This window comes from Oncorhynchus gorbuscha, linkage group LG06 (genome assembly GCF_021184085.1).
Source record: "Oncorhynchus gorbuscha isolate QuinsamMale2020 ecotype Even-year linkage group LG06, OgorEven_v1.0, whole genome shotgun sequence".
Classification (NCBI taxonomy): Eukaryota; Metazoa; Chordata; class Actinopteri; order Salmoniformes; family Salmonidae; genus Oncorhynchus; species Oncorhynchus gorbuscha.
The window spans coordinates 32,226,990-32,345,780 of NC_060178.1; the positions used below are offsets into that span (position 1 = coordinate 32,226,990).

Below are 118,791 nucleotides of genomic sequence, written 5' to 3' on the forward strand. Positions count from 1 at the left end.
GCCCGACAATGTGAAAATCTGAGGTCCACGCCCGACCCTTACCCGCTAATATAGAAAATGCGCTGTATACCACATTCGAAACCAGCTAAACTATTTTTTGACAGGGAGTGCAGGATTCTTTTTGTGCCAAATTTAGATATGTTACTGCATATCATTTCTAACATTTTAGTAGGCTATTTGTTATTTAACTTGCCTATAATTAGATACATGCAGCTTCTCTTCTTTCATGATATGTAGCCCTAGAAGACCAAGTAAATCCATTAATCACTAGAATGAACGCTTCAATCTAGTTGACATCGGTAGTTTTCTGTCATCTGTTTATTTTGCGGATGTAAGACTTTTAGGGGCCGGGGAGAAAATGCAATAACAAAAAATATAAACAGGAACGATTTTCTGTGCAACATTTTCTAAGGACATTTGTAAGGAAATCGAACGCTGTGAAAAAGAGCTGTGAAAAAGAACAAAATGATTTCTTCACTCCTGTTTCTGAGTCAAAATGTTGCCTACATTTGGTGTGTAATTTTACTTCAGGAAATGCTTAATTCTGCAGGAGTTAATATTAAGGCTATGTGGGAGGTTGTGATTGTCAAATTTGTGTATCGCCTCAATCATGCATAACATAAACATAGGTTTAGGGTAGGGATGTCCCAAGGGTCCTGTATAGCACTAACCAAGGGGCCAGGCAGGGCTGGCGTGCGAAAGGGGCCAGGCGTGCGGAAGGGGCCAGGCAGGGCTGGCGTGCGGAAGGGGCCAGGCAGGGCTGGCGTGCGGAAGGGGCCAGGCAGGGCTGGCGTGCGGAAGGGGCCAGGCAGGCAGGGCTGGCGTGCGGAAGGGGCCAGGCAGGCAGGGCTGGCGTGCGGAAGGGGCCAGGCAGGCAGGGCTGGCGTGCGGAAGGGGCCAGGCAGGCAGGGCTGGCGTGCGGAAGGGGCCAGGCAGGCAGGGCTGGCGTGCGGAAGGGGCCAGGCAGGCAGGGCTGGCGTGCGGAAGCCCAGAGATGCCAAAGAAACCGAGCTCCAGCATCACGGTGCCTCCAGAGGCCACTGTCACATGCCTCGGGGTGTCTGTTCAGCCATCAATCACACAATGCTTTTCTCCATCTCCCTTACTCCTTCCCTCGTCTCTTTTATCTTTTCACCTCCCTCAGGTTGAAATGTTTCTACACATTTCTCTTTTTGCAGTCTGTTCAGATGCCTTGGTTAGAGATCTCTATGATGATGCTGTGCAGGTGAAGAGTTCCCTTAATGTTAAAGAAATGTTGTGAATGTTTTACGAAGTGAACTCACCTCTGTATGGTTGTGTTGTCAAATCATAGTTTTTGTCCACTTGTGAAACAACTAGAATGTATTAATGTTTGTTTGGGACATTATTTATTCAAATAATTATTTAAAGAGTTCCTTTTCCAAATATACATTTTCAGCATTCGTTTTCTATTGATTTGAATAATTTGTAAAAAATGAACATTTTGAACCTCAACTGCAAAGCTTATTCTCCAAAGTCTTTTTAGATGGTTTAATAACAGGACATTTGTGTTTTTATGTTGAACACACAGGTGACTGGTAGAAACAGGCCAAAGCCCCATCTCTGATCTTAACCATAACTATCGCTTAACCTGGACTGACTATCACATATTTTCCAGAGCTGGGTAGACAGTAGTCATGTCAAACTGGGCCAATCACTGGTAGCCATCACAGTCTCACTCCAAATCTACTTCTGGATTGGTTGGTTAACTCCATCTGCTCTCCCACATTGGTTTAATGTGCAGTTGCAATATCTACTGTATAGTCAGACATGCTCCCACTAAAACATATAGAATTCCGCACTTGTAACCCTGAGATCTGAGCATGCAGAAAAGGCTTGATGTAGTTCATTTAAAACCTGCAACAATGTTGTGTCAGTGTATGTTATGTCAAGTTGGAGAGAATACATTATCATGACATCTTAAGTAAGATAATAATGGAAGTTGTATAAGTTAGTGGCCATTTGCCTCTTGTGCTTTAAAATGAATCAAAGAGGAGTGCCGAGATTCATAGGGATGGTATTGGTGTGCCAGAAATGATCAAACTAGTGCCTATTCATTTAACGTTTCACTTTATTTTGAATGTGCTTTTATTTGTTCATTTATCATTATGTGCCAATAATGTCTTGGTTTGCCAATATAATTTGTGTCTTTGCTTTTCTGCTTGATTTAGTTTGGGCTAATTTTGTTATTTTAATTGTATCATCAATGCATTTATAATTGCTTGTGTATAACATGCGCCTTGATATTTATAACAAATGACTCTCATTCTGTAAATGAAACTATTTAAGAGAGGTGCCTCTGTATGTCAAGGTTTGGATTTAGTGGAAAACTTGGCTAGTGTTGCAAAAAATACATGCCACACCATTTTGGGATAGTTTTTGTTAATTCACCTTTTTATATTCACCAACATGACATTCGGGGTTGGATTCAATTCGTATTGCATAAGTATCGCGGAAGATCCATGTTGAAATTTAAAGGAAATGTTTCCGCGTCCACAGAGACTACATTCACGCTGCCTACGTCGGATGTTCTGCGATACGGATTTGAATCCAGACCTCAGATTCCCTGTATAAACTCACATTTCAATTTTAAAAAGTTGAGAAATTGTTGTCTACTGTGTCATGAATGGGTCAATTTCATTCAAACACTTGTCATTTCAGTCAGGGCCGGCGCCAGTAGGAATCAGTTGATGGGCACAGTTTTTTCCACTGTACCTCCCATGTGTGCACGCACTTGTGCAATCAATGTAATTTTTTAAATGGTTGTTATAGTGAACACCATAGGCAGCTCATGAGTTTCAAATTTGGGGAAGCTTACAATTTATCCTACAAAATTCTACTGATCTGCGTGCCAGTTATTATTTTATATGTGCATTATTGTGGAACACTTTTTAATTTCAATAACATTTCGTTGCTCAATAATTGTCATGTGGTTAATCATCAATCTGAAGTAAAATGATAATCTAAATGTTAAAATAAAGGAGAGCACCAGCCTCTGCTATATGGACACAGTGATAATGTAAACTGTGATCCATTGTTGGCTAAAGAAATAAGCGCAACTCTGAGATAGCCTATAGGCCAATGGGCAGCACGCCTATAACTTCATCAATTAAGTCAAATATATAGGCCTAAAGCCGACATTAAAACAGTAGAAAACATTTCACACTCTCTCTACTCTGCCTGTCTGCCTCCCTTTCTATCTGTCTTGATTTGAGCTAGGTGCAACATTTGTATCAAATTGTCAACTTGCAACATTGTATCAACTAGCCTATTCGGGACAGATGGCTGTTTTCTTTCCTATGGCATTTCCCCTGGAAATATGGAATAATCAGATCATGATACACTACAGTATACAATACCAGTCAAACATTTAGACACACCTACTCATTCAAGGGGTTTTCTATGAAAGAACACACATGGAATCATGTAGTAACCAAAAAAGTGTTAAATAGCCTTTACACAGTCTGGAGGTGTGTTGGGTCATTGTCCTGTTGAAAACAAATGATATTCCCACTAAGAGCAAACCAGATAGGATGGCGTATCGCTGCAGAATACTGTGGTAGTCATGCTGGTTAAGTGTGCCTTGAATTCCAAATAAATCACTGACAGTGTCACCAGCAAAGCACCCCGACACCATCACACCACCTCCATGCTTCACGGTGGGAACCACACATACGGAGATCATCCGTTCACCTACTCTGCATCTCACAAAGACACATAGGTTGGAACCAAAAATCTCAAATGTGGACTCGTCAGACCAAAGGACAGATTTCCAACTGTCTAATGTCAATTGCTCATGTTTCTTGGTCCAAGCAAGTCTCTTCTAATTATTGCTGACCTTTGGTAGTGGTTTCTTTGCAGCAATTTGACCATGAAGGCCTGATTGACGCAGTCTCCTTTGAACAGTTGATATTGAGATATGTTTGTTACTTGAACTCTGAAGCATTTATTCGGGCTGCAATTTCTGAGGCTGTTAACTCTAATGAACGTATCCTCTGCAGCAAAGGTAACTCTGGGACTTCCTTTCCTGTGGCGGTCCTCATGAGAGCCAGTTTCATCATAGCGCTTGTTGGTTTTTGCCACTGCACTTGAAGAAACATTCAAAGTTCTTGATATTTTCCTGATTGACTGACCTTCATGTCTTTAAAGTAATGATGGACTGTCGTTTCTTTGCTTATTTGAGCTGTTCTTGCCATAATATGGACTTGGTCTTTTACCAAATAGGGCTATCTTCTGTATACCCCCCTACCTTATCACAACACAACGGATGGCGTCAAACTCATTAAGAAGGAAAGAAATTCCACAAATGTACTTTTAACAAGGCACACCTGTTAATTGAAATGCATTCCAGGTGACAACCCCATGAAGCTGGTTGAGAAAATGCCAAAAGTGTGCAAAGCTGTTATAAAGGCAAAGGGTGGCTACTTTGAAGAATCTCAAATATTTGTATTTGTTTAACACTTTTTTTTTGGTTTACTACATGATTCCATACGTGTTCTTTCATAGTTTGATGTCTTCACTATTATTCTACAATGTAAAAATAAAGACAAACCCTTGAATGAATAGGTGTCCAAACTTTTGACTGGTACTGTATACAGTCAACTGCAAGTTCTGTTAGTGTGAAGTGGAAACATCTAGGAGCAAAAACAGCTCAGCCGCGAAGTGGTAGGCCACACAAGCTCACAGATGCCCCAATGCATCGAACCAACTGTAAAGTTTGGTGGAGGACAAATAATGGTCTTTTTTTCATGGTTCGGATCAGGCCCCTTAGTTCTAATGAAGGAAAATCTTAATGTTACAGCGTATAATGACATTCTAGACAATTCTGTGCTTCCAACTGTGTGGCAACAGTTTGGGGAAGGACCGCTCCGGTTTCAGCATGACAATGCCCCTGTGCACAAAGCGAGATCCGTACAGAAATGGTTTCTTTGAGATCGGTGTGGAACAACTTGTCTGGCCTGCACAGAGCCCTGACCAACTCCATCGAACACCTTTGGAAAGAACTGGAACGCTGACTGCGAGCCAGGCCTCATTGCCCAACATGAGTGCCCCGTCCTCACTAATGCTCTTGTGGCTGAATGGAAGCAAGTCCCCACAGCAATGTTCCAACATCTAGTGTAAAGCCTTCCCGGAAGAGTGGACGCTATTATAACAGCAAAGTGGGGACCAACTCCAGATTAATGCCCATAATTTTGGAATAAGACGTTTGACGAGCAAGTGTCCACATACTTTAGGTCATATTATGTATTTCGCTCTTGCACACCGAGGCTTGGTGATTATCGAGGCTGGGAGTGTTGGAAAGATTTTTCAAATACTGAGGAACTAATCATTTGCTGCAGTTGATTAATATAAAAACAGGCTTTGTTGATTTACTGTGTGAGGTGAAGAAAACATTTCTGAGAAACTCAGTTTATTAGCGGTGGATGTGGTGAGTTATGACAATCAGAAATCAGACATTGCCAAATGGGCACTTTCCTACTTTTGCATGCAGGCTATCAAGTAGGCCTACTTCTGTGTATGCTCAGGCGTACATGCTCCCTCAATCTGGAAAGAGAAACCAGACACATGGAGAACTCCAAACAAAATACAATGACAAAAATGACAAAACACGTAATGGTTTCTCACAAGTGTTGCAGGTTGTGAACTCAGCAAACAACGTTTCCAGTCCGAGAATGAGAACAGTAGGCCTAAATACACCATTAACAGAAATGAATATAACCAAATGATGGGGGATTAAAGGTACTAGGTTTTCTGGTGACAGGTCATTTATTTATTTTTTTAAAAAACATAGAAAGGGCAAACAATTCACACAAAGAAACAATGAATGGCAAGAATTGGCAGGAGACAGCTGAACACTTTCTGGAGAGCTGAGTGCATGCATTCTGGAGAGCTGAGTGCATGCATTCTGGAGAGCTGAGTGCATGCATTCTGGAGAGCTGAGTGCATGCATTCTGGAGAGCTGAGTGCATGCATTCTGGAGAGCTGAGTGCATGCATTCTGGAGAGCTGAGTGCATGCATTCTGGAGAGCTGAGTGCATGCATTCTGGAGAGCTGAGTGCATGCATTCTGGAGAGCTGAGTGCATGCATTCTGGAGAGCTGAGTGCATGCATTCTGGAGAGCTGAGTGCATGCATTCTGGAGAGCTGAGTGCATGCATTCTGGAGAGCTGAGTGCATGCATTCTGGAGAGCTGAGTGCATGCATTCTGGAGAAAGACACTCCTCCCCTTCTTCTTGTCTCAACATTTTAAATGATACTAAAAACATTATCTTCACACATATTTTAGATGCTATTCACTAACAGCACAGCTAGACCTACTGCCATGCACACTACCCAAATTGTGGGTTTACCAAAAAGGACTACACACTTGTAATAATTAAAATAAAATAAAAACCTAATGATCCTCTGTGTCTAAGTTATGCTCCCTGGTGTATTATTTTGAATGATTTTATTTAGACAGGAGTAATTATATAATGCTGGCAACATCCAATCACTGTGCACCCGCCCACTTTCCTTTACCAATTCGTTAGAGGCTGAAACCAGGGTTTTGTATATAATGACGAGATGCTAATGTCTCTGCCGTAACAATGGGAGTCTTTGTCCAAAAGGCTGAAAGGCAGGTGACAAGTTTAGGTCTGCATATTATGCCCATAGAAACGCATTGGGCTTATTCTGTACAGATTTTGGCGAGAGTGAGCCCTCTCGCTTCCTCTATGCTGAAACTGTCACTGGAGAAAGCATCCGGGCGAGCGAAACAGCGTCCCTCTGTAGCCCATGTATCTGTTGCCATATATCGTCTCATTCGGAAAATACCTTCATATTTCTATTGCGCAAATCTGTACGCTTAAATTTTGCAGATTGAATAGAGCCTCAAGTCATCTGTAGTGTTTCAGTTAATTTCCTGCTTCTGACAGGTCCTGCATTATGTGTCAGCACAATATACATGTACTGTATGTGTAAAGTAGGCTGCTTCTGTCCCCGTTATTAGGCGACTTGAAGCTCCATAGGTTAGGCTTCGGGGGAAAACTGCTCCATCTGACAGCGTTCAATATGGATTAATTTAGTCATGGGTAACTGCATACCTGGAGTGAGTCTGAAAAGCTTAAATTCTAGTTAATCTAACTGCACTGTCCAATTTACAGTAGCTATTACAGTGAATGAATACCATGCTATTGTTTGAGGAGAGTGCACAATTATAAAATGTATTAATAAACCAATTAGGCACATCTGGGCAGTATTGATACAATGTTTTGAACAGATATACAATGGTTCATTGGATCAGTCCAAAACTTTTCACATACACTGCTAGTGGGCAAAATCTAAATTGCACCTGGGCTAGAATAATACATTATGGCCTTTCTCTTGCATTTCAAAGATGATGGTACAAAAAAAACACATGTTTTTTCTTAATATTAACTTTTAACAGATTTAATATGTTGTATTCTCCTACATTTATTTCACATTTCCACAAACTTCAAAGTGTTTCCTTTCAAATGGTATCAGGAATATACAAATCCTTGTATCAGGTCCTGAGTTACAGGCAGTTAGATTTGGGTATGTCATCTTAGGCAAAAAATCAATAAAAAATAGTTGGGTACTTAAACGTTTTTTAAGTTGGTCCACTCTGGACTCCAAAGGCAACAAGCCCATCTCCCGGAAGTCCTGTACCCCAATGTGCGTCCTAGGGGGGGACATTCAGCATATACAGTACCTGAAAACATTATTTTGCATGACCTGCATTCTCTTTTTCAGCTTTTTTGATAGCCCACTATACCAGGCAGAGCAGGATTTATCAAAATGACGCTGAGTCAAGGTTGAGACAAGCAGTTTCTTAACTTTGATGTTAAATTATCTAGTGCTACAATTATAAAAATGTATATTTGTTTTCCATTTTAGAAATAATTTTTAGCAGCAATCAGGTCTCCAGAAAGGGATTGATCTAGGGACACACCAAGATAAGAGATAAGATACACACTTGTTTTAGATTCAATCTCCTTGCCTGCACAGTTTACCTTTATCTTGTCAGCCCTAAGCAATCTATGTTTTTTTTCCAAACAAAATCGATTAAGTTTTTCCCAAATGTAGTGACAATTTGTTGTCAGTCAACCAATCTCTAAAACAAATGCAATTCCTTACTCAGGGTCTCCTCTAGTCAATATAACTATTTGTTCAGTACTTTTGAAATGTACAGCAACAGAACATGGGCCGTTCTTACAGTATTCTCCCTGTACACCAAACCAGAACTTTAAGATAAATAAAGGGGGCATATAAGTGGACAATGAAAGCTCTTACAATATTTGATGATTACATTTATCTAAAACAGGCTATAGACTACATGTGCACTACCAAGTCAGAACAGGACTCTAAGTTATTTATAGGGAAATGGACCAAATTATTAGGGTGAGGCACATGGGCTAATAACAGCTTACTACACAACATACACTTGGTATTACTTTCAAGCTACAGTATGCATATATCCTTGGCATATTACATCATTTATGCAAGACATTTGGATTTATGCAAGACATTTGGATTCCCTTTGTGCTGTGTTCGTTTGAACAGGAAGGTGATGCAAACTTTGTCATCCAAGTCTGGCATTCTCTGGATTTATGGTGCTTTCAAGACAACTGGGAACTCAATAAAAAAGCAAAGTTGAATCATAATGTCATGGATCTTCAGGTCGGAGCTCTAGAAAGAGGTCAGAGTTTTATTTTTATTTTTTACACCTTTTTCTCCCCAATATCGTGGTATCCAATTGGTAGTTACAGCCTTGTCTCATTGCTGCACTCCCGTACGGACTCGGGAGAGGCGAAGGTCAAGAGTCATGCTTCTTCCGAAACACAACCCAACCAAGCCGCACTGCTTCATGACAATGCCCACTTAACCTGGAAGCCAGCCGCTCCAATGTGTGAGAGGAAACACCATGCACCTGTCGACCATGTCAGCGTGCACTACGCGCGGCCCGCCACAGGAGTCACCAAACCCTCCCCTAACCTGGACAATGCTGGGCCAATTGTGCTCTGCCCCATGGGTCTCCTGGTCTCGGCCTGCTGTGACAAAGCCTGGACTCGGACCCAGAATCTCTAGCGGCACAGCTAGCACTGCAATGCAGTGCCTTAGACCACTAAGCCACTCGGGAGGCGAGGTCAGAGTTGCCGAGTTGGAATTCTGAGTTGGATGACTGTTCAAAACGTGTTTTCCTCAGTCAGAGCTCGCTTTTTTCCAAGTTCCCATTTGTCTTGGACTCACTGGAGTTTGAGATTTACCCAGTTTCCAGTTGTTTTGAATGAGGCTGCCCCACCACCACAGAAAACACCGGGTTAGGCTGAAACGCCAACATTTCGGAGCTGCCTTACTCTTTGTTTGCTGCATTTTTAACTCAATGATTTTAAAAAGTACATGGTTTGCAAACTGATATGTGACACATATTAATGTCAAAATAACATGCAAAACATGTATATATATATATATATATATATATATATATATATATATATGTGTATATATATGTATATATATATATATATATGTGTATATATATTTATATATATATTTTTTTTTCTTCCCCCACCTGCACTGAATGACGGGTCGTCACTGCTGCCACGTTAATTCTCATAATCTGCTATGTTAATTCTCCTAACCGCCCACATTAATTATCCTAACCGGTTTAACTAAAACACTACAAGAAACCGCAAGCAGCCACACAAAACTGTCTTGAGTGGCAACCAATCTGCCCAATTAGCTGTTATGTTTCCATACACCCACTTATATTGATCCTGCAATTTATTTCGCACGCCCACTTTCAGACACCACATTACCCACGCTGGATTGATTTAGCGGGGAAAGATGGTCCTCTCTAACCGGGAATTGTCATTTAATTAATGGTTTCATTCGTGTAATGGCATGACTTGGAAGTGGCCAGTATGAAAACAGCAGGTCAGTCCGATTCAGAAAGATCTGTGAGATAACGCCTACAAATAACTCTGTGAGACGTACGCAGGTTTATGGTGATTTAGTTCAAAACTGTCAATCCAATTCACGAAAGATAGAAAGAGCACAGAGAAGAAAAGAAACGTGCCCGCGGTTAATGGATGTATATAAAGAGCGTCCCAGTTTCCCTGTTTGCCTACTCAACCTAAACATTTCAAGTCATTAGAACTGTGCGCTTGTCACAGTAAACTACAGCCAGGCACTTATTCAAAATATGGATGCATTGTTCGAAAGTAATATTACCCAAAGTAGGTGTTCCAACCCGATACATATCTTAATACACTATAACACATTAGAGAAAACTGTGAGTGATATCAATTTTCCAATGCGATGAATAAAGGCGTTTTCTCCTGTGCACGAGCTCAAGATAAAAGCCTGCAGGGGTGATCGAGCCCATCACCCCTGATATGAATTCTCCAGAGATGATGAGCAGACTCCGCCGCCTTGAGCAACTTGCGTCTTTCTGGAATGCTGGCGCGCGTGTCAGCTGTGAGCCAATCCGTGGCCCCAAACGTCACTATGTGGGTCTCATGGTCTGTGTTTAAAACGGAGAAATGCTCTGATGCACCGCATTCTCTAACCCTTTGAGCCTCGAGTTTATTCCTCTGTCATTGGTGACAGCGCGCAATGACGATGCACCGCTAGGGGACCACAGTTTACGCACTGACACCTTCAGGTGGACACCGACTGTGGAGAGCATCTGTACCCTGGTAAGGCGATGGAGAAACCAAGTGTAGTGGTCACTGATGTTCCAACTGCTGGCCTAACAGAATTCCTCAACTTCACCATGAATGACACCATCTCCCGACTCTACGAAGGGTTCACAGATGAGCTCGCCATGACAGAATTACGCGTAACGAACGACCCGGTATCTCTGAAAGTCAACACTCTAAGGACTGCGTTTGCTGCTGGGCTTCGGGCTAAGCTGCCACCGACGGAACCTGCTCACTTGGTGGTTGCTTTTTGGGATTCCCCGCTAAGTCACGGAATCAATGTGTTTGTAGGGATTGTCTTGTGCTTCACCATGCTGGGCCTTGGGTGTACGGTAGATGTGAGTCAGCTTGGGGAACATATCCGCAGACCCATCGGGGTTCTGCTGGCGCTAGTGTGCCAGTTTGTTATCATGCCCCTGGTCGCCTTCCTGCTTGCTTTGGCATTCTCTCTCGACGATGTGGCGGCTATGGCCGTGCTACTGTGTGGCTGCTGTCCAGGAGGAAACCTATCCAACATCATGTCGTTATTAGTGAACGGGGAGATGAATTTGAGGTAACTAAAGGAACGAATACAACTATCTCCCACCTTTCCAAGTGGACTATAACACGCAAATAAAATGATCTCAATTTATAGCCTACTTGGATGAATGGAAACCTAAACCTATATTCATTGATATATTGTCTGATATTGAACTTTATTCACGATGCCTATAACTCGAAGTTTAGGCACACGTAGGCTATTACTTGAATTTTACGCATATTGGTAGAATTTTACGCATGACAATTCAAATGAAATTTTACGCACATTCGTATCTCCAGCATAGCATACTGTTGGGACTTGTGGTCCAGATTTTCAAAAAAGATGGATTTGAACACATCTTCATTTATTAAATAGAACATGATGCCATTATTTGAGGATTATTTGAGGACCCATCATTTAATATTTGTCCACCATTCTAAAACGTAACACAAACCAGACACAATGTACTGGTCACTCTGCTTTTGGGGGCTCGAATAAAGTTAATGTGATGGTGTGATTCACTTTTGTCTTTCTGTTTTCAGCATCATCATGACCATTTCCTCCACGGTCCTAGCGCTGGTTCTGATGCCTCTATGTCTGTGGATATATAGCCGCGCCTGGATCAACACCCCGGTGGTCAACCTGATGCCGTTCGGCGCGATCATCCTCACCCTCTGTAGCACTCTCATCCCAATTGGCCTGGGGGTCGTGCTGCGGTACCGTTACAACCGGGCGGCGGACATCGTTTTAAAGGTATACAGGGTCCGGTATAGAGGAAGGTTTAGAGATGACTGGTTCATTGTGAGATTGAGAGCACTTGGCACATACTTTAGACAGACAGTGAAAAGCTGGTTTGTTATATTCCTCTGCCCTTTTCCTTTTTATAGTTTAGTTTAGAAATATGATATTACACGAAGTTCATCAATAAAATGTATTAGACCTAGGTACTATATAAAGAATACAAATGTAAGATTACCTCAATTACTTCCTGATTCTAGGTGTTACATTAAGAATGACATACAAGACTAAAATAGTACATTTTATGATTAAACAGGGTAGTTTTGCGAGTAAAATAAATCAACATTTTTGTAAAAGTCAATTGTGGATATTTTGACTTTATAATCACTAGTGTGACATTGTACCCATTGAGTCATTTTTCATGTCTAGCTCTTAGTGCCGACAAAAGCCTGCCCACATTGCACAGTGACATCAGAGGCAGAGTACTGTCAGGGAGAGCCCCTCTGCCCCTCCCTTTCAGACGAATGTATCTAAAGGCCGCTCAGACGGGAGAGGGAGGGGCACGAGATGTGTGACAGAGTCAGAACTGGATGATAGATCCACAGAGAGGAAAGGATGGCAAGAAACAACATCCATTCAAGTGGACCTCGCTCCCCTGTGGCTTTCCCTTGCTCCTTAATAATACTGGTTCTGTTTGAATGTCCTGAAAATGCGTCCATTGTTTCTTCCCTCTACCCTTCTAAAACAACCTGGATGTAGAGAACGTCGCTGTCATAAAACCTGTGTTGATTCCGTGCTGTTTGTTTCCCCAGTTGTCTCTGTGGTCTCTGCTGGTGACCCTGGTGATGCTGTTCATCATGACGGGGGCCATGTTGGGGCCAGAGCTGCTGGCCACCATCCCTCCGTCTGTCTATGTGGTGGCTGTCCTGATGCCTGCCTGTGGCTACGCTGCAGGCTACGGCCTGGCCACCCTCTTCGATCTCCCGCCCAACATCCGCAGGACCGTGTCCCTGGAGACCGGGTGCCAGAACGTGCAGCTCTGCACAGCCATCCTGAAGATGGCCTTTCCACCACAGCTGATGGGGGGCATGTATATGTTCCCTCTGCTCTACGCCCTCTTCCAGGCCGCCGAGGCCGGCATCATCATCCTGGCCTACCGGATGTACAGGAAAGAGGTTCTACACAAACCGGACACAATCCCAACAGGGGACAACAGAGATATTGGATATAATAGGTTTGAAGACGAGGATATGGGCTTTGACACTTCTTACGGGGCGGTCACCACGAGTGACCCAAATCTCATCATGCTGGAGCCTTGTCCGGACTCTACTCCTGTTTAGTGCGCATGAGACGACGACGGAGTGGCGCATAAAGACATTCAGGTCCGCTCATGACGTCACTATCAAAAAAAATCCCGGCGGGCAGAAACTCTATGGGTGTGTCTCATGACAGGACAGAAGACTGCAACTATTTATGAAGTGAGAGAATGACACAAAATATATATTGAAGCAATTCATAAGACCATAAAAACAATTATGAACAGGTTCATAGAGGTAAAAAAACACATCTGAGCTGACTTCAACATCTTGTGTATGAATCAAAATGGCTGTGAAAATGGATTTCATAAAATATATTCATCCACTCTCGCATCACTGATGCAGGACAACAGCGGTTTACCAAATGTATCATCTCACTTGCTTGTAAAGTCAAACATGATCATGAGCTACATAGCTAACATTGTCAATGGCTGTTTTGCATTCAAAGCAAGTATTCAAGTCGAAGGGTACATGTTTTGGTGCCTATGGTTTCAGTTCAAGAATAAAAATCATGCAGTACAATTCTTCAACAAAACCTAACTACTCCATATCACCATATATGTACGGTGACAACCCGTTTGTAAAATATACAATTGTGTATATGTTTATCAATGTATATTAAAATATATATGATATAGGAAAAATAAAATATCTACTGACACTTCTGCATTCTGTAATCTTGCGGAGTTCCGTTATATTTGCGGATTGGTCTTGGAGGCCAATTTAGGAGGACTGCCACACCTGCGTACAATTAATGAAATCGTGTCTCGTCAATCTATTTAAATCGGTAAACCAAATAACCCAAGTTGGCTAAGAAAAAAATGGCTACATATGTAGACGAGTCGATCGACAGTTATTCCTATTCATCTTACAACCCTTATTCTGGCAGGTATCCCAAACCAAAAGGTGCGGGCTGGAGAAACAATTATTTGGCCAACTATGTGGCTACAGAGGACTATTTTGATAACCACCAGCGCGCGCAACTTAAATCAATCTTGTCTCAAATAAACCCCAATCTTACACCGAGGCTACGAAAAGCAAATACTAAAGATGTCGCTGTGCAGGTCAACCCGAAGAAGGATGTCTCCGTGCAGTGTTCCCTCGGCCCAAGGACTCTCATGACCGGAAAGCGAGACGTTTTGCGCAAGAGGAAACAGGAGGCCCAGGCACCCGGTAGCCCTGCGGGTAGTCCAGGCAGCTCCGTGGGAGGCGTGCTCTACCCTCGCACACTGGCCGTCTACTCGCCTGTCGCTTCTAGGAGACTTGCATATTTTCTAGAAGACGACAAAGGGGGACCGAGTGAAGCACAGACCGTTGACCCACCTGAAACCGTGAAGGCCGGGAAAAAGAATAAAGGCGAAAAGTCTGCAGAGGACAGAACAGAAAAGGCAAAGGACGAAAAGACTGGGCCAGGTAAAAAAACTAGTAAGAAGACTGACCGGTCAGTTACGACCGAGGATGTCAAAGCCGATCAGGATGGATCGGAAGTCAAGACCCGCGTGAGGTTTCAGGTGAGCCCCAAACGCTGACGGTAGTTTAGTCGGCCAGTCTGAAAGACTCAAAACAAACATTTGACATGAGTAATTTTAAAGGTGGCTGTGTAGTGGCCGTCTAGACCAAGATGCTCTATGTAATTCGCATTTTGACTTGACTCGATGCCTTCCTAGTTTCTGGAGCAGAAGTATGGGTACTATCACTGCAGAGACTGCAACCTGCGTTGGGAGAGCGCATATGTTTGGTGCGTCCAAGGAACGAGCAAGGTATAGTAAACTGGTCCATTCAATCCCTGGCGTATGACTACTGCTGCTACACTGGTAGTGCCTCTTATCAAGTGCTGTCTCCGTTTCAGGTCTACTTCAAGCAGTTCTGTAGAACGTGCCAGAAGTCCTTCAATCCTTACCGGGTCGAGAACATCACCTGCCAGGTTAAGGATCTAGGCTTCTGTACTATACTGTGCATTGTTAAACTGACAAATCATGACTTGACACTAAACTTGGGTCCTCCACTTAACCATGTCCTCTGTCTCCACAGACTTGCAACAAGTCACGCTGTGTGTGCGAAGTGACCCCTCGCCACATTGACCCCAAACGCCCCCACAGACAGGATCTGTGTGGCAGGTGTAAGGGCAAGCGGCTCTCCTGTGACCGCACCTTCAGTTTCAAATACATCATCTAGCAGGAACCTGCACATGAACTGTCACATCTAAGTCCTGCAGCCCAGAGAAGCCCCTGTTTAAAGAGGCTCTGGGCTGGAGGAGAATACTTTTGGATTTCATTATTTTCTGTTATGCCTTTATTTTCATTATGATAGTGATTGCAGGAAAACACTTCTGAATGTGAAATAAAGTGGCAATACTCAGCAGTCTACATTCTCTTGCATTTTTCTCTCCCTGTCTAGCATGGCGTGTCAGTGGTTCAGACGCTAATCACTATGCACATGACCTGTTTACTGAGGATGGCCTGACTAGCCAGCCATTCATTGAGTGCGGTTACTGGAGCTTAATGCAGATGTAATTTTATAGGATTGTCTGGTCTCATTAACATGGACTTGTTCTTAGTGTTATTTCCATTGAAAAGTCAAACCTGTCTGCAATGGGCCTTTAAATAACAATAGTCTGAAACATTCATATGGTCAAGTTTTTATTTATCCAGAGAGAAGGCTTGGTATGTGAGATGACAAAAGTATATTGGTAATGCATCCCTACAATTAAACAATTTTCCAGGAAAATCTGTTAAATAACTAAAATCAGCATTCAAATGCAACAGACGAGTTCTGTGAGGAATGAGTACAGTGATCGTTTACAATGTGCCATGACAAGTTTCCTGCAACACTGACATCAAGCAGTGCCTTTTCAGAAGCATAAGCAGAGCCTTAATGGCAGTTTCCCCTCAGAACACAGGGCCGTGGCACACCATCAGTGCAGCTGTGCGCAGCCAACATGGATGAACACAGGGCCGTGGTACACCATCAGTGCAGCTGTGTGCAGCCAACATGGATAAACACATTTCCCCTCATGTCTTTTTAGAGGAGCCTGTTCCAGGGCCAACATGGAGATCACAGTGGAGAGAAGGAATGCATAGGACTGGGCTTGGTTGGGCTGTGGCAGTCCAACAGGAAGCAGAATCTATGCTAGCTAGCGCCTTTAACCAGTTCCAATTTACTCTGACCCACAATCCCAGCCAGGCAGGCCAATCTTTGGGAAATGTTAAAGTTCGTGTGACAGGATTATAATAGTGGAGTGGGTCATTAGTGACTCAATATCAGCTATCTTTCTCACATCAGATTCATATATCCTATTCGGATTAACAGTGCAACAAAAGTACAAGGGGAAAACTGGTTTTACATTTTCTAAAATATATACAGAGTAAAATAAGTTAGATGTTTACATAATGAGTTGTAGCCAGTCTGCACTTCTGTGCAATTATATGCATTTGTGTATACAAGAATATATACCACACAGCCTAAAGTCTCTACAGGCAGCTACTTATTTGGTTACAGAGTGAGTTTCATTAGAAGACCTGCTGAAGATGATGCTAGTCTCCAACGCAGGTGAATAAACAGATCAATTTATCTTTTTCCAGTCCCTAAGGGAAGGGGGACATAGCTCCCCTAGGATTACAATTACATGTTAAATACCCTAAAATTTACAACCTAGGATGTTAGCTCTAATAAAAAATAGTACATTTCTCAAAAAATATTATTGCAGTGCTTCTCTCTTTCAAGCATGCTTTTGAAAACTTTTTTTTTCCTTTGTTTTTGTGTTTGTTTATGAATCTTGACAAGGACTGCCCTGTCCTCTCACAAAGCCATCCGGTTTCCTTCCGGACCGACTCCCAAGGCGCCCATGCTCCAACTCCTCTGCTACAAGAACACCCCATCTCCCTGACCGAACCTCAAACCCCAACCAGTCTCCTGACTGGGGCTGAGGAGGCAACTGGCCAATATGGGAGACCCATCAGGTAATTTCCGCCAAAACGCTTCCAGTTTAGCATCATCATCCCCATTGTCTCCTTCCTACTTCTCGCTCCTGGGCCAGTCTTCACCAGTCACATAATACCCCAACTTATTGCAGCTGAATTTGGCAAGGTGGCTTATTCTGGGAAAACAGATACGAGCTTTTAAAGTATTTTATATATGTAATATATATATTAATATGAGTCACAGCTATTCCCACACATCCTTTAGCCCTTATTAGGTGGAGTCTCTTCTGTCCTCCCCAAAAACACCTCACTGTCTCCCCAGCCTCCAGAGCAGATGGAAGCTGTGAGTGGTACAGGAGAGGTCTACTGCAGTCCAGTCTAGACTAGTCCAGTCTTTGGGCCTGAAGGCTCACAGTCCAGTGCTGACCACTGTGGTCTGGGGGGCCTGGCAGGTTTGGGCCTGGCTCAGAGCCTCTCTGATCTGCAGGTTGAGCTCCATGAGGCGCCCGCTGGCCTGGGACAGGTCCCTGCTGGGCCCCACCACTGCCAGGCAGCCTGTCTGGCCCAGCGTCTGGTGACGGAAGTAGATGTGCAGGAGTGTCTGGACCGCGTCGTCTGACTCGTTCCCAAAGATGTCGTTAGGCCACAGAGACCTAGTGGAGGAGAGGGAGGAGGAAGAGAGCATCAGGACAGAAGTCTAGACGCATGCCTGTGTAGTCTATACATCGAGGAATAGGTGTAGGGTAGAAAAGATGTAGTCCTTTGTTTCTTTACCTGAAGGTTTTGACCTGTGTGAGGGCAGAGCCGAAGTCTCTGGCTCTCAGGGTCTCAATCAGTGATTGGATGGCTGTCTCCGTACTGGTCTGGGAGGCATCCGACACGCCCACATCCTCCTGTCCATCAACCCCCGACTCCACCTGCTTCAAACAGCTCTCAAGGATGGCCAGCTCTTCTGACATGTTGGTCACCTTGGAGACACACAAAAAAAGGTCAGATAACCACAGAGATAATCTCACGTGTATTCGGGCACGTGCAAGACTTGTCTAGAAAGTCAATGAAGCAATGCAATTAGTATTGATGTGATTAATTGAAATATCTGACCTCATCTCTCCATGTGAGAAATGATTCACTCTCATTCAGGGGATTTAATGAGATTTATCTCCAGTAAAAAGCCATAAGACAGCAGGGCTAGACAGCGGCAGAACCACTAGATAGGGACTGAGAGAGTGCCTGACTGTCACTATGTCTGAGTGCTTGTATGTCTGGTCGCCAAAATTGTGTGCGAGCGCGTGAGAGAAAGAGCATATACGTGGAGGTATCTTGGAGAATGTTTAGATCTTTTCTCCGGGGCACATTTGTACATTGTCATCTACAAAAGCGGCTCATGACTTTTACAGATCGACTTTTGCCGTTACAGTATCTTTCATTCCAAAAAGCATAAGCTTGCCCATTCACCCACTGAATGGCAGGCACACACAATCCAGTCTCATCCCCTTCATCTACACTGATTGGAGTGGATTTACAAAGTGACATCAATAAGAGATCATAGCTTTAACTTGAATTTACCTGGTCAGTCTGTCATGGAAAGAGCAGGTGTTCCTAATGTTTTCTACACTCAGTGTATATACACAGGAAGCAAGTAAGTTTAATTGAGCGTGTGCGTTGTCACTGCTTGTTTTCCTTTCAGGGAAGATGTGGGAAAATGCAGGGGGCCTCAATGTCTCAAGCTTTCCTGAAACCAACCTGAAGTACAACTAAAGAGCTCATTGGGGAAGGGAAATCAACGAACACACCCTCTCTGTGTTGACCTAGCACACACAATGGTGCGTGTGACGTGAAACACTCCAAGTGTGCTTGAGTGGGTGACGAGCGAGGTTTCTTTTTGGCATGTAAATAAATGACAACTAACCCCTATTAACACAGCCTAGAACTGTATTCATGCTGCCCTTCTGTACCACCCACATGGAGTGTCCCACCACACAGGCCCTGTTGAGTAAAGTGTTTGGGGGCAAACCCCTTGCTCTGTCTCACCTCTGCCTCTCTCTTGATGGTGTCCACATGACTGATGAGTTTGCAGTAGGCCTGGAAGAGCAGCAGCAGCTGGAAGTGCAGTTTGTAGAGCCTGCGACACAGCTCCAGCTCCTACAGAGAGAGAGCAGACAGTAACACACCAGCCACACCAGGTCATAATGGTCACATGATCAGACGGACGGATATCCTGGGTTAGAGACTAACGGGAGAGGAGATGAAAGGGTTAACAAGGCACGGAGCGACGTCCCTACAGCAGGGGTCTCCAACCTTTTCTACCATGAGTTACTTAAAAAAAACATTTAAACGTTGCAAGCTACTTATTTTGAGCTTTCAAATAGGCACTTTCTCCCCCCGCAACTCTTCCCTGAGTCCTTAGTGTACAAGAAAAAGTAGTGCGCGGTGTTCTGTCAATACACCTTTGGAGTATAAACAACTCCACGACGGGCCCTATAAAATCTGTGATTTCTTTCCCAAATTATGTTTTCAGTTTTATTTTCTCTCATACATACATACATACATACATACATACATACATACATACATACATACATACATACATACATACATACATACATACATACATACATACATACATACATACATACATACATACATACATACATACATACATACATACATACATATATATTTCCCCCACTCTTAAATTGATGTTCTGCATCGATGCCAATGCTTAAATCACAACAGAAGACTTTTTTGGGAGGGTCTGAAAAAAAAAAAAAAAAAGGTGTAATTCCCCTTTACTTGCGCACCTGGCCCTTTACTTGCGCACCTGGTGTGATTTCTAATGTGCCAGTCTAGTGATGGTTCTGTACTACTGCTGCTGCTCATTTCATGACAATGTTTGCAAATAACAGATACAAATGATATACAGTACTTCCTGATATACTTATGCCAGACAAGCCTACTTTGCAGATAACATTTAATTGAGACATTTTTGGGGGAAGTATTTGTCAACCCACGAGACGTGCCACATCAACTAGCTAAACGCAGAGTGATAGACAAACTCCCGCACCACAAAGAAAGGGGCAATATTGCTGGAACTTAATTGGCAGATAGAGTTAGGTTTGGCTTTTCAAGCCAATAGTAGCTAACCAGGGGTGGGACAATGTCAATGTTGCGTTGATTAGATAGTAGCTGGGAGCTTGCGGTGTCTGATACTACTGAGATTTGATTATGACAGTTTGCGGCAGGACGCGTGGAAATCACATGTATCAAAAGTATGTGGACACCTGCTCGTTGAACAGCTCATTGCAAAATCATGGGCATTAAAATAGAGTTGGTCCCCCCTTTGCTCCAATAACAGCCTTCACTCTTCTGGGAAGGGTTTCCACTAGATGTTGGAACATTGCTGCGGGGACTTGCTTCCATTCAGCCACAAGAGTATTAGTGAGGACGGGCACTGATGTTGGGAGATTAGGCCTGGCTCGCAGTCTGTATTCCAATTCATCCCAAACGTGTTAGATGGGGTTGAGGTCAAGGCTCTGTGTAGGCCAGACAAGTTCTTCCACACCAGTCTAGACAAGCCATGCCTGTATGGTCCTCGCTTTGTGCACAGGGGCATTGTCATGCTGTTGCCACAAAGTTGGAAGCACAGAATCATCTAGAATGTCACTGTGTGCTGTAGCTTTAAATTTCCCTTCACTGGAACTAAGGGGCCTGAACCATGAAAAACAGCCCCAGACCATTATTCCTCCTCCACCAAACTTAACAGAGGGCACTATGCATTTGGGCAGGTTCCATTCTCCTGGCATCTGCCAAACCTTGATTTGTCAGTTGGCCTGCCAGATGGTAAAGCGTGACTCATCACTCCAGAGAACGCGTTTCCACTGCTCCAGAGTCCAATTGCGGCGAGCTTTACACAACTCCAGCCAACGCTTGGCATTGCACATGGTGATCTTAGACTCGTGTGCGGATGCTCGGCCATGGAAACCCATTTCATGAAGCTCCCGACGAACCGTTATTGTACTGCCGTTGCTTCTAGAGGCAGTTTGCAACTGAGTACCCACAATTATTATATATTTTTTTTTACACACTACACGCTTCAGCACTCCCCTTCTGTGAGCTTGTGTGGCCTACCACTTTGCAGCTGAGCCGTTGTTGCTCCTAGACGCTTACACTTCACAATAACAGCAGTTCACAGGGGCAGCTCTAGCAGGGCAGAAATTTGACGAACTGACTTGTTGGAAAGGTGGCATTCTATGACGGTGCCACGTTGAAAGTCACTGAGCTCGTCAGTAAGGCCATTCTACTGCCAATGTTTGTCTATGGAGATTGCATGCCGATGTGCCTGATGTTATACACCTGTCAACAACGGAAGTGACTGAAATAACCGAATCAACTCATTTGAAGGGGTGTCCACATACTTTTGCATATACAGTGTACTTTCAGAATTGTTTGGTGAGCTACTCATCGGTGGGCTGTAATCGACTTGTTGGAGACCCCTGCCCTAAAGAGAACCGACGAGGCCTAGGTTACAGTCTAGCCCTATTAACTAGCTACTAACCAATCAGAGGTCGGCATCATTATTAGCCATGGAGGACTGGGTTATACAAAGACCATCACCACCTGTCTGTCACGACCTCTATGGGTAAGGTCTGTCCAACCACAGAGCTAAACCGACCAAATATGTTACTGGAATGACCAAAACATTCTCTCTAATGCAGGAAACATGGAAGAGAATGGGAATTTGAACAGATATGGAAATGGTGCAATATGCATGCAAAATGAAGGTAGACTAAACATGGCTTCACAGCTCTCTCCCCATCCTCTTCCCCTCCCTGTAACCCAGGGCAACATCCCCCTCTCAAATCAGGCAGACAACTACCACAATCATGATTTCATTTGCGCAATTTTACATCTGCTGTGTAAATCAGTAGGGATGAGGGAGGGGTTAAGACATTGACAAGATTATTCAGCCAAGGCGAAGCCAAAAGTAGAGCATATATCTGCATACATGCCAATGATGAGAAACAGTAGGCTTGGGGAAATGATTTAGATATATGAGAGAGAGGTGGAGTCAGAGTGGGAGGGCCCAGGCCTTGGTTGGTTGACGACTGCGGCAGGTACCCGCGGAGAGGGATGAGATGGTCAGTGTGTAGTCCGGACATCATGATTATATTGGAGTCTAGAATACTTAGAGAACCACTTACTGCTAGTTTTTCCATTTGCTAAGCAAGAGGGTGAGCAGGTCACAAAAACAAACAAACAAAACAGGAAGAGAGAAAGACCAAGAATTAGTGAGCCTTCACATCGCAACCCTGATACAGTGACCTGACAGACGAGGAGGGGAGGGGTAACAACCCCTCCATCATAACGCCCATTCCCAGGTCAGGGGGAGGCTTAGTCCCAACAGTGGTTCTCAGATAACACAGCACACATTAGCTGGTCTAGGATCAGTGTGTTCAAGTCAAAGCAGTGTATAAATACAGAGATGGAAAACAGAGAGCAGGATATAGACAGAGAGAGCCAAGAGGGGGAGAAGAGAGAGCCAAGAGGGGGAGAAGAGAGAGCCAAGAGGGGGAGAAGAGAGAGCCAAGAGGGGGAGAAGAGAGAGCCAAGAGGGAGAGAAGAGAGCCAAGAGGGAGAGAAGAGAGAGCCAAGAGGGGGAGAAGAGAGAGCCAAGAGGGGGAGAAGAGAGAGCCAAGAGGGAGAGAAGAGAGAGCCAAGAGGGAGAGAAGAGAGAGCCAAGAGGGAGAGAAGAGAGAGCCAAGAGGGGAGAAGAGAGAGCCAAGAGGGGGAGAAGAGTGAGCCAAGAGGGAGAGAAGAGTGAGCCAAGAGGGGAGAAGAGAGAGCCAAGAGGGGAGAAGAGAGAGCCAAGAGGGGGAGAAAAGAGAGCAATAAGTAGGAGAGCATTAAGTAGAAGAGAGCAGCGAATGAGTATGTGCCTCTGCTGATGAGAGTACAACAGAGCTTTAGTCTGTAATAGCTCATTTTTCACAGCCAAGCATGTCCTCTGACCTGAAGGGGGGGGGGGCAAGCAAAGAGGCAATAAATCTATAACCTCCAGCAGCGGTGTCAGAGTACTAAACATTATCAGGGGACAGGAGGAGACCGCACGGTAGAGGTTCTCAGCTGTCCTCAGATCAGCTACATCTACCATGATGAGCTGAAGTAATACTGGCTTCAGGACCAGTGGACAGTTCAGTAGTGATTATATCACTGAGCTTGCGGGATGTTAAAATATGGTGTTGAGGACGAGGGGAGATTAATTAGCTTTGACGCGTAAAGATTTTCTCTGAAACATTTTTTTGTTCTCAAACAGGCGTGTTTTATCATGCGTATCGACTGTTTGACTGTGTTCGAAAAGGCACTCAGACTGTCGTCACATTTCCTGAAAGACGAAAAGTTTCTGTGTTTAGATGTGTGTGGGTTAGTCATACCTGGGCTTGAGTGTTGGTTGGTTGTTGGTTGCCGTCTTTGTCACGAAACGTCTTCCTGCAGTTCTCCAGCCACTGTGTGAATGGGATGAAGGAGAGAATACGTCATGAAATTGTCTTTTTTCTTTCGCCGAGTGTGTGTTTGTGCAGGGGTCAGGTGGGGGGTAGATTTAATAAGAGTGCTGTGCTTAGCGAATTAAAGAGGGTTGGTTCCAGTGCAGGGGGGTGGAGACCAATCCTCCAGGAACTGCACCAGTCTCATTCAATTAGCGCCCCTGCATCCTGGAGCCCTCTCTCTCAATCTCATCTGTCCTCTTTACCCCCCCCCCCTCCATCCTCCCTCCCTCCCTCCTGTCCAACCCTCTAACTGATTTAGGAGCGCCAGAGAATATTTTTAGCCCGTCAGCAGAGGATGTCGCTAGCAATGAGGACGCTAACGGACGCCAAATCCACTCATATCCTCCTGTGATTCAATGGCTGACCTGACGACAAGCGACAGCCGACATTTATCTCCTTATGACTCAGCTCATTGTCTCGGTTCTGTTCCCTCAGCCTCTTCCTCCCTGAGCTGGGCTGGAGGTGAAATGAGGCGTAACCGGACAGCTCATTGAGCCTTCAGGTTTTCCTCACTATAAATGAGAGGCCATTGAAGTGCCACTCAGTGTTCTGGTGCAGGGCCGGTCTGCAAACAGATATGTGCTATGATAATTAGCCATAGAATAAGGATGTGTGATTGCGTGGTCTGAGGGTTTAGGAAACTAGAGGTCAGAGTACTGTAGCTAGGGACGAGTGTGTAACCGTTAGATGTACATGGTGATGAACGGGGAGAGCTCACCTCCTCAGCCGCCTCTCTCTTGCCGTTGTAGGTGTCCAGGTGCTCCTGCAACTCCAGCACACTAAACTTCAGAGTCTCCAGCAGTCCACATGACACCAACTACGACACAGACCAGACGCGTTAACCAACTGCAGGACACAACCAACTACACAATACAACATCACATGAGTGTGTCAACTCCCTGCAGTATAGGCCAAGTGCATTTGCACTGCGTAACAAGTACGTCTGATTATACAACTGCTGCTGTCGCTAAAAATATCTTACCGACAAGCATGCTACAGTTAGCTTCGTCATGGTTCCCAACCAGAGAAATGATGCAACATAACTTCACATTAAGGAAGTGGTCATCTCTGGGTTAGCAGGCTCAGACTCACCGTCTCAGCGTCCAGCAGCACCGTGGGGCACTGGGAGTGAGAGGTCATGACCTCTAGGGAGCTGAGGAACTGGTTCCCCATTCGCTGCAGCCGCTCTCCTAGGAAACGCACTGACGAGTGGGTGATGTCGCCAAACTTCCTCTGCGTGCTCTGCAGACACCAAGACAATAACACATTCAACAGAGCGAACACACATGAATATATACAAAACATACAACTAAACATATTCCACGCTTTCACCTTAAATAGCCGGGAGAACACGTGGAAGGTGTACACAGCAGAGGACCCATCCGTGTCCGACAACATCTGGTTGACATGGCAACGCCAGGCGTCCTCCTCGTCGTCATAGGCAACGGGCTGGAAAGCTGCCAGGATGGCGGAGAGGAAGGGTGAGGGGGGCGGAGAGGCCTGGACCTCTGAGAAACCATCTTGATCGCCCTCATCCTGACTGAGAACAGACAAACACACAGGGTCTGTCTTAGTACCACTGACACACACACAGGATTCACCCAATTCTGAATGCACAAACACAAACACCCTCGCTCTGACTGCAACCAAAACAACCTCACACTTCCGTCTCTCGCCTCCTCCCCTCTCCCTCTGCAGATGTTTCTGCTGCAGTGTTTCTTTTGCAGAGCTCTACTACAGAGCAAAGAGAATACATGGCTCTCCTACCATCTTAACACAACCACACACACACGGATACTCACAGGCCTGTGGGACCGAACAGCCTGACGAAGCAGACAGAGTAGAAGTATCTGATGCCTGTGCTGCCGAGCGCTGTGGAGGACACAGACTTCGTCCTCATCCTCACCTTAACTCCCTCTCTCTCTGCAGCACAGTAACACTGAGTCTCTCTGCTAGCTGCACTAGCCTGCCTAGCACACGGCACCGTACCACACAGGAATGCAGAGCAGAGCTCTATCTGAGCCCAGCATCTGACACACACACACACACACACACACACACACACACACACACACACACACACACACACACACACACACACACACACACACACACACACACACACACACACACACACACACACACACACACACACACACCAAGGCCCCAATCTCACAGCAGGCAGCGCAACACCTCCTGCCGAGTTAAGCTTTCTTGTTGGCGCACAAACACACACAGCAGAGCCCCTCTGTTTTCCGGGGGAGGATCATTAGGAGCACTGCCATTCCCTCTAGCGATCAATCAAACTGCCTGGGTTTTGGAAATGGGGGAAATTAATTCAAGTACTTGTGTACTGAATGAGCAAGCAAGAAGTGTATACGTGGTTTCTACATCTCTGGTAGTTGAATAGAGTTGGTATGTGGCTGTACTGTGATCAGTGTCCTCTAGACGAAGTTGGTCCACCTTGATGAGCGCGTGTATATTAAAAGGAAAGAGAGGAGCCAGAGCTGGCCCACCTTCAGAGAGATGCCAGCCTCTCCAGCCCAGCCCCACTACCAGCCCTGCCCGCGTGGGAGAACAGCCAGAGATGAGCTCACCCATTACAGCAGCTCATAAGACCAGGGAAATCGCAGAGGCGCCAGGTAGCCCCGACACGACACACTCAGCCGCCCACTCGATCAATTACTTTGGAAAACACAGAACGCACATACAATACTTGCTGTCATGATACGAAGACCCACCACACACACACACACAAAACAGGTTGGGAGCAACACATGGTCAGCTGCAGAGCAGTGCCCCTGGAGCAGGTTAAGGGGTTAAGTGCCTTGCTCAAGTGCACGTCAGCAGTATGTGGCACCTGAGATATTGATGCCAGCAATACTCTGGTTGTTGACTCACTCCCCCCAGATTCCACTTCGCCGCATGCGAGTCTGAACTGAAAACAGGTATGCAAATGTAAAACAGGATGACAATCTCGAGACGGGATCAATGATACCTGCCAACAATATACACCTGACGACAAACAGATATCTGACCAGAGGCCACAACCACCGCACATATGGCCACTCATACAGGTCCTCTGATACTGGTCAGTAAAGTCAGTAGACTTACCTGGACATGTCGGAGAAGTCAGCCTCCTCCTCCTCACAGCGGTCGTCAAGCTCCTTCAGTGCCAGCGTCACGTCCTCCTCACACACAGAGCCACAGGGGCTGTCTAGGATGGGGGGCAGAGGCATGGCTGTGAGGGGGTCCCTCTCTTCACAGAGGGACCCCGGCGGGGTGTCTATGGCCGGTGGGAGAGGGGGGGCCGGGTCCAGGTCGTAGTGGGAGTCGGTGAGGTCACACAGCTCAGGGGGCAGAGGGGGGGCGCTGCTGCCAAACCCCGTGTCCGTGCTCACGCTGCTGCTCAGCTCATCTGCCGCCGTCATGCTCACCCCGTCCTAAACAGCCAGCGGGAGGAGCTCAGGAGGTCAGATATATACACACACACTACATCATTATACAAAGATACATTCTCTCTCTCTCTCTCTCTCTCTCTCTCTCTCTCTCTCTCTCTCTCTCTCTCTCTCTCTCTCTCTCTCTCTCTCTCTCTCTCTCTCTCTCTCTCTCTCTCTCTCTCTCTCTCTCTCTCTCTCTCTCTCTCTCTCTCTCTCTCTCTCTCTCTCTCTCTCTCTCTCTCTCTCTCTCTCTCTCTCTCTCTCTCTCTCTCTCTCTCTCTCTCTCTCTCTCTCTCTCTCTCTCTCTCTCTCTCTCTCTCTCTCTCTCTCTCTCTCTCTCGTCTCTCAGAACCGGTTGGTTGGCATGACAGCCCTTCTAAAAGTCTCCCTAAGAGTTACTTCAGTGGTTGACAACTGTTTTTTTTTTTGCTTATTGTACCATCAACTGAATTTTGCTCTGCCTGGAGTACCCCCGAAGTACCCCCTCACTTCCCCAGTGAGTTTATAGTCTGGTGGGTCTTCTCAAGAATCCCCCCGTGTCTTGGCCATGTACCCCCAGGGCTCCCAGTAACCCTGGTTAGGAACCACTGATCTACTTAACCTTTATCTATGCCTGACAAAAACATTACTGGCTTAATCTCATTTTATAACATTCAAGAAAATAGAGGTCACAGTCAGCATAAATCAAGAGATTGATGTTCACTTTAAAAAGCTCATACTGTAACTTGGTGTCTCTCTAGAAAAAGGGACACGCTAAAGAAATAGGGCCAATATCAATCTAGTGTTGCACTCATGTCAGGGGTGTCACTTAAAAAAACAAAACATTTAAATGGGGAAAGACAGGCTCATGGTAATTGCTGGAACGGAATAAATGGAATGGTCTCCCACAAAACACCTGGTTTCCCTGCGTCTGATACAATTCCCTCCATTCATTATTATGAGCCGTCCTCCCCTGCCCTATGCATTCTACCCCATACGGATGGATCATAAACTACCGATTTATGGCTCACACTAAATGACTAGCTACAGAAGACCATAAAACGTGCCATTTGAACACAATGCCACATTGTTACCCGACTGACAATGACAAACTGCTCTGTGGTGGCAGTTACCTGCATTAAACCACAGTGTGCGTCATTAGACAGGAAACACTACAAGTCAACTGTGTTCATGGAAGAACATGTAATTGAAATGGACGTGTTCTGTCTGTGCCTCGTTTCCCTCCATTTAAGGGTCTAAGGAGCAGAGAGGAGAAGGTGGCAGGCTGCCAGAGTGTCCCCAAGGCACGATGGTTTCATTACAGAAAGCTTTTAGGAGTCGGTGGCCGTCCGGGCCGTCATGGAGGGGATGAGCAAGAGAATCGATGGTTTTATCTGGGGCTCATTACACTAAGAGCTGGGCCTATGATGAGGAGATGTCCTTGAGCTGATGGGTACGGGCAGGGACAGTGGGGCGGGGACAGTGGGGACAGTGGGGCGGGGACAGTGGGGCGGGGACAGTGGGGGCTCACAGGGAATCTTTATTCGCATTATTGGGGGGGGGTTCTCTCTGACTGAAAGCCCACGTTGAAAATCCCACCTCTCAGTTTCACTCGAACAATCCGCAGATGTACATCCTGTGTCAGTGTGTATGAGATGGTCAATTCAGAATGGGGTCGTCGGGGACAAACAAGAGTGGCGTACTATCAACACAAAACCTAAACATTATGTGGAAGAGGTGTAGTAGTGGCAGAGATAAAAATGGACTAATGGAAGCTGTTAGTGACTACGGGTTCCCTAACTGTGTTCCCTGGTGAACTGTCCTCACTGGTTATATCTAACGCATGTCTGTGTCGTGTCACAATGCTCTCTAGCGTAGCCGGCTGAACTAGCTCATACTCACATATGGGTCTGCCCCGCTGGTGTCCAATGCGCAGCACGTATTTAACGCGGGGTTTCGTTTTGAATGTTCAGGTTCCAAATTGAGAGGTGAACCGTTTCGGCTAGCCTGAGGTGAGCATTGACGATGATCTCCCCCCCCCCCCCCAATTTACACAAGCAAGAACCACAAACCAGCTAAATCAGAGAAAGCAAGAGCCAGCCCACCACAACACCCACAAGCCCCGAGCAGCGCGACAAGCAGAGAGAAAGAGAAGAGACGGAGGGAGATGTGAACAAAGAGAGCACCCCTTACGGCCCTGTCCAGAGAACAGGCAGGACAAGAGCCAGCCCACTGCACCCCAGGTACAGCACTCTCCTTAGAGGCAGGCGGAGAGAGGAGTGAAAAAAACATGACTGACAGAGAGCCCAGCAGAGGTAGAAAGTGGTTAAAAGAAGAAGATAAGGCGCTAGAAAGAACCGGAGCACCCAGATTTATTTCTCCCGATTGGTCGCACCTCAGGCAGCTGACTGCTGTTTGAGTCAGAGCGAGGCATCTCCAGTGCAGTGCTGTCCTGGCGGGGCAGCAGGGCCGTGGTCTCCTCTGTCAAGGCACTGCTGGACGACTCCTGCGATTGCTGCAGAGAGTCCACGTGGTTGGACGTGGCATCGTCCGTAGCCGAGTCACTGTTCATCTGGAGTGAGAGACGGACGCAAAGTACGGTTCAACTTTTCCATTTGGAATTAGATAGTAAATAAGTAAATAAATCAAACCTCCAAACTCTATACATTATCTGGTCTCCTCTGCTCCGAGTCTCCAGGATATCTGCTAGTATACTGTTACGTTTCTATTGTTCAACATGCAAGTTTTTTTTTTTTTTTTTGCATACAAGAGTTAGACGTTTACCAATAAAGAAAAATCTGCTATGTTCCAGGCATCCTTACAAAACATTCTTGTTATTCGAAAAACGATATATTCTTACATTACTCAAATGTAAATGACAAATGACATGCTGCATGCTCATGGTAGCATTGTTTAAAAGTTACTACAGAGCCGTGTTTGGGCCCAAGGGCCACTAGAGGATCAGTCTCACAGTGCACTATCAAGCGCAAAGGAGGACTAAGAAGACAGCACAGACTGAAGAGCAGCTCCAGGAATAACAACATATTGTCGATAACACCCTGGGAAGATGTATACATTTTTTTATAGCAAAGCAAAGAGACGTTAGAGAAAGGCAGCCAGAGGTTTGGGGGTTAAAATGATATTGGGTTCATGCTCACAAAGGAACATGCTGCTCAAGTTCTGCCAGGTGTAACTTGACTACATACGTTTTTGACATGGCATGCTGTGGACTCGAGTTTCACTTCATTGTCACTAATCTCCCAGTTAGTTCATTGATTCCCATATGTTATGTTCGTGACCTTTAACATATCAGAAAGCTGGACTGATTCTTAGAAGTACAGTGTTTGGGTCTCTACTTACCTAAAAACAAACTTCTGGGGGAAGGGGGGGGGTACTGGTTTGTGGGGGGTAGAGCATCTGGATTTGAAGTGGGTAGAGCAAATTGGGGTGAAGGAGGGTAGAGCATCTAGGATTGGGGTGAAGGAGGGTAGAGCATCTAGGATTGGGGTGAAGGAGGGTAGAGCATCTAGGATTGGGGTGAAGGAGGGTAGAGCATCTAGGATTGGGGTGAAGGAGGGTAGAGCATCTAGGATTGGGGTGAAGGAGGGTAGAGCATCTAGGATTGGGGTGAAGGAGGGTAGAGCATCTAGGATTGGGGTGAAGGAGGGTAGAGAGGGAAATAGTGACCGTTACCAGCGGAAGCAAGCATCTAGCCCCAGGGCAAACTGGGTAAGGTAGCAGCTCTGCAATAGCTCTGCTCAGCGGACACACACACACCATGCCAACGGGCTGTGTGAGGAGCATGGGGGCGGGAGGGGGGCGGGAGGGGGACGGGGGCACCCTGGTGGCGGGTGAGACTTACGAGGCCAGAGCGGGTGAGAATCTGGCTAGCGCTCAGTACCTCCTCCTCAGATGACTCATCCGTGTCCTCCTGGTTGGTGAGGTTGAGGCTGGGCGTGCTCCCGGTGTACTGGCACTCCTGCAGGGACGGCGTGTCCCCGTCTCCCTCCCCCTTGTCCATGCTGTCCAGGGAGCGCCGGCGCACGCCCCAGTTAAAGTTGTCCATGCTCTCCCCCTACAGGAAACAGCAGTCAGATACCAGTAGAACTAACTGAAGTGTGAGATATCTGTCGAAGATGTGGATGGATGACAACAGCACAAGTACACAAGAAACCAGAAGTACGTCACTAACATGCCACATCTAAAAGAGCTGTGTTTGCAGTAATGGGAAGGGGAGGAAACAACGCCTTTTCTTCAAGGCTTTGACCCTAATCACTTCGGACATAGAGCTGCAAAACTTTAAAGACAAACTAAATAAAAGCACAAGAGGAGGAAAAATCAGGACAAAGTGCGGACGACATCAATCATGAAACACAAAGTATTTGTGGCATGCTTCATTGGCTGTCTGTTTCTAGACTGACAAAACAGGTGCTTCTACAGGGTGACAATCACATGGACTGACAGAGGGCCACCAGGGCACTGAGGAGAGCAGCTCTTGCTGGCCCAAAACTTACCTGCAACTCCTTGTGGCGGGAAAGGAGGAAAGGTAACAAAGTGAGTTAGGAAGAGTAGGGACAGTTAGAGGACAACATGGAAGAAAATCATACCGAGACACACACACACACACACACACACACACACACACACACACACACACACACACACACACACACACACACACACACACACACACACACACACACACACACACACACACACACACACACACACACACACACACACACACACACACACACACACACACACACACACACACACACACACACACACGTACTTGAGTGCACGAGTCCACAATCACACACACTGAATGAAACCATTTATTGTCACCCATCAACGACATGATCTAATATGATGCAACAGCAGAGAGACTATTGCAAATGATTATATACAAGACAGGTGTGTGTGTGTGTGTGTGTGTACAGATGACTTATCCTAGTGTACAGTAAATCACCCCTCACCTCAGCATCTTCCAGCTCCACGTCCAGGAAATCAAAGTCCTTGAAGACTCCAAACTGCTGCTCACTTCCTGCATCCTCTCCCTGCAGGTCCTCCTCCCTCACCACCTCCTCCACCGTGGGGATCAGACTGGTCTGCTGGTCACCCGAGTCCAGGTCCTCGTTGGAGGAGAACACCACCTAAACACAGACAGAGAGTACAGTTATGGTAAACATGTTCAAATTAAAGCACGTGGAGGGATAGGATATGTTTTGTTGAAGTTGATCACTAGTCCTGCTCGCTCACAGTTTGACATGCCAGGTGTCTTACAGAAGGATTCTTGGGAACGCCAGACTCAGGACCACACAGAGAGAGAACGTTCATGAGCTTCTCTCTGGTTCTCCTCTGAAATAAGACAACATAAACCAAAAAATGCATGAGACATTCCAACGTTAAACACATCAAACCACGTCGTAACATTTCCCGTGGCTGAAAGTACCTGAGAGAGTTGGGGCCTCTTCCAGCTGACAGGCACCAGGCCGTTGGAGTTGGATCCAGAGGAAGTGGAGGACGTGCTCCGGGTCACAGCGATGACTTGCGGTTTCCCATTCCGCCCTGCAGCTGTGCGCTGGTCCCCGTACTTATGCCCTATGATGGGCGTCTGGGGGTCAAAGGTTAAACCAGTCAATCTCGATTACACAGGTCTGATTATTTTCTGATAAATGGTAGGGGATGAAGGTAAAAGACGAGTGAGAGAAACATGGAAAGAGTGAAAAAAACAATCAATCAGAGAAGGACGAAAAGATAACAAGGACCTAGCTCAGGACAGATGTCTGAGAAAGGTACTTCTTTTGTATTGACATTTTAGCAGCATATACAGTTTCATACAAAAACATGTTACAACATAACACACAAAGCACAACGGTTTAAAAACGTCCATTTACACATTGAGCAGGCAAGACCTCACCTCTGAGATGTCAAAGTGGAAGTCCAGCGTCTTGCCAGGCAGCTCCTTAGAGGAGTTGTTGAAGATGCGAGTGAAGGCGATCTCTGGGGATCCAGAGGACTCGGTGCTGTAGGAGCGCTGCACCTCGTCTGGCACCACCAGGCTGGCCGACCGAGACACCACCAGCTTCAGGATGTTCTGGGCCTCCTTCCAGTACGGGCTCTGGAGAACACACAGGAACAGAGGTGGTGTTGGTTAGATTGTCAATAGGAGGGAATTTTAAAATGGTTTTAGGAGGACACCTCAGTTATAGGGAAAGTTAAGAAATATATTGTCTTTCAGTGCTCCTATGATACTGTATGACATTTTCTAATTCAAGTTCTCATGTCACGTACACAAGTACAGTGAAATGCCTTTCATGAAAGCTTGAAACCCAACAACGCAGTAATCAATATAGTACTAACAAAGTAGAACAAAAGCATGACAAATAAAAATAAGAACACGCAAAAGTAAGAAGCTATATAGCGGGTCAGTTCCAATACCATATTTACAATGTGTAGGGATACTGGAGTGAAAGAGGTGGATATGTATAGGGGTAAGGTGACCAGGCATCAGGATGTATGATAAACAGAGTAGCAGCAGCGTAAATGATGATTGCATGTGAGTAAGTGTGTGTGTGTGCGTGTGTAGAGTCAGTATAAATGTGTGGGCATGTTATGCGCGAGTGCATAGAGTCCTGTGAGTTTACATAGAAACAGTGCCAAAATCACATAGAAGTGTCAACTAGTCCACATAGCCATTCTGTTAGATATTTAGAAGTCTTATGGCTTGGGGATAGAAGCTGTTCAGGAGCCTGTTGGTGCCTGACTTGATGCACTGGTACTGCTTGCCGTGCGGAAGCAGAGAGAACAATCTATGGCTTTGGAGGCTGGAGTCTAACGATGACCAAGCAGCCATGGGTGAACAGGGAGTACAGGAGGGAAATAAGCACACACCCCTGTGGGGTCCCTGTGTTGAGGGTCAGCATATTTGATCCTACTCAGACCAGGCTGACAACCCTTTACAAGCAACCTTGAAAGAACTCGGTCTGAATTAACAGTCTTTATTCAAACATACTAACAAAAGAATCCACTTGTACAAAAGCACACACTGCTGTGGAGGTCGGTGAGTGGAGAATTGTCCTGAGGCTGGGGAGGGTAGGAGTGGTAGTCAGGCCAGCTGCAGCTCTGACTGAAGAGCAGATCAAGCCCAGGGGTCAGGGCTGGTAAAAGGCTCTTCTATAAAGAGCCTTGGCTGGCTGACTATGTCCAAATGGCCTGAGATCCATGACCTGCTTTAAATCTTCAAGTGTGTCACTCTGTAGAGAGGGAGTCATTCTGGCTTTCTCCCTCACATATTCACTCTCTTACACACCAAAGGCTGTATCTGATGAAATGAAAGAGCAACGTGACACACAGTACATTGAGTCAGGCAGCTCTATTCCTGTATCAGCCAATTCCCGTTCATTCTCCTCAAACCTCTCCGAGATGAGGCCTAAACAGTGTCAGAGTGTTGAGCTGAAACCTAAAGGGCGAAACCAGGTCTCACCTGGACATATTTTCCGATGATCTTCATGATCTCCAGGTTGAACTGTTTGACGGGTGCAGCCGACAGGTCGATGTGACTCAGCAGGCTGTAGATGATCTGCAGCAGGGATTGCTGCATGCTGGGTAGGCCTTTCTCCAGCAACTGGGGATGAGAGGGGAAGGGTAAGGAACAGGCTAACAGCAGCCATCATGGGTTAGATGTTGGACATCTGATTACCAGCTGACCAACAATCAACTGCTGACTTGCCATAATAAAAAAAAAACACAAGCTCCTGTAAACGGAGGTTAACCAGTGGGTGTAATGTAGACGGATTACGTAATAAGTTGCCAGCTCTGATTCTCCTACTTCTATGAAAGCCTGGTGTTGCGGGTGCTTACCTCGGCCAGGTATGTGACCAGATTGAACGTGATCTCAGCGAAGGCGTCGTGCAGGTAACGACACACCACGTTGATCCAGTTGGCGCAGTCTCTGGAGTAGCTGTGTGCACTGTACAGGCTCATCATGTGGGCCAGGTTTGACAGCGTGGCGGACTTCTCCTCGGCACACACCGTGGCTATCTTGTCCGCCGTCTCCTTGCAGAACGGAGTGGGGCTGTCAAAGTGCTGGATGAGGTGAGGCAGCAGGCACAGGATGTTCAGAGGAAAACCTACAAGGAGACGGCAACAGACGACATCAGGATCAAGTGAATCTAGATCGACCCGAGCGAACACAGGAAGAGAAACAGGTCTAAACCAACCGGAAGGCTCCAGGGAGATTAGTGCCATTTACCAAGCATGAAGCCAGGAACTTGTGCTGAATAAAATCTATAAGATCAATACCTGCTCGCTTACCTGCCACCTGGGAGGGGTCGACCAGTGTGTGGCGGGAGACGCTGATGAGCTTGTTGAGCAGGTGAATGGTGAGCTCCTGGGTGGAAGCTGAGGTGAAGCCCTTGAGGAAGAGCTGCAGCAGACCAGGGAAGCTGTACCATTTCAGCTTGGCCTGCACCCTCTCTAGTCTCTCCCTGCTGTCTGCGTTCTCCAGGGGCAGCTGACCCAGTAGCTTGTTGAGCAGCCGCAGGGCCAGCAGGTACTCAAACTCATAGTCCGACTCCAGAAGGGAGGCCGCTATCCAGAACACCGTGGCCATCAGGTTGGATGGGTCCACAGGAGGGATGGCCTCCTCCCCAGGACCCGCTCTGCCACCCTCCCGCAAAGACGACAAGCTCTGCGTTCGCGCTAGGTTGCCGTGGCTGCCGGCCAGCCGGTCGGCTATGTCTAGGGTATTACTGCGCCGGCGGTCTCCCTTTCGTTCACCCATGAGGCTGGCGCGGAGGGAGTTGCTGCGGGTGTGGCTGTGGGGGTAGTGGCCTTGGTGGAAAAGACCACCGCTACTCAGATTCAGCTGGCCTGTGCTCTTCCTTTTAGCTGCAAACTTGGCCCCCAGCAGGTGCTCATGGGCAGAGGCCCTGCAGGATAAATGACAATGAGTATGTCGCTAACACAGGGTTTTAAAGTGTCGATAATGCGTTTGTTTAGAGAGCTCGAGTTGACAAAATTGTGTTCGTATCAGCGACGGGAAATTCCACAGTAACAGCGTGAGACACAATGTCCACTGAACATTTGACAAAAACACATTTACTTGAAGAACAGTGCAGATGCAAAGTTTGGTAACAGAATGACGGAACAAACAGCACAAACCGTCGTCATTCTGTTACCAAACTTTGCATCTTCACTGTAAACGTGTTTTTGTCAAATTCTCAGTGGAAATTGTTAAGTAGTCCTTGTGCATGGAGTTGTATGGTTTGCTGAACTTTGCAATCATTGGTTTTGCTAGACATACATTTTCATGTGAAAAATCAGAGAGTCTCATTGTCACTGTTACCGTGGAATTGCCCAGATCTAACTGGTCAGTACTTACTGTGCCAAGGCAGTGAGGAGGTCATAGTTCTTGACGGTGTCAGCGAGCGTGTCGATCCCTGACTCCAGAGTCAGCAGCAGCTCGATAACAAAACCCTGAGGAGACAGAGGAGCAGAGGTCAACCACCGAGACAAACCGACCCCTGATACTGCAGTACCCAGTGGCTGCTGCTTCCTAACAGAGCTGCTGAGCCACACTGATCACAGGTCAGAGTGGCTGAACCCTCTGGTGTATAGTACCCGTTTAAGCGGCTATGCTCCCTCTCATCTGAGATCAGAAGTTAGTGAGAAAACTAATAGAGCAGACAGCCCAAAGGACATACTAGAAGGTGGTTGTCTTGATACCGGTGGGTGGTCAAGCTCACCTGTGCCTCCTCTCCCGGGTCGCCCACTGTCTCTACGAGGCGTGAGAGGACATCAGAAAGCGTGGCGGCTGTGAGGGGTTGTTTGAGAGCCCTGAAGATCTGGAAGGAGCGTCCTGCGTAGTGACGAGACGAGCAGGACAGAGCAGTTTGCAGCGCTACCTCACTCAGCAACTGCTCCAGTTGGAAACCTGATTAACACAAACCGCCAGAGATATTTAATATAAAAACACAAGGATTCTAGACATAAGAACAGAGGGATAATTAATGGCAATATTTTAGCGCTAAGAAATGCTACAGACAGGACAGTCAGTGCAGCAGAGAGGGATAAGGAAGTGACAAACACACAAGGACCTGACTGGGACTGTTTGAAGACTGTCACTACATGTCGGAGGAACACGCTCAGCTGGTCAGCACTCTTTATGTTGGGGTTCTTGGGTGACACGTCCTCATGGTTCCACAGGGGCCCCCGCTTCCTGCAGGACAGACAGACAAGACCGAATCAGGAGAGAAAACGAGGGGAAGTCCAAACGATCGTCACACAACTCATCGAACCCTGATATTCTCACCCCAAGACAAAAATGGTTTGTAGTTGCACACGCAAACACATGCAAATGAACGATACCCCATCCTTTCAGACATGGCTGCAAGTGCGAGATCAGATGCATGGGTTGGATGAAGAAATGAGTCATGATGGTACAGTACATCACACAAGACAAACTGACATATAGAGCTATGACACACACATACAGTGCAAAAAAAAAATAGATTTTCAGGTAAATGTAGTGCAGTTGAGTGTCGGGCACTACCTGGAGGTGACAAACTCGATGAGGGCTTTGACCTTCTCGTACTGCTCTGCGGTGACATCCACCTCGTTGATCAGGGTGGGGGTGAGGTGGGGCAGGGGGACGACTCCTGCACCCAGGCTGATGCTGGACGACGTGGAGCTGGAGCTCAGGCCTGAGTCTGTCATGGGAGACGGCTGGTAGTCTGGCACAAAGTCACACACTCCTGCGTGAGTAACACACAGACACGAGCATGGCTGACAAATCGCTAGAAACTTGAGACGTCACACACTGATCTGTGAAGACTGGAGAGCAAATAAGGACATGGATCTCTGCTGCCCCCTACTGATCTTATAGAAGCAGGCAAAGGGATATTTGTGTGCTTGAGCTAAGCTACTCAGATCTTTGCAGAGCGCTACTGACCTGTGAGGTTGAACTCGTGGGGCGGTGGCTTCACGGTCAGCACCTTTGGGTCGTTGTACTCTCGGTTGCGCAGCAGCACGGAGGCCAGGGATTGGACTCCACTGTTGGTTCCCTGGACGACCAGCAGGTGAAGCAGGAGGCGTTTGCAGTGCTCGTAGACCTCAGGGTGCTGGTGGTCCAACCCTGGTGGGGGGAGAAAAAAACAAGGGACTGCTGAGAAAATCTATTCCATGAACACTGGCAAAAGTAGAGTTTGCATTTGTTTTGCCTGTAAATCATGAGTATAAAGACAAGTATACGTCACTCAAATTGTCATCAGTTAGCTGTAGAGGTGAGTGGTTAGTTACCTATGAAGATGGAGTGCAGCAGGAGGTGAAGGTAGGCGCTCCACTCCACTTTGACCCCATGGTCCACTATGAGGTCAGTCAGTAGGATGACAGCTATGTTACACCTGAGGTACACCACACCAGAGGGTCAGCCGGGACAGGGGAAAGGTCATACAGACAGGTCAGAGGCCAAGTGGAGAGGGTCGAGGTTACCTGTGGAGGGGTACTCCAGGGGTGTTCGTCTCCGGCAGGTAGTCCACCAGAGGGGACCAGCAGCCCCCTGTGGGAGGGAAAGGGAGGGGCTCGGGACGGTTGTGGTCCATCACCTTCAGACGCCAGTTAGCATACAGCGGCATGGAGTCACCTGGAGAAAACAGTGGCTTATCACACACACCTGTGGCAACGTGGACATACAGTATGTATATACAGTTGAAGTCAGAAGTTTACATAAACCTTAGCGAAATACATTTATACTCAGTTGCACAATTCCTGACATTTAATCCTAGTAAAAATTCCCCGTCTTAGGTCAGTTAGGATCACCACTTTATTTTAAGAATGTGAAACGTCAGAATAATAGTAGAGAGAATTATTTATTTCAGCTTTTATTTCTTTCATCACATTCCCAGTGGGACAGAAGTTTACATGCACTCAATTAGTATTTGGTAGCATTTCCTTTAAATTGTTTAACTTGGGTCAAACGTTTCAGGTAGCCTTCCACAAGCTTCCCACAATAAGTTGGGTGAATTATAGCCCATTCCTCCTCACAGAGCTGCTGTAACTGAGTCAGGTTTGTAGGCCTCCTTGATCGCACTCTTTTTTAAGTTCTGCACACAAATTTCCTATGGGATCGAGGTCAGGGCTTTATGACGGACACTCCAATACCTTGACTTTGTTGTCCTTAAGCCATTTTGCCACAACTTTGGAAGCATGCCTGGGGTCATTGTCCATTTGGAAGACCCATTTGCGACCAAGCTTTAACTTCCTGACTGATGTCTTGAGATGTTGCTTCAATATATCCACATAATTCTCCTCCCTCATGATGCCATCTATTTTGTTAAGTGCACCAGTCCCTCCTGCAGAAAAGCACCCCCGCAACATGATGCTGCCACCCTCGTGCTTCACGGTTGGGATGGTGTTCTTTGCAAGCCTCCCCCTTTTCCCTCCAAACACAATGATGGTAATTATGCCCAAACAGTTCCATTTTTGTTTCATCAGACCAGAGGACATTTCTCCAAAAAGTATGAGCTTGTCCCCATGTGCAGTTGTGAACCGTAGTCTGGCTTTTTAATGGTGGTTTTGGAGCAGTGTCTTCTTCCTTGCTGAGCGGCCTTTCAGGTTATGACGATAAAGGACTCGTTTTACTGTCGATATAGATACTTTTGTACCCGTTTCCTCCAGCATCTTTACAAGGTCCTTTGCTGTTGTTCTGGGATTGATTTACACTTTTCTCACCAAAGTACGTTCATCTCTAGGAGACAGAATGTGTCTCCTTCCTGAGCGGTATGACGGCTGCGTGGTCCCATGGTACTTATACTTGCGTACTATTGTTTGTAAACATGAACGTGGTACCTTCAGGCGTTTGGAAATTGCTCCCAAGGCTGAACCAGACTTGTGGAGGGCCATCATTTTTTTTCTGAGGTCTTGGCTGATTTATTTTGATTTTCCCATGATGTCAAGCAAAGAGGCACTGAGTTTGAAAGTAGGCCTTTAAATACATCCACAGGTACACCTCCAATTCACTCAAAAATGGACTCAAATGATGTCAATTAGCCTATTAGAAGCTTCTAAAGCCATGACATAATTTTCTGGAATTTTCCAAGCTGTTTAAAAGGCACAGTCAACTCAGTGTATGTAAACTTCTGACCCACTGGAACAGTGAATTATAAGTTAAACAATTGTTGGAAAAATTACTTGAGTCATTCACCGACTTGCCAAAACTATAGTTTGTTAACGAGACATTTGTGGAGTGGTTGAAAAACAAGTTTTAATGACTCCAACCTAAGTGTATGTAAACTTTTGACATCAACCGTACATAAAGCATAGAGTAGTATGGCTGTCTCTTACTCTTCTCCTCCTCATAGGATCCTCCAGAGCTGCTGCTGTAACGAGACTCCAGGCGGTGGTGCTGACGGTTCAGGTTGCTGTTCAGACCGCTGTAGATGTCCAGATGGGTGGAACTGCAGACAACAGAGAGACAGCTGTAGTCTTACTGGGAGTGTCTCGGTGTGTGTGTGTGTGTGTGTGTGTGTGTGTGTGTGTGTGTGTGTGTGTGTGTGTGTGTGTGTGTGTGTGTGTGTGTGTGTGTGTGTGTGTGTGTGTGTGTGTGTGTGTGTGTGTGTGTGATCTCATACCCGTCATCCATGTTGGAGTCTTTATTCTTGCTGCTGTCATGGTGAGCGTCGGTTCCTGGCACCATGGTGTTACTGCTGGAGTTGGTTCCTGTGGACAGAGATGGGGATAGACATCTAGAAACTATGACAACACGGTTCATGAGGTACATGACAGACAATGTCATTATGACAGTCATTCATACAGTCCAACAGTCCATGAGGGAGCAGACGGGAGAATATGTAACATAGAAACATCAAGCATCTGTGTTTCATATACCAGGACAGTGGGGCTATAACGTAGAGGGACATGTATAGAAGACCGTGTGATTATATACCTGCTGAGGGGACGGAGGGGATCTTGTAGCTAGAGGTGATGCGGTAGTAGGGAGGGTTGTCCATGTGAGTGACAGCAGAGCTCACTGGGTCTGTCAGGTCCAGCTCACACATCAGCTCCTCCAGCAGCTGCATAGTCTTATCCCTGCCCAGGTACACCACCACCCGCTTCACCTGACGACACACACGTTTTAACAAACATTTAAGATGACCGAATATGGGAGGTGTGAGGGAGAGAGGACACTGTGTGTAAACTGGACTTACATAGGGCAAGAGGCTGGGCTCACTGTTGACCCCTGACATGCTGATGAGGAAGTGCAGGATGATCTTCAGGTTCTTTGGCCAGCTGTCGGCCAGCGTGGTCCACACGTTCTCTATCTCTGACCACGCAAACTCATCCCCGTACTGTATACACAAGCGAAACACAGTTCAAACAAACACTATCATTTATCAGCAGCAGACAACGTAATGCCTGTGTGTGGTCAGGTCGCGGTCATACCTTGGCGGTCATGAACATGAGGTTGTTGAGCACCATGGTGGTGGCATGTGGGGAGCCCCAGCCCTCCCCTCTGAGCCAGCGCCGGCTGTTGACCATCATCATGTCGCGCTCGTGGGCCTCCTCCTCCTCCTCACAGACTGGGGGTTCCTGTCGCCGTGGCGACGGCTTGAAGTCCACCAGCTCCACGTTGTTCATCCAGGGCAGGAGGTAGTGCAGCATCACCTGGCGACCACCAGGGTGTGCTGTCTGGATACGCTGGCTCACCTCTGGGGAAGGAAACGGCACAGTCGCCACACCGATAAGACTCAAATCTACGTGTCAAACGCCAAAGCTACGCATCTCGAATGACCGGCCATTTCCTTTTAAAGAGCACTACATTAACCAGGGTGTCCTTTGAGACAGAAGAGTGTAGGATGGTGTGTGATGTAACGGTGCAGACCTGAGAAGATGGGCAGGGTGAGCTCTGGGTATGTCCTGGCCAGCTCCTCAGACAGCTGGTAGTAGGAGACAGAGTAGAGGTGTGGCAGCGTGGAGGGAGGGCTCAGGATCCCATCTGTTCTCTGGATCTCCAGTTTGTGAGCGTAACGGAAGAGCTTGGGCTCCAAGATCTGGGGAACAGAACACGCACAGAAAAATCCCATTAAGTACATGTAAAAAAAAAAAAAATACTGGATTTTTCCCAAATAGAGCCAGTATGTGGCCTGGATGGTGTCAAACCAACCTGCAGCAGCTGCATGGCCACCTCATAGATATCTCTGGATGAATCAGCAGACTTGAACAGGATCAGATTCAGCAGCACCACAGTGTCAAACTGGTAATCCCTGTAGACCATACGATATCAATCATATATATATATATATCATATATCCCTCATATAACACATTATGTATTACAGAGTTAATACACAGAAACACACACTATAAAATGGCCGACATGCCTGTTGTGAAAGACGTTGGCGATGGCCCTGAAGCAGCCGGCAGCCACGCGGCGTGAGCCAGTGTAACAGCGGTCCACAGCCCAGAACATCAGGTTACTCTGGTCTGGGTTCAGCTCCAACAGCAGCATCACCGCCTCACAGCCCAACTGGTGCACCTGCAGGGACACACACAGAGAAACAGACTATCAGAGGGACCATCAGCACAAGCCCTCCATATACACCCACCGCTGCACCTCAAGAGTCGAGCTATTTCCTTCCCTTCATCCGTACCACTCAAAGTAATTGAACCCGTGAAAGTTTAGCCTTATCCTGTTTGGCGATCATATCAGTGCCGATGACGGACAGCTGGTGGTAATCAAGGAATAGTTTAAGCCCAGCAGTGAGGCTGTAGTGCAGAAGGGCTCTTCTCTTACCTTCCTGTCCTGAGAGTCCAGGATGTTGTCCAGCCACTTGTAGAGATAACCGTCAGAGGAGAGGCCAACGTTATCAGCCACTGGACCACAGCACAACACTGCCGACATGGCCTGCAGACACGCAGTAGACAAACATTTACCCCGTCATGACGTGTTTACAGAGTGGGATCTCAGTGATAGTCTTGCGTGTGAACAACTGGTTGTACCTTGAGAGCACAGTACTGGTGTCGGTTGATCTGCATGTTGCGGTCGCTGTACCGGTCTAGTGGGGTGAACATGATGCTGAAGGGACCCGCCCAGTGGCTGAACAACATGAACAGACTGTGTCTCAGAGACTGCTGGGGGAAGATGGTCCTCCTCTGGTGCACTGGTGGGAATACGCAGATGTCAAATAGCCACTCACAAAACACACATATACAACATTTTACACTTTATAGTGTGTGTGTGTGTGTGTGTGTGTGTGGTACCTGGGACGTTCTGAATGATGTTAGCCACCAGAGCGCTGAAGTGACAGCGGATATCCTTCAGTGTGTCTGAGTCTTTGTCGTTCTCAGCCTCCAGCAGCTGTCTCGTCAGATCCACATACTCCAACAGTGTCGAGTTCAGAGAGTGACTCTCCCCGTCCAGACCGCCACTCCCACTGCACACACACAGGGGGTACAGTACAGCGGAGTCAAAAGATGGACGGTCCATGATTCTATAACTACGTGTGTATTTATATGTACTGGTTCTGTTCTGGCTTCCACTCACGTCTGACTGACGACGCCAGCGTCGGCCAGCAGCTCAAAGATCCGGACCAGCTGGACCCTCAGGATGTCGCGACGCCTACGTCGCTTCATGTTCTGCAACAAGATGAGCAGAGCCAGTACTGAGTAGGTAGTACAGTGTTATGTGAGATACATGGAGATGTGAGGGTCAGTGAGCTGCACCCACCTCAGGTCTCCTCTCCAGAGCCTCCTTAATGATGGGGTTCAGTTCCTCTATCAGATCTCTGGAAGACGGAATAGAAGTAAGGAAAACTACCGGGACAACGCTTGTACAAACTCACTCACTACATTCTGTGCCTACTAACCAAATAACGCACACAGTACTATATATTCAAACATGACAATTCCAACACAGGCAACTGAAACATGACTGTCAGCCACATGTCGACGTACAGGGTGGCTCCCTCACCTGAAGGCCACGGGGTTGGTCCTGCCAAGCCCCAGGACGAGTGACTCCGTGATGTCCATGCTCTCAGAGCGCATCATCGGAACAACGTGTTTGAACAGGGATGAGGGGGACGGAGTGCCAATAATCTGGACACAAACAAAGATCAGAAATCAATATGAAAAGTAATGATTTTTCAATATCTAACTAATAGGATAGAGATGTATGTAGTAAAAAAAAAACATGCAGTTTTCTCAACTTGGAATAGGCATTATCACACTGACAGCACTCAAGTAAAACATATAGAGAAAAAAAATGGATAGGTCATGCCCTCTGACCTTAGAGTCGTAGCTGTAGCCACTGTCCGGCGTGGACGCCAGCGTCTCAGGCGGGGAGCAGCGGACGGAGCCAGAGGTGGAGGAGGAGGAGTTGGGGGAGGAAGTGGCGGAGCTACAACAGAGGATCAGGTAGTTCCTCCACAACCCCACGTACGAGTCACTACTGCTGCTCAGGCTGTTCAGCTTCTTAGCATTTATAGGGCTGCTGCAGGGGCAGAGGACAAAGGTCAAATATTAATAACAGGCAGGTGGTGTGTAATATACATACAAACATACACACTTATTTGTTTTTTTGCAGGCAAAGGCAATATGCAAAAACTTTAATTTGTCGTGACAATTAGTTGCAAAGGGAAAAGGTTTGTTGACGTGTGGCTTAATTGAACCATACTACGCGGTAAATTTGCTGGGATTGGTTGAAATTGCAAGTCCTCTATTTGTACTCCGCTGATGGGTAAGTTTAATATGATAATATTGCTACACTGAGTGCTTTATGTGGAAATAGTGAGGTGATTGGTCAAATCTACAAGCCATAGCATAATATGCAGGGAAAACGCAGAATCTTGGAATCCTGGAGGGACTGATTTACAATATTACTGAAATCTCTGTGTGTGTCACAGACATACAAACACAGTAGAAAGACAGGCGCCAACTCTCCTCCTCACGGGGCTCACATACGTATACAGCTGAGGGATCTATTAGGATGAAGCCATCCACAGCCACGCTCAGAGTCTCCAGTGACGGTGTAGACTGAATGGACACCGTACACGAGACAGGGTGACGTCACTCAGCCCTCTAGTGCGCGGACTGCAACATCATCAATTCTAAGTGGCTTTTTACAACCTCAAATGTAAACGTGTACATGCACCCAAGACAACAACATTGACAAGAGTAAAGGCCTGGAGGGACATACTTGATGTCCACTTGCGGAGAGAGCAGCTGCAGGCGCGTGTAGGCGAACATCCCGGCGTAGTTGAGGGCGGTGGGGCAGTGCTTGGGCAGGTGCTCCTGGCGCAGGTAGCTGGACAGGCTGATGACCCAGGGATCCTGGCCCTGCGTCACGTGGGCAAACACCCAGATGTGCGACGGGCTGACCACGTCAAACTGGTGGCTGATGGGAGACGAGTTCCATTCTGCCAGCGTCTGCAGGTCGATACCGCTGGGACAATATAGCAGGTTGGTCTGCAGAGGAGAGGGGAGGGTCAGAGTGTACGTACCATGTTGTGCTGCTGCCATGTTGTTGTCATGTGTTGCTATCATGTTGCGTTGCTGCCATGCGTTGTCCTAGGTCTCTTTTTATGTAGTCTCTTGTTGTGATGTGTGTTTTGTCCTACATTATTATTTTGAATCCCAGCCCCCGTAGGTGGCCTTTTGCCTCTTGGTAGGCAGTCATTGTAAATAAGAATTTGTTCATAATTGACTTGCCTAGTCAAATCAAAATCATGTGTGTATTACACAACAGCTTTTCAATTCGTACCTGGTCAGCTCCTGTGAGATGGATGAAGCTCTCCAGCACAGAGGCACTTAGCCTGTCCATCACATCTATGGCCAACTCCTCATCTCCCTGAGAAAGACAGGCAGAAACAGTGAATGTGAGTCTCTTGCATCTTAACTGAGGTTACTTTAACAACAATGCATCTCATTATTTGAGTCACTTTCACAACCCCATCTCAGTCTGAGTTGGTAGTTACCTTGGCGATGCCCAGAGCGGTGTGCAGGGCTCGGACCTCTTTGAGGATATTAACAGCCAGCCTGCGCGTGGCGGGGCGGCAGCTGCACAGAACCACCAGTGCCAGGCCCTCCGCCACATGCAGCACCCCCCACAGAGGAGAGCGCTCCAGGGGCAGAGACGGCCCACTTCCAGGGCCCTGCTGGAGCACACACAGACAGGGTTACTTTATCACACAAACCCAATTCAAAATACACAATATAAACTGGGTGGTTCGAGCCCTGAATGCTGATTGGCTAACAGCCATGATATATCAGACTGTAAACCACTGGTATGACAAAACATTATTTTTACTGCTCTAATTACATTGGTAACCAGTTTATAATAGCAATAAGGCACCTCGGGGGTTTGTGATATGTGGCCATGGCTAAGGAATGTCCGCGTTGCGTTGTGCCTAAGAACAGCCCGTAGCAGTGATATATTGGCCATATACCACACCCTCTCTGGCATTATTGCTTAAATAATCCTACTACTACAGTACAGAGCAAGAAGTTTGAGCCGCTGTCCTTGTACGGCATTACACACATGTAAAACACACAGCGGTGACCACAACCGGACAAAATGAGAGCTATCCACTCTCCACCCACCTGTGCCTCGTGGGTCTTGTTGCTGGTCTGGACGGCCTGCCTCCACTGGCTGATGAGCTGCAGCAGCATCTTGACGGCGTTGTCCAGCAGCGTGGGGTGGACATCGGTGACCTCGCGCACCACAAAGTAGACAAAGCCAGAGAGCACGTCCTCCCTCCACTCTGGGAAGTCCAGCATCAGGGCCTGCAGGGTGGTGAAGGCCAGGCTGCGCAGCTCCTCGTCCATGTGGATGGTCAGCCTGGAGAGAGGACAGGATGCATGGGTCAGACAGAGGTCAAAACAGGATCACAAACAGAGCTTTTGAAGGCACAGCTCTGGCAAAATAAAAATCCCCATTGCTCTGTTCAGCAATTAGTCCCAGACAGAGGTGGCGCATGCGAAGAAGTGGGGTCCTTTACTTAGCCAGCAGCTCGATCAGGTCCTGTCTGCTCATGCCGTCCGGGATCAGCCTGGGGATGGCCGCCACACACGTACGGAACAGATCGATCTTTGGCTTCCTCTCCCCCCTGCAACATAACACACACACGTAAAGGACACACACATAGTAAAAAAACACACGTTATGGGCCACATATGTTTTAAGTCAGAGAGGCCCTTACGTAATCATGTCCTCAGGCTCCTTATTGGACATCTGGACGTTGGTCATGCTCATGGAGCGCCCCACCTCCTTGTCCAGGTGACGCAGGATGTTGTCCAGGGCCTTTCTCACCGCTGGGTAGTACAGCGACATGCCTACAAACACACAGTCATTACTCTGACACTGTACACAAACTTAGCCTTAAAATGACCCACTCCCATAAGATTATTTATTTGAGAAATGTATATTCGGCAGGGACAGTGTACAATGATCAACATTTCAGGTTCAACATCAATGTCAAATTGCCGGAGTTAGGAAGAAAGCTCATTTCGGTCCATAGTCCCAGAATCATAGCCGAGTCACACTGTCCTGTAGTGACCAGGGTGGAGCTCACGAGATGTTGACCTACCGATGACCTTGGCCTCCTCGTCAGTGAGGGTGGTGGCAAGGAAGATCTTTTTGACCCGCAGAGTGTTTCCTGAGGGCATGATGACCCCTGTGGTGGGCATGGGCGGCTCCCCGTCCTTCTGCTGCAGACTGTCAGCTATCACCAGGAAGGCCCTCAGGCCAATATTCATCCGCTGAGAGAGAGGGAGAAAGGAACAGTCAGAGATTGAAGAGTATAATCACAGCGAGTATGATTGGAAAATGACTGTCGTCTCTCGGCCATCTCTTACCTCTGGATTGATGGTGAAGGTCTTGTGAGATTTCCCCACACACAGGAGGTCATAAATTATCTCCTTCATAGCAAAGTCAAGCCTTTCCTGTGAAATGAGCCACGAAAGACCAATAATCACTAATCACAGATAACATTCAAGCCATTAGCAGAATTATACAGGAAGAACTACTCCAGCATGACCTCACAAGACACACCTGAGCTATGAACTGGATGATCTTGACAAAGATGTTGAGGGGCGTGTCCCTCGGCACCACACTACGGGAACCTTTGGGGAAAAGTGCTGAAACGATGCTGAGCAGCCGGCTGCAGGGAAACAGGACAGGATTAAAGGGATTGTTCAACTGGAGATGTTCACCAAGGAGACTGTAGACTAGACCAGTTCTGAGTGTAGATGCGATTCTAGTTCTGCTTCTGCAGAAGGAGTGGGCATTTATTTGTTGTAATATGGTGATTTAGGTGCTGGTCTGGGTGACTTTCATTTGACAGTGTCTGTTCACACAGAGATAGCGTGGTCATGGGCCAACAGGGTGAGTGTGTGGGCCCCTGACCCGTCTCAGTCTCTGGGCCGGGCTGGTACTGACCTCTGCGTGACGGTGTTGCTCTCACACTTGATCCTGATGATGTAGACCCACAGCAGTCTGTAGAGGGACTCCAGCGCCACACGGGACATTTTGGGATCTTTGTTCTTCAAAATAAAAAAGGGACAGAGAGGGAACATTTAGAACAACTGCCTCCTCCGGGAAGTCCGGTGTGGAGCACAAACCATCCCTTTGACCCACTGTACTGAATGAGACAATTTATACGGCGTGTTTCATGTCTCATTTAGAGTCAAATGTTTCGAGATGCCCCAGTGATGGATATGACTCGCGGCAAGTCGTATCTGTGATTTGAGAACGAGGTCCGCCTTCAGATCCAACGGCCTGTCCGATTCATACATCTGTCACACACCAATTACATTTAGGAATCATCTTATATAAAAAAAAACGACCGATGTACGAGATTCTTGAAAAGATTTCAGCTTGTCGTAAAAGAAGCCTGTGCCAGAGTGAGCCCGTCTATATATAGATGTAGTACAGCGTGTTATGCTAGCGGTAGTTTCTGATGTTCCGAACCCCGGGGAATGTTTGTACAGCTGAGCGTTCACAAAAACAAAAATAAATAAAAAATTGTAAAAACGCAAGTACACAGTGCTGCCAAATCAAACCCAGGCACGCAACATACCCTCCTCCAACATCAACACAACGGACAACCATACAAAGGAGTCTTTCAAGGGTACTAAAATGACCTTTCCAACCCTTCAGTGGGCCATGGAGCTGCAAGGGTGCTTCACACAGCCGCACGGCAACGCCACAGAGATAATAGAATTGGGTGTAATGAGAGACAGCCTCTCACAAACGCTAATAGAACAAACAAAATGATGCAGGACCCTACGGGTCTCCAAAACGAGACTACAAAATCCATCTGGTTAGTCCTCAGATCTACCAACAACCCCTTCCAGGTAACTGGCTTCGTAAACACCCCTCAAAGAGTAAGGAAGGTCTCTGAGAATGGGTTAGCGACACATTGGTATGATGCAGTCCGCTCGATTGACGTCACCAGGATGATGCTCTAACCACTACTATAAATAGAAAACAGCAAAGCCATAAACCACTGATGAAGTCAAAGACATCATTGCGTTTCAAATAATTTGCGATTAAGAGCCAAGTGTCCAACCACTATTTTCGGTGTAATCTTTTTTCTCAGTAAGTTCCACTTTAAGAGGACTATCAGTGTCCAGCGCATTGTTGCCCCCGGCTAAGGAGGTGCATCCCCTCTGTCCTCCAGAGGCTCAGGACAGGGTCAGGTGATCTGTCGGAGGGGGGTGGGGGGGGGGTCATGCCACCAGACAAACTCACCTGCAGTGTCTCAATCTGCTTTCGGATGCTGTTGTTAGACGGTATCTGGAGCAAGTGAAAATGTGAGCCAAAACGACGGGAGACATGGCGTGTGAGGATGAGGGGAGGGAGACATGCAGGTTAGAAAGAGAACAGAGCAAAATATAATAGAAACACAAAAATGAGAAGTTTGACTAAAAACACTCACTACCAACTAACTGCCTCCTATCGACTTGAGTCAGTCTCATATTAGACACAGAAGTGAGATGCAAAGTATGAAATGCAAAAGCAGTAATTTGTCAAAACACAAATATCCATCAATATAGTGCAATGATACACTATAGACAAGATTACATTGTTTTTTACATTTTGACATGTAGCTTGATCTTATATTCCATACTTTGTGGAAGTGAAGAGATGAAAGATGTGCAATAGATGGCAAATCAAATTGACAGGGAAGAGAACACACACACAAAGCAGGGGTGAAGAAGGTGTGGACAGATGGCGTGAGGAGAGGGACAGTGAACGGACACCAAGTAGGAAAGCAAGCCGTATGTTACGGCACCGACAAAATCGGATTGATTCTTGCTCTCCAAAACAAGGTAGGGCACTAAACTGAATCAAATCGGAATCAGCATTTGATCTGGAGTGATGTGAGAACAAGGACAGGGTTAGAATGGCCCAGTGGACAATAGGAGCTAAATCATCACTCATTCCCAAACAAATCTCCACCAGAGACTCAAGGTTCCACCACAAAAACAAGGGAGATGAGTCCACTTGGTGCTGATGTAATCTAAAATCACCAGGTTCAGTCAAACTACGTGATCAAAGAGAATCTAATCTTTCACAGGATATCAAAAGCAACTGAATCACCACCTGACTGTGATTATAGAGAGTCAGTTCAACAACAGAGTCATCAGGAGCAAAGGGAATTAAAGCACGTGTCCACCATGGAATCAGAGGGAATGAATCGCCACAAGGGAATCTATTCAGAGTTGAGAAGCGAGGACACAGTCACACAACACAGTCAAATCTGGGCTGGATTGGCTTGAGGTACGGTACAGGAGAGGAGCACAATTGATTGGCTTGATTGGTTTGGAAGGGGTTGTCGGACAGGGTAGGAGGAAGATATGATTATTAAGGCACACCCTTCAACCCCAAAACACCTCAGATCCATTTCTGATGTGTGGGGGATGGCTAACATCTCACTATGGCAATTAACAACTTACCTGGGCTAAAGAACATTCTGCTAGAGCAGTAAGGTTTCAGTCATGGTAACAGTAACACATGACAGAACTCGGTACGCAACAAACATTTGAGGTTCATAGCACGTAATACAGCTAAAGGGAAATAAATCTATTTTCATTTTACAGTCTTTAGAAAATAACACTTCAAACATTAGGGAAGCCGCAGTCTTTAAAGATAAAACAGAAAGCGTCCTATACAAATGTGAAATCGGCATGGACGTTTGCATTTCTTTTCAGAGTCCTTTATAGGCCAGTAACTCTGTCAGGTACATGCTTGAGCTGATTGTGTCGTTTACCTTCAGGTGCGAGAGGCAGTTTGTGAGGAAGATGTGCCAGTTATTGAGGAAGAACTGCTTCTGACTGACACACAGCAGGCACGTCACCAGAGGATACAGAGCCTGAAAGAGAGGGAGGGAATAGGGAAAGTAGAGGGGGGAGTAGAGGGGGGAATGGGGAAAGTAGAGGGGAGGGAATGGGGAAAGTAGAGGGGGAATGGGGAAAGTAGAGGGAGGGGGAATGGGGAAATAGAGGGGGGAATGGGGAAAGTAGAGGGGGAGGGGGAAAGTAGAGGGGGAGGGGAATGGGGAAAATAGGGGGGGAATGGGGAAAATAGAGGGGGGGGGGAAATGGGGAAAGTAAGGAGGGGGAAATGGGGAAAGTAAGGGGGGGAAATGGGGAAAGTAGAGGGGGGAAATGGGGAAAGTAGAGGGGGAAATGGGGAAAGTAGAGGGGGAAATGGGGAAAGTAGAGGGGGAAATGGGGAAAGTAGAGGGGGGAAATGGGGAAAGAGAGGGAGACAAAAGTTAAGTTGACGTAATAAAAAAAGAGAGGGGGGAAAGAGACGGGAGAGAGGAGTGGGAGGGAAGAGTTGACGTTACCAAAGAGTGCTTCTTCCTGGAGCTAAGGTCAAAGGTTGTCTGGTAGAGCATCTCCACAAAGTTCTTGAGGCACGGCACGTTGACTTCATTCTTCACCGCCTGCAGAGAGGGAGGAAGGGGTCACCACAGCTCATTCAATTAATACGTTGCCTTACCTCCCTTATCCTACCTAATTTGCACACAGTGTATAGACTTTTTCTATTGTATTATTGACTGAATGTTTGTTTACTCCATGTGTAACTCTGTGCGGTTGTTTGTGTCGCCATGCTTTGCTTTATCTTGGCCAGGTCGCAGTTGCAAATGAGAACTTGTTCTCAACTGGCCTACCTGGTTAAATAAAAGGTGATTTTTAAATTTAATTCTGCACTACTTTTCACCAGGGCCCACACTTAGGGAATAGTGTGCAATTTCAGATGCAGCCAATGACATTACAGCCAATCTAATGTGCTTTCTATGGTAACTAACACAGTGGAATCTATCTGTGGAATGTGGGGTTTTCCCATGTTTTGTATTATGTTGTCTGGTTGGTACTCACAGCAGCAACAGGGATGAGGATCTCAACAAAGAGGCCAGCCAATGCATGCTTTATGTCCTTATCCTTCACCTCCAGGAAATACTGGGCACACTCCTGAGGAACATACAGAGCCATACCAACATGGATGAGGACAAACAGTGTGACAGATCCACAAACCCATTAGACACATAAAACCAAGACATTGCAACGGATTCTCGCATATGGGCAGATTCAAAATGTATATATAAAGCCCTTACATCAGCTGATGTCACAAAGTGCTGTACAGAAACCCAGCCTAAAACCCCCAACATATTCCATTAACACGCTGGGAAGAAAAAAAAAAACATGGCTTGTTTCGAGAGGAGCATACTGAGCAAGATTTTTGCTGCCGTATTGAGCTTAACGACAAGGCATTGCTCCGTTCAGTGCTCTTGGCTGGGCCTACAACGCACACACTCCTCTTGGCACAATGATCCGCTATCTGATCGTTACTCTGGCTTTATGAGGCTCTGCTACCGAGAGCTGCTGAGTCTCAAAAAAAGGGCTGCAGTAAAACCTCTAATGGGTGTACAGTGGTTCCGCTGAGAGCCATCAGTCGAGCATACGGAGCCACTCGGACACAATCAGACATATAGTACCGTACAGTCTGGGCATCCAGTAGATTAGATATACGCCTGTTGCTTGGACACATCAGGGTTAAATTCACCAAAAACGGAAGTTTTGAAACCAGGAAGGAATGCCTGAACTTGTCCAATGAGGAACGCTTCTTTTCTTGGTACGGTTTGCTACGGTGTGCTCTAAATGAACCTGACCCAGGATAACTGACCTGCATGAACTGGAAGGAGGCCTCGAAGTCCTCCACGGGGTACATCTTGACCCTGAAGAACTTCATGCCCATGATGAGGCTGATGATGCTCTGGACCACGTAGGGGCTCTGCTCCTTCTGCCTCAGCTCCTTCAGCTCCGTGATGAACTTCTTACGCACCGCCTGGAACCTGGAGCGACCAACGCACATTACACCGATGTAGCGTCTGACTCAGCCTCTGATTCAACGGACTGAGTCTTTCATAAGGAGTTGGCGCATTTTTAACATATAGTTTAGAAGTGGCATGTGACTCAAACAGGAGTGACCTGTTCAGTTATTTCGACGGTGTTGAGAGGACTTGAACATGGAAAAACACCAAGGAGAAAACGCTTACTTTGACTGTGTGAGAACTCCGATGACCTCCGCATACAGGTCTGCTATGATGTGCACATTGCCAGTGTTGGGGCCGGAGTACCTGTCAATCAGAAGACATCTTTGACCCACCCACACAAAAAGAAGTAGCTCTCGTAATATTTTAGCATGGGTGTACGAAGACACTGAACCATAAACAGACCTGTGAGAAGCAGCTGAACAAACAAAACTATTAAAGGAAATATCATCCCAACAGTCATCTCTGTAAAAACCAGAGGCATGTGGCTGTATAATGTAGGGTTGAAACAGTTGAGTGACGGTTTACTCAACTTGTCTAACAAGTGGCGATTGTGTTTTCTGTAAGTGACAATGATGTGGACAGGCCATAAAGTCACACACATGGGTTATAAAAACAGTCTATTCAAACAGTAATGAGTAATGAGTCACTGCGCTGCAGAGCCAAAACCACTCAGGAATATTATCTGTGTTGGACTTAGAGTACTGTACTGTATATAGCCCTCACAACTCAACTGTGGACATCAAAGCCAGTTCCATTGCGTTTTTTCATTGTTCCCCTCAAAGCAGGGACTGATTTAGACCTGGGAAACAGGTGGGTGCAATTAATTATCAGGTAGAACAGAAAACCAGCAGGCTCCACCAACTTTTCAAATACTCAAGGTAGTCGAATTTAGTCTATATAGTTACAACTAAAAGGCAGTGTAGGGCTGAAACAGCCTCTCCCTCAAAGTCATTAAGACCAAATCAGTAGGAACTTAATATGGTCATACACTCGCACAGTGAAGGTGCGGCAGCACCTTCTCCCTCAGGAGGTTGAAAAGGTTTGGCATGGGCCCTCAAATCCTCAAAATGGGACAGCCCATTAACACCACTGGAGCAGAGCTCCCTGCCATCCAGGACCTCTACATCAGAGGTTTTGAAAGGAAGGCCAAGAAAACCGTTCAAGACTCCAACTACTCAAGCCATAGACTGTTCTCTGCTTCTGCACAGCGAGTGCCATCGGTGCATGAAGTCTGACACCAACAGGCTCCTGAACAGCTTCAATCCCATAGCCATAAGACTGCTCTAACAGAATATCGGAGTTGACCTTCGTAATTTATTCTTATTTTTGCACTGTCTCCATGCACACTCACAGGGTCTTACATAGTACGCACACCGATACTCCTCACATACAAAATGCCCACTCCACAATTTGCGAAGACACACACACACACACACACACACACACACACACACACACACACACACACACACACACACACACACACACACACACACACACACACACACACACACACACACACACACACACACACACACACACACACACACACACACACACACACACACACACACACACACACACACACACTATATAAGCTGCTGCTATCATTTATCATACATCCTGATGCCTAGTCACCTTACCCCTATACATATCCACCTCCATCAATCCGGTATCCCTGCACATTGTAAATATTGCACTGGAACTGACTCTGCATACACATATATAGTAGTATGCTGTATATAGTATGGTTTGTGTTATTTCTATATCGTGTGTTTTTGTTCTACCTTGTTACTTTTAGTATTACATTGTTATTGATTACTGCATTTGTAGGATTAGCGCTTACAGGAAAGGCATATCATTGTACTTGTGCATGTGACATTAAAATGTGGAACTTCCTTGTGTACAGTAGTTACAAAAACTTTAATTGCCGCGCAATTAAAATGCTACTACGAAAGTATTATATAACACGCTCATAAAAATGTTGCGCCAAAAGTAATTACAGTTTTATTACACAGGCACAAGAACAGTTTAATGTTAAACGTTTAGGAGAATGCTCACAGTAATAAAATATATTTCTATTAAGTGTCGGAAGGAACCTAAACATCCCAAAACGGCCTTGTTGAATCAACTACAGCAGAGTTCGGTGGGAAATCACATTACTCTGTATTCCGAGTAAACTATCCCTTTAAAGATGGTATTGTGTGTGTGCTTGAAACAACACTTACCCTCGGCTCGACAAAGAGGTTCAACTTGCTGTCTGCAAATGGCTTTGAATTACTCTACAGTATTTTCAGGTATCATCAAATGAATTTAACCTTTTCAGTGGCATGTTGAAAGAGCCATGCAATAGTTGAGCGTCACAACTTATTTATTCTTCCCTCCACAAAATATAATTGGCTTGACGTGATAACGTAAACCTGGGGCAATGGACATTCGGGAGAATGGAGATCTCTTGAATTGTCCGATATACTTTGATCTACAGAATACTAAAATAAAAAATAAAAAAAATTCTAAAATATGTGTAGATCAAAGTCCGGTATACTGGAATAGTACAGGAGATTGTGTTTGCACAAATCATTCCATTTCTATCCTCAACATACAGTTCCAGATACAGCCCTGCCATTAGCTGAAGGCAGCCAATCCAATAGTTTCTAAAAAGAAATATATATATTTTTTAACCAACCACTTCCTGAGATCAGTATTCAAATATTTAAAAGTACTTGCTTTCTCAGATCTGTATTCAAATAGCTGTAGTCACTTCCTAAGTAACTATTTGTTCCCCTGAATTGATCACAAAGGATAGTTCAAACTAGAGTCATCCCAAGTCTGGTGTGTGTGTGTGTGTGTGTGTCGTTTACACTTACCCCTCTTTGTGTTTAAAGTGCTTGAATGCCAGGTTCAGAACTTCATGTACTAAAGCGTCTGGCACAGGATGAAGAGGAATCTGTGACGCAAACATTAAATCACCAGTCATAATAGGCACATTGATACTTCATGCTGTCTCCCTCTCTCTTTGCTAACATTCATTCTCCTCCCTGTTGTAGCCAAGGACAACCAGGCTCTATGCTCAGTGGGGGCTGGTTGATGGTCTAAGCGTGTGGTTTGGATTAGTCTGCTGTCGGTCTAGATGGTGTAGTTTAGGATGACAAGCTCGGTATGCTGACATTGCATTGACCACACTAAGGGAGAGGACTCATTTTTATACCCCCTTTTTGTCTCCCCAATTTCGTGATCTACAATAGCGATCTTGTCTCATCATGGCAACTCCCCAACGGGCCCTTCAAAACATGACGCGCCAAAATCGCGATTCCTAACGCCCGCCCAACCCGGAAACCAGCGCACCAATGTGTCGGAGGATTAACCGCTCAACGGACAACTGAAGTCAGCTTGCAGGTGCCCGGCACAAGGAGTCGTTAGAGCGATGAGCCAAGTAAAGCCCCCCCGGCCAAACCCTCCCCTAACCCGGACGACGCAGGCCAATTTTGCACCGCCCAATGGGAATTCCCGGTCACGGCCGGTTGGGACACAGCCTGGGATCGAACACAGGTCTAATGACGCATCAAGCGCTGCGATGCAGTGCCTTAGACCGCTGCGCCACTCGGGACACTGGGAGAGGACTGACAGCACAGACAAACAAACAGAAGTACAGTTAAACAGGACTTACCTGTTTTAAAACTTCTACTGAAACTAAACAGAAAATGAAATCTATGGCTAAATCCCTCCGCTCCAATAGGTAGTCTTTATCCCGATGCTGTTCATCCCTATGGGGAGGGAGGGTGATAAATCGAGAGGGAGAGAGAGAGAGCGAGAGGGAGAGGGTTATGACGGACTGAATAACACTAAACACGCTTACCAGAAACAGGTTGATTGTTCAGGAGCAGGAAGTGAGGGGAGGACAGGAGAGAGGGATGAGCAGATAACAGGAGTATCGTACCCTTTGGACTTGGTGCTGGAGCGAGGCCTGTACTCATATGACTCATCCTCGGTGCCACTCTGCCGCCGGTACCAGTCAAACAGTGTGCGCAGCAGGGAGGGCAAACAGTGTTCCGCTATGGAGCTCATAGAGCTTATTAACTGTGAGAAGAGCACGCAGACGCTTCACGATAGAGTCGACACACGTTATTATAGCTTACCAGATGGGAATGTACAACAAAAAAAGTAAAATACATAAATACAAACATCTTCACGGGAACAGACAGCTTCATCGCCAATATTACACACATCATTACACACAGACAGAGGCGCTATATTTTATGTAGACAGCCCATTCTACCACCACAGAGAAAAGGCTCCACTGTAAGTTGAGATGAGGAGAAAGGAGGATGCAGGGAAAGGGATACAGGAGAGTGGGGGGGGTCTAGAAAGAGAGAAGTGGAGAGGGATTGCGGGGAGATGACGTAATTACTGGGTGACATACAGTAGAGAACAGGATGTATCGACTGGGATTGTGAGTGCGGTGTTCGCTGACGTGTCGAGCACAGCGAGGCCCTATCCTATTGAGCGGCTAGCTGGCGCTGCAGCCGCCACAGCACAGGGCTCTGCAGTGGCCCGACAGCGAGTACGTCAGGGCCGACCAACAAACAGGCTCTGGCTGAAATACCTCCTCAGCACTTTGATCATCAGATCAAATATGTTAAACGAACAGAGGGTGAATTGCAACCTCATACCATGGATATTTTATCAACATCATGGTAGAAAAACATGGTAGGGGTATAGAGCCATAATGCTCGCAATAAATGTACGTGGTTTACGGTACATTATCCTCAGTTGTTCTTCTATAACATGCACCAGAGCAATCATAGTCCAATGTATGTCAAGTGTGTAGTGTTCACAGTCAGGCAATATGCAGCTGGGCCGAGTAATCGTACATTTCCGCACAATGAATGGCGCGTGCCTGAATTAAGTGCATGTCAGTGTATGCTGTGAGGGGCAGTGTGCTGAGGGTGCTGGATGATGGATGCTGGGAGGGAGAGTTATGCAACTGCTCTCTGAGGCCTCCAGGCGCCAGGCGGACACACTCCAGCGCCCGACACTGATTTACTGCGGAGGATGACACAGCGATTCTGTGCCCACTCTCCTCCCCTTCCCTGTATGCCCCCTCTCCCTCACCCAGTCACAATGGAGGCAGCTGGATCTATAGCGCCATATCCTCATTGACTTTGTGTTGTGCTGAACAAAGCACTCCGCAGCAGCTCCATTGTTCAGAGTTCTGCAGGAACCAGTTGGAGATGAGGGATGCATGGGGCACTGAGTGGGGATTGATTGGGTGGAGCTGGAGAATTCAACTACTGTATGGATGGGAAGGTGGGGGAGGGATAGACTATGTAACAATGCATGTGCACACACACACACACACACACACACACACACACACACACACACACACACACACACACACACACACACACACACACACACACACACACACACACACACACACACACACACTAGAACTCACCTGATCAAATTGCGCATCTTCCCCTCTTTGTAGGGATCGCGACAACAGTTTCTCCTGAGGGAGAGAAAGACAGAAACAGGGCTGTCAGTCAAGTTCGCAAAGGACAAATATGGATTCCTAACATAATAGGACCCCTATGTCACTGATACCAGCAGACCCCTGGATGTGGGGCCAGGTGAAACAGGAGATGAAACAATGCGCGCTGACACGGTCGCCAGGTGTACGGTGTTTCCTCCGACACATTGGTGCGGCTGGCTTCCGGGTTAAGCTGGCGTTGTGTCAAGAAGCGGGCATTGTGTCAAGAAGCAGTGCGGCTTGGCTGGGTCGTGTTTCGGGGGACGCGCGGCTCTCGACCGTCGCCTCTCCCGAGTCCATACGGGACTTGCAACGATGGGACAATTGGAACCAACGAAATTGGGGAGAAAAAAAATATATACAGTGGGGCAAAAACGTATTTAGTCAGCCACCAATTGTGCAAGTTCTCTCACTTAAAAAGATGAGGCCTGTAATTTTCATTATAGGTACACTTCAACTATGAGAGACAAAATCAGAATTGTTTTTCTCTCCAGAAAATCATATTGTAGGATTTTTTATGAATTTATTTGCAAATTATGGTGGAAAATAAGTATTTGGTCAATAACAAAAGTTTCTCAATACTTTGTTATACACCTTTTGTTGGCAATGACAGAGGTCAAACGTTTTCTGTAAGTCTTCACAAGGTTTTCACACACTGTTGCTTTTATTTTGGCCCATTCCTCCATGCAGATCTCCTCGAGAGCAGTGATGTTTTGGGGCTGTTGCTGTGCAACACGGACTTTCAACTCCCTCCAAAGATTTTCTATGGGGTTGAGATCTGGAGACTGGCTAGGCCACTCCAGGACCTGAAGGCCACTCCTTCATTGCCCGGGCAGTGTGTTTGGGATCATTGTCATGCTGAAAGACCCAGCCACGTTTCATCTTCAATGCCCTTGCTGATGGAAGGAGGTTTTCACTCAAAATCTCACAATACATGGCCCCATTCATTCTTTCCTTTTCACGGATCAGTCGTTCTGGTCCCTTTGCAGAAAAACAGCCCCAAAGCATGATGTTTCCACCCCCATGCTTCACAGTAGGTATGGTGTTCTTTGGATGCAACTCTGCATTCTTTGTCCTCCAAACACGACAAGTTGAGTTTTTACCAAGAAGTTATATTTTGGTTTCATCTGACCATATGACATTCTCCCAATCTTCTGGATCATCCAAATGCTCTCTAGCAAACTTCAGACGGGCCTGGACATGTACTGGCTTAAGCAGGGGGACACGTCTGGCACTGCAGGACTTGAGTCCCTGGTGGCGTAGTATGTTACTGATGGTAGGCTTTGTTACTTTGGTCCCAGCTCTCTGCAGGTCATTCACTAGGTCCCCCCGTGTGGTTCTGGGATTTTTGCTCACCGTTCTTGTGATAATTTTGACCCCACGGGGTGAGATCTTGCGTGGAGCCCCAGATCGAGGGAGATTATCAGTGGTCTTGTATGTCTTCCATTTCCTAATAATTGCTCCCACAGTTGATTTCTTCAAACCAAGCTGCTTACCTATTGCAGATTCAGTCTTCCCAGCCTGGTGCAGGTCTACAATTTTGTTTCTGGTGTCCTTTGACAGCTTTTTGGTCTTGGCCATAGTGGAGTTTGGAGTGTGACTGTTTGAGGTTGTGGACAGGTGTCTTTTATACTGATAACAAGTTCAAACAGGTGCCATTAATACAGGTAACGAGTGGAGGACAGAGGAGCCTCTTAAAGAATAAGTTACATAAATCTTGCTTGTTTGAAGGTGACCAAATACATATTTTCCACCATAATTTGCAAATAAATTCATAAAAAATCCTACAATGTGATTTTCTGGATTTTTTCCCCTCATTTTGTGTGTCATAGTTGAAGTGTAACTATGATGAAAATTACAGGCCTCTCATCTTTTTAAGTGGCAGAACTTGCACAATTGGTGGCTGACTAAATACCTTTTTTGCCCCACTGTACACGCACAGTCTGTGTGTATATAGAGTATAGCAATTGACAGTGAACGAGCTCTGCCATCAGCCTGGGGTCATTACCAGCCTAGCAGCCCCTGAGTAGACAGTCAGGAGTCTATTTACCATCTGACCACTGGACAAACACACCAGCCAGGGACAAGGGGGAGAGAGAATGAAGGGGTGAGAGAGAAAGAAGGGGTGAGAGAGAAAGAAGGGGTGAGAGAGAAAGAAGGGGTGAGAGAGAAAGAAGGGGTGAGAGAGAGGGGATGGCAGCAGAACGAGGGAAGCACTCGGGTAAATGAATAGAGAGATGAAAAGAGCTAAATGGAGAGAACAGTCGAGTGTCCAACACACACACACACACACCTACCAGTCCCTAGCTAAGGCATGGGATTACGCCTCCCACGGAGTCTCGATATCCGGGTAGAAAAAGCTCTAGATTCCTAGAAAAATGTTATTGCTCCAATTCTGGGAAAGCACATTGGAATGTGCCTCATTTCTCACACTCTAGACGTTCACACACACAGAGGAAGAAATCACACACATAAACCCCTCCAAGTTTAAGGATGTGTCTGTTTACAGACTGAACATTAAGCAGTCACTAGAAAAATGACATTTAACCTCTTTGGCCTTTAGCCAAGTACTGCTCTGTAGCAGGAACTAAGGACACGGCCTGATTAACGGCTAGTGAGAATAGCCTTAAACGTTTTGCTTAATTCCAAATAAACAGTTAGTTCCCCTATTTGTAGTGGCTAGCCTATGTAGATCTGAAAGGTAAAAGCACATTGCAATATCGGTCAGAATATTGCGTCAATGGGCCTCCCGAGTGGAGCAGCGGTCTAAAGCACTGCATTACTTGAGGAGTCACTGCAGACCCGGGTTCGATCCCAGGCTCTCACAGCCACTGTGACCGGGAGACCCATGAGGCGGTGCACCATTGGCCCAGCATCATCCGGGTTAGGGGAGGGTTTGGCCTGCCGGGATTTCCTTGTCCCATCGTGCTCTAGCGACTCGTGGCGGGCTTGGCACCTGCAAGCTGACTTCAGTCGCTAGCTGGACGATGTTTCCTCTGACACATTGGTGCGGCTGGCTTCCAGGTTAAGCGAGCAGTGTCAAGAAGCAGTGCAGCTTGGCAAGGTTGTGTTTCGGAGGATGCATGGCTCTTGACCGTTGCCTCTGCCGTGTCCGTAAGGGAGTTGCAGCGATGGGACAAGACTAACTAAAATTGGATATCACGAAATTGGGGACAAAAGGGGTCTAATAAATGAATACATTTTTTTTATTGCTTCACCTATCCAATTCTTTCAGACAAGTGCCTAGGATTCAGGGCTAGGGGTTGATTTGAAATGTGACCTTACTTCATGGCTCTAGGATCACAGCAACTCACCAGCGGTTCAGCCATCACCACCTCAATCTTCTTCTCAGCCAGCACAGCAAACTCAGCCAACAGGCTCTTGATGACAAACTCCCCGGGCTTGAGCTCGGGGTCGATGGTGATGCTCGACATGGCGGCGGCGGTTCGCTTCTCCCACGACAGGGGGGCCACGGAGGGGGCGCGGCGTCTACTCACACTGCTGACTGGTGCCGAGGCTGCAGGGAGAGAGGGGACAGGTCAGAGACACTGCGTAGAGAGAGCAGGCAGTGATTCTGAACACCATCACATGACTGGAGGTCAGGAGTCAGCTATAATCCAAACCGAGAGAGTGAGAGAGAGCAGTGGAGAGATGAAAGAGAGAAGGAACCTCAATAATCAACCTATACACACAGAGGAGCTATGCTAGTATACCAGTGGGTGCTCAGTGGAAGACAACAACAAAAAAATCTACACATTTGATTAGCCTATAACCTATTGGTTGCTTGATTTCACTAGAAAAGTTTACTATCACCCAACTAACTGCAGGCTATGAGGACAGCACACATTCAATGTTGGGTAAAAGGGATGTAGCATTGGTCTCTGGCCTCACTGGACTACACCGAATCAAACCCAAATGAGTTGACCAACTAAGAGCAACAATATACACGGAGTGTACAAAACATGAATAAGGCCTTCCTAATATTGAGTTGCGCCCCCTTTGCACTCAGAACAGCCTCAATTTGTCAGGACATGGACTCTACAAGGTGTCGAAAGCCTTCCACAGGGATGCTGGCCCATGTTGACTCCAATACTTCCCACAGTTGTGTCAAGTTAGCTGGATGTTCTTTGGGTGGTGAACCATTTTTGATACACACAGGAAACTGTTGGAGGTGAAACACATCAGGGTTGCAGTTCTTGACACAAACCAGAGCGCCTGGCACCTGCTACCATACCCTGTTCAGGGGCACTTAAATATTTTGTCTTGCCCATTCACCCTCTGAATGGCACACATACACAATCCATGTCTCAATTGTCTCAAGGCTTAAAAATCCTTCTTTAACCTGTCTCCTTCCCTTCATCTACACTGATTGAAGTGGATTTAACAAGTGACATCAACAAGAGATCATAGCTTTCACCTGGTCAGGTCTCTTGTTCTTAATGTTTAGTATACTCCGTGTTAGCGCATGAGAAGTTAAAACAGATGCAGATTCACCCTCCCTGCCCCATTGCACAAACACAGTTATGTAAATAGGAATATCAAAGAACCCAGCAGATTAGAGTGAAAAACTTCACACAAACTGTGCACAGAAGCATTCAATATTTAGACAAGCTTCCTGTAACACGTTCCTAGAGGGGTCAGGATGGAAACTAAACTCACAGAGAGGAGTGTGTGTGAATGTGCCCCCTTATGTGAGGGCTGGTCGGTACCAGGGTTTCCTTTAAATCAACAAAGTGAAAGGCCGATAAACCTGCCGGACAAAAATGACATGGAACCACAAAAAAAAATCCCCTTGCAAAATAATGCTTTTTATTCATTCATGGAAATACCAGTCGAAGTAAATACATTTGACAGTCATACTTATCGGTCTATAGGTAAAATGTGCATCATTTAGTGGAATACATTTTTCTTGCCTGTGTATTTTTGTTAGTTGTTGGATAAATAAGATACACAATGACTATTAGACACACAGCATCCAGCTGGATTTCTCCTGCAGCTCCTCGGATGGTTGCCACTGGAGGGAAAAAAATGTATCTGCTTTTATAAACCCTGTCATTGCGCAACAATGCTAAATGCAATGTTAAAATTAGTTTTGTTTCTCAACTGGAATTTGAAGTGCGCCTCCCATTCACCATTCAATTGCAGGCAACAGGCTATCAAGCGAGTCACCAACCACTTTACAATGTGAGCTGGAGGCAGTATGCATTTAAGAAATGCTTCATTCGTTTGAAACCTAAAACGTTTTATTTCATATTACGAGGCATGTCGTACCTTGCTACAAAGTAGCCTATAGGCACAATCTGACCATGGAAATGTAGAGGCAATGATTTTATCATTCAAATTTTATTGATCATATAGATCTATTTAGCAGATGTCATTGCGGGTGTAGTGAAACGCTTGTATAAAGACTTCATAGGAGTGAGTTTCGAGTTAGGGAATGGTTTACAATTTATCCTACCATTTGTACTGTCCTGCGTGCCAGTTATGATTTCCATATGCTCATTTATCATAACGATATGAATTAAAATGATTAAAAAGAGTCAACTAATGCGAGAATACCAAACCCTTTGACATAATGATATGCCGTGATTCATTGGCGGCTAAAGAAATGAGCACATGGAACTCAAGCCTATAGGCCAATGCAGCAGTAGGCCTATAATTGCCATTGATCTTTCACACACACACTGAGGACTGGTGATTATTTAGGGGGAGATTATTGTAAAATAGTTTAATGTGAGGAACTACAGTTAATATATTATAATTTGTAAAGATGTACTATAATTTGTAATGGATGTAAAAAACAACACTTTCCTACATTTCTATGCAGCAGGCCAGAGAAACCAGATTTTCTTATAGTCTTTTCTTTGAAGTGCTCAATGTTAGCAATCAACAAATAGACAAATCTCTTAAATGATGGTTATGAAATAAACCAAAACTTGTTTCACAAGTGTAGCAGGTTGTGGACTACGCAAACAATGTTTCCACTCCAAGAATGAGAACGGTAAAAATGACAAATTAATACATGAATTAACAGAAATGTATGTAACCAAATGGCAGGGATTAACAGTACATTTAATACTGGTGTCGTATGTAAATGGTGAATAAAAATAAATTAATCAAAAGAGCAAAACATTCGCACAATGAAACAATGAATGTGCAAGAATTGGCAGGAGACAGCTCAGCCAATCTAGAGATTAACTTGTCTATATCTTCGCCACACACCCCTGCCCTTCTTGTCTCAACATTTTTAATTATACAAAAAGCCACATTATCTTCACACATATTTTAGACGCATTTCACTGACAGACGCAACTCAATAATCAGCTAGGCCTTTTGCCAAGGGCGCTGCCCAAATAGGCATAGGCCTACGAGCCTGTGATTTGAAACAAACCAAATACTTCTTCTGGAAATTTTCCGTGGGAAGTTAAGCCCTGGAATTTGGGAAATTTTGCTTAAATTAATCAAAAAAAGTTAGCTTATAACAGTGAAACTTCTTTTGTGGGATACACATAAGGCAGTTCTAGGTCATGTGGCATATTTTGGTTAAACTATCCCCAATTCAAATGGAAGTGCAACCCTCAGCATGTGCAGTGCACTCCTCCATCACATGTACAGCTGATTCTCAAGATCTTGCACCCTAATGAGATGCTATTGAGCCCACACTACTACACTGTCTGAGTCAAGGACTAAACGCTTTCTGGTAAGTTTGATTACAATACTGGTTTGATTACTAACTACTAAATAGTAGCCTACAGCAAAGTGTGTTTAAATCATTTCTATCTTGTTAATTTCTGCTAGTTAGGGTTTGCTAACATGTTGGTTTTAGCTTGCTTAAGCCTGCTAACTGAGGAGTGTTAATGAACCTGTTTCCATACATGTTTCATTTTAAAACATCTTACAAAATCAGTTGTTTAATCTAACTGCTTAACTATTTAGCTGTACATGGAATTGTATTCTGTTTTATTTATTTTTTTACCATTTTTTTTCTACTCTTTACAGGAAAATGCCACGGGCCCTATCTGATGTGTGGAGACATTTCACTGCAGCTAATGTAGAAGGAAAAGCTGTGTACAGTTACGAATACTGTGCCAAATCATATGTGAAGAATGCAACAAAGATGCAGAATCATCTGGCCAAGTTTATAAAGTTCCCTCAGCGCTCACAACAAGCAACCGTTGACAAAAGTCCCTCTACTTCTATTCGAGGTGAAAATGACAGCAACAGCTAATGGTCCTCCTGGAATCAGAAGTTTTTTTTTTTAATCAATGGAGGAAAATAGTCAGAGAAATGCTGATGAAAATAGTCAGAGAAATGCTGATGAATGTCTTGCTTGAGCTGGTTCACCTATGTTGCTCACAGGCAATATGTATTGGAAGAGATTGCTGAATGTTCTTCGCCCAGCATACACCCCTCCAACCAGACATGCTTTATCTACTCATTTGCTGGATGCAGAGTTCAGAGTTCAAGTGAAGGTCAAGCAAATCATAGAGAAAGCAGACTGTATTGCAATCATCATTGATGGGTGGTCGAATGTTCGTGGGAAAAGAATAATTAACAACATCATCTCCACCCCTCAACCAGTATTCTACAAGCGCACAAACACAACAGACACACCGGTCTCTACATTGCAGATGAGCTGAAGGTAGTCATCAATTACCTTGGACCACAGAAGGTATTTGCGCTGGTGACAGACAATGCTGCGCACATGAAGGCTGCTTGGTCTAAAGTGGAGGAGTCTTACCCTCACATCACACTCATTGGCTGTGCTGCTCATGCGTTCAATCTGCTCCTCAAGGACATCATGGCACTGTAAACAATGGATGAGAGCCAAGGAAATGGTTAGGTATGTGAAGGGTCATCAAGTTATAGCAGCCTGAAACCTAAGCAGGAGCCATTGCACGGATTGTGGGAGACAATGCCATCCTGTCTGCTGTTCAGACTCTGCTTGCAGATGTAAGAGAAGAAATGTGTAGTGCCCTGTCCACTTCACTGTTGCTCCAAGCAGAGGAAACTGCAGTTAAGAAATACATCAAAAAGCGTGAAGACTTCTGCCTGAAGCCCATACACGCCGCAGCGTATATGTTGGACCCCAAGTATGCTGGCAAGAGTATCCTGTCTGGTGCAGAGGTCAACAAGGCCTATGGTGTCATTACTACTGTGTCTCGCCACCTTGGCCTGGATGAGGGCAAGGTTCTTGGCAGTCTGGTGAAGTGCACTTCCAAGCAAGGGCTTTGGGATGGAGATGCATTATGGCAGTCGTGCCAACATATCTCATCAGCCACCTGGTGGAAGGGACTGTGGATCTGAGGCTCTTTCCCCTTTTGCCATCATCCTCCTCCAAATCCCACCAACATCAGGCTCCCTTGTTTAGGAACACACACACACACACACACACACACACACACACACACACACACACACACACACACACACACACACACACACACACACACACACACACACACACACACACACACACACACACACACACACACACACACACACACACACACACACTTTAAAAAATTGGTGGGCATCCACACAAATTTGAGGCTTTTTGAGCCTGACAATGAGCCATCCTCAACAAGTTTGGAAAGTGGCAGTGAAGATGAGAACTCAGAGTCTGATGTTCAAGAGGTGGACATTGAGGAGGTCCAGGGAGAAGACATGGAAGCCTGAGAGGAAGACAACCAAAGCTTTAGTTTCTAGAATATCATTTTACTGCTGCATGTTCAAAATGTTTTTGGGGAGATGCAATGGATCATTTAATATTCCATTTATTTTATTGTTCAGTGAAATCATCCCATGTGAAGAGTCAACTCATTTTACTTAATCTCAATTAGTAACTAAATTGTTTGTTTTTTATTTCTAGGATTTAATCATTTGCAACTACGCCTACTTAATAGGTAAAATGTTTATGTTTGTCTCCATATATGGTAGATACATCCAATGCAAAAAAACATCTACCGGTACATTTAAATGGTATTAATATTAATTTGCATACATTTCTGTTAATTCCCATGTAAAGTTTCCACCTCTGAATATTCCTTCAAATGTGCAACCAGAGGCTAAGTCATGCTTTCTGGTGAGGTATTTTAATTATTTAATTTATTTCTGTATACAAGAGTCATTTTATAATTTTGGAAAATGTATTTCCATTTACTTCCCAATTGGATCCACCACTATGCAATTTCTCTCCTGTTCTATTGGGTTGCATATCCATTTCTTTCATTGCCCAGAATCCAAAGGCACCATCCTAGTCATGTTAGCAACCCATCCTCGTTGCTGCATCTTCAGATCTCAGTCACATATGGAACCGCTATCAGGGGAGTTGTTTAGAATTGTGCTTTCCCACAAAATAGCATTTTTGCACGTTTGAAAATTATGTTTTATTGGCTGCTTCATTACACAAGTTGCATGTTCTGCTAAGATAAATTACCATAATATAAATGTGATCTGTGTCATTCTGAGCACTGTATGTGGACGCCCCTAATGGTTTATGTACCCAATGCATATAGGTCCAGGAAATTAAAATCGGAGTCATATTTTCCTAATGGAAACACTGGTTGGTACGTGCACACATTTTAATACTAAATATAGCCAATAGCCACCGTGTGCGTGTGTGTGTGTGTCAGTTAAGCCTTCGTTTGATCTGTGTGCTGTTCCAGCCTGTTGGTTTCTCTAGACAGGTGAAAACACATGTCTGTACTTCTACAAGGGGCAGGAACCACATTATTCAAGCACAAAATCGTCTACTGTCTGCCAAACTATACAGAACCACACACACACACATCCAGGACTACTTCTATCAAACACAGTCAACCTTTAACACACAAGGTGGTTGCATACGCACTGCCCAAGCTGAAGGGAAAGAAAGCTTTTCTGACATTTATAGTAGAGGTCGACCGATTAAAATCGGAATGGACGAATAATTAGGGCCGATTTCCAGTTTTCATAACAAATCGGAAATCGGTATTTGTGGACACCGATTTGGCCGATTTTTTACACCTTTATTTAATCTTTGTTTTACTAGGCAAGTCAGTTAAGAACACATTCTTATTTTCAATGACGGCCTAGGAAAGGTGGGTTAACTGCCTTGTTCAGGGGCAGAACGACAGATTTTTACCTTGTCAGCTCAGGGATTCAATCTTGCAACCTTACAGTTAACTAGTCCAACGCTCTAACCACGTGATTACATTGCACTCGACGAGGAGCCTGCCTGTTACGCGAATGCAGTAAGCCAAGGTAAGTTGCTAGCTACTATTAAACTTATCTTATAAAAAAACAATCAATCATAATCACTTGTTAACTACACATGGTTGATGAGATTACTAGTTTATCTAGCGTGTCCTGCGTTGCATATAATTGATGCGGTGCATATTCGTGAAAAAGGACTGCCGTTGCTCCAATGTGTACCTAACCATAAACATCAATGCCTTTCTTAAAACAGAAGTATATATTTTTAAACCTGCATATTTAGCTAAAATAAATCCAGGTTAGCAGGCAATATTAACCAGGTGAAATTATGTCACTTCTCTTGCGTTCATTGCACGTAGAGTCAGGGTATATGCAACAGCTTGGGCCACCTGGCTCATTGCAAACTAATTTGCCAGAATTTTACGTAATTATGACATAACATTGAAGGTTGTGCAATGTAACAGGAAAATTTAGACTTATGGATGCAACTCGTTAGATAAAATACGGAACCGTTCCATATTTCACTGAAAGAATAAACGTCTTGTTTTCCAGATGATAGGTCATTAATATGGTCGAATCCGGAAACTAAGGCTCGTATTTCTGTGTGTTATTATGTTATAATTAAGTCTATGATTTGATAGAGCAGTCTGACTGAGCGGTGGTAGGGACCAGCAGACTCGTAAGCATTCATTCAAACAGCACTTTTGTGTGTTTTGCCAGCAGCTCGTCACTGTGCTTCAAGCATTGCGCTGTTTATTACTTCAAGCCTATCAACTCCCGAGATTAGGCTGGTGTAACCGATGTGAAATGGCTAGCTAGTTAGCTGGGTGCACGCTAATAGCGTTTCAAATGTCACTTGCTCTGAGACTTGGAGTGGTTGTTCTCCTTGCTCTGCATGAGTAACGCTGCTTCGAATGTGGCTGTTGTCGATGTGTTCCTGGTTCGAGCCCAGATAGGAGTGAGGAGAGGGATGGAAGCTAGTACTGTTACACTGGCAATGCTATATGTTCTATATGATCATCAAATAGTCAAAGGTTAATGAAATAGAAATGGTATAGAGAGAAATAGTCCTATAATACCTACACCCTAAAATTTCTTTCCTTGGAATATTGAAGACTCATGTTAAAAGGAACCACCAGCTTTCATATGTTCTCATGTTCTGAGCAAGGAACTTAAAACGTTAGCTTTCTTACATGGCACATATTGCACTTGTACTTTCTTCTCCAACACTCTTTTGGCATTATTTAAACCAAATTGAACAGGTTTCATTATTTATTTGAGGCTAAATAGATTTTATTGATGTATTATATTAAGTTCAAATAAGTGTTCATTCAGTATTGTTGTAATTGTCAATATTACAAATAAATAAATAAATATTGGCATCTGCTTTTTTTTGGTCCTCCAATAAATCGGTATCGGCGTTGAAAAATCATAAAAATCGGTCGACCTCTAATTTATAGACACAGCAACCAACAGAGGGGCCCTGCTGCTGTACTTGGACACAGTCTGCCTGCCAGGACAGAGGGGACTCTGGGACGGATGGCCAATGGTCAGCTGACTCCCAACCTCCCTCCAAGGGAACGCCTCACTGTTTCTTCCTGATTACCATGGGAACACTGGTGTGTTGCCCAAACTTCAAAACAATAGTAAGGAGTGAACCAGCCCACAGTAAAAATTAATGCGTTTTTCAGAAGAGAAGGAAACATGTTCACACCCAGCAACTCCCCCATTCAAACCCTACTGAACAAACAGACACAGTTTAACTCATAGGTTACATGAATGGGCCCTAACAGAATATTTTGCGTTTCAGAGTTAGGTGGCTTTAGCCTATACATTAGTGTTGGGGAGCATTACAGCCCTTCCATTTTTTCAAATCATTTATTTTTATTTTTATCAGCAGCCACACAAGTTAGTCTACTGTTACTGTAATGAGCCGCAGTCACAAAAAGCCGAAGGTGGCACCCTTACTTGCAGACTTAACATAAATCGGACATTTCCGGTTGGTTCAGCAGCTGCAGCAGAATCGCAGCACAGTCATGCTGCTTTATGTAAAAGAGCTCGGGAGTCAGGGACAGTGTTTGGGTTAATGGGGGAACAAAATTGGGGAGTGTCAGCTGAGAGTAGTTCAAATGTTGTTCTGCAGCAAAGAGAGCCTTTGAAACAGTCCCACTTTGTTTACTGTGCTCCACACCAACACCCTCTTTCTCCCCTGATGACGTCACATAGCCAGCTCACTACAGGCCTGTGCTCTCAGACTCCCTTTTCTTCCTCCCCTTGCCCTTTTCCAGTCCCCACCCTCCTGCCCTTTTCCAGTGTCCCCCCTCCCTCCTCTCCTCGTTCCCTTACCTCTACCATACCCTCACCCTCACCTCATTCCCTTACCCCTTCACCTCTCTCCATCCCCATCCCCCCCTCTCTCTCCCTCTGTCCCCTCGCCCTCAGTCCCTCCCCCCTCTTCCTCTTACCCTCGCTCTCACCCTCCGTCCCTCCCCACTCTCTTCCCTCTTACCCCACCTCTCTCCTCTCCCTTCCTCCCTTCCTTGCTCCCTTCCTCTCCCTCCCTCAGTCCCCTCCCTCCCTCCCCCTGTCCCCTCGCTCTCACCCTCAGTCCCTCCCCACTTTCTCCCTCTTACCCCTCGCTCTCACCCTCCGTCCCTCCCCACTCTCTCCCTCTTACCCCACCTCTCTCCTCTCCCTTCCTCCCTTCCTTGCTCCCTTCCTCCCTTCCTCTCCGTCCCTCCCCACTCTCTCCCTCTTACCCCACCTCTCTCCCTCACCACTCCTCTCTCCCTCACTCTCCCTCACCACTCCTCTCTCCCTCACCCTCCCTCTCCTCTCCCTTCCTCCCTTCCTTGCTCCCTTCCTCCCTTCCTTGCTCCCTTCCTCTCCGTCCCTCCCCACTCTCTCCCTCTTACCCCACCTCTCTCCCTCACCACTCCTCTCTCCCTCACTCTCCCTCACCGCTCCTCTCTCCTCACCGCTCCCTCTCCTCTCCCTTCCTCCCTTCCTTGCTCCCTTCCTCCCCTCGCCCTCCGTCCCCTCGCCCTCCGTCCCCTCGCCCTCCGTCCCCTCGCCCTCCGTCCCCTCGCTCCCTCGCTCTCCGTCCCCTCGCCCCTCGCCTCCGTCCCCTCGCCCCTCGCTCTCCGTCCCCTCGCCCCCTCGCTCTCCGTCCCCTCGCTCTCCGTCCCCTCGTCCTCAGTCCCCTCGCTCTCGCTCTCCGTCCCCTCGCTCTCGTCCCCTCGCTCTCGTCCTCAGTCCCCTCGCTCTCGTCCTCAGTCCCCTCGCTCTCAGTCCCCTCGCTCTCTCTCTCCCTCCCCTCGCTCTCTCTCCCTCCCCTCCGTCCCCTCGCTCTCTCTCTCCCTCCCCTCCGTCCCCTTGCTCTAGCTCTCGTCCTCCGTCCCTCCCCTCTCTGCCCCTTACCCCACTCCCTCCCACACCCCACCTCTCTCTTTGCTCCCTCACTCCCCCTCCTTGCTCCCTTCCTCTCCCTCACGTCCTGCTCATACCCTTCTCCCCCTTCCCCTCACCACCTCTCCCTTCCCCTCCAACCCGCCCCCTCTTTCCCTCTCACCCCCTCTGCTACCCTCTTCCCCCTCCTCCTCCTCCTCCCTCTCAGACTCCTTCCCAGTCCCTCTCCCCTTCTTTCTCACCCCCCCCCCTGTCCCGGGCCGGCTGGGCTGCTGACTGCCTGGCTCACAGAAATGAGAAACCCAACATTGTTTGTACTTTTCCACTCAACAACAGAGTGAAGAAAAAATGCAAACCATCCAATTCCTTTCCCTGGCCAAGTCTCTGCCTCGCTCACTTGTGACGTGCAACACCTCCCTCCCTCCCTCTCCCAACTGACCCGATTGCACATGTTCACAAACACTCCAGAAACCTGTGAGCTGCTTCCACTTGCTGTCTGGCCTGTCATTATACTGATTTACTACAGTACCGACTCACCTAACACCCCATTTCACATTCAAATCGCTGAATGCAAACGCATAGTATGACCTTGTGATGGCAAGTCAATGACCAAGCCCGTCAGAGCGCTTCGTGATCTTTCCAAGAAGAGGACGTTCTAGAGAGAAGAGGACTCCGAATGGTAAGTATCTACAAGACTAATAATAGCGATTACTCTTGCAGATCAAGCCCTCCAGCCAGAGCTAGTCTAGTCGCTACTGTGTGGAGTGGAGATGAACCAGGCCACACATGCTCCATGCTCATCATGCAAAGCGTGCCAGAGGTCCACTGTGAGACCTGCAATTAAAAAGAGCACCCAGCGGGATTATACAAGTATTAGAGCCAGCGACTTCACCTTGTCACTTTAAAAATAGAGCCCTGCCCAAGGCCCTCACTTCCGCTCCCAGGACAACCAGGGATAATCGAACACACACTGTGTATGTGTTTGCACATACAGAAGACTGTTGTAGTACTGAAGCGCTATTCTAGAAATGTGTCTGGACACGTCCAGATTCCAATGCGTTTGGGCTGGCCTCCTTTAGGTCCAAATAATCCCATAGTCAATTCAGAGACAACACTGTATTACTCAGATCACACATACAATGTAGTAAAAGTGAAATGCATTCCCAGTGTTTAAAAGGGGACGTGGATAACCCTGGTGTAACAAGCAGACTGATAGCAGGGTCATCTGTACTAAGGCGTGATTACACACCTGTCGGTTCAGTGCCAAGCATGATGATCACAGAGTCACCTTGTTATAATGAGTGTTTAGGCTGAACACCTGTGACTGAGGACAGGCTGAACTGAGGACAGAACACATCCTGGGACATTAAATATAGGGGGAAACAGAAGGAAAGCGGGAGAGAGCGGGAGAAAAGCGTTTTGGCAGGGTGGCATAGTGACAGTTGCTGAAACTAAGCCTTACTCGTCATTGTTCTAAGTGAGAGGCACAATGGAGAGTTGGCAGCCAACACAGAGGGGGGACAGAGGGGTGAAGGGGCATACATTAGGAATCAACACGTTTACCCAACGGTCACCTTGCATTTCTACTGAGCCATTACGAGGTGCCAGCTAGCTCCTGTAACAGACTGAATAACAGACTGTTAGTTTCATATTACCGTTTAGTCTGGTTTACAATTAGGGTTCTAGTAGCAGTTTGACAACAGAAAATAAAGCACCGCTCATTGTGCTTACGCCACATTAAAGGAGATTTATGGTTATTCCACTGTCTCCATTGGCCGCATATAACACCTGCTGAATATGTGTGACACCAATAACATTTGATTTGATGTACTGCGATTCAGCCTCCGAAGAGGTCAGGGCATGCATGCTTCTCAGAGCTGTTGTGAAGGAAGTGAGTTTGTGTTGATACAGGACGTACCACCACTCCCCACCTACCGTCAACTAAATCATGTCAACGCAGCTTTACGGAGCCCTCTGCATTGTGACAACATTTGGGAGGCACACCGCGATGCGGTACAGAGCTTGATTTGGCCTCCGGAGGCTCTGCAATTGAGTCACACTCTCAGTACGGGCGTTCCTCAAAGTTCCTCAAAGCTAATGAACACGGTACAGATGATCATTTGATCAGAAAACGGTTATCAAAATTATTTTAAAAATCAAATAAATTAAAAACTGGGCCACTTAGGTCTTGAGGAAACATTAAAATGAGACGAAGCCAGAATAGGCTTAGTCATAGTCTAATGGGTCACTGCTCAAGAAAAGTGACGTGACCTATATTCACACACTGCGTATTTATTGATAATCAAAGGCACTGAGGGGAGGCAAACAAGCACAGCTTCAGTAGTGACCCTTACTGGAATTAACTTTCCAGTAGAGATGAGGACCATGGGTAAGGTCAATAGGATGGTGCACAGGCCCTCCAATGTGATCTGTATACCAGTCGACTAATGGGAGTCAACGAGAAGACGGATCAATGAGGAAACATTAGCCATCCCAAAGGATGACAGAGAGGGAGAGACCCGGACAGACAGACGACAGAGAGCAAAAGAGAGAGAGCTCGTGCAGACACATTTACCCACACAACAAGCACCTGGCGCCCTCGCGGAGAGGACTTCCCGTCTGTGTGCGCCTGTAATCGGAGTCTGTATCTGCAGATGCTCATCAGGGCAACAGGCCCCGAGGAATAAAGAGCAACCAACCAGTAGAGAGGTCAGGACGAGGGGGGGGGGGACACTCAATCCTCTCCTACCTGCACACAGACCAAACTAGACCAGGCACAGCTGGACCAAACATCTCCCCATCTGTCTACCGCCTAGACCCCCCGCTCCCCCTTTCTGCTCGGATTAAACCATGGTGCAAATGTCCAAGAGAATAAGCAGTCTTAATGGCTGTGTTCCACGTAAGCGTGTGATATAGATGGATGAGCGTGTCGTTTGCTAGGTATGGTATGTAAACGTTGGGTGTGCGCTTGTGACGGGCTCTGTGACGAGGGTACTCACAGCTGCCGCTCCACGACTTGAGCAGAGACTTGATACTGATCTCAAAGAAGAGCGAATCCTGCAGGCTCAGCATGACGCCAGCGAGGGCTGTTACCAAAGACCAGTCTTGTTAACGTTATCCTCCAAAACACAGAACGGAAACGCCAACGTCACTGGCCCACAAATACACACTTCCTCTCCCCAAAAACACACACACACACCTCTCCTCCTAACAGACAGGAGCCCAGTTCTACCCTCCGGAGGAGCTGGTTATAGGACTCATGGTGAATTTCAGAACAGACACCAGTCAGCTGCTGTTTGCAGAGAGGCCCATGGGGAAGTGTCAGGCGGTAAGCTGGGTTCAGTGGAAAGTACAACCACCCAGAGAGGCACGGAGAGAGGAGAGCGTGAGGATCTTTAGAGCTGCATTTCCATCCAAACGTCCACTCGCTAGCCAATCCAGAGTCCCTTACCACGCTCCCAGCACAGACAACACGGAGGTGAATGAATACCGTAGGAAAATAAATAAATAAAAACAAACAACTTTCCTCCCGATGTTAGAGAGAGGAATGGGAAGTGGAGCAGCACGCAGAAAAATATATATTCTTGTCTCGGCGGAGCACAGCAATATTCTCTCTCCTCTGTGTCGAGTCCAAGCTTGCTACTGCTAGCACTGTCAGCTATCCTCCCCCCGTCGCGCTCTCCCTCTCCATTCGCTTGCGGACAACCCCTCCCCTCCTCAACTAGCTCTTGTTCGCTCACTGATGCTTGCTGACGCACTCTCTCTCCCACTCTAGAGGGTTAGTTTCAATAGCTGGGTGGGGGGGAGGGGGGGGGTAGAGGTGATGTCATCAAAATGCTGCGAGTGTTCCTTGGCTGTGGTCCAGCGCTGCTGGCCTATCAAAACTACACTTCCTGTTCTCTCCACAGTAGTACTGATGCGTCATCCCCGACTGCAGTATGAGGAAGAGGAAGAAAAAGAGGGATTGAATAAGCCGGGGGGGTGGGGGGGGGGGGGGGGGCTGGAGGAAAGAATATGGAGGGAGGCAGAGGACATCAGAGCAGCATAAAACCAAAATTAAAACACTATTCAAACTCCATTCAGCACTTCAACAAAAACAGGAAATTATCTTTTGTAAATACAAAAAATGTTCCGCCTATAAAAATGTATTTCACACACACCAACACAGAGTAGCCTAGAGTATGCTGCTGGCCATGAGATTCCATATTGGGGCGTTTCACCTTTACACCTGCCTGGGGCACAGAACATGGCACGCTGCAGCCCTCACCCACAGAGCATGGCATGATGGGTAGAAGGATACTTAATCCGTTTGGGTCAACAACAAACTGACACACCCATAGGAGTCATAGGATTACATCATAGTTTTTGTCCAGCAACAGCCATCAAGACACAAAGAAACGCACACACACATCGTTGGCGACACACACCCCATTGTGTGTTTGTATCTCTTTTTAAACCCTGGCTGCAGACTGAAATAGAGCCACATGACAACGGATTTGTGGTCATACACAGTATTACATTTGGTTCACAAAACACTTCAGCGAAAACAGATATACAAGATGAACACTAACAAAATATCTATTTTTCCTCCGTTTGTAGCGCAACCTCTCCACTTCTCTTTCTCAGTCGCTCTCACCATCACATGACTGTCTCTCACAACATAACAAGTTATGCAAAACCAAGCAGGGCTCTGCATTGTAAACAAACTCTCCACAAAGACCTGCATTGTCACACCCTGCCCGCCCTGCAGTATTGTCACTGGGCTGTCAGGAGCCTTATGATGGAGCAGTACTGAATTAGTTTAGCCATTTAAAACAAAGACAGTAGAAAGGAGAGGGAGTAGTGTGTTCATTGCTGTCGGTGATTGACCGTATGTGGCTGTGCCATTCTGAGGCATCGGTCTAAACACCAGCATACTAAGCTCTGCTGCATCTCGGTTTTTCTATCAGAAGCAATGTTCCTCAACCGCAATTTGATGGAGGTCTATGGTAACTGCTAGCATGCTAGTAGATACCGTAGGCTTCGTCATTGTGCTAATACCAGTTAGCATTGGCTCGCGAAACTACCTATACTGGATGCAGAGACTTAAAAATTGTATCCATGAGTCAAATAAATGGCTTCATTGCCAAAATCCCAAAATATCCCTTTAATGGATTTCAACACTTGAATTTTGGTGTTGTGGTTTTTGGTTTGTTCATGACATAGTCTAGCTACATAAAATAATTAAAATGCTATTGTGTTCTTTGAGATACATTTTCTTTCGTATTCTAATGTTACCCAAGACCTTCATAAAAACCTTCATTTTTGCAATAGCGTGTATGAAATGTATTTATAAAAATATTGACATTCAAAGAGCATGTCATTGGCCCAAAGGTGGGGGTCCAACAAGGCTTTTCTAGAGTTAAGTAACGGTAGCTAGTGCTACTTGGCTGTACCTACACAAAAAATTAAAGTATTTCTCCTTCTAACTCTTTTTTTTGCCAATGATGAGCCAACACGTTTTCAGTACTTTCATTCAATGACTGATCAAACCTCATTTTCTCATGCACTCTCGTCCCTTTGCAGCTGGCATAGTGAGCAATAGGCCCAAGTTCGGAACATCGAATCACAATACATAGAGAACCATGATATCGAATCGCAATACATAGGCATAGATCTATCGGCTGCCTTCGATACTGTGAACCATCAGATCCTCCTCTCCACCCTCTCCGAGTTGGGCATCTCCGGCGCGGCCCACGCTTGGATTGCGTCCTACCTGACAGGTCGCTCCTACCAGGTGGCGTGGCGAGAATCTGTCTCCTCACCACGCGCTCTCACCACTGGTGTCCCCCAGGGCTCTGTTCTTGGCCCTCTCCTATTCTCGCTATACACCAAGTCACTTGGCTCTGTCATAACCTCACATGGTCTCTCTTATCATTGCTATGCAGACGACACACAATTAATCTTCTCCTTTCCCCCTTCTGATGACCAGGTGGCGAATCGCATCTCTGCATGTCTGGCAGACATATCAGTGTGGATGACGGATCACCACCTCAAGCTGAACCTCGGCAAGACGGAGCTGCTATTCCTCCCGGGGAAGGACTGCCCGTTCCATGATCTCGCCATCACGGTTGACAACTCCATTGTGTCCTCCTCCCAGAGCGCCAAGAACCTTGGCGTGATCCTGGACAACACCCTGTCGTTCTCAACCAACATCAAGGCGGTGGCCCGTTCCTGTAGGTTCATGCTCTACAACATCCGCAGAGTACGACCCTGCCTCACACAGGAAGCGGCGCAGGTCCTAATCCAGGCACTTGTCATCTCCCGTCTGGATTACTGCAACTCGCTGTTGGCTGGGCTCCCTGCCTGTGCCATTAAACCCCTTCAACTCATCCAGAACGCCGCAGCCCATCTGGTGTTCAACCTTCCCAAGTTCTCTCACGTCACCCCGCTCCTCCGTTCTCTCCACTGGCTTCCAGTTGAAGCTCGCATCCGCTACAAGACCATGGTGCTTGCCTACGGAGCTGTGAGGGGAACGGCACCTCAGTACCTCCAGGCTCTGATCAGGCCCTACACCCAAACAAGGGCACTGCGTTCATCCACCTCTGGCCTGCTCGCCTCCCTACCACTGAGGAAGTACAGCTCCCGCTCAGCCCAGTCAAAACTGTTCGCTGCCCTGGCCCCCAATGGTGGAACAAACTCCCTCACGACGCCAGGACAGCGGAGTCAATCACCACCTTCCGGAGACACCTGAAACCCCACCTCTTTAAGGAATACCTAGGATAGGATAAGTAATCCCTCTCACCCCCCTAAGTTTTAGATGCACTATTGTTAAGTGACTGTCCCACTGGATGTCATAAGGTGAATGCACCAATTTGTAAGTCGCTCTGGATAAGAGCGTCTGCTAAATGACTTAAATGTAATGTAAATGTAAGTATAGTGATAATATCATTTTGCGAGGTCCTTGGAAATTCCCAGCCTTAAAAGGATACTTTTGGATTTTGGCAATGTCTACTTCCCCAGAGTCATATGAACTTGTGGATACCATTTTTAGGTCTCTGTGTTCAGTATCAAGGAAGTTAAGAGGTAGTTTCGCGAGCCAATGCTAACTAGCATTATCGCACTGAATGGAAGTCTATGGGTATCTGTCAGCATGCTCATTTGACAGTGGGGAAGTAGATAAAGGGCCTCATTGGTAAAGTTCAGTAGTATCCCTTTAACACACACACACACACACACACCTACCCATGGCTCAAATTGTTTATTTAACCTTAATTTAACTAGGCAAGACAGTTTGGAAACAAATTCTTATTTACAATGACGGCCTTCCCAAAACAACGCTGGGCCAATTGTGCACTGCCATATGGGACTCCCAATCACTCACAGTTGTGATACAGCCTGGAATCAAACTGAGATGCAGTGCCTTAGACCGCTGCGCCACTCAGGAGCCCATATCAGAGATGGCACTGTTTAGAATAAACACTGTTCATATCTTCAGGAACGCAGTACAACAGTATCAGCTCTCTCAGGTTAGATCAAACAGTACTCTTCCAAAACAGAACAGGATATCATCAAAGAGCACTGGGCCCCCAACAAGAATGTCAACAATGGAACAAAGCTATGCATACCTCCACATTTTAGCAATTTGTTTTGATGATATAGGCCCATCTGTACTAGCGCTCAAAGCTCAATTGAAAAAGACCATGGCAGGTCAGGTAGAGGCAGACGTCCAATGGGAGGAGTGACAGTGGCTGGCCATCCTGACTGGCTCCAGACATTACTGGGCAGGGGGAGTTCCTCCTATAAGGCCACAGTGAGGACAGAAGATACATTTCCTGTCCACAGTGTTCTGCACAAAGTAGGGGGGAAAGAACAACAATTGATAGGAGCTGTAATCTACTGCAGAGTTCTGTCATACTATCCAGGTCTGTGCCCAAACCATTCGAGCCTCTTCTTCTAAAAATCCACCTTTCCAGAAACAAGCGTCTCACCGTTGCCGCTTGTTATAGACCCCCTTCAGCCCCCCAGCTGTGCCCTGGACACCATATGTGAATTGATTGCCCCCCATCTATCTTCAGAGTTCATACTGTTAGGTGACCTAAACTGGGATATTTTTAACACCCCTGCCATCCTACAATCTAAACTAGATGCCCTCAATCTCACACAAATTATCAAGGAATCTACCAGGTACAACCCTAAATCCATAACCACGGGCACCCGCTTAGATATCATCCTGACCAACTTACCCTCTAAATACACCTCTACGGTCTTCAACCATGATCTCAGCGATCACTGCCTGCATCCGTAATGGGCCCGTGGTCAAACCTCATCACTGTCAAATGCTCCCTAAAACACATCAGCGAGCAGGCTTTTCTAATCAACCTGGCCCAGGTATCCTTGAAGGATATTGACCTCATCCCATCAGTAGAGGATGCCTGGTTGCTCTTTAAAAGTGCTTTCCTCAACAGCTTAAATAAGCATGCCCCATTCAAAAAATGTAGAACTAAGAACAGATATAGCCCTTGGTTCACTCCCAGACATGACTACCCTTGACCAGCACAAAAACATCCTGTGGTGAACTGCATTAGCGTCAAATAGCAACATTTCAGAGAAGTAAGGAACCAATATACACAGTCCGTTAGGAAAGATAAGGCTAGCTTTTTCAAACAGAAATTTGCATCCTGTAGCACTAATTCCAAAAGGTTTTGGGACATTGAAGACCATGAAGAATAAGGGCACCTCCTCCCAGCTGCCCACTGCACTGAGGCTAGGAAACACTCACCACTGATAAATCTACAATAACCGATAATTTCAAGAAGCATTTTTCTACAGTTGGCCATGCTTTCCATCTGGCTACCCCTACCCCGGCCAACAGCTCTACACCCCCTGCAACAACTTGCCCAAGCCTCCCCATTTCTCCTTCACCCAAATCCAGACAGCTGATGTTCTGAAAGAGCTGCAAAATCTGGATCCCTACAAACCAGCTGGGCAAGCCAATCTGGACCCTCTATTTCTAAAATCATCTGCCAAAATTGTTGCAACCCCTATTACTAGCCTGTTCAACCTCTCGTATCGTGTGAGATCCCCAAAGATTGGAAAGCTGCCGCGGTCATCCCCCTCTTCAAAGGGTGAGACACTCTAGACCCAAACTGTTATAGACATATATCCATCCTGCACTGCCTTTCTAAAATCTTCAAAAGTGAAGTTAACAAACAAATCACCGACCATTTCGAATCCCATCGTAACTTATCCACAATGCAATCTGGTTTCCCAGCTGGTCATGGGTGCACCTCAGCCACGCCCAAGGTTCTAAACGATATCATAACTGCCATTGATAAGACAGTACTGTGCAGCAGTCTTCATCGACCTGGCCAAGGCTTTCGACTCTGTCAATCACCGCATTCTTATCGACAGACTCAATAGCCTTGGTTTCTCAAATGACTGCCTCATCTGGTTAACCAACTACTTCTCAGATGGAGTTCAGTGTGTCAAATCGGAGGGCCTGTTTGTTGTCCGGACCTCTGGAAGTCTCTATGGGATGCCACAGGGTCCAATTCTCAGGCCAACTCTTTTCTCTGTATATATCAATGATGTCTCGCTTGCTGTTGGTGATTCTCTGATCCACCTCTATGACACCATTTTGTATATATCTGGCCCTTCTTTGGACACTTAACTTCGATAGGATAGGGGGCAGCATTCGGAATATTGGATGAAAAGCGTGCCCAAATTAAACTGCCTGCTACTCATCCCCAGAAGATAAGATATGCAAATTATTAGTATTAGATTTGGATAGAAAACACTCTGAAGTTTCTAAAACGGTTTGAATCATGTCTGAGTATAACATAACTTATTTGGTAGGCGAAACCCCGAGGACAAACCATACAGATTTTTTTGAGGTCACTCTTTTCAAAATCGGTTTTCATTGGGAATCCAGATTTCTAAAGGACCTTCTTGCAGTTCCTATCACTTCCACTGGATGTCAACAGTCTTTAGAAAATGGAGAGGTTTTTCCTTTGTGTAATGAAGAAGAAACATGGTTCAGAACGAGGCTAGAGTGAAGAGGACTCTTTGATAGAGGCGTGTGACCTGAAAGCTAGCTACAGTTTGTTTTCCTCCTGTATTGAACACAGATCATCCAGTCTTCAATTTTGTCAATTATTTACATTAAAAAAATACCTAAAGTTGTATTACAAAAGTAGTTTGAAATGTTTTGGCGAAGTTTACAGGTAACTTTTGAGATATTTTGTAGTCACGTTGCGCACGTTGTAACCGGTGTTTTTCTGGATCAAACGTGCAAAATAAATGGATATATATCGACGGAATTAATCGAACAAAAAAATACAATTTGTGATGTTTATGGGACATATTGGAGTGCCAAAAGATGCTCGTCAAAGGTAAGGCATGAATTATATATTTATTTCTGCGTTTTGTGTCACGCCTGCAGGGTTGAAATATGCTTGTCTCTTTGTTTACTGGGTATCCTCAGATAATAGCATTGTTTGCTTTCGCTGAAACGCCTTTTTGAAATCTGACATGTTGGCTGGATTCACAACAAGTGTAGCTTTAATTTTGTATCTTGCATGTTTGATTTCATGAAAGTTAGATTTTTATAGTAATTTATTTGAATTTGGCACTCTGCATTTTCACTAGCTAGTGTCCCACATATCCCAGAGAGGTTAACAAACCTCCAAACGAGCTTCAATGCCATACAACACTCCCGTGGCCTCCAACTGCTAGTGAAACTAAATGCATGCTCTTCAACCGATCACTGCCCGCACCTGCCCGCCCGACTAGCATCACTACTCTGGACGGTTCTGACTTAGAATGTGGACAACTACAAATACCTAGGTGTCTGGTTAGACTATAAACTCTCCTTCCAGACTCACATTAAGCATCTCCAATCCAAAATTAAATCTAGAATCGGCTTCCTATTTCGCAACAAAGCATCCTTCACTCCTGCTGCCAAACATACCCTCGTAAAACTGACTATCCTACCGATTCTTGACTTTGGCGATGTCATTTACAAAATAGCTTCCAACACTCTACTCAGAAAATTGGATGTGGTCTATCACAGTGCCATCTGTTTGGTCACCAAAGCCCCATATACTACCCACCACGTTTGGCGACTAATATATATATTTATATCTAACTTTAAGCGTCAGCTGTCAGAGCAGCTTGCCGATCACTGTACACAGCCAATCTGTAAATAGCACACCCAACTACCTCATCCCCATATTGTTATTTATCTTCTTGCTCTTTTGCACCCCCGTATCTCTACTTGCATATCATCATCTGCACATCTATCACTCCAGTGTTAAAGCTAAATTGTAATTATTTTTGCCTCTATGGCCTATTTATTGCCTTATACCACCCTACTCTTCTACATTTGCACACACTGCACATAGATTTGATCTATTGTGTTATTGACTGTACGTTTGTTTATTCCATGTGTAACTCTATTGTTTGTGTCGCACTGCTTTGCTTCATCTTGGCCAGGTCGCAGTTGTAAATGAGAACTTGTTCTCAACTGGCCTACCTGGTTAAATAAAGGTAAAATTAAAAAAATTCTGAACAGGTCGACCGTCCTCCTCCTAGTGGCTCACAATGCTATCAACATTACATTTAGCGCCATAACACTATGTCAAGGTGAGAGGCAAGGTTGGTTCTAATAGATTTTGTTTAAACTCTGATCCCAAAGCAACTAGCTGAGCATATTCAATAATTGTTTAACATGTTAATAACATGTCTAACAATGCGAACTAGAAGCTCCCACCACCACCTCCTTCATGCCATTTCACCATATCCTGTCTTACACCTCACTTGACCCAGCTTCCCCAGATTTGACTATCAAATCCACAGAGCGGAGTCAGGGGAGAGTTACTTTAAGGTCACCACAGCACAGCACAATGAGTCCCTCCCTACGGATAGAAGCAGAGCTGCTGTCGGCCAGCCAATTTGGAATTAAGCCTCTTCACAAACACACGTAGCCCCTCACTCTCTGCAATTTCATTCCTCATGTGATGGGTCAGTTATTTGAGAGTCTGAGTGTTCATAAAATGATGTGTCCCCTCTGCTATGAGAGTTTTCCCATTGGAGTTGCAGACCAAGCTCTGCGCTGGCTGGCTCAGTAATACTATTTTACTGTTACTGCCTTTTGGGTTTTCAGGACCGCTTCCTGTACGCAGCCCGATTACAAAACTGGCGCTAGATGTCTGTAGCAGCACCATCCTGGAGGTCGGAGACACCAGTTGAGAAAGAGGTACTAGGCTACAACATGTGTATCAAGAGTCAGCCAATAAGCCAATAACCCCACCCCTAACACACACACACACACACATTATAAAGTACACCACATACACACAAAAACACCTGCGTTTAGTCACATTCACAAACACACCGGGCACCCTTTAACCAAATATGTATCAAATAATTCCCTGGAATCAGGTTGCAGCACATCCACCACAGAGGTGATGTCATTGTGTGCTTCAATGACCAATAACAGAGAGCGAAATAGAGCACCACCTCAAAAGTCAATGCAGGAAGGGCAGGCCATGGCAGACTAGAGGAGAGACCTAGGACGTGACACTGAATCATATGGGAAGGGTGTGTGAGGGAGGTCGCAAACTGCAGAAAGAGCCGCTTCTAAAACATTCAAAATGGTTCCTTGATTATTTAGGCTACGCCATAAACCACAGTAATCATCATCATCATCACGCACCCCATCCATTACACGACACATTACCACCGTCATCAACTTCAGAGTAGTGTGTTCCTGTCTAATACAGAGGAAGGCAGTGTCCTGGTTGAATAGAACCTGGATTCATTCAGGTTTTTCATTCTCAGAGAGAAAATTTGGGAGGGAAATTCATCTAGAGACCACAAACATGTTCCACACAGGAAAGTCCCAGAGAAGGGGAGGGTCAACTTCCAAACCGGGCAAAGTGCTACCCGCTCAACTTCCACCATGTGCGTGGCATGGATACATTTCTGTACAACTCAGCGACTTTGTCAAACCTAACCTGAACAGAGGCGCCTCATTGCCCCAGAATAGGAAGATCAGGTGTAACCGCGTGGAGTTCAGAGTAACACTCACACCTTCACCCAGCTGCTACATTAAAAAGCTTTTTGTGTCGTCTTGTAGACATGTAAGCTCTCTCTCTCAACCTCGGGTCAGAACTGGTGTGTCCTGGTGCGTCTGAAGGGAAAACAGCGTGGGACTGTATTTAGGTGTAGCAAGCTGTCAGTGTGGACTAGCTGTAAATCTCTCATAGGGAGAATTGGTTGATTTGTTGATTCAGCCATGTTTCAGGGAGGAGCAAACAGAGAGCGAGCGTGTTCTGACAGGCAGGGTTGAGCACAAAGCCACGCTGATCGACTGACGAGTCATCACCCTGCGGATGATGGAAAGAGGCTGGTGAACACACACACACACAAAACGAGAGGCCTGTTGATTGCTTACTATAATCAGATACGTTTGGGTCCTCCATTTTGAAGTCAATATTAAATAATTTTTAGTGTATTTAATGGTCTTTCAGAAAAACAAACCATTTTAGAGGTCCTTTCCAAACCATTAAACTCAGAAGCTACCGTATCATAGCACATTAAAAATATATTTAAGCCAAAAAGATAAAAATAACAGCAACTCAAGTTCCATTTCAGCATACAATATAACACCGCTCAGTGACTTTGTGATAGAATATTCCACCGTCCTGCTAACTTTCACTGTGCCCTTTCACAGAGTTCTCCGTCTGTCATAGCAGTATGAGCATACTGCATGTGAAATGTTTATTTATTTAACCTTTAACTAGGCAAGTCAGTTAAGAACAAATTATTATTTACAATGACGGCCTACTCCGGCCAAACCCGGACAACGCCGGGCCAATTGTGCGCCGCCCTATGGGACTCCCAATCACGGCCGGATGTGATACAGCATGGATTCACACAGTGCCTCTTGCACTGAGATGCAGTGCCTTAGACCGCTGCGCCACTTGGGAGCCCAGAATTGTCAATGTCCCAGATCACTCACTATCACAATAATTTTAAACTCTTTCACACACACACAAGACACAAAGCCTTACTTTACCTGGAGGTACTGATGTGGCAATAACAGCACAAACCCTCAATGACCCTATAGCCTACTGTGTTTCATGTGATGGTGTCTCATAGGTATCACATTAGAAAGTGATTGCAGCTGATGACATTATTGGTTTACCATGTACTCGGCCAAGATCAAACTAAATATTCAGCCAGTTGATTGACTGTTGACTCTGCTCAACAGCACAACGCCTCAAGTGCATACGACAGAGTAAAACATGAATGCAAAACTCTGTAGGTCTTGATAAGGCGAGTTAGTCATTCATTGTAAGAGAAAGCTTCCTAGTCTGTCTACCTTTGATGCGGTTGGTCCGGTTGGAGCGGACGGGCCTGGTGGTGGAGGTACTCACCAGACCCTCCTGGTCCTCCTCGATGGTCTGGCCCATGGCCAGCAGGCCCAGGCGCTTCATCCTCAGCAGACGGGGGCCTGTCTCCCGGGGCAACCCTCCCCCAGACTCCAACGTCCCCCCGTCCCACGATATGGCGGCTGGGACCAGGCTCCTTAGGAACTCCATGCGTGTCTGTATTCACGCTAACTCACTCAGTCCAGCATCCAGTCCAAATCCACAGTCAGTCACTCTGCAACATCTTCCTCCACTAAACTACCTAGCTGTTTACCACTAACAGCCAGGGTTACTGCCACTAGGTCTGTCTGCTGCTTAGCGCTGTACAGTCAGTGATATCGTAGACTACGATAGTCAACAACAGACAGCCCATTAGAAGAATGAAGAGACACTATCTGGCCTATTGAAACTCAGTCTGTTGTATCCCCCTACAGCGAAGAGTCAGAATGGGAGAACCTTCCTGCGCAGCCAGAAACAGTACCTGTCTGCTCAGAGGGAGAAGGCAAACAGACATCACACTCCAGCAGTGATGTAATCAGGAGTGGGTGGAGCCAGGCCAGGTCAGTTGCCAGGCCCTATCAGGGGCAGGACCAGAACATGTTCCACAGGAGATAACGCACGCCTGGGCCCACAGCCAATCAAAACAGAGACAACACCCTGGCCTACCTCTCTTAGAAGAGTGAGCGAGAAGGAAGAGAGACCGGTCTTGGTGGGGAATTAGTGAGAAGTGGAAGGGGTGTGTAAAAACAGAAGCGGCAGATCAGAGAGACTGGATTTTCTGGCGCTCACCTCTCTTAGGAGGCTTTTATTTACAATATTAAACAGGTGCAGGATGATAAACTTAGTATAGAGAATAAAAACAGGATGTTGACAAAGAATAAATCTAAGATATTCTAGGTATAAACTGTTCGGCAACAACTCTTTACCTATTACAAAACTCAGGTATGGCTCTACTCTAGCCAACCTGTTACCTGCACAGCCTGCTCTCCCCCAGGCAAAGGCCAACTGACCACATAAAGTACTCCTTCCAGGAACTCCCTTCAGTTAGGAACGTTCCATCATTATAGGAACGTTCCATCATTATAGCCCCGAAACACATTTTTACCATAAATACGTAATTTCGCATGGACATATAACACCATAACATCAACAGTTTTACATAAGCCCAGACTTGATTAACTTGTGCCATAACTATTTATTTAAGTCACACAATATACATTCATTAAGTAATTTCCCCCTGGGATAATTCATCACTTTAGTTGTTCCCATAAACCAATAATATGTTCTCCTGACTCGTAGACTAATTTGCGTAATGCACACCGGCACTTCAAGACAAACAATTTAGGTAGGTTAAATTATATGATTATTCTCTACCAACACGTCTATCGTTACCGTAATAATATATTTCACATTGCTAGAGCATGTACGTTTAAATGGGCGGCTTTATATACGGTAGAAACATAGTTAACAAGTTATTGTTTTAGTAACTGGCGTGCACAAACACTCGACTTTGGCGCCTTTCGTCAACTAATGCGCAACTCTAACCAACATATTCTCTTTTGTTTCAGGATTCTTGGCTATATCTTGAGATACAATAAATAATCTCTCCAACCAATCATTTTTTCAGTGTCATTGTTTATGAGCCACGGACATGCGCTCCATGACAGGATGACTCTACCCTCCGGCCTGTCTGTGTATACTGATAACCCTTATCGCCCAGTGAACTGTCATATTGTACTAAACATACATACACTTGGCTAAACTTGGGCGGTATACCGGGGTATTTGTAAATAGCCACGGGGTGGTTTTTCAATCATGTCAAAACGGTTTTTAAGTTAATCAATAAATTGTCATTTTTGTAGCTCCTGTAAGTAAATACCTGCAGGCAACTTGTGCAATACGTTAAGAGAAAGATAGCGTTCTTCATTTCACCCGTCACATTATGAAGCTTACTGTAGTTCCCAAGAATATTTGAGCCAGTCGTGTTAGTTCGTAAATAGCACAACGGGAAAAAGCAGGTGAGTCCAGCTGTGTATTGACAGGGGTTGAGTTTTATATTGAAAGTCAACAGTGTTGTTTTGTTTCAAGAGTGATTAGGGACGTGCAACTATAGTTTTCATTCACAGAAAATACATTAGTGCAACACATTCGGTAGAAAATAGCTTAATTGTCAGACGACAACAGAAGTGCAACATGATTTGGCTGGCAGTCACACAAGTAAATGAGCTCACAATGAATGTAAAAGTATTTGGCCATCATTTCTGTTTATCATAGAATGAATGTAACCAGCTATCTTGCATTTTACCTGAGAAAAGTAGGCTGGCTACAAAGCGAGAAGTACCAGTGAAAAGTAGGCTGGCTACAAAGCGAGAAGTACCAGTGAAAAGTAGGCTGGCTACAAAGCGAGAAGTACCAGTGAAAAGTAGGCTGGCTACAAAGCGAGAAGTACCAGTGAAAAGTAGGCTGGCTACAAAGCGAGAAGTACCAGAGAAAAGTAGGCTGGCTACAAAGCGAGAAGTACCAGAGAAAAGTAAGCTGGCTACAAAGAGAGAAGTACCAGAGAAAAGTAAGCTGGCTACAAAGAGAGAAGTACCAGAGAAAAGTAGACTGGCTACAAAGAGAGAAGTACCAGAGAAAAGTAGACTGGCTACAAAGAGAGAAGTACCAGAGAAAAGTAGCTACAGTCAGAGCTGTCTTTTGATAGAATGCCTTTGTGAATTCTCAGAGTGGAGAAGCGCAACTGAATAGAACATTGTTTGATGCTGAGCAGAAATAACACTGAGAAGCAGTTTAGATAATTCTGAGTTTTATATATTTTTTCCTGCGTGAAAAACAAAGAATTCTGAGTTAGGGCGAACCCCAAGTTTAACTTGCTAGTTATCGAAGTGGCTGATTTAGTAAGGTCACGGGGCATTATATTGTGTTAGCTTTCTGCCATGTTTGAGATGTCAAAACCCTTCGAATGAGTTATCTGTACAGCTGCCACTTCAGCTTGATTTCCTTGCGTTTTTCTCTACTCTATTCTGGGCCCTTCTGCTTCTCCCCTGTCTACTCTGAGCATAGTAGGCTTTCCCGTTGCCCTAGCGACTCTCAAATTCCAGAGACACAGTACTATTCGGTCTTCAGACAAGCATGTGTCAAAACATTGTTCATTTGCTCATCAACTTTAAAATATATTTTTAAATTATTTATACAAGGTTTTCCTCATTGAGATAAAATATATTTTGGAGAGTGACCTGGTCCTACCTATATGTATAATTTTATAAGATGGATTGCCTGTCTTTGCAATTAATTTATTTTTGTTTGTGCTCGTTAGCATATTTAGCTAGGAGCCTAAATGCAAATTAGCTATTTCTTGTGCTAATGTTGTTAGCATTCATTTTGGGATTATATTTTTATTTTTATTTTGGGGGGGGGGGGGGTCAGAGAGAAGGATGGTGTGAGGCTATGCAAATCTGGATAGTGCCCAACCCTACACTTAACACTTTCCAATCCCATCCTAGCGCTAGTTGGTTGTACCTGCAAAGACTCCAGTATTCTACCTCCTAAGCTTGTTCTCCATCCATCTCCATCTTTAAAATAGTGAGTCAAATGTCATCAGCACTTATTTTCATGACTGATTAAAACCCTCTCGCTCATGCTCTTTGTCTCTCTGCAGCAGACATACAGTAGTGAGCAATATGTTTTGGAACATCAAATTGCAATATCGAATCATAATACATACAGCATCGTGAGAATCGCAATACATATCGGAACCGTTAGAATATCGTATCGGAAGTTCCCTGGCAATTCCCAATTCCCTAGACAATATCCATTCCTACCTTTGCCAGTGTGTGACTGGACCTTCTCAAATAGTATTAGAGTACCGTTGCTCTATAGGTTACTAAATATACACTGCTCAAAAAAATAAAGGGAACACTAAAATAACATATCCTAGATCTGAATGAATGAAATACTCTTATTAAATAATTTTTTCTTTACATAGTTTGTGTGATTTTTGTTGTCAGCACATTCAACTATCAATGGAAATCAAATTTATCAACCCATGGAGGTCAGGATTTGGAGTCACTCAAAATTAAAGTGGAAAACCACACTACAGGCTGATCCAACTTTGATGTAATGTCCTTAAAACACGTCAAAATGAGGCTCAGTAGTGTGTGTGGCCTCCACGTGCCTGTATGACCTCCCTACAACGCCTGGGCATGCTCCTGAGGAATCTCCTCCCAGACCTGGACTAAAGCATCCGCCAACTCCTGGACAGTCTGTGGTGCAACGTGGCATTGGTGGATGGAGTGAGACATGATGTCCCAGATGTGCTCAATTGGATTCAGGTCTGGGGAACGGGCAGGCCAGTCCATAGCATCAATGCCTTCCTCTTGCAGGAACTGCTGACACACTCCAGCCACATGAGGTCTAGCATTGTCTTGCATTAGGAGGAACCCAGGGCCAACCGCACCAGCATATGGTCTCACAAGGGGTCTGAGGATCTCATCTCATACTACCCCCATGGAGTCTGTTTCTGACCGTTTGAGCAGACACATGCACATTTGTGGCCTGCTGGAGGTCATTTTGCAGGGCTCTGGCAGTGCTCCTCCTGCTCCTCGTTGCACGCAGTGTACATGCATCGCATAGATATTCAAACAGAACAGTTTAACTCAATAGGAATTGCCACAACATGGATGATGTAGCCCATTTAGAGAGCCATTATCAAGAAAATACATTTTCTGCTGATTCGTCATCACCACACCTATTGTGAGCGGTTTAGTTTAGCCAATAGTACGAACACCTCCCTCTGAGCGCCGCTACCAACCACATCTGAGAACAGCTGTGACAGATGACGCTCATCCCATCTTGTGTAAAACAACTTAAAATAGAACAAAGATGGCTCTGTGTATGACAATCTGATTTCTACGGTTTTGAAAGCTGTGCAATAGACAGGTACAGCGCCTACTGATGCAGGTTTACTGAGGTTAGCTGTACTAGTGTTCAGCAGGACAGAGCCTTGGGTTAGAGTTCTGGCACAGTAGGAAGTAAAGAGGAAGTGCTCACATCCTTTGGTGCAGCGTGAGAACAAGTTGAGGTGGTGTAATGGTTTCAGTACCACCCCAGCGTACACCCCCCGTGTGAGTGCTAAAGCTGCTTTCTGTCAAATCACCCACACCCCACACCCACGACAGAAAGTTTGTTTTTTTAAGAATCCAGAAATGTCAGCCAAAACACTTTGTCTTGTTCTTCACATTTGACTTTTCAGTTACATTCAGTACTAACCACATAACGGCTTTTGCTGTGTAAGAATAAAGCTGCAGTGTGATATGGATACAAGCCAAATAAAGGACAGGAGTGGTGAGTACTGGGATGTCTTAGGCAACTAGCATTACAGCAGCCCTGCCCTCCAGAGGCCAGTCAGTAGACTGCACTGCCAGCACAAAAAGCATTGAGCAGGAGCTGATGAAGGAGCCTTTGCGCTGAGCTCACTCTCAAGGCTCGGTCTATTCCCCTTAAGAAGAGGGTCCTTTGCTCAGGGAGTAGAAACATGATGAAATCACCAAGATGATGCTGCAAGTTCTTCAGACCTAGACTTTCACAATATCTATGTTGCATTGGTGTGACAAGGGGTTATGTACAGTAGTACTGATTTTCAGTCTAACCAAGTGATTAGTTCACAGAAGAATTGAACTCCCAATCTTCACAGAAAACATTGGCAGATGAACCTACATCCAAAGCTGAGCCAGAGGGAGACATGGATTATTGGGATAATTTTGTTTTGGTACATTGTGGTTCTAATCTAGATGTTTTTCCAATGCAGATATACACAGAGTTGACAAAACATTAGGAACAACTTCTTAATGTTTAGTTGCACCCCATTTGCCCTCAGAACAGCCTCAATTCGTCGAGGCATGGACTCTACAAGGCATCGAAAGCGTTCCACAGGGATGCTGACTCCAATGCTTCCCACAGCTGTGTCAAGTTGGCTGGATTTCCTATGGTGGGGATGGACCATTCTTGATACACACGGGAAACTGTTGAGCGTGAAAAACCCAACAGCGTTGCAGTTCTTGACACAAAGCTACTTCCATAACCCGTTCAGAGGCACTTAAATCTTTTGTCTTGCCTAGTCACCGTCAATGGCACAGATACACAATCCATGTTTCAAGGTTTAAAAATACCTATAATCTGTCTCCTCCTGTCCCATCTACATGGATGGAAGTGGATTTAACAAGTGACAACGATAAGGATCACAGATTTCACCTGAATTCACCTAGTCAGTCTATGTCATGGAAATATCAGTGCTCCTAATTGTGTACACAGTGTATGTAAAAAACCAAAATGAATCTGACAGAAAACAGATCAAAATAACAGATGAATAGTTGAAAGATTGCACGAAAGAGACCGACTGAGCTGAGTCGAGGATTGGAAGAGAGAAAGAAGCCAGTTGGGCCTAGAGTGAGTGAGAAAGCCAAGTGATCAATGAGATCGTCATCACTGGACCAGGGCAGTACAATGGCCAGTGGAGGTGGCTGCAGTGTGGAGAGGCCAGGTCAGTGCTGCTGCAAAGTTAAAACAATAGCCCAGTGCAGGAGGCCCAGATCCCAGTCAGCCCTGGGGAATGTGAGCGAGGAAACTCAGGGAACAATGCGCAAGGGTTCCTACGCCTCCCTGGATTCCGCCCCGACGCTACTCAGGCCTCAGGCCTGCTTTCACGCCTGAGAAAAACAGGAAAACTGCCGGGGCCGGGCCGTCTCAGATTGTACAGCGCCCAAAACACTTGGCTACACTCGCAGATAGACAAAAGGTCATTCACTGAGTGGAGTCCTGAGGATGACCCTCCTGTTATGTGAGAACGGAGCTGTGCTCCCTCCACGTGACAGAAACCCAGCCAGCTAGTCCACTTGACCTGATCCCAAACAACAGCTGGAGTAGGTTGGGTAAGGACAGTTGCTGTACGCCCTCCCGTGGTCTGGACAAAAACTACAGGATTTGATAAAAGGAGCTTTGCGCAGTCAGCAAACACAGTCTGACATGACACACCTTTGATGCCTGTCTCAGCAGTGAACCACCTCCTGCTACTGCAACACTTCTCCAATTCCTCTGACCTTGCCCCTTCACCTGGCTCTCACATACCCCCTTCAGTTTTTCACAGGTCTGAAAGGATGGAGCTTCGCTTCATCCATCATTGCCTCCAAATATCCAGATCTTTCATAGATCTGAACACAGGGGGGGGGGGGTGTCATTGAAACCAGGCAGTTGCCATGTTACCTCTCTTTAAGATAGTTGTTAGGTCTGCCCACAGGCAACATGGTTGTCATTGCTGGGGAACGTGAGAATGTCACTTAACCAGCCCCTGGGTCACAATCACACACGTTTCGGTCTTGGCCAATCACCACTCAGAACTAACAAGAGGGCTTCAAATTACCAGCTAGAGGCCAGAGTGTTGCACAGCACTATAAAACTGGTAGATTAAAGTGAACATAACCTAACAGCTCCCTTCCAGCTCTGCTACATTACTGCTTGCTCAAAAACCAATAAAAGAGTGCAATCTAAAAGGTCAAACTTATTCTATTGATATGTTGCAGGAACCAACGTGCTCCTCTATGTCCTGCAGAGACGTGCCCTTGCATACCTTGGTGTTTCCATGCTATCAGACAAGCACGGCAGTGCACACTTAGCCCGAAAGGAACCCGTCAACAACTTTCACTGATCTATCAAGAAAGAGACTCATACGACACAAAGGAAATGATACAAAGAACAGAACTCTTTCTTTGTGTGTTCTGTCTAATGGTGGTAGAGTGTATCAGTGTCAGACTGAGGTGACATTTCTCATGTCACACAGCTGACAGACAACACCTAGTTCACAGCCTAGAGTCAAAACCACTGCCAGTGAGATTGTTTGGCAGCCGGGCACTTGTCAAAGTGCCCAAAACATCTATGCCACTTCCTAATATAGTGTTTAAAGCCCAGAGAATTAAAGGAATATTTAAACAAATAACTACAATTATTATTTCAGCCATAATAATCTTTCCCAGTTCCCACACTGCTTAGCTCTGAGCTCATGTAACAGCCATGTAAGAAAATCACAGTGCAAACAGCTCCTGCTAAAACTGTGTAATGTTACGTACCTTAAGGCCATAGAGCAGTGGCTGTATTGGGGCAGTCAGGAAGGAGAGGTCCCAATGATGTCAGTGCACAAGACTCTGAAACAAATCATTCAATTAGTTACCACACCAGTCAATCACCCACAGAGATACATCCTGTAACAACCTTCTATACGGTGCATTTGGAAAGTATTCAGACCCCTAGACTTTTTCCACATTGAGGAAAACTTAATCTATACCCCATAACGACAAAGCGAAAACAGGTTTAGAAATTGTTTCAAATGTATTAATACAAAACAGAAATACCCTATTTAAATAAGTATTCAGACCCTTTGCTATGACACTCCAAATTGAGCTCAGGTGCATCCTTTTTGCATTGATCAGACATTCAATGGAAACTGTCAGAACACCTCTAAATTCACAGCACATCAGTATTTAAAAAGGTAGCAAAACAAACTCATTCACACACACACACACACACACACACACACACACACACACAGTGGAATGAGGCATCTTACTAAAAAACGCAGACAAAAATGCTTCGCACACACACTGACAGACCTGTGAATAATAGATTAACTTCCTGTTACAGCTCAGACCGCAACACCGGAAAGGTGTGTTACCAGACCACAGACAGAACAAGTGGAGCCAAGAATAAGGCCATAAATGCCCTTTTTTTTTTACCTCACTGGGTTGGGGAGTAACGGATTAGGGTAAATGCACCTATTATGCCCTCCAATATCTAAGTTTAGATATTTCTAACATATACTGCCCCACTTTTTGTAAGAAAAGTATATATAAAATTAAAGCTGAACCTCTCATTTAAGTTTGACTTTACAAAAAAGCACAAAAAAAATAAAAAACACCTCTCTCATGGTGTACAAGATACCGGTGTGACTCGTCGCCTAGTGGACTGAACCATTGTGGAGGCCGTGGGGATGGCAAAGTCCATCAGACCAGTGCTTCTGAGACAGGTGCTACTGAAATTGAATATGGTTATATTACATAAGAACAATGGTGCGACACTAATACAAAATATTATTTTATAACAAATGCGCTTTCTCCCTCATTGGATCAGTGTGCTGTTGAATTGGTGCCTTTCCCTAGACCATGATGTTATGTGCACAATAGCAAAGTTACCCGGCCTATCGGTTTTTAGAACAATGCCCCGGAAGCAGCAGCAGAGCTGGGATATGAGAAGGCAGCCCTTGCCTTGTCTAAGAAAAGTGAGGAGAGGAAACCCAAACTTTAAAAAAAATAATAATAATAAAAAAATAAAAAATAAAAATAAATAAAAAAATCGGGTTTATAATCAATAGCCTAACTGTTAGATGTGCCTGGCTTTATAAAAATCAGAAGTAATCTACAGAAGTAAGAGAGATCCCGCTTCTGTTGCCGGTTGTTTAATAGCCTACTGATTCTGTCAGCAACAAACCTCACGTAACATATCAAGTAAACAGTTTCACAAATTCGACTGTTTTATTTTCTTTGCTGTAATAAAAGGCTTTGTTCCAAATGGTCAGAAAAATAATATTTATAATGATGCTCCTTTTTCTTTCTCATGATATGTCATCATTAGTAGGCTTAGTACAGCACCCTTTATAACCACCATCAATCTGTAGGCCTAAGAGCACATCCTACATAGTCTTAATTGGGAATGCACAATATAAAAAATATATATACACATTTTTAAAAAGTGAACATATCGGAAATCGGCTGATATTAACTAGAAATGCCATAGTCGGTATCGGCCGATGTCTAGTTTAACGCTGATGTGCAGAACCGATGTCAAAGCTGACGTGCATACCTATATAACGTAGGTACATGATGTAATGACACCATATAAACTTTTGCACAAACAGCATTCCTAACCTAGTCCACAACGTCTGCAGTGTGGAAAGAGTAAGAAAATTTCAGCGAGAAAACTCAAGGGTGTAACCCATTATAGCCAAGATAATGGAATTCATTGCCCTTGACAATCAACCGTTCTCTGTCGTGGGTGATGTTGGCTTTCGCCGACTGGTCGAGCACTGGTATACACTACCAAGTGTGCCATTTTTCAGATGTTGCCCTATCGGAGTTACAGTAATAGCGTCACTGCTATTAGCTTCACGACATAGATACTATGGAACGCCATTTGAGTCTTTGCGTGTCAAAAAAGATACAGTAACACTGTCAAAGCTGTACAAAAAACGGTCTGCAAACAAGCAAACACAGGCCACGAACGACGGGTTTCCAATAACCCGTTAGTAATAAAGCATCATTTGTTTGACCACAACTTCTTGGGTACCAAGCTAGCACCAATTACAACCAGTCTGAAAACAATGACCAGTAGAAACTGCAGTCATTTTCATTATTCTTATCAATATTTTAGGAATCCTTGAGTAAGTATTAGCTAGGTTGCCACTTGTTCACCTATTGAAATTGAACTTCAGTTCATGAAAATAAATAGCTAGCCAGCTACTTAACCCTGTTGCCCAAAGCTAACGTTACAAGCAGCCAGCTAGCTTCATCTGGCTAGTGAGGCTCGACCGGAACGGGTTGTGAAGCTAGCCACAATAAGGATTAGGTACAATAGCGGAATTTGGAGTTTGCCTTCAAAATAAAAGTACCTCTTTGAATTTGATGCAAATTCATACAAATTGTAGAATTAAGCCATACTTATATTTTGAAGGCTAACTGCAAAGTCCACTATTGTGGCTAATCCTTATTGTGGTGAGCTTCACATAGATGGGTCCAACCAACATTAATCAAATAAGAACTGTCTTCTACGTTAGGGTAATTTTAGATGACACCTAGCTATATAATTAGCTAGCTAGCTAGCTAGCTATAGCTACTGAAACAGATGTCATTTTGCTATGCTTTTGGGAAGAACATTGTTTGCATCCATGAGCTAGCTAGCTTTAAAAAAATATGTAAAAATTATGACCAGCACTGTTGCGCGAGACAACTTGACCAGCATCATAGCATACATATCGATGAATCGTTGTGACATGAAATACGAGTGATAGTTATTAAACATTGATTACACTACGAGAAAAAACAAGTACGAACACATTAAATTATGTGACGTGCAGTCATTTTCAGGTCCTGATTGGTCAACAAGCTTATTTGACCCGCAAAGACCAAAACAGCGTTCCATAGAAATCCTGGTTGAGAATGAAACGACAGAACAACAAAACAGCACAGCAAATAAGTGAAAGAAATAGGTTTTGATTATGTTTTACTGGTAATGGGGACATACGTAAATAAAACAAAATAACTTTTTGGACAGTGTGGTGTGTAATCTTTATTTACCTTGGCAAATCAGTTAAGAACAAATTCTTATTTACAATGACGGCCTACCCCGGACTGACGCTGGGCCAATTGTGCGCCACCCGATGGGACTCCCAATCACGGCTGGATGTGATACAGCCTGTATTCGAACCAGGGACTGTAGTGATGCCTCTTGCACTGAGATGCAGAGCCTTAGACCGCTGCATCCATGTGTGTGTGCAACTAACTATTTAAACTGTACTAGAACACTTAAAAGGACGCTAAAAAAAATATGTAATAATTGGTTATCAGTATTGTTTTTTTGGCAAGGGAAAAAAAAATCTGATATCAGTACCAGCCAAAAATGTCATATTGGTGCTTCACTAGTCTTAATACAGTAACTTACTTAGGCCTATATTCAACTTCTATAAGTCACTGTATCAATCAAATCATTTGTTCATGTCATCACGCAGCATATGCATCATTCATGATTTTAAATGCAAATCAAGCATTTTAGTTTTAAAATAAAGTAAAGGGAGTCTTGAATAAATAGCTTATGCAGTGCGAGCTGTGCCACCAGAGACTCTGGGTTTGAGCCCAGGCTCTGTCGCAGCCGGCCGCGACCGGGAGGTCCATGAGGCGATGCACAATTGGCCAAGCGTCGTCCGGGTTAGGCCGGTAGGGATATCCTTGTCTCATTGCGCATTAATGACTCCTGTGGCGGGCCGGGAGCAGTGCACGCTAACCAGGTCGCCAGGTGCACGGTGTTTCCTCCGACACATTGGTTGGATGCGCGCTGTGTTAAGACGCAGTGCGGCTTGGTTGGGTTGTGTTTCGGAGGACGCATGGCTTTCGACCTTCGTCTCTCCTGAGCCCGTACGGGATTTGTAGTGATGAGACTAGATGCTAACAATTGGACACCATGAAATTGAGGAGAAAAGGGGGTAACATTAAAAAATAATAAATAGCTTAAACAATAAATAAACCGTTCCATTTCAGAAATTGCATTCACAAACAAAAGTCGGGTAATGTAATTATGTGCATGAGCACAAAGCATAATTTTTGTCCCGTCCGAGTCTGCCATGCCAGTAATTTTTACATGACAGGAGTGTAACATTTCTATCCAGAAAATAAAAAAAATTGACAGGTGTGCGCAAGTAAAATGTATCGACTCAAGCATAAACTAATCTCAGTAAAAAAAATAAACGTTTATTTCTCAGGACCCGGTCTTTCAAAGATGATTCATAAAAATCCAAATAACTTCACAGATCATCATTGTAAAGGGTTTAAACACTGTTTACCATGCTTGTTTAATGAACCATAAACAATTAATGAACATGCATCTGTGGAATGGTCGTTAAGACACTAACAGCTTACAGACGGTAGGCAATTAATATCATAGTTAGGACACCAGAGGCATTTCTACTGACTGAAAAACACCAAAAGAAAGATGCCCAGAGTCCCTGCTCGTCTGCGTGAACGTTCCTTAGACATGCTACGAGGCGGCATGAAGACTGCAGATGTGGCCAGGGCAATAAATTGCTATGTCCGTACTGTGAGACGCCTAAGACAGCGCTACAGGCAGACAGGACGGACAGCTGATCGTCCTTGCATTGGCAGACCACGTGCAACAACACCGGCAACTGCCCGAGTTACACCAGGAACGCACAATCCCTCCATCAGTGTTCAGACTGTCCACAAAAGACAGAGAGGTTGGACTGAGGGCTTGTAGGCCTGTTGTAAGGCAGGTCCTCACCAGACATCACCGGCAACAACGTTGCCTGTGGGCACAAACCCACCGTTCCTGGACCAGACAGGACTGGTAAAAACAAAAGTGTTCACTGACGAGTTGCGGTTTTGTCTCACCAGGGGTGATGGTCGGAGTCGTGTTTATCGTCAAAGGAATGAGCGTTACACTGAGGCCTGTACTCTGGAGCGGGATCGATTTGGAGGTGGAAGGTCTGTCATGGTCTAGGGCAGTGCGTCACAGCATCATCGGACTGAGCTTGTTGTCATGGCAGGCAATCTCAACGCTGTGCGTTACAGGGAAGACATCCTCCTCCCTCATGTGGTAGTCTTCCTGCAGGCTCATCCTGACATGACCCTCCAGCATGACAATGCCACCAGCCATACTGCTCGTTCTGTACATGATTTCCTGCATGACAGGAATGTCAGTGTTCTGTCATAGGCAGTGAAGAGTCTGGATCTCAATCCCATTGTGCACGTCTGAGACCTGTTGGATCGGAGGGTGAGAGACTAGGGCCATTCACCCCAGAAATGTCCGGTAACTTGCAGGTGCCTTGGTGGAAGAGTGGGGTAACATCTCACAGCAAGAACTGGCTAAACCTGGTGCAGTCTATGAGGAGCACTGCAGTCCTTAATGCAGCTGGTGGCCACACCAGATACCGACTGTTACTTTTGATTTTGACCCCTCTTTGTTCAGGGACACATTATTCCATTTCTGTTAGTCACATGTCTGTGGAACTTGTTCAGTTTATGTCTCAGTTGTTGAATCTTGTGTTCATACAAATATTTACACATGTTAAGTTTGCTGAAAATAAACACAGCTGACTTTTTCTGCTGAGTTTATATAGGAATGAATGGACTGCATGTAGCCTATCAACTTTCACAGTGAATGCTTTGGTTTATATGTTTTGTGCCTATGAATTGAATATTGCCAAATGCATCAGTAAAAAGTAGCCCATTTAAATGCAACCTTTGCGTTAATAGACCGCAAAGCAGCAGCATACAACTGACCTAAACGTTTGGAAATGATCAGTTAACTTTCTCATCCATTGCCTTAAAATGCATCTCAAGTTGGGGTAGTGTGAAGATTGATAAAGAAAATAATCTATTTCATCCATTTTAGAATAAGGCTGTAACGTAACATAACGAAATGTGTACAAAGTCAAGGGGTCTGAATACTTTACGAATGCACTGCATGTCAATCTACTATGACCCATAGTAGAAATGTTTGCCTTCTCCATTGGTCAGCCTGTCGTTCTGCGCGAGAAAGAACTAGCCTATTCCAGACTCTAGGACAGCTGTGGGACGATAACTCCCAATTTCATACAACCAACTAGACTGCATAAAAATAAAGTAAAAAGCAAATTAGGCTCATGCAACACTTAAACTATGTATTCGCATAATAAGCGCAGCAACACGCACAAGCCAGCAGGATACCCGTGAATGTTTGTTCCATTAACATGCTGACCAAACCGGACACGTCGCGTGCGCGAGCATCGCAAATTAAATTTAGAAATCCATGTTATTCAATTATTGCACCCACTGCTCGCATGCGCCAACGAGCGTATGCGACACCAAGGGCTAAAATAGAACTCTTTCCTATTTCTGACGCAAATCGCGCTGAAAGTCCTGCCTCTCCCATCTACTCATTGGTTTATAGAATAAGGTACCCACGTGACTGAAAGACGAACTGTTTTGCCGGTAGTTGTGGTAATACAATGAATGTTTAGATTGCTCACCATATAAATTGAACGATGAAAAAGCCTGGAAGGAGGAGAGATGACTAGAAACGATTCGGTTGGCCGTTGTCTGTCGGAGTAGAGGTTCTTGTGCATTTCAGGTAAAATAACAACTCTATGTTTATATCCCAGGACAAATTAGCTAGCAACAGCAAGCTAGCTAAATATGTCAATTTAACGTTAGCTAGCAAGTGCAAGTTAACTAGCTAAATTGCCATACATGATTTTCGACCTGTCCCCAAATTAATGTAATTTGGTTCAGAGTTTGTTTTGATATTTTAACCTGCGTGTCTGGGCCGCGTTTGGTGTGTGGGGGCAAAATAAATGTATGCACGATGGCGCACGCGCGCAGCCGGTTTGGGTTCGGTGTAATGAAACTAGCGTAAAACGCCATTGAGCGGTTTCATGTGACAGAAATATCCCATTAGAAATTTTGAAAGAGTTGATTTAAAATATGCAACAACTAGCATAGGTTGCTAATATGACTAGGATTGTGCCTTTGGCTACTGGAAAATGAAAGTTGATTTGAAAATAAATAGAGCATATGAGAGACAAAGGCTACTGGTTTCACATGGACGTCTTTATAAAATAATTGCCTGCCCGCTTGGTTTGATTTTTGCTAGGCTACTTTGAAGCAAGGTAAGACATGCCCCAGTATGTAGTAAAGCGTTCAAGCTTCAAACAAGTACGTAAATGTTTTCAAATCCATGCTGCCTCCAGCTCATTGCAAAGTGGTGTGTGACGCGCTGAAGCCTGCCTAGTTTCCTATGGCGAACTGGAAGCCCGCTTCAATTACCAGTTGATAAATAAAAGTATCTTTCTTTAAAAAGTATTGTTGCGCAATGATTGTGCTTATCAAATCACGTGTCAGTCCAGCTTCATTAAAACAGCTATTTGAGCTATATTAGCAGCTCACGACATACATCGACTGGTAGGCTATTTCAATCAATGAAGGGATTCTTTTTTCCTTTTCCCGGACAATTGATCAGCGCCAATTTAATCAGTTATGCATTTGTTTGGGGCCCTAAAGGCAGCTAACGGAACCTCTGCCATCTAGATATAGACCCATGACAAGCAGCAGAAGTACGGAGTTGCACTCATGCATTTTGCAGCTTGGAAATAATAACATTGACATTTACGTAACTATGACCGGTTGTGACAGACGTGCTGAAATAGACTTTGTCGTGGGGTGAGAGTAAGAAGCCTGGACAACAAAGGGCACCACAGTATGCAGCACCAACCTGATGAATGGTTAAGTGAAACTGAAATCCCCCAGGGTTTTCTAGGTCAGACAGGATGCTGATCTCATCTACAAGTGAGAATATACTGTATTATCTTGATCTCACCACTGGTGCAGTCATGACTGGGGTGAGGTCTCACTATTATTACACCCCAATCATCCAGGTACGAAACACAGGCATGTGTTGTGCTTTACACATGGAACCACGCCCATTTCTGTAATGGTAATGCAAAAGGGACGAAGAAGAACTAAGTACATCTGGTTCACCAGCACTAAAATGACAGGCTTTGCCCTGGCATAATCACTACCTTCCTATGAATCGGAAACGTCACTAGCTTCTGACAGAAGGCGTTCATTCTACCACCCAAACAGGACCCCTTATTTGCCTGTTAAAAGCTCTTCCTCATAACTAGTGTGCTTTCTAAAAATAGAGGCATGTTAAGCCTAGTACACATCCCTGAAAGTTCCAATCCAAACACACAAGCACACTATATGAGGTGTGAGGTGTGAGAGGTAGAGAGTTGGCTTTCCTTGGGCCAAGGAAAGGGTGGTTTCTTTGGTGAAGTCAGTCCCAAACATTAATTATCCTGCTCCAAACCAGTTCTCCCGACCCAAAAATAATCTGCCTCAGCAAGGTCCAATTATAGGCTATTTCTAGCTGAACTTACCCCACATTTCTGTGTATTACAGAACAGCCTTAGAATCCAAAGAGAAAGGATCTCTGATTTGAGGATCATCATGACTATGGCTTGTCGGATGAAGAACAGCTATTTAAACAGTAACTTGCATGACCTTTCAGTTTAACATGCTCTTCATTATTGCCGGTGGATACCCACTGCAGCAGTTCAGATTAATTATTTAGCTCCAAGCAAACACAGTCATGCCTCCAACCTTTTCAGTTAGGTTTAGTAGATCATTTGGCAGGAGATCCAGCATCAGTCACCAGGCAAGCAAATACAGGCTGTAATTCAGCTGGTAATAAGAATAGACGGATGTAGTTCTTTAAGTTCTCTTGATAAGGCAGTAGGTGAACTGTTGAGACGTCATAGGTCAGTCAGATACAGGTGTTACAGAGAGTCTAGAAGCAAGGCAAGATATGTGCAGCCATGAGCTCCCTGTATGTAAATAATGGAAAGCATATTTGTTTACCAGATGGCAGAGGTGCAAAAAGTGTCAGTCAGTTGGTCAGTACAGGGACAAAGCAGTAAGAGAGGGGAAGGACAACAGTGTCAGTCTGATGGGACAGGAGAAACAGTGCGACACCGGGCTCAATAAGAAGAGAAATGCTCTTTACTGCAGTTATTATTTGGCTTCTGTAAATCTAACCACCACACTCCAGTGATAAGTGATCCATGGCCCTCCTCTGGCTCATCCTGAGAGGAGACAAGCCCATGGCCTGACAGGAGAACCATTCAACCAGAGGCCAGCTCTTTATATCTAGCACCTACAGAATATACATCAAGGTAGAGTGAAAAAACACCCAGCAATGATATTGATAGAGAATGCAATCTTTGGGGGAAGAGAATGATATTCCTTGTTGTTGGAGAACCATTCAACCGGAGGCCAGCTCTTAGTGGTCTTCAAAAACATCATGCCACCTTGAAATTTGAGAGACCTTGCTCAATTGTACCAAGGTATTAACATTGTTCAGTCCATGTACCTGATGCAACAATCAAGTAACAATCAAGTCATATTCATACAGACATGACATAATGCTGGTATGAAAAGAGAACACAGTACTTCTGTTTTCAGACCATGAATACCTGCACAACCTCAGAGACATTTCAGAGGAAAGTGTTTCTTCAAACGTGTCATGATGGTCACATGTTTGGTGTATGATAGAAACTAGTTTGATAACAGCACAAATAAATGAGGACAAGCTGCAAAGTTAACTCTTTGCAAAGGGGAGCCAGGGATGCTTTATCAGGGCCATTCTTAGTGAGCCTGGCCTTTCATCCCTACACTCAATGCCATTAATGTCTTACCAGATTAAACCAAAATCACACATTCCCTGGAATTATGCTCTGAATAATTGCAGATAGATGCCCCTCTGCAATCTAGAGGGATTCCCTGCTGTTTCTATGCACATAGAACTAGTGTGTGTGTCTGTGTACAGTGCAATCACACCTGTACTGCCATCAGATGCTTATCCTTGCAGGGTGGAGCCGGGAGGATAAGTCAACCACACAGCGAAAGACACGTATGGGATGGGACAGACAGGGACCTCACTGTACCTTACACTCACCTTAAAGTCACCACAACAAACCAGACTGCCACTAGTCCTAACAGCCTCCTGTCCTGACCATGACAATCTAGTGATGTTTTTTTAATCAAAAGAATAAATTATATCCCATTATAATGGATCGGCATTATAAGTTATGTAAGATGTGGCCTGTTATTCAACAATGAAAGAGCACCAGTCCTTGAATTAAGTGGTTACTGATTATTCAGAGCATGTACAACACCCATGTGGGAGTGACACAGACAAACTTTTCTCCAGATGAGAAGTGCATTGTAAAGGCCTCGGGGTCCACAGGCCACGTCTGAAATAGTTCAGCCCTCTCCACCTCCAGGCTCATTGTAAAGTGACCAGATTCCTCTGTGTGTCTGTTCTCATTTCAATGCTTGCCTCCAGAAAACAAGAACAAACTCCCCATTGTCTGTCTGTCGCACTCAACAGAGCAGATAAAGTTCTAAGAATGTTAGACATGAAACACAACTATTTCCCAGTACAAACACACCAGAAGACAGACAGGCGACCCTATTATGATTGATCTTTACTGTGCAGTGTGTACACTGCCAAACGTTTTCACAGACACTGATGTTTGGTTCCCATGCCAGCCTGGATGTGGTCCAATTTAAGAGGGGGACAAAAACAGCTGCTAAACAGGACAAATGCAACTTGGCTGTTGCTGTAATTACACACTTGGAAGAAAGAGTGCCCAGTAGCAATTACAGAATGTTAGTTATTACAGTTCTGATTGGAGGTTAACTTTATATCTAGCACCTACAGAATATACATCAAGGTAGAGTGAAAAAACACTCAGCAATGATATTGATAGAGAATGCAATCTTTGGGAGAGAGAATGATATTCCTTGTTGTTGGGCTACAGGCCTAGGCATACACAACTAGCATTGAATACCATTTTGGGGTATATTGGCATGACAAAGTAAAGGCGTTTCCGAAGTAAGATTGAGTTGTGTAATAACAAGTGTATATGGATATTTGCTGATTACCCTTAAACATTAGTGGTATCCTAGCTAGTAACTTACTACTTATCCTTGCCAGTCAAATTGCCAACACATTGTGTCAGGAACAATTTACGGGACGTAAATCAACGGATGGACAGAGGCAAAACAAAAGAAACAGGGGGTTATAGTTCGCTATAACTAACGTTACATAATGAACTAACAGCGAACTTGCTACTGTACCAGCAGTATCATTGTGCTGTGTCTTCTATATTGCATCGTAGCTAACGGTTAGCCTGGTTGGTTAATGTTAGCTAGCGTGGAATTTATTTCTGACACCATAACTAGCTTGCTGACAACTGTAGCATACTCATTCAAGTATTTCTGGTGCTTGCCAAAATCCTGACAGCATGGCTAACTAAGGTTATGCAAAGATTTGTATAACTAAACGCTCATTGTTCTCTGTGCCTATGTTGCTGACTTACCTAGAAAATAAATAGCTTATAGCTAATGTTAGCTAGTTAACCGGGCTAACGTGAGCTAACTAGCAATGTGGGTGCGCTTTAGCCAGCTAACTAACTGCAACCTATTGGAGACAAACGGTTAGTTAACGGCTGATAGTTGTTATCGAAACAATTCGTTAACTAATCCATTTGTACGAAACGTTAGCTACTCATAAATTAGCTTGCTAACTTGAACTGCCTAGCTAGCTATCTGTGGTGGGACCGAGTATTTCAAATCTCGGCCGAGCTTACCTCTTTCAAAGTGCGCTTAGCTTGTTTCCTAGCAATCCAACTCCTTTGGCATGCTAAACTAGTTTAGCTTTTTCCAACAGTGAAGCTTCAGAGGCCTCGCAAAATATATATTTCAACATTTGTCTGTGTCCCCACCTCCCATTTCCTTTCATTCTTTTTTTAGAACGTTCATTTTTTTCAAAGACCTAAAACTCGTCCAATGACAACTACCCTCCTCTTTGAGAAGGGTGTAATTGCAGATCACAGTTAAGGGCGTTTTTTGACATCAAGTTACTCCCATTGTTGCTCGCCATTGATCCGTGGTCGTTCATTTCGCTTCGGGCACAACAATTGTTGACAAATGTAACATTATAACTAAGACTAACCCTTTTCCTAACCTTAATCTTTATCCTCATAACCTGCCACGTGAATTGTCCTCGTTATCCCAACCTACAACTTTAACAAATCATCTATGATATCAAGGAACGCCCACATCAAGAAACACCCCGAATTGTGGGTCTGCAATTACACTACATTGTCCTCTTTGACATATTCGGGCATTGGTTAACGATTTTGCAGTTTGTCATGCATTTTAAGATGAGTATAAACCTATTGTATCAATGGTTTTATTTTTTCAGCCTCTGGCAAACTTACACGTCTCTGCATTGACTGTGGATGGTGTCCCTGAGAATGAGTGGTAAAAGGGGCTTTCAAACTGACGCTACCGCAGTGTAAAATTTCAAGTGCTAGTCGGAACTCGGAAACTCAGAAATGTTCTACTTGCTAACTGATTGTAGCTGAGCTGTACACATGCTGCACACATGCTGCAGTCAATCAGTTAGCAAGTTGGACATTTCTGCGTTTCCTAGCTCCGACTAGCACGTGAACGCGGCATTAGCCACAAGGCTGCTCTCTATACCCCTGCTCCTCGGACGCTTTGATGCTTTTGGACTGGGTGTGCTTCTGTACACGTGCCGCCCTCTGGTGGTGGTGCACAAAAGCAGGTTCCCTGTTTTTTTCCAAGTTCCAAGTGGTCTTGAACGCACCGAAGTCGTACACGAGTTTCCAGTTCTGAACGCGGCATACGTTGCGTAAATGCTGGATATCAGAGGGCGCATGAGTATTTAGGCATGTGGCTAACTGGCTATGGTTTGATATTGTAACGACCCTGGGTTTATAAGCCCCAGGGTCGTTACAATATCAGCATCTGCATCAAGATATAGAACAAGGCTTGACAGGAAAAAATGGCGTCCCTTGAGAGGGCAAAAATTAGATGTACAGTACCAGTCAAAAGTTTGGACACACCTAATTCAAGGGTTTTGCTTTATTTGTAGTATTTTCTACATTGTAGAATGATAGTGAAAACATCAAGTCTAAGAAACAACACACATGAAATCATGTAGTAACCAAAAAAATAGTTAAACAAATCAGAATATATTTTAGATTCTTCAGTAGCCACCCTTTGCCTTGATGACAGCTTTGCAAACTCTTGGCATTCTGTCAACCAAATCAAACTTTATTTGCAACATGTGCCAAGTACAACATGTGTAGATCTTACCGTTAAATACTTACTACATGTTGACCACACCACTCGCGTCCGTAACGCAAGCTTGCAAAATAAATGTACACATGCATGTTATTCAATCATTGCGCGCCAATGAGCGTCTGCGTTGCCAGGCACTAAAATGGAAGTTGCTTCTATTTTTGGCGCAGAACATGCTGCAAGTCCTGCTCCTCCCATCTCCTCACTGGTTTATAGAAGCAGATACCCACATGCCATCTCCTCATTGGTTATACCCACGTTGGTGATTGAAAGAGGAACTGAGGTCGGTCGTCGTCATGGTAATACTATGAAAGTTTAGATGCCAATCGCCATATAAAGTCCAAAGAAGAAAAAGAAGCCTTATAGGCTGACCACAGTTCTCGCGTCGCGTGCGTTGCAAAATACATTTTGAAATCCATGTTATTCAATTATTGCACCCACACTGATCGCGAGCTTCTGCATTGCCATGGGCTAAAATAGAAGTCCTTTCTATTTCTGACACAGATCACGCTGCAAGTCCTGCCTCTCCCATCTCCTCGTTGGTTTATAGAAGCAGGTACCTACGTGCCATCTCCTCATTGGTTATGACTAGAAACGATTCGATTGACTGTTTTATGTGTGGAATAATTGTCGGAGTAGAGGACCTTGTGCATTTCAGGTAAAATAACAACTCAATGTTTTTATATCCCAGGATAAATTAGCTAGCAACAGCACACTAGCTAGCTAAATTGCCATAGATGTTTAATGCTTTTTGACCTGTCTCTAAATGAATATTTCAACATGCGTGTCCTGATTGCGTCTGGTTTGGGTGAACAAAATCAACCTGCATGTGGATGCACGCGCGCGGTAAGCATGTAAGTCATGCTACAGCATAAGGATGCCAAAGGTCAGGTTTATGTTCCAAATAGCACCCTATTCCCTATGTAATGCACTACTTTTGAGTCGTATGGGCCCTGGTCAGAAATAGTGCACTATAAAGGGAACATGGTGCCATTTGGTAGACATACCAGATCTTCCGCTCTCTATTCCTCTCTTGAGATCTCTTTTACTCAAGCATATAGCTACTGAAGTGTTTTTGGCATGCATTGTTAAAATAAAGAGCTATAAGGATGTATGGATTCTGTATGCACTTATGACAACATTTTTTATTCTCAGTCTTTCCAATAACTGCTGTGGCAGTGTCTGTAGCTCAAGTACTAGTTATGAAAGGTGAGTAAAATTGTGATTCAAATATCAGCCTAATGCCTTTTATTGTATTTTACTTCCCTTTCTATATCTCCCTTCCAAGAATCCTTGCACCCTCATTACGATTTGGTTACCTGCCTAAAGTAGCTAGTAAGTAAAGGCAGATGTTTATTTTGACAGGGAGCCAAAGCTGAGTCCAAGGTCTCTTTTCCAGACGAGCCCTGTTTAACACAACAATCCACATCAAAATACAATAGACACATTAAACTACACATCCATATATACATAAAAATACACATTATTATACATCAATGCATTAAAAGGACTACACAATCATTAAAAAAACAGACACCAATTCCTCAAATGTTAAAATGCATTGGCGATCATTCCACACAAAAGGTGCAAAAAAATTGCAACCAGATCTACCCAACTCAGTGGAGAGTTAGCCATCCCTGAGACCGGGTCTGGTATCTCATACGTCTATAAGTTAACAATGAAGTAAGGTACGGCAGAAGTTTATGCAGAAGAGGTTTAGAAACAAAGAGTGCAATTAATCGATCTACGAGACTTCAAAGAGGGCCAGACTACATGCTGATACTGAATGCAGTGATGTGTACTGAACCTATCGCCCGTAATAAAGCGTAGTGCTCAAAGATAAACTGCGTCCAATGGCTTCAATACAGTGGCGGCTGCATTCATATAGTCTATAACCGGTTTGAATGTCGACTGAATGAATATGTGGCTTGTCAGTGTCCTGCTGGAATTCAAAATGTATATGAAGTATTGTCATGTCTTTGGGAATATTCATTTTTGTGTTTGTGTGGTGTCTTTTCTCAGTTTCTGGTCTGTTTGGATACATTGGCGGAAAGAACTCCTACACAAAGTTAAGTCAGGGGAAATGTAAACAATCTGGAGAATTCTCCATTGGGTGAAGCCCTAAAGCAAGGGCAACGTCATACCCCTCAACAGTCAGTATGGCATCTAATCCCCCCGCCCTCCTCAAACACACACACTCGTATGGTTGTTGAATGAATATTCATCAATGTCATTTGAGCCTTTATTGTGGTAACAGGTTATTGTTTTGACGTCTTACCAAGTTAGATTTCTATTGTACACGGGTTTGCTCCTCAAAACCAATCAGAGTTGGGAGATGCTAATCAGGCTTTTTTAGCTCAAGCCCCCAGCTGAAACACCTGTTTTCCGAAGAGAGATAGTGACTCACTCCTCACAGTGATCTGTTATTAATTGGGACTATTCACATATGTTGATAACAATGAGGATGGGGCCTGACCATATAGAGTATTCCGTGTGTTAACAGTATCTCACATACTTGGACATCAGTTTAAATTATTGTGCCAGAGCAGGGTGTCTGTATTAAGGCACATGCTAACATACACTAGCATTTGCTTTGTAGTTTGTAGCAATAATTAACCATATAGCCTTTATAATTGTTGATTTAAACACAATATTCCGGGTGCATTAGTCAACTGCAATGCATAGATATAGCAGATTTGCTGTGTGGTTATTTTGTTTTTGCCTCAACAGTGTAAAAATAACCAATATGGAGATGCATGAGTGAATAGTCTGCTTTCAGGAGCCATTGATCAGCTGCTGTAACAGGAGAAGGCGCATGCAGAATACACAAGAACTCTGCTAATTATGCAATCATGCCATAGTCATTTGAAGAACACATAGACGGGTTAGCTGAGGCTGACGTCGTCACAAAAACGATGCGCACGCTTCAGTGTGACAGGAGTCCGTGTGTTGTGATTCTGGATGGCCAGATAGCTAGCAACACGGATAAGACATGCCTGTTTTCCCCATAGTTGCGCACATGTCGTTTTTTTTTGCTAAACAACCAAACCGTCTATAGCTACGTTCCCAAAATAATATAGTGTCAAAAGTGAAGATGAATAGCAGCTTTCTAGAATTGTCCATTATGAGAGACAAGAATGTTGTTGTTGTTATGTTGCTAACATGCTGTGTTGTCATGTGTTGCTGCCTTGCTATGTTGTCATGTGTTGCTGCCTTGCTATGTTGTTGTCTTAGGTCTCTCTTTATGTAGTTTTGTGTAGTCTCTCTTGTCTAGATGTGCGTTTTGTCCTATATTTATATGTTATTTATTTTTCATTTATAATCCCAGCCCCTGTCCCCGCAGGAGGTCTTTTTGCCTTTTGGTGTGCCTTCATTGTAAATAATAATTTGTTATTAACTGACTTGCCTAGTTAAATAAAGGTAAACATAAATAATAACATTTTTAAAAAAGAGGCCCTTGACTTTCAGCTTTAATTTTTTAAAATTTTATTTAACTTGGCAAGTCAATTAAGAACATATTCTTATTTTCAATGACTGCCTAGGAACAGTGGGTTAACTGCTTTGTTCAGGGGCAGAACAATAGATTTTTACATTGTCAGCTCTGGGATTCGATCTTACAACCTTTCGGCTACTAGTCCAACGCTGTAACCACTAGGCTACCTGCAGGCATTCTAATCTGTGATCCCGGTCACCTCAACACAAGAACCTGACACCAGAAACGGTCCAGATGACGTCAAAGAATGGAATTATTCACTGACATGGAAAAATATTGATATATTCATTTAGGAATAGGATTTATAGATAAACCTTCACAAAAGTATGAGCTAACTCTGGTAATACTGAACATTTTACATTTGAACGAAAATGATGGGATGGAAACAGGCTATTAGTAAGTTTGTTGGCTGTATTCAATTGTAATGTATAGGACCCCTCACTTGGTTTTTTGCAGCATTGTCAAAAGTAACATAACAAAGGATGGGTTGACTGAGATTTCCTCCAGGACCAGGCTTGCCCAGCTGTCAGGTCTGTTGACTTGTCAGTAAGGTGTGGCGCCGTCACCGCAGAAATCCACCATGTACCTCAGACATGAAAAATAGCACTGTAATGCATATCGTTTTACTTCCGCTTATGTTTTGTTAAACAATTGGGTTGATTATTAAACCAAATTGGTTTGTGTAGGGTCTGCCGGCTGTAGTCATTTGTCTTCTTCATGCTGTATGCTCCATATTTCCAAAACTCAAAGCATTGTATTTGGGACAAATCATTCGCTAAACCCTAAACCTCAACTAAATCTTGTAATGCTAATTTGGTAACTGAGCAAGCTGAGGAGACAACTGCTTGGAGTAACCCTGGATTGTAAACTGTAATGGTGAAACATTGATACAACAGTAGCTACGATTGGGAGAAGTCTGTCCATAATAAAGAGCTGCTCTGCATTCTTATCAGCACTATCAACAAGGCAGGTCCTACAGGCCCTAGTTTTGTCGCACCTGGACTACTGTTCAGCCGTGTGGTTAGGTGCCACATACAGAGGGACTTAGGAAAATTGCAATTGCCTCCGAACAGGTCAGCACGAACAGAGCCAACATTAATAATATGCATGTCAGTCTCTCCTGGCTCAAAGTGGAGAGATTGACTTCATCACTAGGTATTGACATGTTGAATGCACCGAGCTGTCTCTGGCACACAGCTCGGACACCCATGCATACCAAACAAGACATGCCACCAGAGGTCTCTTCACAGTCCCCAAGTTCAGAACAATCTATGGGAGGCGCACAGTACTAAATAGAGCCATGGAACTCTATTCCGCATCACTTAACTCATTCAAACAGTAAAATTAGATTTAAAAAACAAGATAAAAATACACCGCATGGAACAGCAGGGACTGTGAAGCAACACAAACATAGGCACAGACACTCTACAAACACATAACATATGCACTATTCACACACATCCTCATGGATTTTGTGTTGTAGATATGTGGTAGAGTAAGTGCCTGAGGGCACATACTTAATGTTGTAAAATCTTTGAATGTATTGCAATGTTTAAAAAAATAAAATGGATAACTGCCTTTAATTTTGCTGGACTCCACAAAGGCCGAAGCTACAAATATGCTAGCTTTGTTTGGATGACAGACATACAAACACACAGGTGTGTGCGTGTCAAAGTAGAAGTCAATCCAAGTGATTTTCACTCAGTCAATAAACATGCCCTGCTCAGCTCAGGGTTTCTGATCGTTCTCCCTCTGCTGGAGTACAAAGTAGAGCTGTGTTAACTTTCATAATTAATAAAGAATATGGCGAAGCCATCTAATCTGTTTAACAATGCTGCTATGGCAGGGACAGCTACATGGTTTCATCCTGAGTACACAAACTTGAACACAAATCAAAAAGGTTTTTAACTGAGGTAAATACTCAATCTTTATTTTTTTTGTAAAACTACACACACAATCATTTCGTCAAGTCCATTTGCACTGCATCCTGTAGCAGAGACACAGAGTCAAGAAGCAGGTGAGCTGTTTAGTAAAACAAGAATGGCCCGAGACAACATAACAGTAGCGTCTATGCACAAACACAAGAACAATACTGACTGGGGAAAGAGCCTAAGGGAGTGCCAGATAGAGGAGGTAATAAATGAGGTAATGTGGAGTCCAGGTGTGCCTCATGATGACGTGCAGGTGCACATAATGATTGATGCCAGGTGGGCCTAATGATGGATCCCAGGAACGGTGGTTAGTATACTGGCCACGTCTAATGCCGGAGGGGAGGAGCGGGAGTAGATGTGACATCCCCTGGATTGGACTCCATGGAGTCTCAAACTTACTGGGGGGAGAATAGAGGATCATTATAATTGAGTGTGTTTTACCTCTAGCTTTGCATGTTCTCTGTAGGTGCAGGTGCAGCAGGGACTTGCTGTCTCTTACACTCTTCACACACACATGGTGGCAGTGAATAAAAGAGACAGAGGATCCTGCTAATGCTTAAACTCACCAACGTTAGCTTTATTTATTACATTTTTTAAAAATATTTTATATATTATCCAAAACATACAATATACTTGCAGTGAAGCTGCTCAACAACCACATCACACCAGTCATCCAACAGACTCCCAATCAGACGTTAGCTTTATTAATCACTCACACCAGTCATCCAACAGACTCCCAATCAGACGTTAGCTTTATTAATCACTCACACCAGCACACACCATTCATGTGCCTTAACTTTAACATACATGATAATCCACTGGCATGTTAAAGTTTAGGCCACAATAGCTGATATCGTATTTACATACAGGTTCAGTCGACCTGTCACCCATGAAATGCTAAAATCAACATGTATGCCCATTTGTTTATCCAGCATCTCAGCATCTTCCACCATTTAGGCAGGGAGCATCAACTCCACTGATGCCAACAGTCCCTTTAAAGTTGTGGAAAAAGTCATGTGTGACCATGTCACCATAGAAACCAGGTTTCCACAAACAGTATGGACTCACGACTCACCTGCTAGTTTTGGGAATCGGCCAAGTTTCTTTAATGCATATTAGAAAGTGCATGTTTGTTTGTGTAACAGCAGAGTGGTAATTCCAATATTACTTTTGTAATGTTAGTGTCTTACCTTTGTAGATGAGCCCCCCCAGTGACAGCCATGCTTCCCAGAGAGAGGGGAAGAGCTGAGAGGAACATGAGGTTAGTAGTTGTCATACTGTATTATTTGTTGGCAGTTTGGTTGATGTTCAGCTTTATTTACATCATACCTTCTCACTGAACTTCCACTGTAATGGAGATCATTAACCCCTTTGGTGACTGATGGTCAGAAAACAAGGCATTAAAAAAGGTCCGAAGTCCTCTTGTGAACAAACCCTTTGAATACGGGCAATTATACAAATCCACAGTATTTGCAGACTACTGTTCATCTCTGAGCAGAGCAAAAAAAGGAATGAGAATGAAAGAGGAAAAGAAAGACATGCACACACCAGGTTGCCCCCCCATCATCAGTCACCAACAGCGTCCAGCAATTTTCATTCCTGAGATGGTTTGGAATGCAGAAGGTAGAATGTGAAAATATGCCATTTCCAGGGAAAGGGGCTTGATTAAATTCTCAGGTCATTTTATATCAATTTTACTTTTGAAATGTAAAAAAAAAAAAATGTAAATACCAAATATGTTGCTGTAGTTTGTCTATAAATCCTAAAAATGGTATATTCTTTGAAGTTTACATTAAACTATAATATTTATTAGGTACAAAAAGTGTCTGTGGACATCTCATTACCATAACACTTTTTCTAGTTCCTGTAAAAATCTGTTTTTAAATATAGTTTTATTCCCCCCCCCCTTCAGTAGGCTAGTTCGCACCCCTTCCAGGTGTCGCTTGTATTCCCCAGTGTATTTATCCCTGTGTTTCCTGTCTCTCTGTGCTGGTTCGTCTTGTATGTTTCCAAGTCAACCAGTGGTTTTCCCATTCACCTGCTTTTTGCGTTCTCCTTTTTCTAGTCCTCTCGGTTTTGACCCTTGCCTGTTACTGGACTTTGTACCCTCCTGCCTGACCATTCTACCTGCCTTGACTACGAGCCTGTCTGCCACTTTGTACCTCCTGGACTCTGATCTGGTTTTGCCATTTTCGCCGGTCCACGACCATTCTCTTGCCTACCCCTTTGGATTAGTAAGCGTAAGACTCCAACCATCTGCCTCGGGTGTCTGCATTTGGGTCTCACCTTGATAGAGATAGAATTGTGATGAGACATACAGGGGAAGGGTATAAACAATTTATAGAGTGTTGAAAGTTTCCGAGATCACCGTGGTCTCCATAATTGAAAAAATATGGAGCTACCCAGACTCTGCCTAGAGCTGGCCATCTGACCAAACTGAGCATCCGGGCAAGAAGATGACCAAGAACCCACTGACCACTCTGACAGTACTACAGATTCCTTGGCTGAGATGACAGAACCTGTCAGAAGGACAACAGTCTCTACAGCACTTCACCAATCTGGGCTTTATGAAAGTCCTTGAGCGGCCCAGTCAAAGCCCAGACTTGAATCCCATTGAAAATCTTTGGAAAGACAAGAAGATTGCTGTTCACTGCTGCTCCCCATCTAATTTAACAGAACTTGAGAAAATGTCTAAAATCTTTGTCATGATAGGTTATTGTGTGTAGATGGGTGAGAAGAAAATATATTTAATCAATTTTCAATTCAGGTTGTAACACAAAATAAAAGGGTATGAATATTTTCTGAAGGCACTGTTTAAACAGGTTTGTTGTTTAACTGTGTAGGCTATGTGTGGTACACCACCATGGTCAATACCTCTATATCAGGAGCTCTCTTCCTTGTACCTAGTCTTCTTTGCTACAAGTTTCAATTTACTCTTGTTTGTTCCTTGACTACACTGTCCTCCTCACTGCTCCCTTTTTCAATAAACCCTGCAGAGGCCCTGGTCTCAAATTCTCTGTGCTATGCCAAACAGTACCTAACCTGTAACGGCTAATTCAGCTTCACATGAACCCGTTACAATCTGCTAGCTAAGGCAGGTCCAGAGTACAAAGAGCTGCTGTGGTCTTAATGAGTATATCATTTACTGTATCAGTGGTTTCAAAAAATAACTCAAGAAAAGAATATCACAAACAGTATGTACAGTTGAAGTCGGAAGTTTACATACACCTTAGCCAAATACATTTCAATACAGTTTTTCACAATTCCTGACATTTAATCCTAGTACAAATTCCCAGTCTTAGGTCTGTCAGAATGATTTATTTCAGCTTTTATTTATTCCATCACATTCCCAGTAGGTCAGAAGTTTACATCCACTCAATTAGTATTTGGTAGCATGGCCTTTAAATTGTTTAACTTGGGTAAAATGTTTTGGGTAGCCTTCCACAATCTTCCCACAATAAGTTGGGTGAATTTTGGCCCATTCCTCCTGACAGAGCTGGTGTAACTGAGTCAGGTTTGTAGGCCTCCTTGCTCGGACACGCTTTTTTGTTCTGCCCACAAATATTCTATAGGATTGAGGTCAGGGCTTTGTGATGTCCAGTCCAATACCTTGACTTTGTTGTCCTTAAACCATTTTGCCACAACTTTGGAAGTATGCTTGGGGTCATTGTCCATCTGGAAGACCCATTTAACTTCCTGACTGATGTCTTGAGATGTTGCTTCAATATATCTACATCATTTTCCTCCCTTGTGATGCCATCTATTTTGTGAAGTGCACACCAGTCCCTCCTTCAGCAAAGCACCCCCACAACATGATGCTGCCACCCCCCATGCTTCACGGTTGCGATGGTGTCTTCAGCTTGCAAGCTTCCCCCTTTTTCCTCCAATCATAATGATGGTCATTATGGCCAAACAGTTATATTATTATTTCATCAGACCAGAGGACATTTGTCCAAAAAGTATGATCTTTGTCCCCATGTACAGTTGCAAACCATAGTCTGGCTTTTTTATGGCGGTTTTGGAGCAGTGGCATCTTCCTTGCTGACTGGCCTTTCCGGTTATGTCGATATAGGACTCATTTTACTGTGGATATAGATTCTTTTGTTCCTGTTTCCTCAAGCATCTTCACAAGGTCCGTTGCTGTTGTTCTGGGATTGATTGCACTTTTCGCACCAAATTACGCTTATCTCTAGGAGACAGAACGCGTCTCCTTCCTGAGCGGTATGACCGCTGTGTGGTCCCATGGTGTTTATACTTGCATACTATTGTTTGTACAGATGAACGTGGTACCTTCAGGCGTTTGGAAATTGCTCCCAAGGATGATCCAGACTTGTGGAGGTCTACATTTTTTTCTGAGGTTTTGGCTGATTTCTTTAGATTTTCCCATGATGCCAAGCAAAGAGGCACTGAGTTGGAATGTCGGCCTTGAAATACATCCACAGGTACACCTCCAATTGACTCAAATGATGTCAATTAGCCTATCAGAAGCTTCTAAAGCCATGAAATCATTTTCGGGAATTTTCCAAACTGTTTAAAGGCACTGTCAACCTAGTGTATGTAAACCTCTGGCCCACTGGAATTGTGATACAGTGAATTATAAGTGAAATAATCTATCTGTAAACAATTGTTGTAAAACATACTAGATGTAGATGTCATAACCGACTTGCCAAAACAATAGTTTGTTCACAAGAAATTTGTGGAGTGATTGAAAAACCATTTTTAATGACTCCAACCTAGGTGTATGTA

At 45.0% G+C, this 118,791-nt stretch overlaps 4 protein-coding genes across 21 annotated transcripts in view; 3 read left to right on the forward strand and 1 right to left on the reverse strand.

The window, feature by feature from the left end:
• LOC124037842 (SLAIN motif-containing protein 2-like) overlaps positions 1–2,940 on the forward strand; it is a 19,783-nt gene extending 16,843 nt beyond the window's left edge. Inside the window, 1 exon segment of the mRNA XM_046352969.1 lies at positions 1–2,940. This exon segment is cut by the window's left edge and continues 357 nt beyond it. The gene's annotated coding sequence lies outside the window, so the exon portion shown is untranslated.
• A 7,649-nt stretch (positions 2,941–10,589) lies between these two features.
• LOC124037098 (sodium/bile acid cotransporter 4-like) lies at positions 10,590–13,918 on the forward strand. Its single transcript, XM_046351744.1, has 3 exons — positions 10,590–11,273; positions 11,783–11,993; positions 12,791–13,918. Exons 1-3 carry the CDS (start codon positions 10,726–10,728, stop codon positions 13,316–13,318), a joined length of 1,287 nt encoding a protein of 428 aa, XP_046207700.1. The 5' UTR covers positions 10,590–10,725; the 3' UTR covers positions 13,319–13,918.
• A 147-nt stretch (positions 13,919–14,065) lies between these two features.
• LOC124037099 (zygote arrest protein 1-like) lies at positions 14,066–15,660 on the forward strand. The gene is made up of 4 exons (XM_046351745.1): positions 14,066–14,805; positions 14,962–15,054; positions 15,144–15,218; positions 15,326–15,660. The coding sequence occupies exons 1-4, from the start codon at positions 14,116–14,118 to the stop codon at positions 15,467–15,469; spliced, it is 1,002 nt and encodes a 333-aa protein (XP_046207701.1). The 5' UTR covers positions 14,066–14,115; the 3' UTR covers positions 15,470–15,660.
• A 260-nt stretch (positions 15,661–15,920) lies between these two features.
• On the reverse strand, positions 15,921–107,271 carry LOC124037843 (protein furry homolog-like). 18 transcript variants are annotated; one of them, XM_046352988.1, is made up of 65 exons: positions 107,100–107,271; positions 95,197–95,271; positions 62,372–62,574; positions 58,983–59,036; positions 57,459–57,598; positions 57,189–57,285; positions 56,389–56,468; positions 53,744–53,824; positions 53,371–53,539; positions 52,566–52,658; positions 52,031–52,129; positions 51,449–51,550; positions 49,927–49,971; positions 48,613–48,716; positions 48,226–48,334; positions 48,030–48,116; positions 47,762–47,933; positions 47,375–47,507; positions 47,175–47,282; positions 46,777–47,014; positions 46,152–46,331; positions 45,938–46,024; positions 45,374–45,642; positions 44,464–44,668; positions 44,150–44,274; positions 43,907–43,964; positions 43,724–43,815; positions 43,441–43,613; positions 43,180–43,340; positions 42,974–43,084; positions 42,561–42,715; positions 42,345–42,444; positions 42,063–42,231; positions 41,624–41,889; positions 41,389–41,529; positions 41,127–41,298; positions 40,813–40,900; positions 40,526–40,638; positions 38,675–38,825; positions 38,483–38,586; positions 38,136–38,318; positions 37,737–37,938; positions 37,282–37,403; positions 36,931–37,118; positions 36,567–36,661; positions 35,486–36,114; positions 35,045–35,313; positions 34,668–34,808; positions 33,102–33,302; positions 32,634–32,795; positions 32,441–32,539; positions 32,158–32,334; positions 31,693–31,701; positions 31,041–31,253; positions 29,574–29,750; positions 26,874–27,202; positions 26,620–26,697; positions 25,092–25,299; positions 24,852–25,001; positions 24,478–24,576; positions 23,646–23,717; positions 22,416–22,433; positions 19,246–19,356; positions 17,989–18,182; positions 15,921–17,867 (listed from the first exon to the last, which is right to left on the reverse strand). In XM_046352988.1, exons 3-65 carry the CDS (start codon positions 62,489–62,491, stop codon positions 17,624–17,626), a joined length of 9,321 nt encoding a protein of 3,106 aa, XP_046208944.1. In that variant the 5' UTR covers positions 62,492–62,574; positions 95,197–95,271; positions 107,100–107,271; the 3' UTR covers positions 15,921–17,623. The 18 variants fall into 18 exon arrangements, with proteins under 18 accessions (XP_046208944.1, XP_046208927.1, XP_046208932.1 ...); XM_046352971.1 differs by lacking the exons at positions 95,197–95,271; positions 107,100–107,271 and adding an exon at positions 87,031–87,566 and having other exon boundaries at positions 46,152–46,328; XM_046352976.1 differs by lacking the exons at positions 95,197–95,271; positions 107,100–107,271 and adding an exon at positions 87,031–87,566 and having other exon boundaries at positions 37,737–37,917.
• Positions 107,272–118,791: the final 11,520 nt, after the last annotated feature.

Bases quoted from the DNA above. Each gene is read 5' to 3' on its own strand.
- LOC124037098 (XM_046351744.1), top strand. From the start codon at position 10,726: ATGGAGAAACCAAGTGTAGTGGTCACTGATGTTCCAACTGCTGGCCTA. The intron at 11,274-11,782 runs GTAACTAAAGGA...TTCTGTTTTCAG, and splicing joins AACGGGGAGATGAATTTGAG to CATCATCATGACCATTTCCT. The intron at 11,994-12,790 runs GTATACAGGGTC...TTGTTTCCCCAG, and splicing joins CGGCGGACATCGTTTTAAAG to TTGTCTCTGTGGTCTCTGCT.
- LOC124037099 (XM_046351745.1), top strand. From the start codon at position 14,116: ATGGCTACATATGTAGACGAGTCGATCGACAGTTATTCCTATTCATCT. The intron at 15,055-15,143 runs GTATAGTAAACT...TCTCCGTTTCAG, and splicing joins GCGTCCAAGGAACGAGCAAG to GTCTACTTCAAGCAGTTCTG. The intron at 15,219-15,325 runs GTTAAGGATCTA...CTGTCTCCACAG, and splicing joins TCGAGAACATCACCTGCCAG to ACTTGCAACAAGTCACGCTG.
- LOC124037843 (XM_046352970.1), bottom strand. From the start codon at position 87,250: ATGGAGTTCCTAAGGAGCCTGGTCCCAGCCGCCATATCGTGGGACGGG. The intron at 29,751-31,040 runs GTAAGTCTCACC...CTCTCACTCCAG, and splicing joins TTCTCACCCGCTCTGGCCTC to ATGAACAGTGACTCGGCTAC. The intron at 25,300-26,619 runs GTGCCACATACT...GTCTGTTCTCAG, and splicing joins TGCTGGCATCAATATCTCAG to TCAGGATGAGGGCGATCAAG.